Source organism: Microchirus variegatus (assembly GCF_963457635.1).
Source record: "Microchirus variegatus genome assembly, chromosome: 9".
In the NCBI taxonomy this organism is placed as follows: Eukaryota; Metazoa; Chordata; class Actinopteri; order Pleuronectiformes; family Soleidae; genus Microchirus; species Microchirus variegatus.
In genome coordinates this window covers 18621942-18730605 of record NC_139810.1, presented here as the reverse complement: position 1 = coordinate 18730605, position 108664 = coordinate 18621942, and the positions used below count along the sequence as shown (strand labels likewise).

At 41.1% G+C, this 108664-nt stretch overlaps 3 protein-coding genes and 1 long non-coding RNA gene across 6 annotated transcripts; all 4 read left to right on the top strand.

Moving 5' to 3' along the window:
* Positions 1-15699: 15699 nt before the first annotated feature.
* On the top strand, positions 15700-70367 carry LOC310931327 (forkhead box protein J3-like; the record flags this gene model as incomplete). The annotated part of the gene is made up of 11 exons (XM_083894456.1): positions 15700-16065; positions 37703-37777; positions 40355-40438; positions 47780-47881; positions 54154-54312; positions 60302-60503; positions 62846-63112; positions 65080-65181; positions 67908-68162; positions 68624-68725; positions 70249-70367. The coding sequence occupies 11 exons, from the start codon at positions 15700-15702 to the stop codon at positions 70365-70367; spliced, it is 1833 nt and encodes a 610-aa protein (XP_083750582.1).
* On the top strand, positions 40813-42123 carry LOC310931356. Its single transcript, XR_014592916.1, has 3 exons — positions 40813-41072; positions 41636-41741; positions 41824-42123. It is a non-coding gene; the product is annotated as an uncharacterized lncRNA (long non-coding RNA).
* A 2923-nt stretch (positions 70368-73290) lies between the features above and the next one.
* pdpn (podoplanin) lies at positions 73291-83850 on the top strand (the record flags this gene model as incomplete). Of its 2 annotated transcripts, XM_083894734.1 has the most annotated exons (4): positions 73293-73731; positions 79849-80403; positions 80587-80695; positions 82245-83850. In XM_083894734.1, exons 1-4 carry the CDS (start codon positions 73668-73670, stop codon positions 82249-82251), a joined length of 735 nt encoding a protein of 244 aa, XP_083750860.1. In that variant the 5' UTR covers positions 73293-73667. The 2 variants fall into 2 exon arrangements, with proteins under 2 accessions (XP_083750861.1, XP_083750860.1); XM_083894735.1 differs by lacking the exon at positions 82245-83850 and having other exon boundaries at positions 73291-73731; positions 80587-80699.
* Positions 83851-90507: 6657 nt separating this feature from the next.
* prdm2a (PR domain containing 2, with ZNF domain a) lies at positions 90508-99922 on the top strand. Of its 2 annotated transcripts, none has more exons than XM_083895385.1 (4): positions 90508-90756; positions 92508-93464; positions 94623-96402; positions 98039-99922. In XM_083895385.1, the coding sequence occupies exons 2-3, from the start codon at positions 92573-92575 to the stop codon at positions 96368-96370; spliced, it is 2640 nt and encodes an 879-aa protein (XP_083751511.1). In that variant the 5' UTR covers positions 90508-90756; positions 92508-92572; the 3' UTR covers positions 96371-96402; positions 98039-99922. The 2 variants fall into 2 exon arrangements, with proteins under 2 accessions (XP_083751511.1, XP_083751512.1); XM_083895386.1 differs by having other exon boundaries at positions 94623-96405.
* The last annotated feature ends 8742 nt before the right edge of the window (positions 99923-108664 follow it).

Genomic DNA, 108664 nt, shown 5'->3' with positions numbered 1-108664 from the left:
TTGCCTCTATCACGCGAGGAGCAGTTCTTGGCTCAGTGTGCCCACTTGGGGCGGACAAAGCGCGAGCTGCGCCGCTGTGTGCTCCTCTCGCGGACTCGAAACTCGCAGTAAAGTTTCCCAGTGACCGCAGCAGTCAAGTCCTCAGTTTATGACAATAAAGTCAGCGAGCACACATCGTCAACCACCGTCTCCGTTTGGCTGCTGTCCACGAGGTGTTGGTGCTGAAAAGTGCACACGATTGGTTTACAACTCCATTTCTCCGCGTGCCCGTGCTCGGTTAACGGGACCTGCCCCACAATAAAAAGGCTCGCAGGGGCGCGAACCAATCGCGACGCAGAGACGTCCCCCGCTGTCCAAACAGCACGCGGAAGGCGTGGGCGAGGGCGGAGACTGGCGAGGGCGCGCGGAGAGAGCTGTGCGTGGAATCAGTCTGCAGTGCGCACGAGATCGCGCACTTTATGAACCGGTTCAGACCAGACGGTACAAGGAGGTTTGGCGAATACCGTCAGCGTTGTCTCCATGCTGAAGTGGCAGGAAAGGAGGGAAAAAAAGGGACGTCGCGTATCTAAGACACCACCATTCCCCTCTCGCTTTCTTCCCTCATGTGTTCCTCGAGACTAGGAAGAGTTTATTTTACAACTGCTTTGTTTTTTTTTTTAAACTGTGTCACCCGAGGACAACCCCGGCTGGGTGGAGGGAAAACACTTTCTTCCGTGTGATAATGAAGGGAAATTATGCGAGTGACCAACTTCTGCTATTCTCTCCCCTCTCGTTCCCTGTGGCGTGACATAATGGACTGTGCCACGACATCATCGGGAGCGGGGTTAACTTCGTATAATGTGAAAACAGACTTTATGGCACAAAATGGCACAAATCCACTCCTTGCAACCACCGATCTTGCCTGATAATTGTCACGTTTTTACGTTTAATTAAGTGTAACCCGCGGTAATTCAGGGAACACCCGTGGGTGTTTTGTAAACAGGAAACACTGATGGATAATTCGGCATACTTGTAATGGTGCAAAATGTAGAGTTTAATTGCACAGACGACAACATTGGGTTAACGTCGCGAAGCCCCCCCCCCTCCCAAAGCATTATGGGAACTGTAGTTCCTAGACATTAACCGTTATTACGCACATATTGTACACTGACTTCCATTAATTTAGACAGCTTAACCAAAGCCTTGTCACTAATCTTAACCATAACCAGTTGAATTCACCCAGAGCCTCATCAATTAGGTAACAAACACACAAATGACATGTATTTATGCAATTTACATGTAGATTTGAACTATGTAGGCTACAGCCTCTTCCCCGAGGTTCATCTCAACCTTAGTATGCACCAGTGTAGTTTTGCACGGTAGAGCTATTAATTTTTTACAGGCCTTGTGGTCTACGTTTAATTATTTCAAAATGCTTCAGAAAAAAAAAAGTATCAGCAATTTTTTGAGGGTATTGTATTTAGCTATTTTCAGAGTTTTTATCATGAATATGTGAACATGTTTAATTCAGGATTAATGAGCAGCACCTATTATATTGTTGTACTGTACTCTATAATAATTAGGCAGTGTGTTTACGCTTCTTATTTTCTTTATTTTCCAATGGCATGAGATCCCACAGCAGGATCAAACCGGACAGAGTCAGTTGTGCTGCCTGATTACCACACAGAGGCGGGAAGGCGTCGGAACGGACACATTCCTCATGACAATCGAGTTAGTAGTAAACAGCAGGCGGACGATTTCTGCTGTAACACCAGCCTGCAGTTGTCACCATTCACAAGTCTTTCCCCCCCACCCCCTTTTTTTCCCCCTTTGCACATCTGTGCAGCTGCATCCCCGAGGCACCACAGGATAATACTTGGCACAGACTGTGCTGTAATGGAATATCTATTGTGGACTTTATGCGAAAATTATGCAGGGGTATTAACACAGACGCTGTTCACAGTGAAACCACCGACTTTAACAAACGTTCCGTTGTGTTTGGCTTCGAAGACAAGTCTGTACTCACACACACACATACACCAGGGACGCTTTTGAATGACTTGAAACAAAGTTGACAGTGTTTAAACAGACGTTGGTAAATAATGGTTAACCATAGATGAGGCTATCAATGTCTATTTAACCATTATTTACCGACGTCTGTTGATAAATAATGGTTAAACAGATGAGGCTACATGCAAGTTTTTATAAGCTAGGCACACACATGTCTTGGCCTAGAGAGACCTCTTGTGGTGGATTTACAAATTACACTTGATTCAGAAGGAATTCCACATTTCACACTGTTGTGGGTTTTTCATTGTTTTTGTTTTTTACTTATTAAATGTACATATATATATACACAAACACACACACACACACACACATATATATGCTTCTATTCTCTTTCAGGCAAATTTTCATAAAGGAAGAGGAAGTCAGCGATACATACTGCTGCTCTGATAATCCTCCAGTTGGCTGATAAATATTTTTTCAACCGTTGCAAGAACCCACTTCATCCAGACGAGTGCAGCACTGGGTTGTTTTGTTAAGATTGGAGAAGACAGTGTATTACGAGATAACCAAATTTGACCCAGATCCCATAAGGTCTTTCGGGTTTTCAACACTTGCCTTACATTTGAATTCCCAATATATTCCCAAGCATATCTGCTGGATGTAAGATTGTTTCCTACAATGTCAATTCTATTTAGTGATCATTTGCACTGACAATTTCAAGCTTCCACATCACATTGTGTGCATGCATACTGGTTCATAAAACAGTTTTAATGACACCTACAGTCCTCACATCTGCACATAGTGGACATCGAGGCCGCACCGGGGTGTAGTGGCTCGTACTGTTGCCTCACAGCAAGTCAACTTCATTTCTAGAGCACATTTAAAGCCATGGTTGACCAAAGTACTTTAAAAAAATCAAAGCAAGAAGGTTGTTAGTTAGAGTTAGGAGTTTTCCCCTCATAGTCCAAAACATGCAGAGGTTAACTGGACAATTGGCTGTAGGCTGAGTGAAAAGAGTGTGATGACCTGTACACCCCGCCTTTTGCCCTATATCAGCTGGGATTGGCTCCAACTTCCCCACAACCCTAATGCGGGAGATAAAGCGTTAGACAATGAATTAATGATTAAAGGTGCCATATGTAAGAATGTGGCCAAAAACGGTTACTACGTTCAAATTCAAAATACCGATGTCTTTTAGGTTTCGTTTTCTGACGTAACTGGCAACCCGTGGTCGCTCGGCAGCTGAGACTCTACTGACTGCAATGATTGGTAGACGGCAGTAGGTGGCGTCACGTGCCAAAACGTGATTTCAAAACATAAACATGATTTGCAGTCTGCAAAAGATTTTATTTAATGCAAATATTTTGTCTGTACTGTTGTTGTTGGTGAGTTCAGTATGTTATATGAACATTATTCCTGAGTCTCTGTGACATATAAGGAGGATTTTATGGCCTGTTGCTTTAGATTTATCAATAATGTATTTTTTATTTTTTATTTTTTTTAATGGTGAGGGACAGTGTCGTTAAAAATGTAAAGTTTGTGCTCAAGCCAAGATGAGGATCCACTCCTTTTGACAGCATCGGAATCTTATGCTTATTTATGTTTTGTATACAGTAAGACATCCAAGCTTTACACAAGAAACTGCCATATATTCTTCTTCTTCTTATACATCTGTCGGTTTAGTTCCTCGGTGAACACGAGTCTTATGTTACCGTGCATAAGTGTTTAATCTCTACAACTGGCGCTGACAGCCTGTGTTTATGTAGGTATTTGGTGGATGAAAGTCCCAATAAAGAACGCTGGGAGTACATGTGTTAGGGGAAACCTTGTCTTACTTAAAGACAAATGCCATTTCAAATTGTGTCTTTAAAACAACACACAACCTGAGAACAACAGCTTTAAAATGATTTTGACTGGAAGAAGTGAGCCTCAAGTATGATGAGAGAAATGCGTAGCTTAATGCAGTGACGGCTGGTGAGATTTTTTCCATGGTGGGCCTTATCTACAGTGTATAAGTTTTCAGATATGCTGTAACCATGTAGCACCAGTAGGAAGCGCCAAAGCAACACATCACTGTTCATTAAAATTCTCTGCAGAGGACAAAGTGGCAGCAAATGAATGAAAATACTGTGCTTGGAACAATGTTTGCATGACATTATTATCCACAAAAAAAAACACACTTCTATATGAAAATGAGCATTACTAACAAACAAAGAATCAGTTTTAGCCCAAACCACCAGTCCTACACTCTTCCCTCTACTATATAGAGTACTGTGAAAATATCCATTAGATCTGTTGTTTTCAGCAATGCATTCTAATTATTTCTCAACCACTTCCTGAAAATACAGGAAATGATGTATGCACTTTTAAACCAGGCTAAGTTTCTATAGGTTAATGCAGTGTTTCCCAATCCTGGTTCTCTGGGAATCCTGTCCTGCATGTTTCAGATGCCCTGGCTCTCATAATCCTGGAGTGGAACCCTAATTAATGTTAATGGTAAAAGCCTGTGCTTATCCTACTGTTTCATATCGAACCATATATGCTGTGAAAATGGTCTATTTCACCAGGTTTATTTAAGACATGCTTGAGCTTTACATACACGCGCTTACAGGACCAGCTTTCACATCACATCGACCCAGATGCCAATGATCACAGGATTTGACACCTTTGCAGAGTACTATTTAACAAACGAAAACACCAAACCTTGTATGTAAACAAGGATTTAAGTGATTTTGAATGTGGCGTGTTCTCCAGGTTCTCCGGTTTCCTTACAACAACATGCAGATTTGGAGATTTAGGCATATCGGCCACTCTGAATTGACCAGAGGTGTGAGCGTGAGAGTGAATGGCTGTTTGTGTCAAACCATCCAGGGTGTACCCTGCCTATCGCCCTATATGTCAGCAGAGAATGGTCTTTAAAAAAGAGGTCACATGGCTGGTGTAGTGGTTAGCACTCTTGCCTTTGCAGCAAGAAGTGACCTGGTCAGAACAAGGGTCTTTCTGCATGGAGTTTGCATGTTCTCCTCGTGTGTGCGTGGGTTTTCTCTGCCTTCTGCAGTTTCCTCCCATAGTCTAAAAACATGGCAATATGGGGATTAGGTAAATTGGACACTCTAAATTGGCCGTAGGTGTGAGTGAGTGAATGGTTGTTTGTCTCTATATGTGGCCTGTGATGGACTGGTGAACTGTCTACGGTGTACCCCCCCCTATCGCCCTATGTCAGATGAGATAGGCACAGCATCCCCCGTGACCCTCCGGTGGAGGATAAAGTGGTAGATAGTGGATGGATGGATGGTAAATTGGGCACTCTAAATCAGGGTTTCTCACTCCTGGTCCTGGGGAGCCACTGTCCTGCATGTTTAAGATGTTTCCCTGCTCAAACACAAACGGTCAGCACGTCAGTAAGCTCTGCTGAAGCCTGAAAACGAGCCATTTATTTGAATCAGGTGTGTTGGAGCAGGGAACCATACACTTAGGACAGGACTAGGAGTGAGAAACCCTGCTCTAAATTGACCATAGGTGTGATTGTGAGAGGTTATTCGTCTATGTGGCCGTCTATGTGGCCTTGTGATGGGTCTGGCAAACTGATGGATGAATGGGTCTCAAATATCCTCTGAGTAGCAGTTAACGCCTTGTAGTTGCCCTGAGAGTCCAGAGGACAAAAAGCTATATTAAAAATAACTAAAAAATGGCAACACCGGAAACTTAAAACAAACGGCTCAATACAACCAATGCATGCAGACAACCATCATATCGAGCCTTGCAATGCTGTTGATACTTTATAAGTTGTCTTGTGTACCTAATAAAGTGGCAGTTGAGTGTTTGACTACTGAAATGACGAAATATAATATAATATAATATAATATAAGTTTTAAGGTGAAGACCGTGGTATATTATTGTTGTTATTATTTTATGATAGTGCACATCTTTGTGGTACGTCTACGTGCCCTCCAATCACTGCTGAATGTGGGAACTAGTTGAATGGATGTGATTTCATTTTTTTTCCTATTGTGGTGCATGAATTCATCTTCAACGTGCTCCGGCTGGCGTTGGTTGGAAGTAGTTCCGGTGGTTCAGCAGACGAGCGCAGCACACAGACCCGGGATCTTCGTGCGGTTCAGCGCAAACGCGAACAAGCGGGGTCGAGTCTGCCCGTCATGACAGTCGGTTGACCAGAGGAGGCAGACAGACACAGACAGACAGACAGACAGTCAGCTGGACGCCCTGTCACAGACTGGACACACACACACACACACACACACACACACACATACACACACTCTGTCACGGTGCACACAGCTCCGGTGACAGCGCCTCCTGGACGCCGCTGTTGAAGCTTTTGTCTTCGAGGGGGAAATTTCAAGTGCAGGATTGGCGTCTGGAGCTTTCTGAAGGAAGAGTGCAGGAGAGAGAGAGAGAGAGAGAGAGAGAGGGGGAGAAGAAGAAGAAGAAGAAGCAGAAGAAGAAGAAGAAAAAGACTGAACCGGCTCATGTTCAGCCACGACGGTGAGTAAGAACCTCTGGATCTGGTCAAGACAATGAGTGAAGGTTTGTTGTAAAATTAGGATTTACCGGTGGAGACGGGCGCTGCTCCACAAAAATAAGAAAGAAAAAAAAAAAGCCAGCGAGAGAGAGAAAGAGAGAAAGAGCAGCGGTTTCACTTATAGTTCGCAGCCTGTCACCATATGCAAACGTGCAGAGCTGCATGCATGGACACATACATACGTACATACATACAGAGGGTTTTTGTCTTCGTGCAAACTGTCTGTGACATAAAGTTGACTGTGACTTCTGCACTCGCAGGGATTATGGGTCGTGGTCACATGCAGACACACAGAAATGTGAATGATCAGAAGACAGTGGTCTGTGTGCGCGCGCGTGTGTGTGTGTGTGTGTGCGTGCACAGCTGAAAGCACTTTTAGAAGTGATGACACATGGATGTCCACATAGTTTTTCACCTTGTGTGAAATTATACATTGACTAGAGTAATGTGTTTTTGATTGATAATGAGAAGGGGATACAAATGAGGCCAATCACCTGACGTGTGTCATTATCACATGATGGCAAATAAGTTATGTTTATTGTATATATGCATGTGTGTGTGTATATGTATATATATGTATGTGTATATATGTGTGTGTATATATGTATATATATGTACGTGTATGTATGTATGTATGTATATATGTGTATATGTATATGTATGTATGTATATATGTGTATATGTATATATATATGTATATATGTGTATGTATATATAAACAATATATATATATATATGTATACATATATACACATACATATACAAATATACATATACATAGACATACATACATAAGCTCATTTACACCAACATGACTTAACACATGCGAAATACCTTGGACAAACATTGATTCAGAGATCAGGACAAATGGAGAAGTGAGATGTTCACAAAGGAGAGAGCTTTAAATCCAGACGACTTGAAGTTATACAACATTATGAGCATTTTATTCCACTTTAACGTCATTGAAATCGCAAATGCTGCTTCATATTTGATGCCTATATCATTACAAGTACATATGAGGTGACATGTTGACGGATAAACAACTGTTTTCTAGCACAAGCAGAGTTGATGGTGGACTCATTCTGAAAAAGAATATGGCATTATTTTCCATTCTGCTGCAGTGCACACTTATACAATGCAATCTAAAAAAAACGCACAGATAAGAGGAGGCGTTTGCATGCGTTTGTGTATGACAGGCTGAGAAAAAAGTAAGTGTTCGAGAGAGTACCCTGCTCCTGATTTGGATGCACCACTAATTCCTATCAAGATGAGAGCTGTCTGAACAGATTTCGCTCATCATTATTTGCTCTGAGATTTACTTGCGCTTGTAAATGGTGTTGATTGAGGGTAATTTGGCTTTTTAATTGCTGAACAGCTGCCACACTCACTGCTGATTGCCATTGTAGACTTTCTCAGTAGATCACTCGTAGACCCCTAAATGCCTCATTAAATCGTTATGCAGAATTGCGTGAAACGTGAAGAGAAGGAACTCTCATAATGTTTTACTGATTCGTGTTTTATCATCGGAAAGGTCGCTGTAATTAATGCCAATGTCAGCAAATGCACTGCCAAGAAACAAGCGAGGCACTGACTTTTGAAAGTTGAATTAAGAGCTGTTTGTGGCAACACCACATACACCTCACTTACTTTGATAGATGAACTTCCATATGCCAGTATATAAATCAGTCATGGCTATCAAGATTTTATGTGGTTATCCCCACATAATCATTTTGACTTGTAATGTATTCCTTTTTTTTTTTGTTTTTTTTTGTGCGACTTCAAAAAAGTAAAGTTGTGGCAGCCGGTCTCTTCCCCGTGTCTGTCGAGAAAGATTTGCCACCCAATTAAAAATATGATGTTGAAGTTAAGATGCCCAACTCCTCACAGATTATGACAAAAATTAGTTTTGTTGAGAAGCTTATTTTTTTTAAATATATATATATAAACAAACTGCACAGTTTAAAGTTCTATATTTGTGTTTTGGCACATGCAGGAACACAGTCTTGGCGTATTTGTGTGTCTACAGTTTTCACACGGAGCTCATTTTGATTGAAAAAAAAAACACAAGTGTGTGTCATTCAGAAGTCTTTGACGTGCTGTGCAGAGGGTGCTCAGTTGTCTTCACTGCACCTCTGTAAACACACTATAGGCTCGTCCAGCTGCTGCTGCTACACACAATCTGTGCGTAACCTTGATTAAACCAAGCAAAAATGCCAATAAAGAAGATGCACCTACGGCCGTGCTGTTCAGCTGTAAAGATTTATGCCTCTTTTTACCATCATGAGCACTTTCACTACCTTACATGTCAGTAAACCATTTGGTCAAACATGGCTCAGAAAAGAGGAGGAGGAGGAGGAGGAGGAGGAGGAGGAGGATGTTTCTTCCTTTGCCTGCCTCTAATCTGCCTTTGTAATTATCAGGCTGCTGCAACATTACAAGGTCTCCAGGTCATTTTAATTATCTCGTGTCATATCAATAATCGGCCGTTCAAATAAATCATCACTCAGACAAAGTGATCATTGGAGTGACCTGACGGACACCTGCAATTGACAGGGTGTGAAAGAAACCCGCCTTCATCCCTGACTGTTCATCTGCGGCTCCTTTTGGATGCTGATTTACACACGACTGCACCAGAGCAAACATCTTCATCATCTGGTGAAAAATTTAATGCATTAGACTCGGGCAGATTTCCTCTCTTTGTAAGTACCTTTAAGTTCTCTGAGTGCTCCCAGTCAGTGATTTTTGTCTCATCCTGCTGGAAAGTACACCTAATTTGAATCCGAATGCCGCCAAATCCTTTTATCTTGTCAAAATCCTCTTTGATTCTGTTAGAAAAGCACAGCTTTGGGTTTGAAAGAGAAAGATGTAAAAGATAAGATGGGGAGTGATCACTTTTAAACGCCGTCATTTGGATTGAACTCAGCAGTGGCGCTGCGAGCGACAGTGCAAAAGCTTCCATTGTGAACCTGACGCAAAAAGCCTGTGTCTTACACAAGCTGAGAGTGTTGTTGCACTCTACTGGTTATTTTTTAATGAGCACCAATTGTTAGACAATTTGCATGTAAAACAATGTAATTATAAACAAGCATCAAAAGCTGTACTACTTCTAAAAAATGTAAATGACTCTCCATTATAAAGCGCAACAAAACCTAAGCCATGCCTCCGAGCCACGACCTCTAGGATTTTTGGATGCTCGCTTCTATTATTAATGTTATTCACCAGCCAAACTTTTTAGGTTAGTGCAGTTGGGCGCTTTAATCTATTTTTTGCTGTAAATTAATGAATTTTTAAAGAGGACTACTCCTTGCTGAATAGTGCTGGATGTGGGGCTGCAGTTTGAGTTGTGGTGACGCAGTGCTATAGCCCCCCCCCCCCCCTTCTCTTGCTGTGCAAAGTGTGAGTTCACAAACAGTACCCCACCTCTCTCTCGGGACCTTTCGCTGGGGGAGTTTGCCGAAATGTTGCGCTCCTATGTTTTATTTATGACAAAATATGCCTTTTCAAATTTGCCGTTGTCAGAATCTGGAACTGTGATAGCTTTTTCCTCGTCGGCGGTGGTAAGTCTTCTGGGTCGCTAACTCCCTCTTCCTCAGCAGAGATGTTTTCAGGTGTTATGTTCTGTGTGGGCTTGTAGTGAGTTAATATTTTATTCTGGGCCCTCGGGGGGGATCAGTGGAAGCGACTGATTATTATTTTTTTTTGCCATCTTTCAATCAGATTTTCTTTCAGACCCGAGGAAAAACGGCGTGAACCGAGAACATTCTGTTTCTGTTGGGAAGTCACTGCATTCGCTTGAGTGACATGGGGCAGGCAGGCGGTTTTTAGAAATCACTGAAAAAAAAGTGTCCTGTCATGGATAAACTATTGTCCACTTTAATCCCCCTCATATTTTTTTTTCAGGAATTAGTTTGCCTGACCGATAGCTTTAAGGGCTAAGTCCACAAAATGTTTTTAAATTTGAAACGGTGCATTACTTCAATGTCTCCACAGGTCTGCTTTTAAAATAAGGAGACGGTATCAAACGATAATTGCTTAACCCGGCTCCATTGAGAGATGAGCAAGCAGCTCCCATAAGGGCAGCTGATTTGCCTTGATGTCTTATAATTGAACCTTTTCAAGGGTATGTTTTCTGGTGCTGAAGCAGAAAGTAATTAAGACATTCAATGCTGCTTTTTGGACCTTTTTCCCCTTCCCTTTGAATGGCTCACACTTCTAGACATGACAGCCCACACTATGCCTACAGACTTTCTTTTGACACATTAGCTGTACTCCTGCCAAGGCAGCCCTCCCAGAAACCCCCTCGGCTGTGCACACTCCAGGGTGGGTATTTTGTCATTACTTCATTTTCCTCTGAAAATATTTTGATGCCTCTTTCCTTTGGCTCCCCAACCCCCTTCACTCACCCATCCCCCTGTCTTTCCATTCAAACTTCTCTATTAAAATGCAGAACTGTAAAGCCCCTCTCTCTCTCTAAAAGCCTGCTAGCAGCGGGGGACTGTTAGTTGTTAGTGATGCACACAGCTGAATGTGCGCATCACAGCTACAAAGACTAATGGGTGAATACATTCAGTCACACAATGTTTCCAGTCATGAAAGGTTTGTCCACAGTGAGTGCGGGGAGTAATGTATTTACATTTTTTGAAGGAGACTGATTTCTTGTTCATCAGCAGCCAAATGTGGCTCTTCTTTTTGCATTACTCTTCTCCAGAAATGTCAGCTAATATCTCTGAACTTTCACCGTTTTCTTCAGGTAAAATGTGAAAATCTGCGATATTGTAAACTCTCTTTTATTTCCTATCATTCAGACTAATGAGACATGGACAATGAAACATTGCTTTTCTGTTTGATGATTTGCCATTATTTCCTATTCAGCTGCAGCTCTCTGATGTCTCTCTCTCTCTCTGATGTGTTTTCCTGATTAGTGATTGAGAGTTAAATATTGTCAGTTGTTCAGATATTTTGTTGGTTCATAACTCCATGAGTTCCCAACAAACAAATCCTCTTTAAACAGCAGCTCTCTGAAGTGAAGTTATATTTAAGAAGTATTATTGTATGTTAAAAGCGCTCATAAATACATTAAAGCTCTCACAATTGCTTGATTTATGTGAATTTCCATAACCGAAATAAAAGCAGACGCAGAAAATGCAGTCTGGCTAGCCAGCATACTGTACAAGAGATTTATTTTCAAGTGCCACGAGAGGTAGCCTTAGCAGGCATTCTAGGACTTCAAGATTAATGTTTCACTTTAAAATGTTCACTAAAAATATGTGTCTTTAGTAGCATGTTTTTATGTAATGTTCCATAATGCTCCAAATAAAGTCAAGAGTATGGATAGATGTTTTTTCAATCTGTCATGTTGTCCAATGGCTACATGCAACGCAGACATCTGGTCAGTAGTTCTCCCAATAAGGTTCCATCTAAATGTTTACTTACAAATTCAAGTTAAAGGGGAAATAAGTAGTTTATAGTGCCATCTAGAGGAGAGGCTGAAATTTACAACAAAGACCTGCTGCTCTGCTCACCCCCTCCCTTCCCTGAGCGCTACGGTATCCTCAGCTGGTCAAATGTCGTCCTTGTCGTCTCCGTGTCAGCAGATGAGGTTCGTGAGGCGAGGGAGAGGGCGAGCTACCGCGGCCATAGCAGACGAAGTGGAGAGAGAGGAGGCGGGACTTCCGCTACAAGTAAAGAGACGCTTGTTTTGTTCACTCGCGTTTGTCCTTACAGGCTCCGGTAAAAACATGGCGTCTCGCTGCTAACAGTGGCTATGCGACCGCGGTCCGCGGTCATGTTATTTAACATGACTTTTTAAAACACTACGAAAATGAAACAAAAACTATTATACAGCGACTAAACAATGCAGGAGCACATAATATGTATAAAAAAGTGGATTTTGGGTTATATAAACCCATAAATACTACATATTGTACCTTTAAGATTAATATTTCGACAAAATCACTTAATTATTAAAAAATAAAAAAATAAAAAAATAAAGTGGGTGAATCCTGGCATTTTACAGAATTGATTCTAAAGGTAAATTAATAAGGAACAAAGTGCATCAGCAGTTATTCAGTAGAAGCTATAATACTGAATAAGTCTGAATAAGAAATTATGATGTCATGTAAGTGAAGTAAGCGGTGATATTATTCTGCCGATATATATGTATGCATATATGTGTATATATATGTATGTATATATGTGTATATATATACATATTTATATACCTATATATGTGTGTATAAACAGTATATATATATATACACACACACACATACATATATACATATGTATACATGTATGTGTGTGTGTGTATATATATATAAATATATATATTGCTGATATCTGATATGTCAATATATCAGCAAAAAAGTCCAATATCGGGCATCTCTATAAGTGTCATGTATTTAAGTAAGAAAGTGTTTTGCCCTTGTCTTCTGCAAACTGAAGGACAATTATTAAAGACTGAAATACACAAGGTTAATTGTAAAATGTCTTTGTTCTCTCTATACTCGGATGACCATGAACAATTATTGGACCTGAGTAAATTAGGTTGTCGGCAAAGCATGCAAACCTGTGTTCAGAGAGTGTCGCATTCGAAGATCTGAGCATACAATCCTGTGCATTTCTATAGGAAACAGATATATCCCAGAGATAAGGTGAGATATAAAGTGAGCTGAGCTGCCTTCCCTGCACTCATCATTTTTCTCCCCTGGTACCACAGAGGCCTTTTGTGGCTGATGTGAAACACAACAGATATCAGAAACAAAAGACACAGTGCCGAGGTTAGCCCAGTCACTGTGGGACCAGTTGACTGAGTCGACGAGATAATTGGTTGCGTCTCCCCGCCCAGCAGGCCCCCTCTCCAGAAGCCAAATCAAAGCCCCTCCTCTCCTTTTCTCCACTCTCTTCTATTACTCATCATTCCAATGGCTCACCAAGCTAGTGATGCAAAGCTACATCGCGCCGCCATGCAGCCAGCCCACGCTCCCAAACTTCTAAAAAAAAAAAAAAACGCCACGGCAGCACAGCAGGTCGAGGCTTGTGGCAGGCTGATTTGCAGCTCGTGCCTCCTTTTTAATGAGGGGAAAATAATACTTGTTGTTCTGTGTCTTGTGTGTCACCACCCCCCATCCCCAACTACCCACCACCACCACTACAACTGGCAATGCTACCTTCCCTTTAGTGAAAAAAGGTGCACTAATTAAGATGGCTTCCTGGGATTTGAGGGAGGGGTTAGCATGTGCTTCCCTCACAGTGGCAGGGCCTTAAGGAAGAGATGGGATGATGTGAAAGAAGCCTCACCAGGCATCTTTCCTTCCTTAGTTCCCCTTCCTGGATTGTTTGGGTTGATAAATCCGCTGCTGGAAATGTGTGTGTGTTTTTTTTCTCCCCTTTTACTTGTAATCAAGCAGGGCTTTTCCCCCTCTTCCTTTTCAACCCTGGTGTATGCGACTCTTCGGGGCATCGGTGGAAAGAGTGAGACAAGGGGGGGGATTGTGTTCCTCCTGACGAGCAGACTCGTTGATGTTCTCCCACCTTGATTGTATACACTAAGCGTGAATGGAAAATGCGTGGGCCACAAGGCTCTTTGTTGCTGAAGGACACCTGAAGGTTATTGGTAGACGAAGCGTTAGATTTAGCTTTCTGTGTCTAGGCCACAATGATCCAGGCATTTATTAACTGTTCACACTAGCCTTGACCCGGACTCTGCCTTGACCCTTTTACCAAACAAGATCAGTTCCTTTCTTTAATTTAATTTTGGAACACATATGAATTGTAGTGCACTTTAAATGCATTTATCAAGTTTTTGTTGACCTATTGCCTTGTCCTCTGGAAGCACCAGACACTTCAGAAGTTTGTTGCATCAGAGAGTCGGAGAATTTGACATCTACTCCAGTGATGATGGGTAACATGAGGTACATGACATTCTCAGTGATCATTTTAATGTTCTGTGAGTGACAGAAGTGCCGAGCAATTAGTGAGTCATTTCTCGTGCATACCAAAAATGCCCAAGTGTCGTGTTTTTGTCCCGAATTAAATTATTTGTAGTAGTCCGCACCAGCCAAAAAAAAAAGGGAGTTCCTACGCTACTTGCACAAGACACATTTTAAGTTCAGCGCCACTCTAAAAATAGCTCTCCAGTAAAAATGCATTTTTTTTTTTGTTTGTCTCAGTGTGAAAAGGATCTCAGATGCTGGGGGAGGCGCGGCGTACAGGGGTGGGCAGGGACTTGACAGCAGAGTGAGGCACGTCGAGAGTCAGAGAATGGGAACACGGTGTGTGGGGGGTTACACAGGGAGGGGAAGGAGACGAGTCTTTCAGCTCCTCTAGAGGGTTTGAATTCCTCCCGAGCTGTTCCCCCATTTGGCAGGCACTTGTGAAAACAATTCCTCAGCTCCTAGTCACTCTGCAGATCCAATTGCCATTTCCACTTTGGAGGGAAGGAGAGTGAGAGGCAATCCAGATAGACAGAACACAGAGAGAAAAAGAGAAGAGTTTTAATGGGGTTGGACAGATGCCGAGGCCAGTTGAGCGCTTGTGTGATATTAATATCTTATGAAGGCAGTCTGGCAGAGCGAGCTCACCGTCTTGTGTGGTTTTTGTGTTTGTTTGTTGCAGCAGCAGCAGCGGCCATCGCAGTGGCTACATGAAGAGCTTGTGAACATGCACGAGGGGAAGACTCTACCTTTTACTCCATTGACTTGCCCAGATGCTTTGGCCCAAAGAAAGATGGAAAGGAATGGGAAGAGTAAGACACTGAACTCATGCCTAGTCCTCCACAGCTTTCCCTCCCACTGTGTAATTTATGGAATAAAACGGTTTGATTGTGCTTTCTTCTTATCCGTAGCTCACATTATATATCATATTATGTGCAGCCTGTGTTAAAGACAAAGTGATGAACATGCCAAAACATTTAGATTTCCATTAATACAAAGCTACACAGTGTGTGGAAAATAATGTGGAAGTTATCATCTGTGTGTCTCTGCCAAATGTGCTTTCTGCTCCCGCTAAGGGAGATGAATAGGCGTAGTAAACAAACCTCCTGCTCTTCCAGACTTGAGCCAAGGCTGCTGCACAGCACCCATTCAGTGAGCCAACGGGAGATCCTGCACACGCCACGTCGCTGAGCCTCTCAAGCTTCCCTATTCACCTCTCAATCGACAAGCACCATGACCTCCGAGCTGGAGAGCAGCCTGACCTCAATGGACTGGCTTCCCCAGCTGAGCATGAGGGCGGCCATCCAGAAGGCAGACGCGGGACACCTCCACAGCCACCACCATGGACACCACCACCACCACCACGGTCACCATCATGGCCAAGGGCTGGGCAAGAAAATTGTTCATCTGGATCCGGGAACGACGCTAGATCAGGAGGAAGCTGCGCAGCACAGAGACGGTAAACCGCCATACAGCTATGCCAGTCTCATCACCTTCGCCATCAATGGCTCACCACGCAAACGGATGACCCTAAGTGAGATCTACCAGTGGATCTGTGACAATTTCCCCTACTACCGGGAGGCAGGCAGCGGCTGGAAGGTGAGTCCATAGATGAACTCTGTGTTTTATGGTGTTGCTCTTTATGTGTGTTCTATGACAGCTGCTCAGTTGGATCTGGTTTCCAGAATGTCAAAATACTGAGTTTCCTACTATTAACAGATCTTACTTTTTGTGTTAGGAAAGCGTTCAAAGTACACAATACTGAGTCTACAGTCTCTCTCTTGTTGAACGTGTTCTGACCTCCAGTTTTGAAGCAGGAAGCTCATAAAAAGTAAATTGAAATAACTATACAAAGGTGAATGCTACTACTTTAGTATTTAATTGTACTCGTGTTCATATTCTCATGTTGAAGTGAGCACAGGGCCTCATTTACACTACCATTCAAAAGTTTGGGGTCACCTATACCATTTTTTTGTGTTTCACATGGAAACTCAGACTTTTATTCATCAAAAGAGTTGCAAAACGAATATAAAATATAGTCAAGTCATTGACAAGATTAAAATAATTTTACTCTTCAAACTTTGCTTTTGTCAAAGAACCAGCAAAAATGTTTTCAGCTGTGCTAACATCATTGCACAAGGGTTTTCAAGGGTTTTCTAATCATCCAATAGCCTTATAACGCGATAAGCAAACACAATGTACCATTAGAACACTGGAAAGATGGTTGCTGGAAATGGGCCTCTATACACCTATGTACATATTCCATTAAAAACCAGACGTTTGCAGCTAGAATAGTCGTTTACCACATTACAGAGTGTTATATTCATTTAAAAAAAAAAAAAAAAGCGATTTTCCTACAAAAATAAGGACATTTCTAAGTGACCCCAAACTTTTGAATAGTAATGTACATACACACAAAAGAAGGCGTACGCCACTTTCTACACATTTATAAAAAAAACAAACTTGGCGGGAAACGTGTGGTAATTCACAGAAACTCTGACCAATGCGTACGCACGGGAGAGAGGTTAAAACTGTGGAACAAATACACAATATCTGTTATTGCAAAATACAATTAATGGTGTAATTATTAGATGGTATGAGACACATTCTCTGAGATAATGAGGTAAACGGGAGGCTAGATGAGGGACAACACTTCTCATTGCTTCAACTGATCGGCGATTCACCGTCCGTCGACCGCTTTATCCTCCACACGAGGAGCTGACATAGGGCGAGGTACAGCCTGAAGAGGTTGCCGGTCCATCACAGGGCCACACAGAGACAAACATCCATTCACGGTCATTATAGAGCATCTAATTAACCTCTGGAAACCAGAGAACCTGGAGAAAACACACACAGAGAACATGCAAACTCCATGCAGAAAGTTGCTACCGTGTTGTGAACCCGAGTCTTGTGCTGAAAGGCAACAGTGCTAAATGATTGCATTGTGTTTCTAATGAGTTTAACCTCATTCCTGTGTTATAAAATACGTACTGAGCTGTATGCTTGTGGCTACTGGCAGACTCCCTCACATAACCCAAAGCAAGTTCCCTTGAATACCATCATATCTTTGTTGAGCAGACAGAAATGTGCACACATTCCATGTAGGGTTCACACAGACTCTAGTGCAGATTTGGAAAGTATGACCCTGGCCTTATGGTGCTTTACCTTCCTAGCCTGTAAAAAGTTGATTACAGATCCCAATCAAATCTTGAAGTTATATCATGAATACAGAAATGAAACATTACAATCCACAAACATAAATACACACATTATAAGATGAGCAGATGCTGGTTGTTTAAGACTCCGTGAAGATTGACTGGTGTAGAAAGGTGTTTTTCAGGCTAAGCTTATTGAACTGTGTCCCTTCAGCCAGATGGTCATAGTTTATATTCATGGTTCAGGACATGGTTAGGGTCAGAGGTCTCAGCATGTTTGATGATTCGTAAAGTTTTTCAACTGGTTGACCTAGAATTTTTGAACAGGTTTTTTTTTTTTTAATTTGATGACATTTGTACCATGTGGTATTACAGTACTGTGCCACAGAGGTATAAAACAATAGGACTTGTTTACTTGCCCTAAATGACCTAAGGCGTCAGAGGAAATAGATCCTTTGTGCAGAGACCACTTCAAATATGGTCTTTCCATGACAACAGCTGACCAATAATGACACCCAAGTATTCACAGGATAGTACCTGTGAATAAGTTATTTATAACTTGTTGAAATCTAAACCAAAATTTGATGAGAAGAAATCATATTTTATACGAGATTCAAATATTCCAAACCCAACTCTGTTGCTTGCAAATGTGGAAAAATCTGATCCTGCTGTACCTTGGAAGAGCACAGAAACCTTTTAGTGAACCAGGAATGATTGGCAGGTGTATTCCGTCTCATTCAGATGACATTATTAAATCCTTATGTAAATGCTGCTATGCAAATTCTGGCTAATATGAGCAGAAAGGTGGCTGGCTGTGTTATTGGATACAAATGAATAGATCCCTATGGATGTGTCTTGGGGATTCTCTACCTTATTAGTGAAGAAGGGGATGCATACAGTCCTTTCACTGACACATTGAAAGGCTGTCTCCAAACCATCACCCTATTCATCTCTCTGAGAGCGGCAACATTTTTCTTCTTCTCTCATTATTTCTCACTCTTTCACTCTCCAACTTTGTCTGCAAAGCACTTGCACTCCAACCACCACCACCACCACCACCTCTTCATCTCTCCTTCACTCCTTTGGCCACTCACTCCTCTCTTCCTTTTCTCCTTTGCACAAACCTGTGTTTGTTCCCAGTCTGTAATCTTCAATACACCATTCCCTCAGCAGAGATGCATGCCATAAATGGAGACAAAAAGGTTATGATACAAGCCAGGTTGTGTTGGCTGAGCTTCGTACCTGCATGTGGGATTCAATCATTCAGTTTTCTGAGACAATGGGGGGTTATTTAGACGATTCCGTCTTTCTTTCACTTCCGCTCATTTCTGCTTTCCTTCAGGTTCGGTTTGGGTGCCAGGGTTAGTGTCCCATAATCACACCTTTATATTCAGCCATTTGTGTGTGTCACTGCGTTCAAGTAGCGTCGTAAAGCGCTCCACTAATGGCATTGTGGTTTTTGTGTTTACACGTTCAGATACTTGTTATCAGTGCAGGGAGTTAATTGCGAGATGCATCATGCCATGTTTTCTTGCCTCCTCCTTCAGGTTCATGCTGCTAATTTATCCACAAATCTTCATCTGACTTTCTGTCTTTGCTTCCATTGATTAAATTTAATATTGGCAGGCACATTTGCAAGGACCTGGGGAAGTGCACTGTTGACTGTGAAGGATTTTGGATAAGCACACTTATTTTAATTGGCTTGATGTGATGTCGGATGCTTTGTAAACTAGGATCCATTGCCCCCACTGGGCCATGTTTTTGAACTAAAATGAATACAAAATATGTTTGTATTTGTCAGTGTGACAGTATTTGACAAAATCGAATTGTTAGACTTGTGAAAAACTCCAGGCTCTAACATACTCCTCCAGTAAGTTTGTCTCTTCCTTTTATACTGAGGCGGTTATCTGTCAAGTCATTACAGGACAGTACAGTATTCAACAGATCTGTGGAGAAGAAGGATTTCCCGACCACTGACCTGTTTATGAACTGGAACAAAGTGGGTTCTAGTTAAAGCATCCACCGGTCACATTATCTGCACATGCACCTATTCACCAGTATGTATTCACCAGTATTCACAACCAGTATGAGTACTTATATTCTTATGCTTGTCAAAACCGGGTACCAAGACAATGAATAATGTCATTATTACAGTAAAAAATGAAAGTTATATTTAAGTTATAGTTTCAATAAATAGTTAAACTCATACAACATGTGTATGTAATGCTCAAACATGTCATGAATTAACCTGGCAAAATAGACCTTTTCCACAGCAGATGTTTGTCCACGTGAAATAGTAGGACAAACAAGTTTTACCACTAACATTAATTAATTAGTTAGTTCATTAAAGGTGCCATATGTAAGAATGTGGCCAAAAACGGTTACTACATTCAAATTCAAAATACCAAGGTCTTTTAGGTTTAGTTTTCTGACGTAACTGGCAACCCGTGGTTGCTCGGCAACTGAGACTCTACTGACTGCAATGATTGGTAGACGGCGGTAGGTGGCGCCACATGCCAAAACATGATTTCAAAACACAAACATGATTTGCAGTCTGCAAATTATATTTTTATTGCGAATATTTTGGCTGTACTGTTGTTGTTAGTAAGTTCAGTTTGTTATATGAACATTATTCCTGTGTCTCTGTGACATATTAGGAGGATTTTATGGCCAGTTGCTTTAGATTTATTACATAATGCACCTTTAATCTGCTCATAATAAATACTTGACACTTTAACCTGTAGAAGCAGTTTGTATGCATGTTTCCCATATTTTCTGGATGTGTGGATGTAATTTTACTGTATGTTCATAGCAGCAAACAAGTAATCTAATAGTGGCCTACGGTTTCTGCACAGTACTGTACTTTTTTAATTTTCTCTGTTTATGTCCAATGGTTCGGTAACAAACATATTCAGTGTTATATTCTGTCTCTTCATCTTCCTTAACACATGACTGCTTTCACTAGTCGTCTTAAGTGCTACAGGATGTATTATGGATTCATTGTAGGTTTACATTTTGATTTAGTTTCACACCAAACCTGAGCAAGGAAGAGGAGAACATCACAATAATCCTCCCCATTATAGCGCTGTTCAGGGCTGCAGCCTCTGCAGAGGTGCAGGTGCTTAGCGCCAGGGCAAACCTGGTGCACGTTGAGCAGCTGTGGCAGACTGTGTGGCCGCAGGATAAGTAGCAGTACGTTGAAAAAAAATGCTGATATTTCAGCCCGGCTTTCACATTTGGGTCGACTTATGTTCGTACTGTATGTTCGAGAAGTATTTATCCCCCATAACAGACCAAGTTTGCCATTTACTTTCACTCCAGCTGTGTCTCCTTCGCTCTCTGTGTGTGTGTGTGTGCGTGCGTGCGTGCGTGTGTGTGTGTGTGTGTGTGCGTGCCTGTTTGAAGCCAAGCCAACATGAGAGAGAGTGGAGGAGCGAGAACAGCGAAATGCTCTACAGACACACACCAAACTAAAATAAAACATGTGCTGCTCCTAATGAATACCAGGGGAAACGCTGAGCCCCTTGATACCAAGGATTGTGTGAAATTTTTTGCAGCAGCACAGCGGTGCACTGCTGCTGAATGAATGTAGGGGGCACACGGTGGTAAATGGTAAATAGTTTGTATTCACGTCGTCTTGACGTGCACGTTCACTCACGCATTGGCTCATTCAATGTGTCTATTTGCAGCAAGGAAGGACACATTGCCATGTAGACAAACGGAGCCAAGAATCAAACCCACAACCTTACAGTTGAAAGCCACCATCACCATTGTCGTTGTATTAGAGTTGTTTTGGAATACGAGTAAATGCACCTAGAATTGGACCAATACTTGATACTGGACTAGACCTCAGCTTCCTGACCCGACCAACACAGTGGACTTGGTTTATACCAGTTTATGGACCTCGTATAAGTGTGGACCTCGTCTTCCAATTGTAAAACAAACGAAATGCACTATTTGACCTAGGGCTGCAATGGTTACTTGAGAAACTTGAGTAACTCCATCCATCCATGAGCTGACATTGGGCAATAGGCGGGGTACACACTGGACAGTTCGCCAGTCCATCGCAGGGCCACACAGAGACAAACAACCATTCACTCACACTCTCACGCCTACGGTCAATTTAGAGTGACCAATTCACTTGTGAGAACATGCAAACTCCTTGCAGAAAGCCCCTTTTTCCGAAGTTGTTCCAAATTCCTGTCTCGTGCGTTATGCGGTCTGTTCAGTACAGGGATCATTGTTCCACACGGAATGTTTTAGCAGACGCACACCGCACATCCGGATTTCAGCTGGCGCGATGTCGGAGACGGAGAGTGAAACAGCCCGTAAAAGGCAGAAAATGTCCAAAGTGTGGGACCATTCGCGCTTTAAACAAGAACCCAACATGGTGGAGTGTAACCACCACATACTACAACTGGTTGCAGCTATAGAATATTTTTATAATCGAGTATTCCACCGATTATTCCTCGAGTAATGTGATTTAAAAAGAAGAAGAAGAATTGTGCCTTTTGTGTCCTCGATTAATCGAATAATAATTAGTAGTAGAATACTCGATTACAAAAATATTCGATAGCTGCGGCCCTAATTGGACCGTACATTGACGTTGCCTGCAAACAGGCACCTGTTGAATGATATGAGCTGTCAATTTCCTCAAAAGAAAGAAAGAACAGGATTTACACTATCGAAGAAGACCTGAAACTAGTGAATGAGACCATTAACTTCTCAGGAAAATGTTTACTGATGTTATAAATCAAGTGAGAAGTAGGGTAAATTCCTCATAGGCTTCTATTCAAATTGAGTTCTTTTTGCAGCCAGTGGAGTCGCCCCTTAGTGGCCAATCTTCCTTCCTACTTTCTGGGCTTCACTTTTTAATTTAATTTCTGGATCTTGCCTGTGTACCAGCCATTACCATCTCAGGGAAAGTTATGTAAGTCTGGTTCATTCCAGTTCAGGTGATTGTTGTCAGCTGTGCTCAGTAGGACACGGGCCACAGAGATTGCCTGCCATGTTCTGCAGACATGCTTGGCTCACACGCGCACACGTCGCAAGTACACTCTTTTGAAGTGTGTTTTGTGAATGTAAGGACTCAGAGGCAAACACTCGGGCCTTCAGGAGAGACCTCGTATGTGCTTGCACTTGTTCTGCCACACATGCATGCACACACGCACGCACGCACGCACACACACCGACAGAGAGACTCCCACTCAGGTAGGCAGTGTACGTGTGCAGTCTACAGATTACACCGGGGGAGCTCAGCAGGAGAGGAGATGAGGGGGTGACTGTCAGAGAGCAGAGGAGAGTTTTACAACCCAGCACACGCACGCCGTCTGCTCTGTATGATAATGTGAGAGTGCAGGAGCGGCTGAGTTGAAACCAGGGCAGCACAGTCATACCCACTCACTGTGCACACACACACACGTATATACACAAATATACGTCAGATTCCATCGTCAGAAATCACACACACGTCCATGCACCGATTGAATGCATGTGTAGGCACGTGCACGCACACTTTGGAAATCTAGTTCGCTGTTGTAATCATGCATCTTTCCATGCTCATGAGATTTTTGGTGAAATTAATATTGAGGGCTCTTTTTCATCTGAGATGTAATAATGAGCAGTTTCCTCCAGAGCTGTGGAGGAGGTTTAAAATCTGTGACCCCCCCCCCAAAAAAAGACACAAAATTAAACCGCATACGCATGCATGAGCTATTTGTTTATGGATCTTTTTGATGCTTCCAAATGTATCTTGTGCAACATGCATGCATAGCATTTTCAAGTAGAGTGGACTAACTGTGTTGCATCAGGCTGCGTCTTTCTAGTATGTATGTATATGTGTGTGTGTGTATGTCTATCTATCTATCTATCTATCTATCTATCTATCTATCTATCTATCTATCTATCTATCTATCTATCTATCTATCTATCTATCTATCTATCTATCTATCTATCTATCTATCTATCTATCTATCTATCTATCTATCTATCTATCTATCTATCTATCTATTTATCTATCTATCTATCTATCTGTCTATAGAGAGAGAGAGATATCTATGTGAATATGCTTTTGTAGTATCTCGAAAAATAACACAATGTAAACATATTTTTATACAATTCTACTGCACCTGGTCTGAGGACATGGTTGTTTGTACATTAAAAGTTCACCGGTATCATTGGCTTGTCAACAAATGCACGTTACCGTGACTTAGGACAGTTGTAACGAACAATATCGCATACCAACTGTAGGGGGGGAGCCCAAAGTAGGAGTAAATCCCACTTAGTGTTACTTTAATGTTTAAGGTTGACTGTTTTGTCTTAAAGGACCAGTGTTACATTTAAAAAAAGGCTTATGGGTAAATGAGTGGATTTACTATCCATGGTAGCAGCCTTGCTTTGCTGAGGTCGCCATCTTGGCCTGCTCGGTTTCTAAGCAGAAGAAGAAGAACAATGTGCTTTCTGAAGGCTAACATTGTCTCCTTATGTGCTTTGGAAGGAGATGGGGAGGAGCAGAGGAGTCCTCTCTCTGTGACAGCCATATCACCAATATGGTTTTATCTCGGGAAACAGGATTCTTTGGAAATCCAATCAAGACCATTTCTTGATTTCTGTTTTCCTGATAATGACTGGAAATGGGAAACATGTTATTATTTAGAAGGGAAATAAATGTAATCTGACAGTTTTCTGTCATACAGTGCAGCTGATGTTTGTGTGCTGTGCGCCAGTAAAACGCAAAAAAAAACACAGCCTATTTAAACAAAGCAATAAATAGCTCATGCATTCTCAACAGGTGTACATTTTATGGGCCTTTTCCTTCATTTGCATAAACTACTTTTAGGTTATGAAGCAAAAAAAAAAATATGGCTGCCCTGCCCTAATAATGAAATGCTATGTTATCTTTGAGTGATCATTGTGCTCGCAGCCTCACACATCTGAGCAGCTAGAATAGACTTAGTTTAAATTGAATGGCTTAGAAATTGTCAAATGACTTTCTTAAATGAATTTTGTTAGTTTACATAATGAGGATCTGTAAAAAAAAACACATTACTTTTATAAGGCGTAGCCTTAAACTTGGCATTTCATAATCAGCAGTGCAGGAAATTGGAAGATCACGCTGCACAGCATGCTTGATGCAAACTAAGATAAGGGAATTGCTGTCATACACCAGGAGTAAAGCAGTGCTTGTTTAAAGTCCACGGTGCAGTATTTTCATGCCTATTTAAATGCTGCATATATTAGATGCATATACACTCTGCTTGTTTAGCACACAGACACATTTCACTGGTCCTTGTCCTTCTGCCCGTCCTCATCAGTTATAGACAGGTTGAATATCCTGTGCAGTCTAATGCAGTTGTTAATGGGACAGCATCAGTGCGGCGCGTCTGTGATGGACACAAAATGTGTTCTCTCGCTCTAATCGTGATTAAAAAATATAATATGCAAAAAGGTCAGATTGGGAACTGATTTACTTTCTTGGTCTCTCTCCGCTGGTCTCTAATCGTTCCTTTCACCCCAACCGGCCGAGGCAGTCTGGTCCTGCCAGAAATGTCTTCCTTAAAGGGGACATATTATACCCTATTTCTCCAAGTTAACTTAGTTGCCTGGTGTCGTAATGAACATGTCTGTGACATGCTTTGGTCAAAATACCATAAGGATGAAGCACCACAGCAGTTCAATCACCCTGCCAAAACAGCCCTGTTCAGAACACTCTGTTTAGTAGTATCTCTTTAGGTCCACCTTTAAATGACATCAGCCACAGAGGCTACTGGGAGCTAACAGCAGTTAGCATTTGGAAAAGTGATCATTTGCAGGCTCTAGCAGACACATTGCCGTCATATATAACATGTATCCACTGGACAGATAAATCCTCTGAGGCTGGAAGTTTGTGTAGAACTCTGTGCTGCACTGTGGAGCCAAGAATAGAACTTTTCGCGGACTTCTGGTTTTCTGATACCGTTGCCCTCGCCAGCACTCTGGTGTGATTTACGGACAAAGCAGAACTGTTTCAACAATTCCAGGCATTTAGTGTATTGTGATGTCCCAATGAGTGCGGAAGTCAACATCGCGCGTTTTATTTCCTGTACTTAGACTGAGGAGGACCACAGAAACATGAGTGAGTCATCTTTTTTCCCACTTTGCCTACTGATAGGGCCGCCAGAGTTCCAAATATAAAGTGGAGCTTAATCGATGAATCGATTATTAATTGATTACTAAATTAATTGACAACTATTTTGATAATCGATAATCGGTTTGAAGCTTTTTTCATTATTAAAACAAGATTTCTGATTGTTTTAGCTTCTTAAATGTGAATATTTTCTTGATTTCTTTGCTCCACATAACAAAGAAATCATTCAAACTGAATCATTTTGGTTTGTGAACAAAACAAGACTTTCGAGAACATCATAATTTTCAGGTTTGACAAACACTGATCAACGTTTTTTGACATTTTATGGACCAAACGATTCATCGATTGATCGATTACAAAAATAATCGGTAGTTGCAGCTCTAATATAAAGATTTATATTGAAAAGTTGATTTTGCATATGTCCTCTTTAAAAGTTAAATGTGTTTTTTCCACTCCACTGAGTGGTTCTTGCTGCACAAGTGCTTTCTCATGGTGTTTTCCATATATAGTGCCCTGAGATATTTGTATTGATCTGATTTGAAAGTTGAGAACTTGTAACATTGTTAAGAAAAGCGCTATATAAACTGGGATTAAATCTCAGGATTTAATACATCTAATTTTCAGGGAATATATTAATCCGTGCTCTCCAGTCGATTTCACTAAGTGTTACACCCTGGACCTTTCATTAGCCTGTTTCTCAAGCTGTTTCAGTATTGTAAAGGGTATGTAGTTATTTGTCGCGCTATAAGTTTTTATAATGCCGACATTTTGTCTTCGAAAAGAAAATGTCTTCTGTATGTTTATAGGTTTTAAAGATGAGAACAGATGTCAGAACAATATTGTTAATGGATTATTGATGTAAGTTTTTTAATCAATTTTTTTTCCCCATTGTTTTATGTCAGTGTTTTTGTCATTACAAATAGAATGTATTTGGGGTTTGGATTGCAGATTTGGCAAAGTCAAGCAACTGAATTCTGCCACATTTGGCTCTGGGAACTGGCAATGGTTATTTTTCATTATTGTATTACTTTTTAAGGACTCGGCAATTAAATGTAAGTTATGTGCATATCATTTTCTCCATTCTGCATATAATGATGGTAATTTAAATCTGTTGAGGCTCTCCCATTTTTATTTTACTGCTTGAGAAATGCAGTGGAGACCTGTATGTGTTCACCAAATGGTTTGTTGCAGTTTGTGCTGACTAACCTGATCTCTTTTGACCCCCCCCCCATGGCCTTGGGCTAGCTCCCATGTAGCCAGGCTAATTGCCTGCAAATTAGCTAGTCCTAATGTGACGTTGTAAAGGGCAGCACAGCCACCATGGCCTTTGGCTTAACGCCACGTCACAGAGCATCACCTGATTTGAACGAGCACTTGGCCATTATTCTGGCTCCAATCCTGTCCTGCCTGCTCGGTTTGGGATTTGTGACTGAGAGAATTGCAGTTCGGTGCACAGTGTCAAGTGTACTTAACATATGTGGAGGACGCCTGTCGTCATTGGCTGCTGGGAGTCATTACTTGGCCATAGCTGCGCTGCAGCTCCTGAGCTTGAAGTGATGACTTTGTGGGTGTGTGTGTGTGTGTGCGTGTGCGTGTGCGTGCAGCCGCTTTCCTGCGTCTCAGTTTATGCACCTTTTTGTCTGTATTTTGTGACTGGGAAAATGCCACAGCCGTCTAATGTGAGTGTGTTTATTCCCTTGTCCATAAGTAACACATGCAGAATGGCCACATGTACCCTGGCATTCTGGGTAAACACGTGCTGTGTGGACCCATCTGCTGTCCAGATGTGTGTATGTAGTCCTCAAGGTAACAGCCTCCCTCCTGTGCTTGTGTTAGACATACTGTATATGATATTGATTTATTGTATTTCAAATCAAACCTTGACTATATGAATATATACCTTTTTTTGTATGTGATTATAGCAAATTTATTTATGAATAGAACCTGAAAAGTAGATTCAGGTTGACGCATATATTCTTAACGAGTGAATTGAGAACATTTTCTTTACATTTTTGTACTGATGCCTGCACAAAGAAAACAAGACATAACCTGTGTCACATGAAAACATCTTTGGATATTTGAGCCAAAATGTACTGCCTAAAACATATTCTTTTTTTTCTGAAAGTTTTTCTAATTAAATCTAATTAAACTTGCATGTGAAACCCTGCTAGAGCGTTTAATTACATACTAATCACTAATAGCAGTCTCAGTATTAAATTCTTAATTAAAAGCAAGGAATTTCTCTTGCTATCTCCTTGAGGATTTGGCACCCATCCAGCAACACATTTCCCTCTCTAACCAGCCAGGCCTGTAGCACTCTCCATATGGCTAATAATAGGCTTAAGGCTGATTTCCCTAGCTCTCTGGAATGCAATAATTATACCACAGAATGAGCTTATCCTCTAGTCCCCAGGTTTGTGTGCAGTGGAGAGACACGGGCCTTTTGTGTGACCTTAAATAACATCAGGGTATCTCATAGAGAGGACATGAGAGGAATCTGTAGACGTTGTTTTGGTTCGGCAAAGTGAGACCGAGCCGATATATTAGTCAGCCGACTCATCGTCTGATTTTTGTCAGCGATTATCAGTTGGGTCCATTGAGCTTTTCAAAAATCAATATAAGACGGTGGATGTACTAAACTAACATTGATACAGCACATAAAGCTGGTGTAAGGGCCTCTTCAGATGTTGGCAGTTGAGCTTATTTATGTCCAGAACACTGTGACTGCAAAGTCTTTTTGTCCAAGACTGCAGAGCACCCGCAACCAATCTGAAAGCATAGTTTGGAGTTTGTGCAAACGCGGATGTGGACGTCCACACTATCTTTCCATCAGTTTTGGCTTGATTGACAAGCATAAGAAAGAAGGACAAATGATGCTGCGTGTGTGGCTCTAACATAGTTAAACCTCAGAAACTAATTCAATATTAATTTGTTCTCATTTACATATTTATATCATATTAAACCAAATATCAACAAATGTGCTGCTAGACCAAGATTCTAACTAAATCACCGTGTGACACTATTTGTCATTTGACATAATACGGATTAATGAGAGCACCTGCGTAACTCAATCAGCGATGTTGACATTTTAATCACAGAGTTTAGGAAGACACAAATCCGACTTTTTTAACTTAATATTCTTATTTCCAGGCTGCATTTGAGCGGGGCTTTATTATAGTTCTCAAAACTTTTGATGGTTAAATCCAGAGCTGCATGATGACCCTATATCGATCGTTATCAATCAAAGACACAGTTTTGCTCTTGCGTGAAAGTTGAAGGAACCACAAAAGTGTGGTTTTAAATGTGAAACGACTTGATCTTGTTAAAAACAGAAACATTTCACACGTCGAAGGCAAAATGTACAAAGCGATTGCATGTGTTAGTGTTTTTTAAACATGATTTCAATGTATATTAATTTAGTTCTCAAAGTCATAGGATCAAATTGCACGATGAGCTGCCTTGAGATCGGTCTAATGTTGTTATGTGTTCACACACCAAAATCGGGGTCACACACTATCTCACACTATGTTTCATCTCTAAACCACATGTAGAAATTCCACAGGAAATGACTTGGTAAACGATGGTTTAATGTTGCCTGGGTTCTTGTCTCCAGGTCAACAACTGAACGTTTCTCGTAACACTGACCTCTGCCGTGTTTGGTGATGTTTTGTCGCTCTTCCTCCTCCTTTCTCCTCTCTGGTGGACTGGTGTTGTATTCCTTTTTGTGGTTTCTGCATAACTCCTCTGTCTGACCTGGTCTTTGATTGGAGTTTTGCAGACTGTGACCGAGTCTGCGGTGCATCAACAAGCTTCCGTTATCACACCATTTTGAAGAGTTCACATTATTGCAAGTGCCGATTTGGTAGCTTTTATCTGCAAATTGCAAAAACTTATCGTTGACTCGAGAATTGATGTTATAATGGATTTTCTCTCTACTAGTTACCCAGTGCAGTTCAAGTAGTTACGAACCGAGTGCGACACAACTGGCCTTTGTGTAGCTCAGAATGTGACTGTACGACCGTTTTCATTTCATCATGTGAGAACAAGAAACGGAAAGGAAAGCTGCCAAACATCGTGGTGATGCACAGTACACCCAGAGCGCTTCTCACTGCCACCTCATTCATCCCCATTTTCTCACTCTCTCCCTCTCCTGAAAAGCTGCTAACACAAACTGTCAATGTGCTGCAGCATTCTGCTAAACACAACCAGCAACAGGATGTGTGCCACCATGAGCTCTTGCTGCCATGCAAACAATTTTTCAAACTGCACTAAAGAAAAGCTCAAAAGATATGCCATTGGCGAAGGATTTTTTCTTACTAATGTTTGATATTAAAGGGGACATATGCAAAATCAACTTTTTAATCATTTAAATCCTTATATTTGGGACTCTGTAGGTCCTATCAGTCGGCAATGTGTGAAAAAAGATGACTCATGTTTTTGTGGTGCTCCTCAGTCTAAGTACAGGAGATAAAACACACAATGTTGACTTCCACGCTCATTGAGACATCACCATACACTAAATGCCTGGAATTGTTGTTTCGTGGGACTCTGCTTTGTTCGTACATCACGCGAGAGTGCTGGCGAGGGCAACGGTATCCGAAAACCGTAAGTCCACGAAAAGTTCTATTCTTGGCTCCACAGTGCAGCACAGAGTTCTACACAAACGTTCAGCCTCAGATGATTTATCTGTCCAGTGGATACATGTTATATGTGATGGCAATGTGCCTGCTAGAGCCTGCAAATGATCACTTTTCCAAATGCTAACTGCTGTTAGCTCCAATGAAACCAATGTATTCAGACGGTGTACCATCTCTGAATGCACATGTCAAACCTTAAAGTAGACCCAGGTCCACTCCACCTGCCACTTTATTAGCTGCCTAATAAGGTGGCCAGTTAGTGTATGTTATGGGTAGTGCGTTCGTGAAGAAGATGGCTGCTTCTCTTCAATCTTTTTCTACTCGTATTTGTTTGCTGCAGACAAAGTATTTGTACTTTTGATGAGGCTACAGTATGTATACTGTATTGTATATATACACAGTGGATAAACTGCTTTGTATGTAACTGACTGCTGTCATGCACAGGTGCCAAATTATCTCCTTGGAAATAAATGAATATGCCTCCTGTGAAAAGTCCGTATAGCTGACTCTGCGCGGCCTGTTTACACCTCTGTATTTTAACGTTGGCGTTACTTCTGAGAACCACTGGTCTAAGATAATTTTGCGAATGTTGTTTTAAATATGTGCAAACTGACATATTTTAGTAATTCAACTAAATTACTTCACACATACAATAGAAACCCTCAGCAGTGAACAGGATTCAGTGGCACGTTAGTCACCTTCCTGAAACATTGATGTCATCTGTATTTATAGCTTCAATAATATCGACTAATTATCATTACTGTCAAAATCCAAATAAATATCAAGTATTGTTTTTTTGGCCATATTTCCCACCTCTATGCAAACACCAGTTTAGAAACACATTCTGCAGTCACACACACACACACACACACACTGGTCTTATAGTTGACTCGTGTGAAGTGCCTCAGTGAGGGAGTGGAGAGGGCGGGGGGAAGGGTCCATCAAATGAAATGAATATGTATAAGATGGAGTTTGAAGTGGTGACTCGTATTCAACCCAGCGTTCTCGCAGAGCGTCTGTCACTCCTTCACCGTTAGGATATAATAACGATGCTCGAAGCCCAGGGGACGTTTCACATCTGAGACACCTGTCCATACGTGCACACTCGCTCTTCCAGCTGACTCCAGCTCTTTATTTCTCAGCGCCTTACCTTCAACCGTCGCCACATTTTACCCTCTTTAATGCACTGTATGGGTTCCACTGAAAGTTTCTTTCTTTCTTGACATCTCACACTGTCTGTGGGCTCGCAGGCAAAAAAAAAAAAAAAAACCTCTGTGTCACCACAATACAGTCATCCTGAAGGGCATGGGAGAGACTCTCCTGACGACTGCTGCGTGGGTGTGCGTTTGTGTGTGAATGTCATACTCATCAGTGGTCAATAACTTAATACCCTACCCTTTTGAACTCCCTGTGGATTCACAGCTGTGCAGGTGTCTCAGCAGGATTCACACAACCGAAAATTAAAAAGTCCCAAAGGCCACCGATCTCAAAAACTATCGGTATTGTAAGGAGCACGGAAATGTGCGTCTAATAAGTAGTAGTTATTCCTTTAGTAACACATTACACTCACTGACTGATAAATTTAACTAATTGCTCTTTTGTTGTACTTGATAATTAAGTTAAGCTGCTGTTAATGAAGCCCAAGCCTTCCAGGCAGACGAGATAATTCCCTGTGAAACTGATGGGGGAGTGTAAATGTGAAGCAGGAGGAGCTTGTGTTGAGTTTGTGTGACAGAGCTGAGCAGATAGCAAGGAGGATTCTTATTTTATTTTTTTTTTAATCACAAAACAGATGGTGGTCACAGTTGCCTCTTTTTTTTTTTTACTCCCTCATTATGCATATTGTTGTTTGTACCTATGAACTAAATAATTTAACATTTTATCATCTGATGTCCCTTTTCTGTGTCTACAAATGAGGTTGTCGCCTCTGGAAAAAGAGTTACTGAAAAAGACTGTCTGTCATAATACAACTGTATACCACCAGGAAATCTATACACTGTCTACTGCTTTATCCTCCACATGAGGGATGATAAACACCAGCTGACATAGGGTGAAAGGTATAGGGTACACACTGGACAGGCTGCCAATCTATCACTCTCACATTCACACCTACAATTATTGTCCAATTAGCCTAATCCCCAATCTGCATGTGTTTTGGACTGTGGGAGTAACTCGTAGTATCCAGGGAGAACATGCACGCAGAAAGGCCATCGGTCGAACTGCGACACCGAACCCCGGTGACCTTGCTGTGAGACAACAATGCTCGCCACAGGACCTCCATGTGACCCACCTGCTGGCCCCAGTGTGTTAAATTTAGTTCAGTACAAAATGCCTCTTCTCCCCGCTGCCTTGACACAAACCTCCAAATCATACCTACTTATGTAACTTCATTCTTTCCCCCCAGTGTGACCTAATCCCTTGACGTACATAACCATACACGCTCACATAAATATCCCACTTCCCTTTAACCAGAATGTCCCCCCGGCTCCTTTAACCTGCGCATACTTTAATCTCTTAAACCGCGGCTGTCAAAAGTTAAACTCCTCATTCACACACACACACGCGCATGCACACACGTCTCCACCCAAAAGCATGTTTCCAAAACCGGATTTTTATTTTTTTATTTTTTTTTATCACACATCACATTATATCACATTACATTTCGTCAGAAACTCATCCGTGCTTATTAAGCACAGCTTATGTAACCGTGTGGAATGCAGTCCTCCCATAACAACCAGTATGTGCCAGGAAGGAGTATCAACAAAACACATTCATAATCTAAACAACATATATATATATATATATATACACACACACATACACTAAAAGCACTAAAAGTCACTGTAGCATGAACCTTTAATTCTTGTCGAATATACCTATGAAAGGTTCATGCTACGGTGATATTCTACCATGACAGCAGGACATTTAAGTAGAAGGATGCAATGGTCATTTGTTTGTGTCATTCAAAAGTTTAGAGAAGGTTAACTTAAGTTCGCCTGTAAAGGTTATGGTGCATTTTAGGTGCTTTCTGAAATTGAATCCAAAAGCCAAACATCCCTAACTTTTTTTGAGTAGTGTATGTGTGGATCTATCAGGATCTATTAAATTTGGTATTTAATTTACCAGTTAATCTCTAAATGTCCAGTATGACTCAAACACGTGTCGTATATTATACTAATACTGTCACATATCACGTATTCTGTATACAGATCTCGCGCAGAAGATTGGATTGCACATTTGCATTTAATCTGAAAGAGAATGTTTAAATTAATATTTAGGGTCATATTTACCTTAAGACGACTTGTGTTGAGTGACAAAAAGGAGCCGTGTGCGTAGAAAACGAAGAATTGAATTGAATGAAGTGATCTTTTTTACTTTTTTTTCCCCTCAGTTTTATTTTATCTTGTTTTAAGGGCTGATCTTGAGCTTAAAAGCCTGAACGTGTAAGACGACACAGTTGTGCCAAAAATGCTCCTTTTGTCACGAAAAAATTAGTCTGCTGCAAACAGACAAGGCCAACGCCGATTTACTGTATCCACAGGCATTTTCATGCTGTGTTTATGTTGTTGTTCTTATTTCCATGCCAAAGTGATGGGGCCAGACGAGCATCTTCTTCAGTATATGTTCTCACACACACACACACACACACACACACACACACACGCACACACACACACACACACACACACACACACACACACACACACACACACACACACACACACACACACACACACACACACACACACACGCACACACACACACACACACACACACAGACACACACACTCCATACAATGCCTGTGTGACTGTGTGATCTATCAGCTGCTGGGCAGGAATGGCATGGCCCCAGCCCCGACCCAATAAGCTCATTAATCAGGCCGGGAGAGGAGTGGGTGGAAGAAGGGACAACAGCAGTGAATCAAATTATCTTACTTCACAGCGCTGCTTATCAGTACATTTATTGATGATGACCATTCCCATTCAGTAAAAGCAGATTACTGTTTCCATAACGCGAAGGAAGGAGGGCATTTGCACTTTTGTGTCCACGTGAACAATATGTTCTTTCTGGGTGGAAGGATATACTAGCTTCTCTCCTCACTGCACATTTACACACATAAGGGCTCTCTCTCTCTCTCTCTCTCTCTCTCTCTCTTTCTGTCTCCGTCTCACACACACACACACACACACTCGCAGTTCCGTCTCGAACACATATGTCCTTGCAATTATCTGAGCGGTGAAATTGTGGTCTTTTTTTGGGTTCTTTTATGTCGTGGGGCTGCTGTCATTGGCAAGAAAAAAAAAACATTCTGCTTTATGTGTCATTGACCTTTTTGGGAATGCGTGGGTGTCTTTAGAGAGAAAGGGAGGAAGAGAGAGAGAGAGAGAGAGAGTGTTATGTATGAGACTTCATTCTACAAAGAGTCTGGTCTATATGACAAAATATCCATTCTCAGTGACCAGAGCAGAAATAATCACGTTGTAAATTAGAATTATTATTCTATAAGTACAGCACATGTAAATGACATTTATATCGTTGATGATAAAACATGTAATCAACGTGCACTGATCGGTTTTTGACCAAAGAAAATAAACCTGATGATAAAACACAAGCGTAGAGTGTATATAATAGTGGACACTTCCTGCCACTGTATGAAATTAAGTTAAAACATCTTCATTCTAAAGTACAGATATTCAGAACTGCTAACATGGCCGTGCATAATTTCTCCCTGTCATATTCTACATAATACACAATATTTACAGTGTTTTGCACAGTTGTAATTGCAAAAAAAAGTGCACTATTAATAAATAGTAATGCATAACCAATGAAGACGCGGAGAATAAATTAGGTCAGCAATATATAGAACAGTAGGAAGGTTGCAAGCGTCGCATTTAATTTGTCGTCTTTTACTAGTTTGTATTTCTGCTGTAATATTTATAGGTAAGTAGATTTGTGCAGCAGGTTTTAAGACATTAACATTCAAGATAAGTTGATGCAAGAAGTCTATGTTGGTATACGTTTATGATTTAATATAATAATATATTATGTTATATTATATATATTATAATATAATATATATAATAATATAATATAATTACCCCTGCTTTATTGTAGGCTGACATCTCAGGACCCCACACATTGACACCATTGTGACCGTTTCTACACCTGCATTTGTAAATGTTGTACATTTTCTGTGCACCACCTGGCTTCAACAGAACACACGCTTGCCTGAAAGTGAAAAGTGCAAAGTGTGCAAAGTCAGAAATATATTGGGTTTTGTGCTAACATTGCATTTAATGCACAGGTGTGCAACAAAAAAACCCAAAAAAAACATGGGTAATAAAAGGGAGGGAAACAATTCAATAGCATGTAAATAAATAAACAAAGCGTTAGAGAGGTCGGTAAAGTAGACGGGCTCACTGCTGAAGTAACGGGCAGACTCTGTGTTAATGAACCGTTGCCACTTCCCACAGGAAAGTTTTTGGAACAGATGGCTGCCTTTGTGTGCCAAGCTGGTGACGGTCCTCCTCCTCCTCCTCCTCGCCTTTTTCATCACAAAGCTGTCAAACATTACCTTGATGGACAGTCACAAACAGCCAGTGACCTGCTAAGTAGAGGAGCCAAAACCTGCCAGAGCTTTTTATTTTCCTCCAGGAAGGGCAGGGTGAGGCAGAGGTTGACCAGGCTGAGAGAGAAGGTGGTTGTTGTTGTTTTTGGAGAAACAAAGCAAGTGTGGGACCTCGGAGAAGGAGAAGAGAAAATCCTCCCATCCCTCTTTCTTTCCCCCTCCTCCTCTTCTTCTTCCTCCTCCTCCTCCCCAGTGGTATTAATTAACAGCAGCAGATGAGTAGAGGATGTGAGCCTGAAGAGAACAGGTTCATGTCAGGTTAGCCGATGCAGTGGTCTCTCTTTTTTCCTCCCTCTCCCTCCATCTCTTATGCACAACACACAACTCAAACTACAGGAGGTCTTACAAAATGGTAGAAATGTCAACTTTCCCTCATTATGGGCCCAAATGTTGGAGCATTCATAAATCCCACTTGCACCTCCGGTGTCAGGTTGAACTTTGACTTTTTATTAATTCAAAAAATCCATTCAAACCCGGGAAACACTGACGCTGACACACAAACCTCATGTTGCCCCTGTCTTGGAATGCATTTGCTTCAATTTTAAATCAATAAAGGCGTGCACATGTGCAGTACCATCTTTTTGCATTTGCCTGTGACCTGAAACACATTTTCTATTCTGCAGGTTAAACAGCAGAGACTAAAAAAAAAAAACTCTGGTACTTTCTAATACCTTCACTAATGGTTGACACAGTGGTCCAGAGCCGGTGCGCTGGTTAGAGGGTTGCAAAGGTTGCAGCAGAGGCGAGCGAGACTGAGAGCACCAGGAAACTGAATGTATCTCAGTGTTTGGGATGTTCGAGGTTTGACTCAAACAAACTCTGTGCTTCTCTTTTGCTGCTACTAATACAATTAACCTAAATCATATAGATATTGAAAGGCTTCTGAGCAGCTCAACAACAGCAGTCTTTCCATCTCAAGCAGTTTATGGATAAAACAAAGAATTTCTAGTATGTGTGTGTGTGTGTGTAGAAGAAATGTTTGCATCTTGTGTTTTGTTTTGTTAGGATGTGATAGAATTCTGCACTTAATCATAACCGTAAAGCAGGGTCCAAACCTAAGATTCAGACCTTTTTTTTTAATATTACACTGTATCATATTGAATTGGTAATGTCACCAAATCACGCAGAAGTGAACAAATGAAAAAGATTCTGCCTTTATTTCACCTATAGAGTCAAAATATCATGAGTGCGTCATGCTTTCAAAGGGCAACTCCTTACCAGGGCTGATTTTGTGTTCTGGTCTGTCTCTGGCCATAAATAATACATTATAAAATCAAAGCTGCGGGCTGTCCGAAATCTGATCCAGGGCTGTGATTGGCCCCTGGGCTGGATTTTGGACATGGCTGCCTGATTTATTTCTGATCCCTTAGATTCCTCTCTGTAACCCTTCTGAAGTCCTGCCCCACAGGTTGTGAACCACTGCTTTTGAGCACAGAATATCACTCTGATCTTCTCTGAATAAAAGGCAAAGAAGCATTTTTACAGAAAGCACTGTAAAGTAGGACCAGAATCAGTTAGTGTGTAGTAAAGTGAGTGTAAATGTAATTAAGTTACTTGTAATTGTGGATTTAGTGGATTTGCTCTAAAGATTTTTGTCTTGTCTCTTTTTCTCCCCCCCCCCCCCCCCCGGCTTTTCTTTCCCGTCCTCCTCCTCCTGTTTTCTTTTTGTCCGTCTGTCACTCCCTGCAGAATTCTATACGACACAACCTGTCCTTGAACAAGTGCTTTCTCAAAGTGCCTCGCTCCAAAGACGACCCTGGGAAAGTAAGTATTTCCTGAATGAACAATGTAATGTGAGTGAAAATCTCGCCTCGAATTATGTCGTGAATCACAGTGAAAATGCAAACCTATTTCAGCAGGCGTACAAATAAGGCGGAGGCTGCAGTGATTACTTTTCATGTGTTTATTTGCCCTTGTGCCGCGTTTGTGCACACATTTGTGCATAAGTGCACACACACACACGCACACACGCTGAGTGTCTGCACTTATGCACAATTTGTACCTCTATAAGCGTCTGTGCTGAATGCGTAATGCTGCTTTTTTTTTTTTGTTTCCGGCTGCTCGTCTGATATTGATTCTGCCAAGTAATAATGTGGTACAGGCAGCAATGAATAATATGTATATGTAGATACCGTCACATCACACATGAGGCTACATTCACTCATCTGTTCCACTGTATCAGGCCGTGCTTCACGTTCACACACGCGCTTGCAATCAGAGTGAGTTTTAGACGTGTTTCACCACTGCGACTGCTGTGGTTAGGGAAGCACAGTTACCATCTTAACAGTGCAGCTCTGATAACAACAATTTGTCAAGTCCTTGTTTGTGCTGAATCGAAGGAATTGCTCCGACGGGGGAGAGTGTATAATTAGAGCTGATCACCGAAGCTTGTCCTTACAAGATTTTTTTAATAAAAGCACAAATGTCTACATTTCAGCTCGTCACATGATTTATGGGAGAAGCGATTTATCACCTTTTTTACGAAAAGGCGATAGATACATACGCTCCAGAAAAAACTTTTCATCCAGCCTTTTAAAACTCTTCTCTGTCTGTGTGTGTGTGTGTGTGTGTGGGTGGGGAGGTGTTTACCATCGGAGCCATTGAAAAATGAATTAAGGGGAAGAAGGTTTAAATAATTCAAACAAAATCTTTGAGTGGAGGTCCATAGTCTGCAAAGACAAAAACAGAGCAGGCTCCCCCCTGATTAGACTGACTTGGACCTGACTAGCACCTTAACTCACAACGTGGATCGAAGTGGTCGATACCTTGTGTGTGTGTGTGTATGTGTGTGTGTGTGTGTGTGTGTGTGTGTGTTTGGGGGTTGAATGTACATACTCTTTTTGAAGCCATAGAGAGAGAGAGAAAGAGAGAGAGGAGAAGCTAAATCATGCATGTGCTAACGTTAATTGGCTGCGTACCGTTAGTGAAGTTGGGCTGAGAGACGAGGGAGGAGAAGAGGCGAGGGTTGTGGGGAGCTGGATGCGTGTGTGTGTGTGTGTGTGTGTGTGTGTGCGTGTGTGTGTAGCCCAAATGAACCTCCTGAAATCAGTCCGCAGCTTTTGAAGGAAACAAAAAAATCAGACCAGGAGGAAATCAAGGACCTAAAAGCAATTGATTTCTCCTGTCTCACTCTGTGTGTGTGTGTGTGTGTGTGTGTGTGTGTGTGTGTGTGTGTGTGTGTGTGTGTGTGTGTGTGTGTGTGTGTGTGTGCGTGCGTGCGTGCGTGCGTGCGTGCGTGTGTGTGTCTGCTGCATTTTAACGTTGTGTATCAAAAGGTTTTCTGTGGATTTTCTGGGGAGAGGAAGTGAGAGCACTCGCCGTGCGGTCAAAAAAATAAATAAATAAATAAATAAACCCAGAGAAAACTGATTGGACACAGAGCTGGAATAACAACATATACGTTGGTTTTATCGGACACAAGGGAGCTCCATCTACTGGACTTTTTTCATTTTTTTGGTTTAGTTTAGTGACACTTCGCCCTATTAGAGGAACTGAAACTGCTTTTTTTTTCCTCTGCAGAGAAAAAAAAACTGAATTAATAGCAGCCACAGTGGAGGAGATACTTTATACATCAGCAGTGTGATGGATATAACTCTGTTACTGATATAAACCCATAGATTTAAACCAATTTACACTTTTATTGGATAATAATATGATGTACAGAATAATCTACCAAATATGCCATTATCTAAAACAGTGGGAAAGTTTACTGGGAAAATAAATCGAGTAGTTAAATCAAAGTCAGGATAATGAAACATTTAAAAGATTTCTATTTGTTTTGATGATTACTATAATTAGAAATATAGGTATTTGTGATAAAGGAGCATACATATTAGTGTCTTTAATTATTTTAGTGTTCTTTGTTTAACTACATAGGAGACAATTCTAATATTTTATCGTGTTCTTTGTTGTGTATTTTTTAAGACCCAGTATGTTATCTTTGTTTTGTCACCTATAGCATTTTTAATTATATACAAATGGATGCAGAGTCCAGAGGCCAGATTGACCAAAGTAGCATCAACTACTGTACGGTGATCAATAAATGAATCTAAAGAGAAGAAGAACATACATTTGCTGTAGTTTTCCCCCACACTCGTAGAGTTCTGCACTCCACCTGGCTCTGGGCTTTTCTAACACATTACAATAGTTTCTGTATGATTCATTAATTTATTTGGTACATTTTTCTATTTAGTTTTCAAATACTATCTTAGATTTAACTTTTGCTCCCGATCGAAGGCTTTGCAAAATTTCACATATATACTTTATAAGTAAAAGGGGGGGGGGGAAAGAATATAAAATAGCTTTTTAACAGCTTTTTTTGTTTGTTGTGGTCTTTTTCAGGGTTCCTACTGGGCCATTGATACTAATCCTAAAGAAGACACAGTCCCCAGCCGGCCAAAGAAGAGACCGCGGTCTGGAGAACGGGTGAGCAACATCAATAAACTCCTCCATGTGATATAAAAGCCTTATATCATTATGTATTATATACATTTCTTTCTGTATGTGATGCTAAAGCCACATAATCAGCTACGTCTTTGACGATATTTCTCATTAATCTTACAATGAATTCACCTGTTCGGCGCTTTTCCACCGGCCCGACTTTAAACGGCACTACACTACACGACACGGTTTAGCGAGTGTTTCCACTAGCGTAGTACCTGGAACTCGGCACTATTTTTAGTACCTGCGGTGGTGAGGTTCCATTCGTGGTGCCGGTACTATGCGCAGGTACTATGCGCTGATTGGTCAAAACTGCCGGTAACTGATTGGCCAGAAGTGTCGTCACTGGGTGCGTCATGAGCGCGACATAAAATACAGGATGCAGGAGTCTATTTCACCATTTTTCGAAAAATAGTAGCGCGCAAATACTTCGACATGGCGACTCTGCATAAGAACACTCCATGGTCCAACGACGAGGTCCAGACTGTCCTGTGTTTAATCGGAGACGACAAAATACAGAGAGCTGGACGGAGCCGCCCGTAACGAGCAGGTCTTGCCGGGAGTCGATGTCCGCTCACGGCGTAACACAGCAACTCCAATAACTCTGCACACGCCAACGGTAAGTTTTTTATTTTCAGCCTAAGAGCAACGTTTAACTACTGCTGAGAATAAACTCGCTTAAACAAGACATTATAAAAGTAACATCATGTGTGTCGGTAATCTCTGTCCGTCTGTTTACACGAGACAACGTAGTTGGCTAGCTAGTTAGCAATGTCGCTATTAGGTGCTCAACCTACAACAAAACATTACGTAAACCTGTAAAAGAAACCAGATTTGTACAAGTCATGAATTAGACTTACTACCGTGTAACGTTTTGTCTTTGCGTGTTAAAACAGACTAGACCAGAATATACAGTATGGGTTCTATATTTACATTATAGACAGAGAATGAGCATCGGATATTATATGTCTATATTACACTTTTGCAAAAAGACAGTTTATTGCACATGGGATGAGGAGCCTGGTTATATGTTGTCTACTGAGAGCTAACAGCTGCAGGGAGGAATAAAGGATAATAATAATGATAAAGCTCCTTCATTTAGGGTGTTTCAGTCTGTGGCTGAATATATATATATTGTTATGCGTGTAATTACAGCGTATGTATACACTTCTTTTGTTCAAGAATCCCATTCCATATGTGAGGAGTGTTCATCCACCCCAGCAGAGCCATCAGCTGCTTCGTTATCGGGGGCACCAACTTCGCCACAGACCACAGATCTGTGCAACTGGTAAGAAATAATAAACATGATTTACAGCATTTGTGTATTTCCTTAATGGTTTGATTAATAACCCCTTTTCTCTTCTCTATAGTGTTATGTAGGGAAGAGAAAAAGAAGCACACAGCTGTCCTCGCAGAGCTTCAGGTGGAAGATGTTCAGTAGCAGGAGTGGAACCGGACACAACGTAACCGCCACATCACGAGAGTGCTGCGTTCAACCACGCATTCCTTTGAGTGATTGGGCAGCTTGTCCAGGCAATAGGTGGCAGGAGCATGCGACCTATTTCCTCCCTCCTGTCCTAGGACTCCACCACCTATGTACAGTTTATTTGATTTGCTGTGCAATTTAACTTTGGTTTGCTGTGTTTTTTTGTTTGAATAAACAACAATGTGACTTATGTGATTACGTCATGCGTATTTCTTTTCTTTTAATTGTGGCAGCCTTTACAAACAAAACGTATACAGACAAAAGGAGACATCTCTGCAGAAAGTACAAACTTTTATTTGTAATTCAGTGAAAAACAGTACAATAATAAAGCATTTTACAAATTCACAACAAGTGACACATCAGGCCCTCACCTACATCTCTGCCATCCTCTACACCCTGTGCCACTGCCACCACAGGTTCAACCACTGTAGCTGCTGTGTGTGCATCTCATTCAGTGTCATAGGTCTCACCATGATTTTCACACAGGTTATGCAGAGCACAGCAGGTCATCACCACCATGGATTTCACCAGCTGGACATCACAGTCATTCCTTTTCAGGAGTGACAGAACCATCTGAAACACACAGGCAGCATGCTTACGTTAATACCAGAATACCAAAAATAGAGATTGCTTTCGGTCATTACTACGCTGTACAATTGTACAGTACTATGTAGAAGTCTGAGGCCACCATTAGATTGTTGCTATAATGACAATAGAGGATCATTATTTCTATTTCACCATACTGGAACACAATCAGAATATATGTATGCAGTTTTTTGTTGTTTTAAAAAAAACATCCTCTACAGGTGTCCAGTATTTAGTGTGATCGACCCTTACACTTGAACAATAACACAACTCTGTTAATACTGGAGTGGAACCTTAATTAATGTTTCTGGTTCAAGACATGCATGAGTATTACATACTCAAAAAAACAACATCGTTTCTGCACAGTACTGTATATGAGCTAGTTAGCGATAGCAACTATATTAGCTTACCCTCACTCGTCGTCTCGTAACATCTCATCTTCAGTTTCATGATGTATGACTTCCCAAACTTCTCTGTACTCCTCCACAGTATTTCTTCTTGCCGCCTGTAGCTTTTTCTGGCGATCTTCTCTTCTGTGTGTGAACAAATGCCACAGACCGAGCAACAGAACGAGTCCACGTCCGTCATTGTTTATATGCGTGTGTGTCTCGCGTATAAGACGTCATAGCAGTTTCGCGCAGCCGGGTTGCAGCCGTGTTGTGATAACCACGCCCACGTTGAGAAGGTACGTTCTCTGTAGTGGAAACACAACTAAACCGTGCCGTTTCGTGTCGTGTCGCTCAGTGCCGTGTAGCCCGGAGCTAGTGGAAAAGCGCCAGCCCTTTTTCTGCTCCATGTCAATCATATCAGAGGAAAATGACTTTGTATTGAATAGTGCATTTGATCTTTGTTTGCATTATTATTACTTTGTAAAAAAAAAAAAAACGCCCTCAACCAGATCATGCAGCATTTTCCCTGTCAGAGTTATGTCCTCGCTTTGTTTAATTTAATTGCTATCATCTCCAGTACCTGCTCCAATACGCCAAGTGCCATAACAGACAATTACAGCCTGCATAGTCTCAATCAAACAGTGCACATGATTGTATATTCCTCCAGGTCTGGTGGGGTTTGAAACAGCGGGATCAAGCTGCAGCACAGAACAGAGACACGTGGGAATACAGAAGTATGACAATGAGCATTGGTTTGGTGAAATGACTGACAGTGGCCAAGGCTATAAATATCCCGTACGTAACCCTGCACCAGCCTGGCAGAATGTAGATCCCGTTGTTCCCGTCATTATCCTCAGGATCCCAATTCAAAAGTGACTTCATGTCACCTCCGTCTACCTGCATCTGTGTCGTTGACTCTCTTGGCTGCTGTATATTTTTGCATTGAGATGTTTCTCTCTTTAGCGGGCTGATTAACACAGCGTTGCTATGACTTTTAAATAGCGGTGCTTCAGAAATTAAAATAGCAGATTGATTTTTTTTTTTTTTCACAACACAGATGTTAAAATGTGCTCCCGAAAGGAGTAACATACTAATACTTAAAGATAAGGTCTTAAAAAGGTTAAAGAAGCTCTCTGTCTGTGTCACTAAATAGTCTTTGGGCTGAATGACAGCGCTTCCTTCAGCCGAGGTTGAACAGCTAATTAGTGAATTAGTGTTGTGTTGGGCCGAGCTGCACTGAAAACATCCTCGGCAAAAAGCCCCACAGAGATGTTTCTGGATTTACATTGCACACCGATGTAACTGTCTGTACTGTTGCATTAAAGAAAAAACCTGCAGAGTTTTTCATCACGGTGCACCACAACCAGTCATCTACCTCCCTTTTTTTCTTTTTTCCCCCTCCCTCCCTCCCTCCCTCCCTCCCTCCCTCATCCTGTGTCTCTGTCACTGTCTGCTTGTGCATCCTGATCATTATCTTTTTGTTTGTGTGTTTGTCTGCCACTCTTTCCTCCGTCTCTCTGCCTGTATCGCTGCTTTAGCCTTCTCCTCTCCAGGGAACGCAGGCAGGCGTGGAGCAGCAAAGTGCACAATCACAGTTGCTCATTGGAGGAAGAATTGAGGTAAACAGAGAGAGGGAGAGAGAGAGAAAATCAGGGCGTGTGTGTGTGGGAGGGGGGAGGGGGGAGGGTGGGTGTGAAAGAGGAAAAAAGTAAAAAAAGACATCAAGGTAGAGAGAGCAGAGAGGGAAAAAGTCAAGCTGCAAGGGGAAGGAGGGAAAAAGTAAGAAGAGGGAAAAGGGGGAGAGAGTATTCTAGGCTTGTGTTCCAGTTAATTACCACAGAAGGCCCCGGGGCTGCCATTAGACATATTTTCTTCACCAACAATTTTTTTTTTTTTTTTTATTACAAACATTAATTAATTCAGAGGCTTGTCATCTTTTCTTACATGGATGGGCCCTTCGACCCCTCTTTTTTTTTTCTTTTTTTTTTTTTTTTACGCCTCACTTGCATTGCTGGCAGACACACTGTGGGGCTGTCATGTGGGCTAAGGAGAAACAGGGAGGTTTTAAGTGCTAAGATTTATAGTCGTGTTAGCGCTCGGGGGAGAAGAGTGGGCTAAATATGTGTCGTGCTGTTTTCACTGGGGTTTTGTTGCACCTTGGCTGCACAGTCGCAGAGTCTTTAAAGTCTAAATATTAGAAGTTGACAGCGAGGCTAAGCGTCAGCTGCATAAATGCGCTGTATAAATGTGTAGACAGACACAGTGCACACTTCTTTTTTTTCTACTTACTGCGTGTGTCTCCGTTGCCCTTAGCATAATCAAGCTCTTTCATTTTTTTTGTCTACATCTTATTTTTTGTGGTCTGTCTGTCCGTCACCACTCAATTATCTCACGGCTGATTCTTCCTTTTCTCTCCCCCTCCATCATTCCTCAACAATCCTTCCCTCACTTCCTCTCTTCACCTCTCCATTGTCTTCTTAAGTGCCTCCACCAGGGAACAGACGAACCGTTTTGCTTGGTGTTTATCATAAATTAAAGATTGCATTGTTGCCAACCAATCCTCTTACTATAAGCAGTTTGGGGAAAGGCAGAGAAGCCGTCTTGAACCCTGAATCAGAAAAGGAAGGAAAAATATTGTCCTCATTTTTCCCCTCTTTATTTTTTTTGCGGGGGCATCAGTTTAGCCTCTCATTGATCTTTGAGTAGTTCCTCATATTCCGCTCTCATATCCCTACTTTAATAACTCTTTGTGTGAGGACAGGAAAAAAAGAGGAAGAAACGGCCGGTGAATTCATTTTAGGTCTGTGAATCATTCTTGAGTGCCTGGCTTGATTCATCTCATCAAGTGCAAGTGATGTGTCCATGATCGAGGCTGTTTAAGTGTCCAGTCTTTTTAAATGAAGCGCACGCCTCGACGAGTAGGCGTAGTTGGAGCCCGGGGGGGGCGTGATGGTGATTCAGGACGCACAGAATCGCAAACTCACAGATTTTCAGAGACATTCTCAAAAACCTTTTGTCACATTTTATTGCCTTTCTTTTTTTTTTTTGGATGTATTTTAAATACGCTCTCCTGCATATTTCACTCAGCAGAGGACATACTGGAAACACGTTTGCATATGAATTAAGTGGAAACACTTAACGGCTCCTGTTAAAACATGTTTATGTTCCCGTTCTCATTTTACAACTGTAGAATGAAAACTCTAAATGTGGTACTAGACTATTAAAATGTTTGACATGCCCATTAAATGCCACAGCCACTGATTAAAGACCTTTTTATTAGTCATTTACATTTTTTGTGTGTGTGTTATTAAAACTGATCCTAATTAACAAAGAAGAACAAAGAAATGCGTGACATATTCACCACTCGCCCATTAATGATCATTTCACCCTAATGAAACATGTTTCTTTACCTTACATGTTAGCAGCAGGTTTTTTTATATAAATACCATGAATCACAGTTGATATTGGGGATAATGGCTTTGGTATTGGATCAAAATCAGCATATGTTCTATGGTTTAGGTTTCGGTTTATATGCAAGTATGTAGGGTTAAATAAACCATGTGTTCATATCCAATATGTTTCTCACTCTCTCATTTTAATGAGAAACATTTTTTGTTTTTCACTGCATTCAAACGCGCTCTGATACCAGGTATGAAACCAGGCGTGTAGTGTGATTGTGTTTAACACTTTTTTTGGGGATAAAAGTCTTCACATTTAATTGGCTTAATTTGGAGAAGAAGAAAAAAACAACAACAGGTCATTGACTGATTGATATTTCTCATTATCTTGATACCTCAAGGAGGTTGAAACTTCCCAAAGATTTGTGTGCGTCTTGCTGCATAAATTTGCACATTAACAAGGTGAAATAACAGTGTCTTTGACATGTTGGTGTGGAATGAACACTGAGGCAGAGGTGGAATTAACCCTTAGTGCTCAGGCGGCACGGATCTGTGCCACAGAGGCACGTTTGGTGAATAATACACAACTCCTTATATGGACATACTGAGGGTGTTAAAGATGCTTTTTGGTCTTCTTATGTGTTGTTGAGTCAAAGTTATGATGAATTGCATTTTAAAATATAATAATAATAATATTAATAGTGTAATAGTCACAAAAGCTATGTTTTGTCTTTCCTTTTTGTTCCAGCCAAGCAGATTTTGAACTGTGTTTCCAAATTTCACAAATTCAATCAGACTTTGAAAAGTTTGAGTACCTTTTAATTCAGGTGTGTTTATATCACTGTTGGGTATAATAATAATAATAATAATTTAAAAAAATACATGTATATGTATATATGTGTAATATATACATGTATACTAGAAGTGATGATGATGTGTGTATATATCTGTATGTATGTGTATATATACGTATATATGTATATATATGAATGTATGTGTATACGTATATATGTATGTATGTATGTGTATATATACGTATATATGTATATATATGAATGTATGTGTATATATACATATATATGTATGTATGTATGTGTATATATACGTATATATGTATATATATGAATGTATGTATATATACGTATATATGTATATATATGAATGTATGTGTATATATACGTATATATGTATGTATGTATGTGTATATATACGTTTATATGTATATATATGAATGTATGTATATATACATATATATGTATGTATAAAGCTTGTGCTGAATAAAAGGGATAGACTATATTGCACGTATAGTCTTAAATTCGGTTCTAAGGGTTTAAAAAAACAAAAAAAAAACATTGATTATTTGTTGTGTGGACATCTAAAAGCACTGGAAGCATAGATCTAATTTATTTTGATATTTCTCATTATTTATTGGTTTAACAGTCCCTCCTCTGCCCTGCTCTCCTTCCAGGCGTCTACTCCGTACAGCCTGGAGTCGGAGTCTCTGAGAATGGACTGCATCATGTCAGGAGGGACGTCTCCCACTCTGGCCATCAACGCTGTCACCAACAAGGTACGGGTGCCAGGCTCTGTGTGCTACTGTATGCCAGATTATATCTGTGTTAGAATTCATCATTTATTCCAGCAGGCATGTTTCTCAGAGTGTAACGCTACATGCTCATTGTTTCTTCTCACACAGCATTCTTCTCATTTATGGTCAGATGTAGGAATGTAATTCCTGACCAACTTTTATTTGAGCTTCTGTGGTGGGAATAAAAAAGGCTATATATAGTTTAAGCATGGTCACGTCTACTTCTTGAACCAAGTTTTTTATGATCATTTGCCTCCACAATATCTTTTTCGCTGTGGTTCAAAAACACATTTTTTTTTTACAGTATGTGACCACTGATGCTGCAAAACTATACTTAAAAATGTGAGTGGAGTGTAATTTCCTTTCATTTTCAGAAGGACGTGTTTTATACTTTGTATTATTACCTTATATAAAAAAAAAAGAAAAGCAAAACCTGGCTCATTTAATTTGGAGTGCTTGGGAACACTTACACTTTATCACCTCTCCATGAATTTTCAACACCTTGCAAATTGAGAAACTTCTTTTTTTTTCTGTGACAGTTCCGTGGATTTTCAGTGAAGGTTAGAATTCAAGAGCAGCTGATGTGAACATGAAGAGGCGACTGTAACTCTTGACATTATCTCAGAGTGTTGCTACGTAGGTTGTAACACTAGTGACACACAAGTTAAACCAGTGTGTTAAACCAGGACTGAGTTGTGATGAATCATATTACTTAGACCAGGATCAGCATAATGTTTACCCTCAAAGGGCCAGATGTTACTGTCATACAGAATAAAAGTAACTAAATGTAACCAAATATAATGTAAACTAAAGGTAACTCCATAACATATTGCTAAATAACTTTCTGTATTTATTACTTAAAGGTGAAATAAGTAGTTTATAGTGCCATCTAGAGGAGAGGCTGAAATTTACAACAAAGACCTGCTGCTCTGCTCACCCCCTCCCTTCCCTGAGCGCTACGATATCAGCAGCTGGTCAAATGTCGTCCTCGTCGTCTTTCTCCGTGTCAGCAGATGAGGTTCGTGAGGCGAGGGAGAGGGCGAGCTACCGCGGCCGTAGCAGACGAAGCGGAGAGAGAGGAGGCGGGACTTCCGCTACAAGTAAAGAGACGCTTGTTTTGTTCTCTCGCGTTTGTCCTTACAGGCTCCGGTAGAAACATGGCGTCTCGCTGTTAACAGTGGCTATGCAACCGCGGTCCGCGGTCATGTTATTTTACATGACTTTTTGAAACACTACAAAAATGAAACAAAAACTATTATACAGTGACTAGACAATGCAGGAGCACATAATATGTATAAAAAAGTGGATTTTGGGTTATATAAACCCATAAATACTACATATTGTATCTTTAAGTTACAAATATGATGCATTATAGATGTGTCCGCGATGGTGTTTCTTGACAAACTACCAGTTTTAAAAGTCTGTATCTGGTCGGGGCAGACCTGCTCACACACCTTCAGCATGCACTGCTTCTAAAACGCACCCTCAGAAAAAGACTTTGAAGCACGGGTGATTTCTTCAGCCACAATAAAGCAAGCTTTCACTGCCTCATCGGTTTTGGTTGTGGCTTTTGTGAACACATTCTGCTGTGATCACAGTCCCAATCTTAATTTCACTCATCTCGTGATACATACAGTTTACAATGATACAATGCGATCTATTGGCGGGATGCCGTCACTTTGCGGGTAACGCGATCGCCAAGCATTATGGGACATGTAGTTTATGTTCAACAATCACTCGTGGGCTACATAAAATGAGGTGGCGGGCCTCATCTGGCCCCCCGGACCTTGAGTTTGACACATGTGACTTTGACCTTTTTAACTATTATGCATCTGAAAATCTGGACATAGATTTGTAGACTGTTAAGACTGGTACTCCACAGAAAGCAGGACTCAAAAAACCCTTTAGTTTTCAAACAAAATCACAAAGTGATGATCAATCAGACCAGGCAAACAAATCCAAAAAGAGCAAGGCAAAAGCGGGAGTCGGCAATAGTAAAAAATATATAAAAAAAAAAAAACCAAGGAAAACAGTCTTCAATTTGAATAGCTAGACGGGCTGAAACGTTTGAAACAAAGACGAACTGGCACAGAGGCGAAAGGGAACAGCTTCTATATACACGAGGTAGAGGGAGACAATGAGACACAGCTGAATCTAAAGAGGGTGAGGCAGACAATCAAAGCTGGAGGGAAAACACACAGGAGCAGGAAGTGGAGCGATCTGAAATGAGGAGAGGTAAGTTTCACAATAAAAGAGGAAACTTGAAAGAAACAAAAAACATGACCTGGCCGAGATGGATACAGGTGCACAACTCTCCACTTATAACTCTTGAAACTCTTCAAAGTCTTTGCCTATCCACTTTTTATGTTTGCTTTGAAATGAATAGACACTTTAAAAAATGTTCAACTCCTCATAATCATTCATACTTTGAGAAAAAGAACTCCATTCATATATGAAGGTGTTCAGAATCGTCCCACACTCTTGTCTGAATACAACATTTTTAATTTCATTAATACTTTAGTTTCCGACCCTTCATTATAATGTGAGCGAATGCAAGAAACTCAAAGCCCTCTCGTCTCCGGTCCCTTTCTTTTTAATCATACATTCAAAACCTATTTTTGAGAAATTGCACTTCAGCACAGCACAAAGACACAAAGACGCTGTAATGGAATTTTTGTGATTCTCTGGAGTTTTACATTTTTGTCCACGTCTATTGTTCATGCCTGACCTCACGCACAAGTTTGAAAGCAACTGACCAACTCTCATTAACATTTCTCGCAAACTTCTCACTCTAACACATTAACATTTCATTCTGTCACAATACTGCATCGACTGCTCCTTCATACAAAATAATGTCAGAAAAGAAGTTTGATCAGATTCCTGAAATCCCACCTCCATTTCTTTAGAAATTGCATTTCTGCCCTTTTGAAAACTACATGAACTTAATTTATGCATATTTTGTTTGTGCCGTTGTGTAATAAGTAAGAAGTCTTCCTTACATTACAGTATGAGTAATATAGCGTTTCCGTTACAGCAGTCAGCAAAATGACTGTCTTTTTAAACATGTTTAAATGTGGAATATCTGGGAAATCATCTTCAGTTTCCAAAGTCATAGGACTTGACTTGCTTGTGACTTACTCCCATCTCAAAGGAGCACATGATCCTTTGTCCAGACCACAGAAAAAGTTCATCCATCAGCAGAAGTTCTGAGGGATGACTCTCAGTGTTTTCCATTCTGTTTTTAATTTACACTCACCAACATAAAACATGTCAATATGATGGACTAATATTACATAACGACTTGTGCAGAGCTTGTGCAAAATCTGTTTTTGTGTGTGTTTTTAATAATTGTTGGTCTGGTGTGTTTGAGTGCTCATTGTTGTTTTTATTTGTGTATGGTAGAAAGCAAATACTGATTCTGACATAATGGCATACAATAAATATGGAAAGTTGAACTACATGGTTGCATAGCGGTTGGTTGGTTGTACCGGGATGCAGAGCTCGGGTTCAGGATGGTGAGCGGTCTGTGGTTTTAGGGGCACTGCGTTCGTCACTTGCTTCAGCTTCACGACGCCTTGTCTCACTCACAGTGCTGTGTGAGTGCGAGGGGGAGTGGCTACAGTAGAGCATCGAAAGCCAATGTGTGCTTCTTTTGCCGATATATTTAACGATACCATTTGCATTACTCATCCAAACAATGTCATACTCAGCACTGCACTTACTCGTGTACGTAGCAAGACACCTGTCAAGTTTGAAATCAACCAGACCATCGGCTCGAGAGATATGCGAATAACACACACACACAGATTGACAGACATTCCTGGAATTTATAGATAGATCAAAATCTATTAACCACCATTTAGCCTATAAAATATGAATATGCTAATTTGCTTCCTTAATTTTCCCAAATATCTGTGGCTGTGGTAATGTGGATGAAACAGACAGTAGATTTAAAAAAGCTGATTTATATGAAACAACTCCCAACAAAACTCAGTCGCCTGCTCCCTTATTCAGTATTTACAATGCTCTTCGTCTATTGATCCACTCTGTAAAAGTTTAATTACCAAAAGAAAGAAAGAAAGAGGTGAACGTCGTTATCAGGTAAAGTACACTGTCAGCAGGTGGAGTCTTTTCATTCACCTTAATTCTCTTTTACTCCAGGAAAGACTCTAACTTTCTCTATTTTAGTTCTCACTTTTTTCACATTTTCATAACAGTGTTTCAGAGCAGCAATAAGGGGACCTTGATGATAATGAGGCCAGTGCCAGCATCACTGAAATCCACCCACATGGAGACAGGTGGTGTCCTGCAGGCGTGGTGGTGTGACAGAGCCTCTTTAATAACACATTTGCTAAAATGTGTACTGGGCAGCCTGTGTGGCTTGGAAGGGGCGTTCATATAACATGGTACAAGAAAGTTATTCTACTGTTTTTATTGGATTTCCTAAATTCCTAGTAATTCTTAAATGTGGTTATAAACGAAATACTTCCCTTGTTACTAGAGTGACGCAGCAAACAGATTCCCCTCACTTCAAATCGCTCACATAAATGTCAAACATTAACACTCAAAAACGTGATGTTTGACATGGTAGAAAACTGCCCCAGAGAGAGCCTTCACTGTAATGTCTCTCACCCTGAAGCCATTATTTTCAGATTTATCTATACAGTTAAATGTAGCCTGGAGGTAATGCTGTCACTCTGCTTCACAAGTACTGACAATAAAACAAAACAAGAGGAATATGATTCAACACAGTCCTGAGTCGATGCTTTTAAACAATTTCTGATCCATCTCCACGAAGCAATATGTAGTACATACGTCCTCTGAAGTGAAACCTTTGTCCTCATTGCTGTCTAGAGTCATTTATGTTTTCCCTTGGTCTGGGGATCTTGATCTAAATCACTAAATTTAAGGTCAACAGTAGCAGGGCTGATTTGCCTTCAGCACTTTAATATCCTTATTTCGTCATGAATTGTGTCATAAGTCAGTGGAACATGGGCAGTGAACTGATGTGGAAAAAAACTGAGAAATGTATGTTTGGGGTGTCAGAATTAGTGACATATTATGGTGAGTCTGCAGTTTGTAACAAGCAGAGGTGAGACTCCTCCTCCTCTCACTCCTCCATCGACACATTAGAATGGAAGCTGTTGATTCAGAACATGAAATGCATTCTCTGCCTGGTTTGTCCATTTGGGCGGCCGTGAGAAATCCAGCAGCCTCCATAAAGCGAGGATAAAGTTCACATTAATGGCTTTTTACAAGGTTATTAACCCTTTGTGCACCCATGGTAAATTGCCATGGGAATAATAGACAACTCCTTATATGGACATCCTGGGGGGGTGTGTTCATAGGTCACATATTCAGGCTTTAAAAATGCCTCTTATGTGTTTTTGATTCAAAGTTCTTTTTTTCTTTTATTTTTGTTCATAAAAACGAGCCAAGTGAACTTGTGACGTATTTCCAAATTTCCGTTTTTTATTATCAGATTGCCTAGGTTGTGCTGAAAAAAAGAATAAAAGACTCTCTAGATTATACTACACATTCTTATAGCGTCTGTATATACTGTACGTTTTAGCATAGTAATGGAAAAAAGCAGCGGAAATGCTCTGAGGTCTAAGAGTTAAAATCATCAATACATTCATTTAGTTTAAAGTTATTATACACAAACATATACATATATGGGTAGTATACTCGATTCATGCCAACTGTGACGTTCATAAAAGGTAAAAGAGTAACTGAAGACAAAATAAACAGAAGTCAAACCTGCTTCTTGAAAAAAGGTAACAAATATTTATACATATATATGCAGTAAAAGAACAAAAACTATGGAAAACACAAAATTAAGCCACGAAGGGTTCAACAAAAAGATCAGAGGCTGGCCGACCAGTCTTGAGACTGAAAGTGAAAAAGAAACACAAGCAATAAGTCGATGGGAAAAGTAGCAGAAGAACAAATACTAGTTTCTGGTATAGAGATGGCGAGGAGTGAATGGAAAACTGGAGTATAATGACGCAGCAGGTGATGGGATGATGGGTTGCAGGTGTGCGACTCAGAGACTCCGCCCAGCCTGAGCGGCCAACCTCCTGAAACACAAAGCTAAAGAAAATTGCACAGAGAAACAGGAACTCACACTGGGCCGTTAACAAAAGGAAAACAATTAACTAATTCAAAATGTTTTGTGGGGAAGATTATTTGATGCATTGTCTTCTTTATTAACTTGGATCATTGTGTGTGTGTGTGTGTGTGTGTGTGTGCAGGTAGCTCTGTACAACCCTGAGGTGGAGGGCAGTGAGAGTCCAGGGAGTCTGGGCGGCAGCCTGAGCAACAGTCTTTCTGAGCAGAGTTTGGCGTCCGTCAACCTCAACAACCTGAACACAGCTGTCAGCAGCAGCAGCAGCGTCCACAGCTACACACCAGTAAGACCTCCGCTCAGCAGTGATTGTTTGCTTTTAATCATGATCAGAATTCAAGCAAAGACCCCTTTTCAGACCCAGGGTATTAACATCTGTACTGAGTGATCCTATCACATACAAGCAACATGGAGTACAGCTTTGAATTAGAAGTTGACCAATTCATTGATTTTACTAATTAATTGGCTCCAAATGGACATTTTATAACCAGCCATTGTTACTACTGCTCCTAGTTATATCTGCTATATATAACCATTTAAAAAGATGTTGGTGTACATTTGAATACAGCTCATGGATGTGAGATATGATCACATAGGGTCACTCATGACACTGATAGGCTCCATTTTAACATCATCAGGGTTCAGTCACCACAAGTCCTTAAAATCTTTGGAAGTTTGTGAATTTGAAAAAAATAAATAAATCATGGCTCTTGAAAGCTTTTGAAAATCACCCTCATTGAAAAGTAAATGTCTTCAGACGCCGATATGCCCTTGTTTGTTATGACACCGTTTCATGCGTCTTTGCGTTGCTCGATGTACGCAGAACAAACGTCGAGTCGCAATTACAAGCGACGTCGTGGACACTGTGCACTGTCTCTCTCCGCCGCCGAGACTTGAGATTCCACCAAAACAATGAGCGAGTACCGTTATGCAAGAGAGAGCAAATGACGACGTGATGCCTGGGGAAATGCAAATTCCAAGATCTCTGGCTCCCTAAATAAAATTACAAAGACCGACTTTGACCAAGTTCCCAAGGACAATCACTTGTCCACATGCAGAGCGTGTGCTCCAAATGAAAAAAATGGACGCCATGGGGAGGAGCAGCTCTTACAAGCTGCCCTCCCATCTTAAGCTGTGTCAGCACATTTTTCCTTGAATGAACTGGCCCTGGAAAATCCTTCAATTTGGACGTCAACCAAGTCATGCTGTAGACATTTGATTGGATCTCTCAGGACTGATGTTACAGGATTGTATAGTTTGTATCATATATTTTTGATGCACAGTCAAGCAAAGATATTTTGAGTGGACAGTACAGACATATTATGGAGTGGAGGGATCCCTCTTCAAGGATGAATAGACTATCAAGTGTCACAAGCAGATTACAGAAACATAATCATCTTTACATAAATCCCAGAAGTGCAAAATGCAGAAAATAGGAATTATAAAAGAAACTAATAGAAAAGAGGCAATTAGTCTTGATCATGAGGCTGTGGGTGGTCCACGATCACATGTCTATCATTGGGAAAGATGGGAGGAGTCTGAATGTGCCTGAGAGAGTGAGAGAGTCAAGTTTAAAGGCTGGAGACAAAGCACAGACCGCAGGGAGTAAGAGAAAGGCAGAGAGAATGAATACATCATTTACAGGTAATTTAATTTACAGTCAACAGCAGCACCTGAAAATCTGCTCTCACATGAACAGGGAGCCAATGAGCAGTAGCTAAGACTGATGTGATATGTTCAAATGTCATTGTTTTGGTCAGAAAAGACCAGACAATAGAATATGACAATAATCTGGTCTAGATGTGACAAATGCATGAATTTTGGGTTACCTTATCCTTCTGTGACAGCAATGACCTGATTTTTGAAATATAACCTTGGCCGTGTATCTTGATGTGCTGGTTGAAAGACGGCAGGATCTGAGGTAAACGCCGCGGTTCCTAGCAGATAAACGTTGAGAGATCATGCAATTAGCAGGTCCAATAAGCAGCATGTCTGTTTTGTCAGCGTTTGAAAGGAGGAAGTTGTTAGACATCCTGTGTTTCAGTGCAGATGAGCATGCCTCGAGATTTTGGATCTGGGCACGATCGTTAACATTTACAGGCATAGACATCTGCGTGTCATCACCGTAACCATACAAGTCAATTCCATTGCTTTCTACCAGATAACTGGGCCATGAGACACCCAAAATATTTCCAATTCAGTCAATAAGAACGCTGTGATCAACTGTGTCAAAGGCTGCACAAACAAGTACTGAGGTGGAGTTTACATCAGTGTGAGGGAATATTATGTAATTAACCACTCTGATAAGCACTGACAGCAGATTGTAAGAGCATGAGCAATGTTTAATTTCACCTGTGCTCCATAACTTCATTAAAAGGAGCATTGTTTTGAGGTTTCTTAACTCAAAAAGAGAGTTAAAGAGACAAACAGTCACTTGAAGCAATGGTTGAGATGATGTTCAACAAATTAAATTGTCATCTCCTTTTTTCTGCAGAAAAGGCAGATGAATTGTTTGTGAATTCAAGTGCTGTGTGCGTGCGTGCGTTGAGTTTTGTTTTGCAGCCTCTGGGGCTCATGCAAAAATAAAACTACAGGAAACAGCAGTCAACGTTAGCACCTTTGATGATTATTCATCAGTCACGATCAAGTCTGTACAGTTAATTGTCTTGTCAGTATTTACACTCTGAGATTTTCAGCGGAAGATCCGTGCAAAATGTGTGCATTTTACACTACCGTTCAAAAGTTTGGGGTCACCTATACAATTTTTTTTTTGCGTTTTCCATTAAAAGTCACACTTTTATTCATCAAAAGAGTTGCAAAATGAATAGAAAATATAGTCAAGACATTGGCAATATTAGAAATGATGATTTTTATTCAAAATAATAAACTTTGCTTTCGTCAAAGCCGTGCCAACACAATTGCACAAGGGTTTTCAAGGGTTTTCTAATCATCCAATAGCCTTCTAACGCGATTAGCAAACACAAAGTACCATTAGAACACTGGAGAGATGGTTGCTGGAAATGGGCCTCTATACACCTATGTACATATTCCATTAAAAACCAGACGTTTGCAGCTAGAATAGTCGTTAACCACATTAACAATGTATAGAGTGTATTTCTGATTCATTTAATGTTATAGTCATTGAACATTTTTTCCTTCAAAAATAAGGACAATTCTAAGTGATGCCAAACTTTTGAACGGTAGTATATATCTGAGGCCAGAGCCAAAGGGTGCTACTACTCCTACTGTACTTTTTATTGAGAAAAAAAACTCTGCAGCTATACACAAACACCAGATTTGTGAATAGCAAATGTTTTCCAATTGTGTGTTAAATTTGAAATATGAACAGATTAACACATATTTAAAATAACATCTGTTTGAGTCTTTGTCTCAATGTCCAAAAAACAGGCCAAAAAATGGAAGCTATGATTCGCCGGCTTCCTGCAACAGCGCGAGTCAAATAAGTACACGTTGGCTTTGACGTGCAACTTCTCAGCTTTCAGAAACCGGAAACTGGAATATTTTCGATAGCAAAACCTGTCGCCTAATTACGCTAATGCAAAGTGCACTTGCGCAAACGTGTCATCTGCGATACGCTCGCTGTATAATCAGTGTATTACTGCGTTCATGATCACAGAAAATAAACCCACTTTGATATTAATCTGTGATTGTAGACCGTGTTGCTGCTCCTCAGCTAACTTTGGCAATTAAAGTCATTAAATTGGCATTTGGCCAAATCAAATTATGGAGACTTTTGTTTGTGCACTTGCCAAAGTGTTTGTTTGTCCAGTTAAACTAATTATAATACAGCTTTAACGTTTTGTCTCTGTCCTAAACATTTGGGCTAAGCAGTGCAGAAAAAAACAAAAAACAAAGATCCCACCCAGTCATTATTTTCCCCTTGTAACAGCTGCTCACCTTTTTACCATTTATCACTTGTCCCCACTCACCTCGCACCTGCATTAGCAAAGGTCAGTGCAATCTCATCTCGTTAACCTCTCATTTCTGGAGGCCATCTTTTGTTTTCCTCCTCCACCTCCGTTGCCCGTCTCCTCTGTCGTTCCAGGCTTCATCTGTGGTCTAGTCCGGTGGGATCGAGGGTTAGTTCTGCCTCATTACCTGGCGCAGGTGATACCCTTCTGACTGACGGTGATTACCGGTGGCATCGCTGACAGAGATCTCAAAAGCGTTGATAGGAAAAGCTGCCATAATTCGGTGGAGGTAGATGCGTGGGTGAGAGGGGGTGAGAGGGGGTGGGGGGGGGGGGGGGTCATGCTAAGTTGGCTCATATTTGTTGAGGCGCGCTGATCACAGCATATTGCGACTATTTAATGGTGGTGAAGACGATGACAGCTGGGATGAGATGATTGAGGGTGGAGGGAAGACAGGCTGCGTTCACAAAACAAGACCGGAATTTCAAGTACTCTATTTTGTTGTGTGTGTTTTATATGGAAAAGAAATGAGCGCCTGAGAACGATTTCATTTTAACGGCATGTATTTGGTATAATCATCTGATTGAACAACTAAAGGGGGAGAAAAATGATTTGTGGAATTAATCAATTTGAATTTGAATGGCACAACTTTGCTTTTCTATTCCCTTTAAAGTGCAGTTCTCCCAGTTGAAATGCAGGTTTCTCAATTCCATGGCAGCTATTAAAAGCACTGTTTCCTGTTGTGTTGACTGACAGACGGGATCAGCCCACACCAGTGCTTCCGTGGCCTTGCACTCCTCAATCAGCAACATATATAATGTTTTTTCTCTCACAGTGAAGTCTGAGGTTCTTGCTCCTTTCACTTTTGAACTGCTGCTTCGTAGCTTTGTAGTAACACTGGCTCAACCGAGCTGCTGTTGGTACCTAAATGGCTGACATACCTGATTTGAGTGAATAAGTAAAGTGACATAAGGCCACTGTTGCAGAAGTGGCACATAGGAGGATATTTTAGCTGAAATTCAGCACGGTCGCTCTCTCTGTATAAAAAAGGTTCAATGTACTTGTTTAAATTCAATTCACACAACTTTATTAGTCCCACATGGGGCAATTAATATGGTAAAGGCAACAAAATAAAAGGACAGCATGTATAGCGGCGTACGCAAAGCAGACAAGTGCACCAGGAGCTGAGTAAAGTAAGAGTAGCTGATCAAACATTATAAAACCTGTCCAGGATTAAAAGCATCTGAATTTATAATCCTTTGTATGAGTCTTGCTGTATCCATGCTTGTCCTGTCTCTACTTACTCTAGAAGCTAATCGGCTCAGTTTTTAGGTACCTCACACTTCCAATTTTCCACGCCCATTCACCCAAGCATTTTCAGATGTAAATGTTCATTATAGGACTGATGGGGTCGCAAAGATTTGTGAGTTTTGGGGCATGCTAAGGCCCTCAACAACAAGGAAAAGAATAATAATAACCACACCTTGTGTGCTCAGACCCTAATTATTATCATTATTTTTATTATTGGGGCAGCACATGGCCTAATGGATAACAATCCCCATGGCTCATTGTTAATTGGACACTGTAAATTGACCCCAGCCATGGAGGCTACATCCAGTGTACTCCTACTGCCGGTCCCAAGCCCAGATAAATAGGAGGTCTGTGTCAGGAAGGGCATCCAGTGTAAAAAAATCCCCAGAGAGAGGGAAGCAGGAACAAAAAAACTATTAATATCGTTATTATTATCGCTGTTGTTGTAAAACCTCCAAGTGAATTTCCTGACTGAACAACTGAAAAACAAAATTACACTTCACGACGATGACTGCCGTGACACATTTTGAAGCATTTACATTACATGGTATTTAGGGTTCTACGGATACATCCAATCCAGTGAAAGTTCTCAATCAGGTCAGGTTTTTCTGCGTATTTGATTTCGAGAAATCCAATCTTCTGACTAAATTGATTATCAACCTTATCAGTTGATTTTTGTTAATATTTCTCAAAAATTGTTTTCTAAAGGATTCCTGTTAGGAACGATGGTGTATTCACCGCAGATGTAGCAGAATACGTCAGGCGGATCAGAAGATCTTCTAGTCCATTTCATTCACTTGTAATATATATATATATAAAAAAAACAATTAGTCATAAATTGGCACATGCAAAATCTTCAGAATGTGTTTAAATAATAAATAAAAAATAATCGACAGGTTAATCGATTATGAAAATAATCGTGAGTTGCAGCTCTAGTCTTCAGCATATATATATATTTTTTTTTAACTCATGTCCTAGTTTGTCTTTTGCATGTCTCAGTCTTCCTCTTCTTCCTGTCTCTGTCTTTTAAAGGTGAGTAACCACTCAGAACCTTCGTCCCAGTCCATGAGCCAGCAGCCCACGCAGCTCGCGCCGCCTCCTCAACAGCCCCAGTATGGTTTGCCCGTCCCAGAGTCACGGGACAAGCAGCTTTGTTTCTCAGACTTCGAGGACCTCAGCGCTTCTTTCCGCAGTCTTTACAAGTGCGTCTTTGAGCAGTCCTTTTCGCAGCAAGGTGAGCGTCAACTCTCTCTTCTTTGTGTGTGTGTGTGTGTGTGTGTGTGTGTTAGTGTGTTCTCCTCGTGTCACCGCGATCAACATCCACAGCAACACAAAAAAAACAATAATGGCTTTCACTTCACATAATTAACTGTCAAGCTTAAGCTGCTATTGAAATGGAGGGTGGGGGGGGGACGTTGCTTTGCTCGCAGTAAAATCACGCCAGTATTTACCTCCACCACACACTACTCCTACTCTATTGTATATTAATAAACAAACAATCTGTTGTTCCGCATATCTGCATTTTACCACTGGCTCAGTCAAATGAGTAAAGGCAATTAAGAGCAAGAATTCAACAGAAGGAGAAGAGAAAAAAAAAAACCTCAAACACAACTGCAGTCGAGCAAAGCAAAGGGTTCTGCAGCTTTGATAGCAGCTAATTAGATTGGTTCTAAACTTTGCGAAGCATCTCGCTAATTGCTTCCTGAAGCTTTCAGGTCACCAGGCCTCCTCCCACTTGGACCCCCCACCATTCCTCCCATCACCCTCACGCTACTCTTTCGTCTCCCTGTTCACCAGCACGTCGATGAAGATTGACTCTCTCTGTTGAGCTCTGCAAGTTCCCTTCAATATGTGGTCAGGAGCACACGCCAAAAAAAAAAAAAAAAAAAAGATAAAACGATGAGAGGCTGACAAAAAAACAAAAAAAAAAGAGACAGCACAGAGACCTCAGAGGAAAATGGATTTAGCAGATGCTTGTAAGGGCCCTTTAAGTGTGAGGCTGAGCAGGAAAACAGTGTCAGCAATCATTGTATTTGAGAATTTGAGTCACAGTGACTCACCCAGACAGTGAAGCTCATAGTCTCCTTTGAAAATCTGCAGTGTGTCCACAGCCACACACCGAGCCGGAAGTGACTCAGGTGAGGGGAGTTGCAGCCCGTCTCTGCTAGATCCTTATTCTGTTTCATCCTCACGAGCTACGGGTCAAGCAATAGAGACAAAACGAAGCATTCATAGATTTTGATTTGAGAACATCAGTTGGAGATGCATCTCATGGTTGGTCGTTTATTGGTAGAAAGTGAATATACTACCCTCAAACTAGTGGGTTAGAAGTATTTTATGTGTATTTTAGGCAAGGGCCTTGCTTTACAGAGGCTGCCTTCTTGCATAGCAGCCCGCATGGTTTTGTGTTTTGTGTAGTGAAATGAAAGCAGGGGCCACACGATTGGTGTGCACCAAGGCTATTCAACTGAAGGCCTGCAGGCCAGAACCAGCCCTTCAAGCAATTTGGACCGACCCATTACGATGACGGGGAGGATGAAATGACTGTGTTCGCGAATATCGGCTATTGCCCCGAAAACATCAGTCAACTACTCGCTGACATGTCAGCTGACCACACTGACCTTCTTTTAGTCAGGCCAACTCACTGCAAAGGGTCTGTGATTTAAAAGATGAGATTATCACCTTGTTTGCACTCAGAGCCAACTGTGGCAATTGTACCTGAATATTAATGGTACTGTTACTTACATTTCTGCAATAGAAATACTGTAGTAGTACTGGCTTGACAGTGTGTTTTCTCCGGGTTCTCCGGCTTCCTCCCACAATCCTCCCCATAGTTTCCTGACACGCTTGGTAAAGGGAGGGGTGAGCAGAGGAGTCCACTCCATTTGTCACGATCTGCAGTCATTAGATGATTCAGTGAAATATATCTATGAGACAAATGATAGTGACATCAATAACGCTTTTTAAATAGAGGACTAACAAACAAGGTAAGCAATAAATATAAATAGATGTCCTGTAAATGAGCTTTCTGAGTGCTTAATCATTCTTATAAAACACTGGATAACCATATAGCAGCGGGAATAAAGGAATAGGAATAAATAAGTTCTTATACAAGCAGGTGAAAGGTAACGACTCCCTGAAAGCAGCTGTGAAAATTTGCTAACTGAGATGTGCTCCGGTTGATCCAAGAATGATCACTATTCTTGATTTCCTTTGGTTTGTTGGTCACAAAAAGAGCTTCACTTTGCCGACGTTTGATGCAGCTCTGTTTTCTGTCCTTCGCCGATGAGCCATGAAACGGCAGATAATCAGAAGAATCTGTGCTTCAGCTCGACATGAACAACAACAAATGTAGTGAGTGTTTCTGAAGACTCTGAAGAAAATAAGCTCGCAGAGATATCTGGGGAAAAAACTCATATTGATGAAAACCGTGGTGACTGACAGTTCAAGGTTGAAAGTGCTTCTTTCTTCTTCTTTTTTTTTTTTTTACCCCAACATCAGCGTGACCAGTTTGTTAATTTGTGAAAAATGTGACGTTACTTTTAAAACATGTTTTTTTTGTTGTTTTTTTTACAGCGGGGTTGATGGGTATCCCTGGTGACTCCAGTCAGCAGGCCCGCACCGCCTGCTCCTACCAGCACTCGCCTGGTGCTGGAAGCAGCGGCGGCGGGCATCACCATCAACACAACCACAGCCCGGCATCGCACCACCCCCACCACACTCAGCAGCACCTCTCCCCTCACTCCACCCACGGTCAGCACCGACAGCAACACTCGGCACATTCCCAGCAGCACCTGTCTCTCTCTCACCAGACTCACACTGGACAGAACTGTCCCACAACAGGTGAGCAGTTTCCCTGTTGACAGTCATAATACATACAGTGTGTGTGTGTGGGGGGGGGGGGGGGGGGGGGGTTGACTCATTCTGACAGTGGTGACACCTGCTGGTTGCTAATGCATCATGCAGGCCAACAGCAATACTCTCTGATTATACCTGAATGATTCAGCGAAAAGCAGCAATGGTTTCGAAGAACAATATATGCAGTTAGACTTTTTTGAATCACAAAATATTGAAAACAGAATTTAGAATTTGTAATTAAAAAGTTCTCTTCAGCGACACAAGTGACTCGTGGATCATTTGGCATTATTCTAGGATAAAGGTTGGATATGAATTGTGCGGTCAAATCTCTCTACTGGATAAAGAGCCTCAGCCAGTAAATCTGTAATAGGATATTCTCAATAATGTCATATTTACTGAGGTGGTATGGAATTGTAAAGTGTCTTTGCTGTATTATAACAATTCTCCCTGGGCGCAATGTTTGTACACAGTCTTTTGTTTTGCGAGTGTTACATTTTATCAGTGGAAAGGTGGCGGTAGAGAAAGTGGTTTAAATACCTGGGGTCAACCTTCAAAAAGCAATGGTGCACAAGAGAGGTGAAGGAGAGAGTTGAGGCAGGGTGGAGCTGGTGGAGACGAGTGTAACGGCTGATGTGTGACAGAAGGACAGCAGCAAAAGTGAATGAGAAGGTCTACAGGATCGGTAGTGAGAGACCTGCTATGATGTATGGCTTTGAGACAGAGGCGTTGTCAAAAAGACGGGAGGTGGAGGTGGCAGAGCCCAAGATGCTGAGGTTTTGGTTGGAGGTGAAGGAGCAGCTCAGGTTGAACAGTTTGGCGATAAAGTAAGATAAACAAGTTTGAGATGGTTTGGTCACGTCCATGACGAGAGATAGATGATTATACTGGACAAAGGATGTTGAAAATGGAGCTGCCAGGAGCGGGGAAAGGAGGAACAGGAAAGGACACAAGAGATAGGGCAAGATGGAGGCAGACGATCCACTCTGGCGACCCCTAAAGGAAAGATGATTGAAATTTCTCCATATTTTTCTACTGGAAAAAAAGAAAACACACTCTTTGGATTATTCTTGCAAAGAGAAGCCACTGACACGGTCTACAGTATAGTTTCATGGTTGCACTAAACAATGATTTTGGCCTTTCCAGACTCCCAAATTCAGACTGGTCGCCCCTGTTTCACAGCTCTCACTTATTTTTATAAGTTCGTTTTTCCGTCAATCAAGCTGTGGGTGAAGCAAAGTTTACCATCAGCATCCTTTGGATGTTGTTTAGTTTTTTGGGCCACAAGGGCAGTGAAAAGCCTTCTCCTCTCTTTTTTTTGTGATGTGTGGCACCATCTTGTGGCTTATTGTAAAAATTAAACTGGGAGAAAATTTTGCTCCTTGTATAGATGAAGTGTTTTCAGATCGTTTGACCATATTGTGCTGCTCAGTATTGTATCCTCACAATTGTAACAGTCATAGCCCTCAATGACATTCGAATCTGAACCGATATCAATATTGGGTCAATATCAAATCATCAACACGAGACTGAAATTTATATGTAGTAGATTTGCAACCTGTATCTCTTCATGACGGATGGATTGATATTGAATATATAGTATATTGATTATTCTGCTAATCATTTTCTCATTCATTTGATTTGTCAAAGTTTTTGTCTAGATCAGGATCTTAATCGGTCAGTTGTTTAGTCCATAAAGCTTCAGAATTGATGATGTTCTCAAATGTAATGTATCAATTATTTATTTCTTATATACATTTAACAGGGCTGAAAAATCAAAGGCAATGCTTTAATTATTAAAATAACACTCACTTTTGATTAACCGTTGTAGTGATGTCTGGACCACAGCTGAAAAGACTTTACTTTCACTTTACTGGCTGTCATCAAGGTCGTCCACTTTGATATTTGAACCTGTAAAATAACATGCTCATGTATGCGTGTGTGTGGTCTCCCAGGCATTTCATCTGACTGGTACCCTAACCTCGACTGGCTGAGGGAGAGCTGCCGCATTGCTACAAGCTACAACTGGGCTGACGTGGACCTTTCTCCGTTTCAAGGTAACACACACACACACACACACACACACACACACACACACACACACACACACACACACACACACACACACACACACACACACACACACACACTACTAATGCTACATACGCCTTACTAAAAATGCATAAACTCTCCTCCACGTATTCGTAACTATCACACTTCCTCGCCGTTATCGAGTCTCTAGAACAGAGAAGTCTGAAAACTGTCTCCATTTTGCTTTGGGGCGGACGGAAACGGAAACATTTGGATACAATGACACGTTTACCTGCGCTCACATCCTGAATGGTTCTTATCAGCAATTGCCGCACAACCTGCTGTGAACTGAAAGCTCCGTTAACCCGTACTTTAGTATTTTCTTTCTGAAACAACAGCATGCATAGGTCCAGTGTTGTCAGGTGTGTAAGTGCTGATATAGAGCCTGTGAAACAGTGTGTCGCAGATAATCTTTGTCTGAAAAGGCTGTTTTTTTTATGTTGCATTGATATAATTGTATTGTATTATGCACTCTTAGAAGTGCTCAGTAGAACCATAATATGGTTATAAGGCTCTTCGGCTTGTCCTCATATGAGAATCCTTTTTGGCTCCAGGTAGAACCTTTTTATACTGTAAAGGTTCCACCTGTAACCCTTTTGGAGGGTTCCACCAAGAACCCATATAAAACCCTTTATTTAGGAAAGGGGTTTTAAAGTGTTCTCTGGATCAAAATGGTTCTTACTGGAACCATTAGTGTTACCAAGAACCCTTGAAAAACCCTTTCTTCGGGAAAGGGTTTTTCAGATGCAAATGGTTCCAGGTAGAACCTCCGCCCTTGTAGAAGGACACTTTTGGAACCCTTATTTCTAAGAGTGTAAGATAAATTGTATAAAACCAAGATAGAATGAGATAAAAAAAAACAACAGAAAAGATTAAAAAACAGCAGCTGAGAGAAAAGTGTATGTGAGGATTGAATGTAGCCTAAGAGTCCCGGTGCCATCAGCGTGAATAACTTCTGAAAGGAGCATTGATGAAGCGGTCTACTGCATCCCGGTTTGGCACGGAGAGAATAAATAAAGTGCTTATGATGCTGATCAGCTATTTTGATTAAACCATTATGAATCTTCTGTACACTTTAATATAAACCTGCCCTTGAGGCACAATATTAAAATATCCAGTGTTGTAGCAGTATTGGCTTAATAAATTTCATTTCCCTGCATCAGAGAGGCTGCTTACAGTCACCCCCCTCCCCCTTTCTTTCTCTCTCTCTCGATCCTTCCCTCGCACACACACACACACACACACACACACACCAATTGTACGATGTGAATAATCCAATTAGTCCCCGGCTCAGTAACAGCCTCTTATCACGGTCAGTGCACAAAGCAGGCATCGTCCACATGTGATGGATGATGATGGCTGGTCATATAACACACAGGCCGCCGCTGCCTCTCTCTCTCTCTCTCTCTCTCCTCTTACAATGCTTGACCTCTCTCACACTTCCATAATACAATCCTCCGCCGTCTGTATCTCTCCTCCAAAGGGCAGGAACCGAGTCTCTAGTCTCTGCTGCTCTCAAACGCAAGCCACGCCAACGACGATGATTCTGAACCAATCTGACCAACGTGACAACCTCGAGTCTCTAATCACTAATCCTTAAGCACTTGTTTCAAAAGCTCCTATTAAGAAGAAATAAACAGCCTACATTTTTACAGTCTTTTTTTATGTTTTTCTTTTTTTTACCCGTATCCGAGCCAGTGATTTTGACCACTGTTACACCGATACTGATACTGAATATTGTTGTCACACTGCGCTGTATAAGATGTGAACATGCGACGTTGTCGACGATAGTGCGGTTGTGAGAAGACAACGAAGCAACAAAACTGGAAGCCAAAACACAGTGGGATTCTTGGCATGATGATAGCGATACAGTTACATGATAGATATTTATTTTGTTGTATTTATTTATTTCTTGACTCAACTCAACTCAATTATTATTTATAGAGCAGAGTCCAAAATAAAAATAGAAAACCTAAAAACATAAAACATTTAAAAATGATATAGAGCATAGTAAAACACATAAGAAGCAAAAGACAAACAAACAAAAGCAGTGGGAGACCAACTCAAGCTGATTAGCCGACCTAAGAGCTCTGACTGGGACTGTGTAGGTGCAGCAGTTCAGCCTGATACTGTGGTGCCAGCCCATTTAATGATTTAAAAACAATTAAGGGAATTTTAAAATCGATCCGAAAACGAACTAGTAGCCAGTGGAGTGAGGCCAATATCGGTGTCATGTGCTCACTTTTGCGCTTCCCAGTCAGAAGACGTGAGTTGCCGACGAGACATCTGAGTTTTATCACACAGTAGAGAGAGTTGCAGTAATCCAGCTGCGAGGTGATAAAAATATGGATAACCCTCCCCAGATCTCTAGGGGCGAGGTAGTCTTTTCCTGATTACGGACTTCACTTGTTTGTCAAATTTAAAAAGCATTATCAAAGGCCACACCAAGGTATGGCACAGTACTGCACCCACTGTGACCCAGATGTGGACGATAAAGTGGTAGAAGATGGATGGATGGATGGATGGATGAGTGTAGTTTGGATATTTTAAATGTCTGTAATTAACCTTGAAGCTACTTCAGATGAAATTGCTGTGACATACTGAGCTGATTTAAGAAATAATAATCAAAGCTGTACAGTGAGTCACCACCACAGTCATCACTGCCTCCTCCTCCTCTGTGTGTCTGAGTCAGGCCTAAAGGAGAGCATGCGACAGGCTGAGCTCAACAACTGGTCACTGGACGCCGCCCAGATGGCCGACCTCTGTTCCTCCATTAACCAGTTCTTCACAGCCACAGGGGTCATCCCCCCACAGGGAGGCCCCCACCCACAAGCTCAGGTCCAACACCCAACGGCACCAGGGGCACCGCAGCACCCAGCTCAGCCGCACGGGGCCATGCACCCTAAGGCCGCCCAACACAACCAGCATGGCCCACTTATCAGCACGGGTCAGTGTGAACATACTAATAATCAGCCTGGTGGGAAGCAACAGAAATAAATATAGATTTATAATGAATTTAGAAATCCATCCTGTTCCTCAACAGTGAAAGAAAAATGTAATAATGTGTTATATAATATGAAAACTGATTTTTATTACACATTATACTGATTGAATCTTCAAACGGGTAATGTTTAACTGACAACAGTCAAGAGTAGACGCTGAATCACAGTCTGTCTCCTCATTATACAGCATATGTAGAAGGAAAAGTCTTTTTTTGTCTTATACAAAGAAGAGTGGATATTTTACGAATGGGAAAACAGTAACTGAGCTTTGTGGCGTAGCCTAAAATGCTTGTAAGTCTGTGTGTGCACATGAGAACAGCTTGTGTTCCGCGAAGACACGTGAGGAAGATGGGATGATAATCTGTGAGGTAGTCACAGATATGCCCTTTTGTCCGTTCTCTCACAGGAAACATGTACATGGACTCAAGACAGAGCATTTCCTCTCTGATGGGACCACCAGGATATCCCCACATGCCTCCTATGAGCAACACGGGTCCAACCATGACAGGTGAGTCCTCCATCTCACTGAATAAATCAGGAAGAGATGCTGCAGATGACAACTAACAGGAGACTGGGATTGTAACGATGCCTGTGATAATATAATGACGATATTAATTTATTTTTGGTTCAGCAAAATAAAGAAGAAAGCGTACCAATCTGTGTGAATATGCTACTGACAAAAAACTAATATCATACTGTGCATAATCACACAGATAACACTAGATAACGTGTAATATTCCACACTCAATGTAAAAGTATTAGTGATTTATTATTACTTATATAGAATTAACAAATCCCTGTGTAAATGAAATATAGCATATAATGAACTATCAGTTGTGTTTTATCACCTAAAATTCAAAGTTGTGTTCAATAACTGAGAATAAAGCCTTTATATTCACATTTTTTTAGGATTATCATGTTCAGTGTACTGCAATAGTGCAGTAAGCAGCTTTACCACAAGATGTCACTAACTGCTACATATCAAACCTTTGAGGCATTACAGTGGTCATGTTGTGGTACTTGATTTAAGTCAGGGTCAAATATGAGCCCAATTAAAAACAATAAACAATATGTTTATGTTGCAAATGCTGAAAATACAAAGTCCATGATATGAGACTGAACACCTGAACCTACATTGTCCACATTTTCAAAGCAGAAAAACATACAGCTGTTTCACAGGCTTATTAATACTAATACTACTGCAATAAACAACAACTTATATATAGTAATTGAGTACACAATTTACAATTTAGGAGATGTTGCATCACAACATAATACATTCACAGTAGTTATCAGTATTAAAGGTCCCATATTATGCAAAATCAACTTTTTAATCATTTAAATCCTTATATTTGGGACTCTGGAGGTCCTATCAGTCGGCATAGTGTGAAAAAAGATGACTCACTCATGTTTTTGTGCTCCTCCTCAGTCTAAGTACAGGAGATAAAACACGTGTCGACTTCCACACTCATTGGGACGTCACAATGCGCAAAATCCTAGAATTGTTGTGTCGCGGAGCTCCGCTTTGTCCGTAAAACAGGCTGGCGAGGGCAACAGTATCCGAAAACCAGAAGTCAGCGAATAGTTCTATTCTTGGCTCCACAGTGCAGCACAGAGTTCTACACAAACTTCCAGCCTCCGAGGATTTATCTGTCCAGTGGATACATGTTATATATGAACGCAATGTGCCTGCTAGAGCCTGCAAATGATCACTTTTCCAAATGCTAACTGCTGTTAGCTCCCAGTAGCCTCTGTGGCTGATGTCATTTCCTGTCCCTTAAGTTACGTTTTACTTTTTTTTAAGGTGGACTTTTAAGGTGGACCTAAAGAGATATTACTACTAACAGAGCGTTCTGGACAGGGCTGTTTTGGCAGGGTGGTTGAACTGCTGTGGTGCTTCATTCTTATGGTATTTTGACCAAAGCATGTCACAGACATGTTCATTAGGACACCAGGGAACTGGTTTAACCTGGAGAAATAGGATATAATATAGGACCTTCAAGTCTCACTCTGGCCTTCCTCCATGTGCAGGTCATCACAGCCAGCTGAGCCAGCAACAACACTCGCTTCCCCCAGGACACTTTCAGGTGAGACGCATACTCACCGCAGATGACATCCAGGACGACTTCGACTGGGACTCTATTGTCTAAATTGAGCCGTCGGTTGAACAGAGAGATGAAAAGAGACACAGAGTCTTGTGACGACAGGTAAGGTTAAGAATTGGACCAACCCTCTCCTTTCACCAGTGTGAAAATGGAAGACAATCCAACAGAAAACATAAGGGAAGTTTTTATTTCTTATCTTGCTGGCCTTTTCTTTCTGGTTCCAGTGGTTGGTGACTCTAAAGACAATCATTAAAAGAAAATCAACAAACTAAATGAATAAATGAGACTTGAATGGGACTGGACCAATCCAAGATGTAAGCAAAGGAGCAGACTCTCACTGATTTGTCTCAAGTCGTGTCTCCCACAGCGCCAACAGGGTTACAAGTTGCCAAAGTGTTGTTGAATAGTTTCGTCTGTGAATTATTTCCATTTTGTTATTTGATATTTGTGTGTCCTGCTGCAACTTGTGGTCGTAAAAATGCCAAACGATTTGTTGCACATACGCGTGGTAAAAACCTTGTCCCTCATCAACAGCTGAACATGTTTTAACTCATTCATTTACATTCAGCAGGTATAAATAAGCACATCAGTTGGTCCTTGTGGAATTTCTTTGTCCACCTATTTGGGCTTCATTGTGATTCTTCAGCTTCTGGTTAACACAAACCATTTTTTGCTTCCTCTACTTAAAAAAAAAAAAAAAAGTTCTATGCACCACAATCCGTTTTTCCTCTGTCATAGCGGACATCAATCCTTTATCCTTTAAAACTTGTTTACGCTTTATTTTGAAATGTTACTTTGTTTGTGTGGAACTGTCCATGGTGCCATGTTCTCAGGGTGTTGCATCTTGACATCTCTGCCATTTACATCTATATGTGATGTGTGTTGTACGATGCTTTCAGCGATCACTTCCTGTTGGCAAACGGCGAGCATCCCAATGAAAGGTTTTCAGCTCATAAGCTAAACAATGTGAAATACTGTGTGTGTGTGTGTGTGTGTGTGTGGTGGGGGGGTTATCAGTAGTTCAACCACAAATTGAAGTAAAGACACAACGCTGGCTGACTCTGTCAACAGTTGTGCATCATTTTCTGAGGTGTAATTCAGTTTCACAATTTGTGGGGAGTTGCATATCACTTTCAAGCAGGCTGTGAAAACTGGCTGTGATTTCACACGGCCTCATTTTGGAGAAGACGAGCAGGTTTTTTTGCACAGGGGGAAGCTAGTGAAAGAGAAAAAGACATTTAGCAAAAGAGCAAACGACTAAGCAAATGTTTAAAGTGTTCAACTTTTTTTTTCTTTTTTTTTTTACCGTGATGTTTAATTTTGTCTGTGTGTACAAGTGTGTATAGTCCTCTCTGATTTTCCTTCAGCCTACAGCTTCATATGGCTCAAAAAATACACATAAGAAACAAATACTTGGTTTGTATTATGTAGGTAAACAGTGAAATGTGGGACCTTGAAGTGCTCTTTGGTTTGGAAGAGTAATTGTTTGAATCGTCAAATTAAGGTCTCACTAAAAAAAAGAAAAATAGTCTTTATTGTTGCCATTAAATGCTGTATCACAGTGACCAGCATATATATGTGTAAATATATATACACATATATATGTGTATGTATATATACATATATGCACATATATATATAGTATGTTTGTGTGTTGTTGTCTTGTAAATAACAGTATGTCAGTCTGTTTGCCCTTGAAAAACACAGATTGATGAAAACAGTGAATGGAGAGAACGTATTTTGTTACCTGTAATTCAGGAGACACATTGTGTACATACATTCAGTTTATTGTAAATAAGTGGTTTAAAAAAGCAAAAAAAAAAGAAGAAGAAGAAGCAGAAGCTGGCATTAGCGTTCCATTTGTCCTAAATAATCTGTGTATGGCGGTTAAACAGTTCGAATCTGTTTCAGTGTTTATTAAAATGTCGTTGACCATTTTTACTGCGCTAAATCTGTGTCTGCTGTTGTTATTTCATCAGGTTTTTATTAGTTAGATAGATAGATAGATAGATAGATAGATAGATAGATAGATAGATAGATAGATAGATAGATAGATAGATAGATAGATAGATAGATAGATAGATAGATAGATAGATAGATAGATAGATAGATATTCAAAAGGTTTCCTCTGTAGAGCTGACCTGTCACTTGAACTAACATTTAATTATTTTATCTTACATTTCTGTCAAATTTGACCTACATTTTACACAATGGACCTCTCAAAATGCAGGTGAAGTCGATGTGAGACTCGTGATTTAACTCACTGTTTCAGAATTCGTAAAAAAAAAAAAAAAACTAAAATAACTTTGTGCTGTTTTGACTCTCGGGGGGATTTTGTTGTCCAACAGGTGTCAGGCTGGCTCCAGGTTTGACCGTCGTGGCCCTGTAAACTCAGGAGACCACCCATGTTTGCATGTGTGAACACATTCACACATTCTTCCTTCTTCTGTATTCATGGCTCTATTTCATGAGGGGAAACCAGGTTAAAAAGCCTCTCTCTCTCTCTCTCCTGCTGGAGAGATTTTTTCTTGGCACTAACCAGATGAATAGGTGAATTGAAAAGATCAATACAGAAGCATGTTTCATTCACTGTTTGCTTTTTTTTTTTTTTTTAACTGTAAAGTACCACTAAAGACTGCATAACTCTACAACAACTTGTTAGCTGTTGACTCTGATTAAGAATTATCTGCAACTCAGAAAGCCCCATTAACTGGAATTACATCTGCGTAGAGTGGCAGACGCTTTATCTGATGGTCTGTTTATCTGCGTGTCTGCATGTGTGTGAGTGCTGCTGATATTGCGGGGTTTGAAACCTCGGAAACCTCCTCCTGCCCAATCCAGACACCTAACCTGCCCCTTTGCTCCTCAACCCGCCCAGCCCACCACCAGTACCAACACCCCTCCTCCATTCAGCTCCGTCACTTACATGCTCTTTTCCCTCTCCTGCTGTGTGCCAGTCTCTCTCTCTCTCTCTCTCTCTCTCGTTCTCCCTCCCCATTTCCTCAAAGTGGACAGAGTTGCTCTTTTCCCCCTGGTCCTCTCTACATCCCTCCACTCTTCTTCGTCTTCTTCCTCCAGCTTTGGAAGCAACCGGCACCGGTGACCAGCTCCGCCCATTCATCATCAGCTCATCAGTTTAAGACTTCAGGCTTCTATTTTTCCCCCCCAAAAAAAACATCCTGTGAAGACCTTATTTTCATTCTTGACCCTTTTTTTTTTGATTATCCCGTCTGGAGAAGCCAGCTGGCGTGTGTGTCGACGTGTGTCAGGGCTTTGGTGTCGTGCTCTGTGTACGCTGAGGGAGTCCCTAAAGGTTGTGACTGGAGGAGAAAAGTTTTCACCACAATGAATGTTCAGCTGCTGCTGCTGTTGGCCCTGGCTGGCCCCTTCTGTGCCTTCACACATGCAAGTAAGTGAACGGAGCAAAGTCACCAATCTGCTCTTAGCACACTGTGTCCCCTCTCTCCTTCTGCCTCCATGTGCCTCAAACTACACCACTCTTTGTCTACTTTAATCCCTAATGACTGCACAACCACACTCTGAAGGCTGCTTTCAGACTGAATATAAGACCTGTATTTGTGTATCCTCTAAATTCAAGATTATTTTTGTTCTTTTCTGGACGCTGCTTGCTTTTGTATTTGACTGCTCTTCAGCTTAGAATCAGTGTTGGGGGGAAAAAAAAGGCAATTTTTTCAGGTTTAAGTGTTAATACAACAAAGCTCTGCCGTGACTCAAGTTTATTTGAGCAGATGAACGTGCCCTGACTCATCATCCTCACGTCACTCCAGAGCTCTGGACGGGGAGGAACAGTTTGATTTGCACACACAAGGGAGAAATGTGATGTAATGGCAGGAGGTCAGCTGCCTCATGTCTGTATTGCATTCTTGGCACTGGCTGAGAAGAAAAGAATATCTTTTTGAAGCCTCTCAGAACAGTGATCAGACTCGGGCAGGGAGGGAGGGATTGTGGGAAGCTTTTCCACCAGCCTCCATTTAGATTTTGGATTTTCCTATGTCTCTATTGCTGGGACCCTTTCCTTCTTTCTTTCCTTCCTGTTGACCAGGGGAAACAGCCGGCTCGGTGGAGGAGGAGGAGGAGGGCGTGTGTGGAGCTTGACGGAGCTGCAGGGCAGGGCAGGGCGGGTGTTGGTGCGTGCGTGTATTAATAGAGAGAGGCTCTATATGGAGGGTCACACACATGAGCGAGGAACAAGAGACAGGAACAGAGTGAGCACCCACTACGTGACATGGCATTAAACCGTTTTACTGTGCCGCCCCTTGGCATTTACCCATCTTTGGTGGGGTATCAAGCTTTATCGTCCACCCCCAGCTCTCCACTCTCTAACCCCCCCCCCCCCCCCCCGCCCCCCCCCTCCTGCTCCTCCTTGTTCAAGCGAGATGAGTGTGGACCCTGGGGGACAGAGTCGAGAGACGGGGGAGCAGCGAGTCCCTGGGTCTACTGTTTAACAACAACCTTTACCAGTCGCAGATGGCATGCCTGCCCCATTTCCATGGAGGTTGACTCTGAAAGGGAGTCTGTGAAGTTTGAGTATGATTCTTATTTTAAAACTGAAGAAGACAAAATCACAAACAACACATCCCCTGCTTCTCAAATGGGACCTTTGTTCCGTTAACTTGCAAATGTCATGTATCCTGTAAAACATTTCACCTCCTCCCTTACAATGTTGCCCCCCCCCCCCCCCCCCCACACGCTCCTCTCCCTCCTCTGGCCTCCTTCCTTCTTAATGAGTTTTGTCTGCATCTCTGAGCCCATAACATCCCTGTCACATCTGGCTGCTGAAGGCAGAGGTCAATGCCCTTTGTCCGCACCCAAGTCGAGAAGTGACTCAAATGTTGCGCTTATACTACAATTACTAGGCACGTGCCTTTAAAGAGGTGCTTCAGCATCGCTCCGAAGTCTCATTTTGTTTTTAGGGGGAAAAAAACGCTCGGTCATACTTTCAAAAAAGTTACAAAAAAAAAAATATATATATATATATAAAATGAAGAAAGACCAATCTGTTTATGGAAAGGAGTCTGAGGCCGTTGCAGTGCGGACCAACCTGACAGCTCCAGACAGCAGCAGGCCTTCAGCTGTGGCACTTGAAAAAACACATGACTAAAAAAGCAGCCGAGTCCAGCCCAAAATCTTCCTCTGTGTGTTTTTTTTTCCCTTTTCTATGCATCTCTGGCAACCTTTCCTCTCTAGCACCTCATGGAGTAGCTGTCTAAGTAACACTAACAGAACTGGGTGGATGTTTTATGATGTGGGAGTTGGATTTGAAGGTTAGCAAGATTAGGAATACATTAAGAGGCTGACTTGATAAAAACCGTAGAGGTCGGGTCAGGTCAAGTGTTTTGTTTGAAAGAAAAGGGAGAGTTTCGGCCCTCGGAGAGCGATGCTGCTGCTGCTGCTGCCGCTGCTGCACAGTCTGTTTACATTGTCCTTCCTGCAGCGGTTGCATTTCATGAATCATTACATGTTAGGAACTTGTTAGGGCTAAGATTAAAGGGCATCTTGATGTAGGTCTGGTACCAGTCTCAGCCCTAGTGATAGAGTCCAGATGGGATGTGCTGCATGTCGACTTATCTGTGTCGGAGCAGCAGGGGGAGAATTCAGTTTCCCGTGTGACTGTTTGTGCTCCTTGTGTTGTGTCTGTGATAAGACGAGCTGAGAATATTGAATCCGTCTGCTGCTCAAAAATCCTCAGGGTGCAGTGCATGGCACGCCCTGGTATCGTCACGGCCGACTCCCGCTGGTTTAGCGTGGGGGAGTGTGTGCTGCTCAGCATCTAATCAAGAGTGCAGTGCGATGTGTGGGTCACCCCCGTCTCTCACTTCTCCCTCCTCCTTCATCACTGTAAAAACATTCCTGGCCTCCAAAGGTGGACACACTCACACTCCCTCACACCGTCTGCGTACAGCCTCTCCCTCTCAAACACGATTGAGAATGTGCTCACTTAACTAACACACACACACACCCACACACACACACACACACACACACACACACACACACACACACACACACACACACACACACACACACACACACACACACATACACACACACACACATAGGGAACTTAGTGACAGCTGATTGTGATCATAATGGATGGATGCTGCTACTCCCTGCTTTCCTGTCTCACACTGTACACACTGTTTGTCTTCCTGCCTTACTTTGTCACTCGCTTTGGGCCATTTATTTATGCAAGGCGGGAGTAAATTTACGTTCTGCCGCTAAACTTCATTTTTACTTGAAGAAAAAAACAATATATGAAGGGTTGTAACTTTACCTTATTTGTCCAAAATGGTTAGGGCAGGGGTTCTCAAAGTTTTGATACCCGAGGGCCAATTTTATATAGGAACCCAACATTGGACTGAGGGCCGCCAAAGGAAAAGAAAAAAAACCAGAAAGAAATCCCATTTGTACTAATTTTAATGACTAGATTGCAGTTTACTATAGTTTACACGTATTGGTCTGTATCCAGTTATGTCCAATAAACATTTAACAAGCTTAGTAGCTCCTGGATTAAAACTATCCACTGTAATTCATTGCGGGCCGCCAGAAATGTTTCTGCGGGCCGCCATTGGCCCGCGGGCTGCACTTTGAGAACCAATGGGTTAGGGTAATGCTTATATAATGCATTTTGTAATCATGGCGAATCAACTCAGTGACTTGACAACACACTGCCCTACATACAGTATCTTAAAGGACATGAAGTATGCCCTCAGTGCTCCTGGCTGGTGTTTTGCTGAGTGGCAGGATGATTTCAGGCCATTGCGAGCTCCACATGGAAATGGATATGAGAGAGGGGGGGGGGGAAAGTGTGGTCAAAATGATGTAATCATGGATAAAATGACCTGGGCATACCGCTGAGAAACTTGGAATAATAAAGTGCACCGCCACAATTACGTAATGTCAGTCTAGGATTTGAAAGAATGAAAAAGAAGCTGGAACTGTTTCAAGCGTCGGGGCACACACAAAGGCACGTCTGCGTTAGCACAAATCTCATATATCAAGAGAGGGCTGTCCTCAGACCCAGACGCATGTTGGTGGAAATCCTCACCAGCTCCAGGGGTCCTGTTCTGGATCTGACCCTGCGCTCAAACCTTCCACCTTTAAGGATTAACACGGGGCCTATTTACATGCTAACGCATACACAGACCTTGCTGAGAGTTAAGTCAGCATACCAGAGGTCCTGCCATGTTCACAGTGAAATCAAGCAGCAGAGGGGACGTGGGGCAGCTTCTCCAGTTTAGAAACATACCGTTCTCTCAGAGCCCACCCTCCCCAATTCCAATTCCAGCCACCCACCGTTTTTTTTTTTTCCCCCATCCTCCCTTTGGTTCCTCTCTCTCCGTTTCACCCCAGGGAATCATCTTTCTTTAAATGTATCAGCAGCAACCTATCCTCAGGGAGTGGCAGGGCCGCGGAGAGGAAGACAAGGGAGAAGATGATTAAAAGGAAACAAGGAGAGTGGGGGGGGGGGGGAGACTGTAACAGTCTCATTGTGTTACTCACTCATGTATCTGCATTAACTCAGGGTACTTAGCACAGTGGGGAGGAAATCCTATACTCGGAGCTAATTGTGGGAACTTTACACATAATGATAGAATTGTTTGGGCAATTTAAAGGGACAATTACACAAAGCATAGGGCCGTACTCAATGAAGCACAGACCATTTTATCATCACTCCAAACGAACAGTCTGAGTCTCTTTTCTTTTTTTTAAAAAGAAAAACCCTCGGGACTCTGCCAAAGTGGGAACAAATGTTTTGTTATATTTACAGCGCCTGTTGCTAATGAATGCGCCGTCCAGCACAAGACTAGGAATAACTGCGCCGATTGTGTCCAGCCATTCAGAGTTATTTATACCCCAGTAAAGTATTCTCTCTTCTTATAAGTATTCAGAACAATTAGAGAAAACTGAGATGGAGAAAGCATGATGTCAGGAGCTAAGTTCGTAAGACTGGCTTCTTGCTGCTCGCTGCAGTAAGAAGTACGTTTTTCAGATTTAAAGGTTTCTTCTTTCTTTTCTTTTTTTTTCCTCAAAGGAGAAGACAGATTTCCAGGCCAACATTGTGTCAGTGGAAAGTTAACTGTAGACCATAATTTTGGTGCCACACTGAAATCTACCTCCTTAATTTTGAAGCAGTGCTGTCCAAGCTGAGTTTTCAGTTGTGGCTAGGAGGATGTTAAACGTGGGGAGATGGAGCTCGGGTTATTGGAGGGAAATGATTAGGTTCAGCCCAGGACACTTCATAGTCCAGGCCTTAATGAAAAGACACAAGGATAAATACATGTTTTGTGCAGTTCTTAAATACAAAATGGAAGCCTCCATCCTGAGCTCTGACAAAGCCCCCTCTCTTCAGATGTCAATTATTTATGAAAATGATTGAACATTTATAAGTATTTGTGTCATTTCTGGTAGCTAAAGTTTCATCCAACCAAATTATATGGCTGAAATGTCCTCGCCATATGTCCGGTTCACTGTTTCTTAGTCTTTTTTTGACTTAAGGAAACTGCAAATTACCAAGTGGTGTTTCACACACAATCAGGCACAATCTCTGCAGCCACACCCTCCAATGACTGCAAATGCTAAGCAGCTGAGAGTTAACAAGGCTTTCCACGCTCTCCTTACATGTCTGCTGCTGCTGCTGCTGCTGCTGCTGCAGCGGCTCCGTCCACAGGAAATGAGGCAGAGGATGTGGCATGTGTGTGTGCAAACACAAAGCCTTAAAGACAGGATGGAGGGCTGGAGGAAAGGAGTTGGGGATGTAGGTTTAATGAAGTCATGGGGTGTGGTGGTCACGTTGGCCACGCACTGATGATGGCAGAATCATCAAAAGAGTTTGTGAGAGAGGGGAACAGTCATTTCGTGACACGTCAAGGAGGAATCCCAATATTTGCCTTGTTCGTTTTTTGACCTTATTTGGAGCCATGCTAAAACACTCTCCTGTCCTCACACTGAAGGTAACATGACTGCCCAAGAGGTGATGCACATCGTATTGTGTCACCACACTCATTTCATATTCTATTCTATTCTGTAAGATTCCCAGTAAAACTTCAATACAACAGTTTAAAATGCTGTATTAATATCACACCATTACGTTCTCTATATAGGACTGTTTATTGCTTTATTTAATGTTTTTAACAGGTGATGCGCCTATTTTGTGTAGCTTATGTGGATATGAGTGGATTACTGTGCACCATATGTTGGGGTGATGGTATCCTTGTATACTCACATACACCATCCATCCATTTTCTACCGAAATGAATCTGAATTGCACATTTTAAATATCTATGTATCAATATATTATATTTTATTTTAAATAGAGTATTTTTCCATTAACATAAATATTGTATTCATTTAACATTTAAGGCCTCTGAAAGAAAAAAAAAAGGGACAAAAGCAAATCACAAAAACCAAACAGCAACGTCCAAATTCATGTATTAGTTACATTCATAATTACACCTATAGATGTCAACCCATTTGTGATCTTTGTCCCAATTGCTCTCCCCAGGTCCCACAGGAATCCCTACAGAGTTGCATTCCATGGCCACATCAGAGTTCCAACCCATGGAACCTGAGGCTACCTCAAGGGAACCTGAGGCTATCACTGGTCCCCCTGCAAACGTGCCAAATGTGGCTCCTGTAGAGGACACAACAGCACTGCCTGGGGAGGTCGCCTCTGCCACTGCAGTTATCACTGAAAAGTATGTCTCTGAGACAGAAGCTGTCACTGCTGCTGCTGAAGGAACAGAACCTCTCACCGGTGATGCTCCTGTTCAGGAGACCACAGCCATCCCTGAGGAGACAACAGAGACAGAGGACCAGACAACAGCCACTGAGGCCCAAACTGAGGTGACAGCAGCTCCCGAGGTCCAAACTGTGGTGACAGAAGCTGCCGAGGTCCTACCCGAGGTGACAGAAGCTGCCGCGGTCCTACCCGAGGTGACAGAAGCTGCCGAGGTCCTACCCGAGGTGACAGAAGCTGCCGAGGTCCAACCTGAGCTGACAGTAGCCACCAGCGCAGAGATGGGACAAGGCGAAGTTGTACTTGAAAATGGTTCAGATGGTGAGGATGGAAGTTAGGATAGTGCAAAGATGTTGCTTTTGAAGTTAGGTGTTAGTTTTGACTGATGTAGTCTTTAACCGCCAATGATGGCTTCAAACTAAATATCCCTTATTCCTTGTTCCATCTTAATCTTCAAAAATCTCCAAACTGGAAAAGTGACCACGCTATTGTTCTTTCTCACAGGGGAGCTGAGCTCTGGTCAGGTGGTCGGCATCGTTATTGGCGCTCTGTTGGCAGTGGTCATAGTCATCGCTGTAGTGATCACCGTTGTGAGGAGGATGGGAAAATACTCGTAAGTACCTCACTTGTCCCATGTGGACACATACAGTATCAGACACACGCACAGTACTTGAATCCATGGAACAATAGACGGTTATGATGTGTGCAACAAGTCATATCTTCTGTTTTCCTCGAAATATTATGAGTTGTCAGTATTATATATAATATATATATATATATATATATTATATGATAAATTAGAGACTTACAACCCATATTGTATAGCAGTGAAATCATAACTATTTTCCAGTGCAGAATTATAATATCATGAAAGTAAAGGAGGAAGCATCTCATTGACAGTGTCAACAACTGTGAACTGCATGTCTCTCTAATGATGTATATATTTTTTTGTGTCGCAGGTCTGTCAGGAACAAAAAACCTGTGAAAAGAGACAACATTATGATTTCTGTAAATTTCTGATTCTTTCAGCTGATTATTTAACCCCCTGACCATCACCCCCCCCCCCCCCCTCAACCTCTCGCTGACACAGCGAAAAATTAACATGCTTGTTGACTCAGTCTCTGTTTGTGTGGCTAGTGGTCACCAAGCAGTTTAATCTGATCTCTAAACAGAGGGCTCATGTTTGTCAGACATGGGGCAGCAAGGAAAAGACGTCAGCGTCTTAAAAATAAAGTTCTAATTATCAGCCTTTCTATGGTCGAATTTACAAACATTCACTTCACTGTATATCTTGGAATCTTGCTGTCTAAACCTGCAGTCTAAAACGAAAAATACGTCCAATAAGTCTGGACAACAACAAAGCAAACTGCTTTAAAACAAAACATCTCTCTTATATATATATATTTTCTGATGAACATGCCTCTTGTGGAAGCCTAATGTTGTTTTTCCTTTTTTATATTTTTATAAATTTCCCAACATCTTTTTATACTAATCATCTTCTGACTGTGTGTTTACCCTCAGCCCTAATAATTCATTAATTATACTGTAAAAGGTGAAATAAAGGAGATATATGTAAGAAATGTATTGTTTGAATTCATAAAATGAATCTTAAACTGAAATCCTGGCTTCCCTCACAACTATGGTACAGCCACTATATTCACTGTTTATATTATGTGCAGCTCCACAAACTACCCAACTACCATAAAGGCCCTGGTATACTTCCGTGCACATGACGCATTACGCGTCGCATATTGTGGACCCTGGTGTACCTGCGCGTCAGGGTCATCGGCTGAAAAGTCAGCCGGGCAGGGGAGATGTGGTGTCAGCCAGTTTGAGGTCGAAATGGTTTATCTGCTTGGTGAGCGGGGCGTAATAGTCCACGCTCTGTGCACTCTTTACGCGCGGTTCCAGCATCTTTGGTATGCAAGGGCCTTAAATGTGTAGAGATGAGGGTGAGCAGACTTAATATCTTACATATAGCTCCTTTAATCTAAAAGTAAATTGCACCTCAGATATGGTAACTGTGATACTGGCGGTAAGATACTGTTAATCTCGTCCCCACCCACCCCCCCTTTTTTTTAACCAGTGACTTTCACTTTGTGATTTATTACTGTGCAAGTACTGACTTCCTGTCGTCTCACTCTCTTCTTCTCACTCCATAGCCCTTGAAGAAAAAATCTACCAAGCAGCATGAGAACCCAAAGTTCTGGAAATTCTGAACTACTGAACTGTGACGCCATTTCCAACCATTAGAAAAAGTACAACGCCAGGACTAAAACCAATCTAACCAGGACAAAGGAGAAATTGGGGGAGGGACTTTGTGTGTATGTGTATGTGTATATGTATGTATGTAATGTATATGAGTGTGAGACAAGAGGGGTACATGAGCACACATCCTCACCTTCCCCCGCTATCTCCATGACTCCCCCTAAAGCCAGAGATACAAAAGGCTTTGGCTTCCCTACTCCCTCATCCAACAAAACAACGTGACAGCAGGATGTCACAAAGAATTTCAAGGCTTTTAAATGCATTTTTGTTTTTTGAAAAAAAGAAAGAAAGGAGAAGGAGTGGATTTTTTGACATATAGTGTGTGTGTGTGTGTGTGTGTGTGGTGGGGGGTGGGGGGGGGGCTCTGAATTTAAGTTTGTGAAAAAGGACATAAAAATGGAAAATACCGACAAAATAAAAAGGAATTTAAAAACACAAGGACGATGGGAACAGGGGGAATGCAAGAGAGACTTAATTCAGGATGTATATACGATGCAAGGGGACTACACAGTATACAGCTAATGACGTTCTCATATTGCAGTTGCATAGTTTAGTATTTGATATAGTGGAATACAGAGCACATACAGGCAGCCTTGGCTAATTGTTTTGGCCTTTAACACACCCCCTGAGCACCAGTTCAAACACTTTCTCACGTACAGCCAAAGATCCCGGATATGTTGGCCAACTGTATGAAGCACCATGTGCAGAAGGTTTCCTGACATGACACTCACACGCTTTGTTGGCCGGCATGGGGCTAGCAGAAAGGAAAAACGCACCCTCGTTTGCAAGAGTAACGTGACATTCTGCCCACTTTGACACTGACTTATAAAAACCTAATACATATCTGTGAAATTCAGCAGAAGGGTTTGTGCCACTGTCTCTGGTATTCTCTAGGTAGTTAAGAGGAATTTAAGTTTTGATGTGTGTGTTATTAATGTGAATTGACTGTATTTTAAATTAACTGCGTCCCATTCCAAAAACAAAAACATCTTTCTGGCTGAAGCCTGTCATGCAGCCAGTGACTGTCAGACATGTCTTGACAATGTGTTCACAGTATTTTTGTTAATAGGTAGATTACCAGAACCGACATTCATCTTTAAATTAGGCTAACCCCAGATTGCATGCACACAGGATGACAGTTTATAGTTGCACTCAGTTTTAGTGCACAGTGTTAGGCAGCAATGGCCTTTGCTTTGCTATTTTTGCATTGTAAGTGTGCTAAATGGGTGTACAATTTATAAAGTCTCAGCTTAGCTCTGCCGGCTTTGCAAATGTGTTTAATATGTGCACTGAGTGAATGACGTAATGTATAATGAATGGGCTTTAGACACTGCAAATGTTTGCAACGACAAGTCTGTGTCCTCCCTTCTGCTTTGCCACATATTATCAGTTCTAGGTCTTTAATTTGTGCCATCTGACTTGTTTGAACCTTGTATTTAATTGCAGTGTTTTTTTTTTGTTCTGGTTCATACTGTTTCAATAAAAAAACTAAAAAAACAGAAACAATCCACAAATGTTTGCAGTTAGTTCTCTGAAAGCTTTCTTTTGTCTTTTGTTCATGAAATACCTCTGAGCTTTCCCAAGTGCCCTCCATTTCCTATCTTTGATTATGTAGTTACCGTGGCAATGCCCAACAGTCAACACATCTGTGAGCAGCAGTCTACTCATAATATGTGATCGGCCCAAAACACTTGTGACAGTTGAAATCACATGACACTTGTGCGGCTCACACACACACATCACTCAGAAGTTTCCACAGGGGCAACGTCCAGCTGCTCACGTTGATAGGCCCGTTCAAATTCAAAAAACAACTTTTTTTTTTTGCTGAAGGCAAACAAACAGCATCAAATATGTAGGACCATATGACCTCAAACCGTTGCGACGGTTGGGCCCTTTGACAGTTAGGTGTGTATTTTCTGTCATGTTGTGGTGTTTTTCATACGCTGCTGTTAAGCTAAGGCAAAGCTCCAATAGTTGACTTGTGAGTTGCACAGAGATGCTCTGTGTCTGGCTCCCTCTCCTCCATGTGGTTTTAGGCAGCAGTCCAACGCCCACCACCCCAACCTCTGCCCCACCGGTGAGCTTTATAGCTCTCTTTAGCTCTCAGCTCTCGCTCTCTCTCTCTTGCCTCAGACTGCTGGGAACAATGAAGCCTTTTGAGACGGGCAGATGGAGAGGCTATGGGCCATGGCTGTGAAGCTGCTCGCCAGTAGCTCCCTCTCTCTTCTTTCAGCAAAGGGGAATTCTGTAGATCGCTACAGGGTGGAGTCACTTCCTTGGTGGGCATGCCAACATCGATCATGTGCACTTACACACACACACACGCGCGCGCTCAGAGACAAGAGACTTTGTGCAGATGAGCACGTGTTAAACCCACCATGCTCCGGCAAAATGTCCCAGAAAAGCAGTTATGAAGACTCAAAAAAAAGTCTTAAAGTGTGTTTGTTATAGCACAGTAATAGCACACACACACATTTTTGTACACCACAGTGAGAACATAGGCATCATTTATTCCTTAGCCCTTTATCCTAACCTTCGCTATCCAAACTAAATGCCTAAGCCTGACTTAAACCGAATTTTAACCCTGACATTAAAACCAGACTTTAGCCCATAAACAGTCCTTTATGATGTGACAGAGTGTGATGACTGGCCAAGTACACACACACACACTCCAACTATCATATTCAAAACCACTGCTTGGCTTGGGACAAAAGTGTGTATTTGTGTGGTCTGGTGTGTGTGTGTTGCACGTGTTATACACAGTATCTCTTAATAACTACAAAATGTATGAGCACATATGTATACATGTAAAAAAGAATATGAATCCCAGGACGGGAGTCCTCAGACTTCAGTCCGCACAGTTTCCATCCCCTTTTCCTGTGCTCATCTGGAGGTGACTGAAAACTGTCTGACAGGAAGGAAGAAGCTGCTGAGCTCTAGACAGATGGATGAGGCAATATCTTCCACTCTAAACCACACTTGTGTATTTTGATTATTTAAAAGAAGAATGTGTGTTTATTTTTGTCCGTACAGTAGCAACCAGAAGTGAACGAGCTGACTGCTTGTCTTTCACACAGAGGAAAACTACAGTCTGATTTTTTTTCTTTCATTTTGCAAGAAAACTGTTGGTGCCCACTCAGCAAGTTATAATGCTCACACTGTGGATTAAACAGATTGTATAACAATGGATGAATGAGGATTTCCAAAAGCATGAATGAAAATGAACACAAGGCATCAGGCTAATGACGCTCATTTGTTTTTGGGTGATGACGTTGTTTGTCTTACATAAACATGTTTGGCTTACAGCCAGAGTGTGAGCATTCTTGTCAGTTTAAAACAAATGACCAACATTGCTAATATATAATAATTAAATGCCCACTCTTTTTTTAATCTCATTGGATGTTTTTGATTATCTGTGTTGCAATGAATATTCAAAATATGAGTCAGCAGGATGAAACTACCCACGATTACATAGCTTAGAATGGATCCATTTTATGCAATTTATCAACTTTTTAATAATTTAAATCCTTATATTTGGGACTCTGGAGGCCCTACCAGTCGCCAAAGTGTGAAAAAAGATGACTCACTCATGTTTTGTGGTCCTCCTCAGTCTAAGTACAGGAGATAAAATATGTGATGTTGACTTCCGCACTGACATGACAATGCGCTAAATTACTGGAATTGTTGTCTCGCGGAGCTCCGCTTTGTCTGTAAAACGTGCAAGAGTGGAAACCGGAAGTCCGCGAAAAGTTCTATTCTTGGCTCCACAGTGCAGCACAGAGTCCTACACAAACTTCAAGCCTCAGAGGATTTATCTGTCCAGTGGATACATGTTATATATGACGACAATGTGCCTGCTAGAGCCTGCAAATGATCACTTTTCCAAATGCTAACTGCTGTTAGCTCCCAGTAGCCTCTGTGGCTTCGTTTTACTTTTTTATGCGGTGAAAGTGAATGGCAGGTTCTGCACTTAATTTAGTTCTCCTTACTGTTAAGCAGCTGCTAAACCTCTCACTATACCAATATCTTAGGGTGGCTAAAAGGGTCATTTTCTAATTTCTAATTGTATATTTTTATTCTCTGCAAAACAATAATGTCTCTTTCAATCTTTAACTCTGCCTTAATGTGCACCATTAAAGGACAGAAACCAACCAAAACAAACTGACCATTCAGTCCTGCCAGTGTGCTCATGACAATAATGAGTTTCTATTGTTCATTGTGGGGGGTTTATTGAAAACACAAACAAGGATATGCAATTCTGAGAATGTGATGGACTTACATCATGTCAAAGGTCACTAATGTAGGCAGACTCGTGCCAGTTCATCGGCTGCATGTCTTTGGCTTGTGTGAATAAGTGTGTGGAGGAAACACGGAGAGAACATGCAAACTGCACGTGGACAGAACCAGGTCCCTCTATATAAACTTTTATGTCACATCGAGTTGGCTATTATCAAACCAGAGACCATCAAATGCCCTCAATTCGGTGCCTTTATAAAACCTCTCCATGGGGTGCAATGTTTCACAGGTGTGGGTCAAAAGAGAGATCGCTCTTCACTTTATGTCATTTCTTTTTACAGGTGCAAGACACGAGAATAGCACAAGAATAAATATATTTATTCTCTATATATCGCATATGACTGACAAGGCCCTGGTGCAAATAGTGTTCTCCAAGGGTGTCGCTTGCATAGCTCTTCATCTTATGGACGTGACGTGAATGCCGGCTATATGTAGGTCTGCGTGTGTGCGAGAGCGAGGAGTGTGATATGTCGGGCCCGCATGGGTTTGGGATGTCGTGTTAAAGTGTCAGCCCGCGGCAGTGTAGGCATTGAGAGCCACAGACAGCTGTGGGGTGTATGGGTGGATGGCATGGGTGGGGCTGGTGGGACGAAAGTAGGGGCACAAAAGTTGGGTGACGGGCACAAACAGTGTGTGTGTGTGTGTGTGTGTGTGTGTGTGTGTGTGTGCGTGTGTGTGTGCGTGGATAATGCAGGGAATGGCTTAGCATGTGGCAGCAGAGAGGCAGAGACAGTATAAGAGGAGAGGGATTAGTGATGTGTGTGTGGTATGTTAAGTGTGTGAGTACAGTAACTGTGCATATGGCGTGTTGCTTTACGGGGGTCATGGTGCATCTCCAACACTCGTGCCTGTGTGCATGCTTGCGTGCGTGTGTGTGTGGGGGGGGGGGGGGGGGCAGGACTGTGGAGGGGCAGCAGGACTGTGGAGGACACATGTGTGTATATAGGACTTTGGGGGATTATTGGTATGGGTGTGTGTGTACACTTGTATCATTGCAAGGACCCCCAAAAAATGCATAAAGCATAACTTAAAATGGCTATTTTCATGGTCGAGGGTGAGGATTAGGTTTATGTTAGGTTTCGGCTATTTAAGCTACAAAGGATGCTGTACAATAATGTGTGAGTGCATGTGCTGTCACAACATAACTCGAGAGTACAATGGGTGTCAGTTGTGCCGTGTGCACGTACATCATGTGCTTTCGCACTGTAGTCCGTGTTCTCATGTCATTCACATTTGCATGTTCTTCCCAGCACATCTGGCATCTTGACACGACGCAATAAAACTTTGATTTTGTTCCAGTGACATGACCTGTTGTCCGGCAACAGGCGTGCCTTTGTCTGCTCTGTGTGGAACACATCACGTCCTGCTTGTGGACCTCTGCCTATCTGTCTTTCTTGTTCTGTGCGCTTGTGTGCATTGTGAATGTTTCTTTGTGCGCAGACACATCGGCACAAACCGGTGCCCACTGACACATGATATGTTACCATGCATCTAATCTGGGGACACAGTGGAGAGGTTTCCTCTCACACTCAGTCACTCAGTTTCTTGTTTAGTTGTCAGTGATCAACCGCTTTAAATAAGCAGCCTAATTACCAAGCTAAATGCACACATTCAAACACTTGCACACATGCATTTATGCCATATGCACGTTCAAAATGTGCAATAAATATTTCCCTCCCTAAAATGAAATGGACTCTTCTTCCGTTCATACGAACAAACCAACAGAAGGACACAGATGAAAAATAATCTCTTTAAAGGAGGTGAAAAAAGTGAAAAGGTCCATGTTTTATCCCACATGCACGCTCAACACTTTAACATTTTGTTCTCAAGATAACAGCAGCAGGGTTATTTACGGTCAAACCAGGTGAGGGTTACATGTTGGCCTTAAATCTGGCAGTGGAACAAGTTGCCAATTTTATCCGGGGCAGATAATGTTTCTCCACTGACAACTTCTCAGAAGAAGATGCATATGTGGCACCAACTTTAAACACATAATATCACCGAACGTCAAGTTAGCATATGATTTACAGTGTAGAGGGCATCGTACTATTGTAATGATTCATTTTACTTAATTGATTATTACACGTTGAATCATATTAACTCGCTGCAACAATTTTGACCACTTGTTGACCATTCGTGTGCCATGGCGTCCAGGACTTCAGCACCTGCCTCTGCAAGGATCTGGCTTATGTGTCTGACCGACAAAGTCATCATAATTCAACACCTGCAATTGCCCTGAACTGTGAAAGACACACTGGAGCCTAAGGCCAGAGTGACTCGCTCTGAAGAACTGTAAACAAACATGATCACACGGTGAACTTGCCACTGAGTCTGCAACATTTTTGTTTATCTGGGGGGGTACTGTGTGTGTCACAGACAGAAAACGTGTCAGGCAGTGTTTGGGAAGTTAAATCATAGAGAGTGTGTTTGTGTGTGTGTGTGTAAGAGAGAAAAGAGAAACGCCTGAGTAAAAAGAGGTCTGTTATTTATGAACTTTCATTATGGCTTGCAGAGGTCTGGCATGTAGTTTGACAGTGAAAACACCCCTCAACCCACATACAGTGTACTACAAGAGACATACCATGCATGCACCATGAGAACACCACCCATGTGCTCACAGATGCATGTGGGATCTGCTGAATTCCTGTACATTCTCTTCAAGACAGGCTTTATGTTGGCATGATTGTGGAGGCAGAAATATGTGATACATAATAGATGACTTTCTATCAGTGTAGGTGTGAGCATTATATATATAATATTATATATAGACAAAAACAGTTCTCTTCTGTTGTCTGATAATTGAAAAGATTGTGATATGGCCCACGTTCAACTTTTGTCTTAAAAGTTTATTTTACTTATATACAGTGCTTAACAAATGTATTAGACCACCTGTCATCAAAATGAGAAAATATAAATATTTATTTATGTACCCACATGAACTTCACATTTGAGAAGTCCAGAATTAATTAATCAAGCAAAACAATCAACCAATAATCAAATTCTTCTGTTCAGGAATGCAATAAATAACTATTTGATCTTATTCAAGAAATAATGTGCTTTACTAGTTGTTTTATTTTATTTTTTTTTTTATTTTTTTTTGGTATGTGCTTTTACTCGTTTGTTTCTTTTTTGGAAATAGTACATTTGAAAATGAACGGATAACTATAATAATTATATTTTAGTATAATTTCACAAACAAATACAAATAAATTGATAATTGCCAGTGCTGGTAATATGTTGCAGCTGAAGTTATGACCACCTTTTTTCTATTGAAACGCAAGTATATTGCGCCCTCTACCGGTCGAGTCAAAACCGTGCAATTATTAATTTCAAAATAAGATAGAATTTTACTTCTACGCAAAATCAGACATAATTAAATCATTATGTAAATGCAGTATATTTGAAGGTTTCAATGTAGCTTTTTTTTGAGAACGTGAAGTTGTAGGCACACTGCCACATATCTAATCTGCAGTCCAGTAGGTGGCGGTAATGCGCATAAAAGCCGTTTGCAAGACGCTTTTTAAAGGACAAGAGAAGAAGACGACTTCTTCCCTTATCAGTTACTTAAAGAATACAAGATGAATGGAACTAATTTAGTTTAATTTATTTACCTTTTCTTTTTTTAAAAATTAAATGTTTTTATTTATTATTATTATTTATTTTCTCCTTACAATAATGAGAATGTGAGTCTATCCCATCCTGTCCCTTTACACACTCCTGTACAGTAGGTGGCGGTATACGCAAACAAAAGCTGTAACCCGCCATTAATAAGAAAGAAGAGGAACACTTCAGTCTGCTGTTTGGTGATTACCGTAAGTGTTTGTCGAACTGCGCAGCCGTGCGCACTGGAAATACGGCTGTTCAGAGCAGTCAGTCACACACAGATGACGGTTATATAGGCCACCGAGTCGTGTATGTAACGTTCGTTATTTCATTGTGTCACAGTCGAAGGGTCCAACTATCAAACCCACTCATCTTATCGACACTCAAACATAAGCCGAGCAAAGCTGACGTGTATTCTGTATGAGATGACAGCGTTGCGAGCTAGCGTTGCTGCTAGCCTAGCACTATGTTGTTGATCTAATTTAAACAGCTGATGTCTTTCACCTGGTAAGTGAAGTCTTAACTGTCACAAAACCCGCTTCTCTTTCGAGTGTGTGATTTTACACGAACGTGCCTCGAGTGTCGAGAGAGAGCAGAAGAGCTGTTGTGGGGAAGTGAGTTGAGCTTTTGAGGCGAACGAGCTGCTGCCTTTTAGTAGCACAACATAAATGTGACGACGTGTTGTGTGGCCAGTTAGCAATGGTGCAAGGACGAGGGGGGAGCGTCATCAAACCAGGTGAAGCAGCTGCACCCCACAGCTAAACCGACATATTATGCCAGGATACAATAGGTAATCATATATATATATGTTGCTTTAAATCCCTGATATGTGTAATAGAATTATGCCAAACAAGTGTGTTGCAGTGGAGATGACTATAAATAGAAGTTGAATATTAGGAAACTGTAGCTCGATCATAGAGATTATACAGGCCCTTGCGTTGCGTTTTCGCTTTGAATTCGTGATTTGTTTCGTAAAACAGGAAACGCATTTGCTTGAAATAATCGAAATATAACGCATGTGCCTGCAGCCTCACGATGTTTTACAGGATACATAAAGAATATTTCGTCATTTTTACACGAGCAAACATTTAAATCAACCAATGGTTTCAATAAAAAGTGTCTTGTATAGATTAGTTATAAGTGTCGAGAGCGTGATGACACAGTTGATGGACCTGTCATAGTGTCAAACATTATTTTATATTGAAGAGGACTCGTTGTCTCGATCAAAGCCCAGTCTTAATGAGACGTAACCTTATTTCTGGTGCTCTGGTTAAAGTTAGGATTGAGATATTTAAAAAAACATAGTTGTGTTGATGTTGCTGGGTTTAGCATTAACTGATAAAGCTGAATAACAACAGCTGTGCAAACCTTGCAACCATGCCAGTGGAAATGATGTAATCATTAGAGAAAGATTAACTTTATTTTTGAATTGTCTTCACTGTGGTTAAATGAACATTTGCTGTAATTAATTTTAAATTGTTTATATGTATGTATATGCTTATTCATCAGCCAGATGTCCAAGGACATAGTAAAAAAAACATTTCACTTATTATGAAACATCAGTTTTTTATGTGTTTGAAAAGACGGAAAAGATTGTTGATCATATGTGAAAGAAACCATGTACTCTATATCAGTAGAGTGCAACTTAAAATTAAGTTGTGTAGCTTGACTAATATTAAACATAAGTAGAAGCCTACATCAAAAACAACTACACAATTGGTTAGATAAGGGGTGTCAAACATACGGCCCGTGGGCCAGAACCGGCCCGCAGGATTAGTTTGTTGTTGAAATACTATACTAAACTACCTTTGTGATGTGTAAATGGTAAATTTGGGGATAATATTATTGAAATTGCAGTTATTTTTCTCATATTTTGTCAGAAAGATATTTCGTTAAATGTAAAACAAAAGGGGAAAAAACTCACAGAGTTCTTGTTGTTCATATGTTATTATGCTATTATGTTATTGGTCCGGCCCATTTGAGATCAAATTGTGCTGCATGTGGCCCCTGAACAAAAATTAGTAAGCATAACGGTCAGCTGTAGAATAAAGACTATTCAATTTAAACTTTCTAAAGCGGGCGGTCCTATACTGTATGTTAAACACATTTAAATTCATCACTCTTAGGTCATAAACATTAATAGATCTCTGGGCATACACGTTTTGACAAATACATTTTAATTGATTCATTTATTAATTTGCACAAGTCTCCTTAAATTGCAATTCAGCTCCATAACAGTATCTTCATCCATCCAACAGGTGTACAACCTATCAGAGGCCGGTGTGACACATTTCCAACAGATAAGTGGATTTAATCACAGGAGATGGCGGACTTCCCTCACACCTACTGCTCTAAATTTAGCAACAATGAGGGTAGAGATGACGAAGAGGAGGAGGATATTTATCAAGGAGAAACTAACATTGAAGCAGACAACCAGCAACATCATGAGTGCATGATCCACGAGCAGCACCTGCAGCTCACTCAAGTGGAAAAAGAACAGCTGCCTGAGGAGGAAACTTTTCAGAGGAGTTCCAGTGAAGCGTCTAAACGGGAGAGACGGATTGGTGACAGTCTAGCACCTGTAGCCCAACTGGACAATGAAGGGAAACACACTGAACAATACATGCTTGATGTCTCAAGCAATATTTCAGAGAATCTCAGCTTTTACCTTGATGGAAGGATTGTGTCAACGAGTACAGTGAGTAGCTGTGAAGTGGCTGAGGTTCATGTAGGTTCTTCTGCTGTAGTTGGACTTGATGCCCTGATTCTGGATCCTACCCATATCACCCAGGTTTTGAATCCAGATTCAGTATCAGGCAAAGAGATACCAGGTCAACTACTGGTGAAGAGAAGAACCACAACACCACCTCTTTTACCACAAATTAAAACTGAGCTTGAGTCTGAGGTGGTGGTCTCCTCCTCCTCATCCACACTTGTATCATCTTTAATCGAGAATTTGCTTCCTCTGAATACCGAGTCCGCGGTTACGCAGAAGGAAAGAACAGTGTTTCTGTCTCCTAAGTTAAAGCAGATTCTGGAAAAGCAAGATGGCCTTAAACCTGCACTTGCCCTGATCACAGATGGACAGACACCTTGTTCTCCAGTCTTGCTCTCTGTCCTGCCTACTGGAACGGGAAAGTTCAAGAGAAGGACTGGATCTCCATCAAGCTCTCTGCAAAACTTAACGTCGGAGGAAATGCCAACACCTGACACAGGTAATTTTGTTGCTGTAATTGAAGGACATATGGAGACTGAGAATATGTCACCTGTACAACTAACAGCTAGTGAAAAAGATGACACAAAAGCAACTGTGGAGATGCCAGTGGTGAAACCTGTCTCAACTGAGGACTGGCCACACATGACTGGTGGTAATTCCTGTAACCAACAACCCCTGGATCTCTCAAATACAGTTAAGAGAAATAATGATTTAGCTTTAGCTGATGCCGTGCTGGATTTGAGTTTGCAAAAAAAGAGCCTTGGTGAATCTGAATTGACCTTAAGTTTGTTTTCACAGGCAGTTTTGAAAGAAGCAACATCAAATAATTGCATGGTGGATACATCCTTAATGAATATTGGAGGGCAAAATGTCAGCCTGGGGAATCCTGAAACTGCTTTACTCACAGATTTTACCATAGTCACAGGTACAGATATAATGACCCCAGTGGAACCTGTTCCAGATGGTCTTGTTTATGGACTTGCTCTAACGCCCAATTCTCTAACCCCCTCATCTGCCTCACTTACTCCCGTTACCTTGCAGTCGGCTTCACCGTGCACTATAGCATTTGCTTCTGCAGCTCCACACACCATGCTCTCTTCTACTCCTTCATTAATCACAGTTTTATCACCAACACCACCTATTACCAACCCTTCAAGCCAACCGATCCAGGTATTGGCCCCAAATATAACACCTGAGAATTTGGTAATCTGCACAGATAATGCATTAACTTCATCAGAGTGTGATTTAGCTACTGCATTTGCAACTGCAAATTCTTCAAATCTTGTGACTCTCTCCCAACCCCTTGACCCGGCTTTGAATTTACCTAGCCATGTGTTTCTCACTGATCAAATTGCTCTCAATCCACCTATAGTTGATTCCACTGCCATGTCAGAGGTACCATTCACACCTGCTGTAACCTTAAACGACTCTCTCATCAACTCGTATAACATTACCAGTAACACAGTGTTGATAGAGTGCACAATAGCTCTTGAAACTCCCCGTAGTGTAGTCCCTGCTACAACCCCCTTACAAGAAAACACTGCTGAGACTCCACTACCTACACAGATGGTTGTTAATCACATTGAGCAGCAACAAATTGTATCACTGCCCAACACAGTAACTGTGGACCCTGCTATTCTTGTGTCCTCCATTGCAGAGTCCATTACTCTGTCCACCGCGACTTCAGTGGTCTCTGGCTGTCCATCTGTGACCGAATTGAGTCCCAACCCGGTTGTTAATGCAGAGCCACCGACCATAAAAGAGGAGGAACCGACTGACTATGCTGTCTGCAAACCTGAAATCCCATGTAATACCCCACCCCTCACTGAGAAGGCTGAAGAGGACAAACCCTCAAATGATGCACTAAGTGATGAACAGCAGAGTTTTGCGAAGAATTTCATCTGCAATGTGTGCGACAAGCTCTTCCATTCAATGAAAGAACTAGGCCATCATGTAGGTGACCACGCTGCTAGATGGCCCTACAAATGTGAGTTCTGCGTGCTGCTCTTTGGGAAGCCCTCGGCTCTGCTTGAACATCGATCGACCCTCCACGGCGTTGGCAAGACGTACGTTTGCAGTGCATGTACAAAAGAATTTGTCTACCTCTGCAATCTGAAACAGCATCAGCAGGAATTGCATCCTGGCCAGCAGTGTACATACACAGAAGAAGAGAATGGAAAACTAAGACCGCAGAACTACAACAACGCACCAAAGGTTCCTGAGGAGCCTTCACTGCCACTTGTACAAGAGGAACCAAAGAAACCGGTGAAAAAGGAGGAAAGTGAAGTTGATGTAGGTTCTGAGGAGCTGTTTACAACAATAAAAATCATGGCCTCAGATGGGGGGAATATCAAAGGACCCGATGTTCGTCTGGGCATTAACCAGCACTATCCCAGCTACAAGCCACCCCCATTTCCTTACCATAACAGATCACCTGCAGGCTCCATGGCTTCTGCAACAAACTTCACCACTCACAACATTCCACAAACCTTTAGTACAGCTATTCGGTGCACAAAGTGTGGAAAGAGCTTTGACAATATGCCAGAGCTGCACAAGCACATTCTGGCATGTGCAAATGCCAGTGATAAAAGGCGATACACACCTAAGAAGAATCCCATCCCTCTAAGGCACTTCGCAAAAAATCAGAATGGAGTGCTGTCGACTACAAATTCTACAAATGGACTAAATGCTTCGAATAGAGCAAGCCAATCCGACCAGTCCAAACCTAACCAAGACTCTGCAGTAAAAATGAAATTCAAAGTACTGAACAAAAGGAAGAAAAGGTTGGTCCAGAGGGTTATGCCACAGAGACACAAGTCAGTTTCATCATCAAATAAATCCTCACAGGTGGGCGAGCAGCAGGAGATATTCGTCTGCCCACACTGTAGCAGGGAGTTCACGATGCGTCGCTGCAGAACCAAACACATGGCAGTGTGCCTCAAGAAATCGAAAGAGGTGAAGAAAAGAAGAGAAGGGGGCATCTCTGTAACAAAGGAAAACGATAGACGCCTGCACAGTGGCATCACTTGTGTTGAAGATAAGAGGCAACAGGCATCCCCTCAGCATAAAACGCGATTCCAGACGTCTGGCCTCGCTAAGAGGCCTGCCATTCTCCCTGTGCAGACTGTCTTTTCCAACAAAAGAAGCAAAATAGTCATAAAGGAGAGCATGCAGCCAAAACAAGAGACTCCCACTCTGAATGAACTTCCTCTTGTACGAACTTTCAAACCCTCTATGCGCCAGTATAGCAGAGTGCAGCATAGTGTCAAAGGCTTCCCACTGAAAATTACTATAGTGAAACCACAGCAGACTGCACCACAGAAGGAAGAGCTGCTTCCCACCCAGAGTCAAGAAGACGCAACTGGAGACATAACCAGCAACTCTGAACAAAGAGCTACAACATGAAGACTAACCCACGCCCACCACAGGATCAGCAGGTAGTAAGTAACGGCACATTTGAAAGAAAATCTATAAAAAAGGGTAAATGATTTGGTTTCAAGAAATTAATTTCTCAAATAGTCATGGCAGGTGTAGAAGATATTTGCACAGAATGATTGTTTTTATAGATGCAGGTAAAACTGAGGGGTTCAGCTAAATTTAGTGATGTAATTGTAAGACTGAAGCGTGCAATCGAATGGAGGACTCACTCCCCCAAACGTGTCATGGAACTACACACCAAGAACTCAAAGTACAAGACTGTACCTAAAAAGGTACAAATGCTTTGTCGCTCCAGTTGTACACTATCAGGGTACAAGCACTGTACCTTTTAAAATGTGTACCTGCTTGTTTGTACCTCTAAAGAAACATTTCTGCCCCCCTAAAGTACTCAAAAATGGTTCTTTGATTTCTTAGTGTGTACCATGGCCTTTTTCGTGTCAGAAATGATCTAAACCCTTTTCACAACTCTCATTTACTCTCTCTGCCATTTTGTCCTTCTTCTTTGTTGGTTTATGCATCAGGTTTATATGTGAGGAGCCGTTCTTCTTCCCTTGTGCAGTAAGCTCCCACTTAGTCAGGCTGCAACTGCTGTAGGAACATGATGGCTTCCGTTAAACAACTCCATTACCTCAACTACACATAAAAGGCTTATTTTGAGGCAACGAAAATTATATTATACCCTGCATACATACACATAGTTAGTTCTAAATGTGATGTAGTGTTGTGTAATCACACTGGATTTCTGCCTCAGCAAAATTTAAAGGTCCCACATTATGCAAAATCAACTCTTTTTTTCATTTAAATCCTTATATTTGGGACTCTGGAGGTCCTATCAGTCGCCAAAGTGTGTAAAAAGACGACTCACTCATGTTTTTGTGCTCCTCCTCAGTCTAAGTACAGGAGATAAAACACACAACGTTGACTTCCTCGCTCATTGGGACGTCACAATGCGCTAAATTCCTGGAATTGTTGTCTCACGGAGCTTGGCTTTGTCCGTAAAACACGCAAAGTGCTGGCGAGGGCAACAGTATCCGAAAACCGGAAGTCCTTGAAAAGTTCTATTCTTGGCTCCACAGTGCAGCACAGAGTTCTACACAAACTTCCAGCCTCAGAGGATTTTTCTGTCCAGTCGATACATGTTATATATGACGGCAATGTGCCTGCCAGCGCCTGCAAATTATCACTTTTCCAAATGCTAACTGCTGTTAGCTCACAGTAGCCTCTGTGGCTGATGTCATTTCCTTTCCCTTAAGTTTCTTTTTTTTTTTTTGTAAAGAGATACTACTAAACAGAGCGTTCTGAACAGGGCTGATTTGGCAGGGTGATTGAACTGCTGTGGCGCTTCATCTTTAAGGCATTTTGACCAAAGCATGTCACAGACATGTTCATTTGGACACCAGGGAACTATTTTAACTTGGAGAAATAGGGTATAATATTTTTTTTTAATGGTCCGTGTATAGACATTGATGTTTTGAATGCGCTTTCGCGCGTTGTGTATGCATTTATATTAAAACCCACCAAGACCGGGCTTAGTGATCACGTGCTGTATACTGTAAATCACAAGATCATGACCTTAATGCATAAGTCACAATCATGGCGAGTGTTGTGATGTGTGTGTCTTTTTGTCACTTTCAGGACCCCACTGTATGGAAATCCTCACACATCCTCAGTCCTACTAAAGGGAGATAACTGCTATTCACAGTGTAAACCACATAAATCGACTTTTACTGTACATAAACGACCGAACATATAACGGATAACACCGGTGTCCCAGGCTCCTGCTGTGAGTGTTTAACGTGTTTTAATTTGAGAATTTGCTTGCTTTCACGGTAGCTTGAAGTTTTGTTTATACTTCCTTTTTTGTAGACTTTGTTTTACCAGCTTGGATTTGCACTTTTTGAAGTTGATCTGACTGCTTCATGTTGCAAATGTGTGTTGTTTTGAGAGGATGGTAGGTGGCAATCATTTTCAGCATGCATTTGCACTTTTCCTTATGTCTTCTGTGGCCTTTTTTTTGGTTAAAACTCTTAGTGCATGCTGTGAGCTTGTGTGTAACGGCTACATTAATTGGGAATGGATTAGTTGATGTAATTTGGCCTTAAACATTGACTGTTGCTCTGACATGGCAGAGAAATAGTCAGTGTAATTGCATCAAATACATGTATAAGTTTGTTTCTCAACACATAACTGCAGAATCGTAGAAAAGTAACATGCTCTATAGTAAAGCATGGTCACAAGCTACCTGATTAAATTCCTGTTGGACAGAAGCACTGGTGATCACTGTTCAGGAAGTTGTGTGTGTGTAGATTATTGTGTGAATGTAAGTTGTAGATTTAATGCTATGGCCTTCTCAGATCAAATTCTGCATTATTTGCTTGGCCTAGTTTCTTTATTTATTTATTTGAGGGGTTTGAAAATAATGCTGGTTATGTGTCATGAAATGTAAATTGTGGCATAATAGAGATGAAGCATGAGCAATTCAATTGGTTCAATTGATTTCCACATAAAGAAGTTATTTTGGTGGTCCAATAAAAATAGATTCACCTCCATTTACACACAATTTGTGTGTTTATTTCTTCACAAGTCTGTGGGAGAAGCTGAAAATGCAGATTAGACGAGAAACGCATGGATCTTTCATGCTTTTTTTTTCCACCCCTAAATGCTCAACTTTGGTGTATTAGCATTGCAGTGATCAACGTATTTAAACAGTTTGGTTCCATCAATGCTACTTCTACTATATAGAAGTTTTCTGCCACAGTTTACACCAGCATTAGTTTAGTTTTAGTGCTTTACGTTGCACTTTCTATACATATCCCCTTGAGAATATGATTGTGCAGATTTGTTTTTTCCCCCCATTCAAAGAAATATTCATCTTAGTGCAGTCTTGAGGTCTTTGTCATCTATCGCATACGTGCACTTCATCGCTGTGTGTGTGTGTATACATATATAATATATGAGTTGTCAATAGTGTTTGAAATATGTTTACGGTGTTCCTATGTTTATAAATCACGAAAACAACAATGAATGAGAGATCAGTGATGGGGTCATTATATTTGTTTTTCTTTTTGGCAAAATGTGTTGAATAAGTAATGCATTGTATCAATTTAATTTTATAAGCTGCTGGTTTAAAGATACATTGATATACAGGGTAATTCTCATTATGACTGAACTGGGTTATATTCATTTGGGCAAACTAAAACAGTTGTCTGTATCTGAAAGTGTAATTTACATCTATGTTGGGTTCATGCCTTTTCAGGCCTCTGGTAACCTTCGTTTCAGAGACGCTGTAATGTGCTGGATGAACAGGATGTGCCCGGGAGACTGTGATTTAACTGTGAAAAGTGCTCGTAGCATTTCAAAGTGGACATTGAGTCGTGTATATTTATTAATAATTTAAAATCACATTATCAATATTTTGGATGGTTACTTTGTATAATTTGCACTTTTCTTTTTGTCCCCCTCTCACCAAGGGTGTGTTCAAAATAAAGTGAGAATATTAAGGTTGTATATGTAATTTGTGTCGAGCTTTCCTTAATAAATCCGTACTACTGCTAATAAGCTTGTGTATGTTGATTGGTTTTTTTTCTGTCGGGTCATATAACAGAATTTAGGAGAATGTTACTCGGTTGTCTAATAATCTTTTTGAGATGGCAGCTCAAAGTGCTTCACAATAAAAGTGAAATAAAATTTAAAATGCAAATGCAACCATAAAACAATACAGGGTGGAATTAAAAGGAAAAGTCTAAACCCTGTTGGGCAACAAATACTACATTTTATAGCGTTTACATGAGACCTCAGTATATTGGCCTGACTGCAGTGTGCCAAAACATCCAGGTGATGGCACACTTTTCTCATACCACCAGGGCAGTGGATTCAGTAAAAATGGAATATTGCAATACTGCTGCATGTCCTCTGCTCCCCCACATTTGTATTTTTTACTCTATGCTACGTCCTTAGTATTTTAATGTTTAAATCTGTGATTAAATATCAGATTATTCAATTGAGTTGATTGAAGATTGAAACAAAAAGTATGATATTGTAATAAAAAAAAACAATGAAATTTCTATTGTTACTCTGAGGTGTATATTTATATATATGTATATGTATACATATATGTATGTATGTATATATGTATATGTATGTGTATATATATATATGTATACGTATATGTATATGTATATATATATGTATACGTATATGTATATATATATATATATATATATATATATATATATGTATACGTATATGTATGTATATATATACATATATCTTGCATAATCCTTTAAACAATGTTTTCTAATCAATCCCTGCCCTTGCATGTTTTAGATGTTGCACCTGATTCAAATAAACAAGTCATCATCATGCTTCTGCAGAGTTTGATAATCAGGTATGTTGGAGCAGGTGTCCCCGAGAACCAGGATTGGGGGAAAACAGAACCCTGCGGAATTCCATCATCATGTCTGCGTGGAAGATTCGTGAACAAATTGGAATATACATCTGACGAGTAAGGCTTTTAATCCCATGTTCCATTCTCGGTAGCAATAATACATAGTGGTAGTTGGTATAGTAACAAATGCAAGCTGGGCAAATCTGTTGTAAATTCATTCTCTGAGCTCATGAGAAAAAAAACTAATGTTAAATTATGAATGCTGGTGCTGTTTCTGTGGTATGATGTAGGCTCTCTAAATCCCTAATGAAAATCTTTAAATAGATTTTAAGCCTAATTTGTATGGCAGACAAAAAGGCCCATGTCTAAATAATCATGTACAGTATGTTACACACTTTAAAAAAAACACAAAAAAAAAAACTCAACATACTCATTATACCACCACAGTGTGAGACAAATCCATATTTTTACCATAAGCTGATTTGATTACTGAACGTTACGGGTATTATAGCTTGTGCTGATGGCACATTACTGTACAAATATTGTATGTATTAATATGTATGTGTACACACACCTGGCAACACTGCTGAAAAATGCCCCGTGGATACAAACGTGTTGTGTTTACACCGCTTGTGTACTGCAAGTAACACACATTGATTTTGAATACTCCATAGATCGCCTTTTAGGTTTTTTGTGTGCTTTTTTTTTACTGAAATGAATCATAGTAGAGCAAAGAAAGTATGTCTTGTTTTGCAATGATAAGACATATTAGTACCCAGACCCCAGTGAAGTATGCCATACATATATGGCTGTTGAATATGTCTTTAATCAAACCTGAACAGACTATATAAGAGACCTCTGCCCAGGTTTAATTGTTAGTTAACATGGAGTGCTGTGTGTGCACATTTAATAGGACTTTGGGCAGTTATGTTGAATCTTTTATGAGCCTAACATAAGGGTTCAAGTAGATGACCCTTTTATTTAAAGATAACTAAATAAAAGATGTATGAACATGCATCAAAAGAAATTTTACATTGATGGAACACCATGTCCTCGTGTCAAGGCTTTAACTTGCAATTGAATGAAAGGCAGGTGAAGTAAAACTGACTGTGTGTTATTCAGATACAGGCTACAGAAATTAGCTTTATTTTTTTTTATATTTCTGTGTACGCTTTGCGTAGTGTTTTTAAAAGTTGACATTTCCTCAGTAGTTTTGAAAATAAAAGTACAATTTGCAGTATCGTGGGGGTAAAGTGATAAACGTTGGCGTTCTTCATGCCGTGGCGGATTGCAGAGGATTTTATGTCAGGAGAAGTGTCAGCGTACCTGTAATGACAAGCCAAACAGCCTTGAGGTACAGAATCTCTCCGAGCTCAGCAGTAACCTAAAAAACTGCGAGGCTGCATTTGTATTCTCGACATAGCTTAGGAAACTTAGCCCAGGGCGAGGTTGTATTCTCAGAGGAACGCCGTGATGAGAAGTGAGGACACATGATCAGAGATGATTGAAAACCGAAAGCATCAATCCCAGAAGTCTGAGGAGAAACCTTTGATATCTTGTCTTGTTAATTTCATCATCCTGAGGAAAACACAACTGTATTATTTATACGTATATATCGAAGAGTTGGACATCTTCCCTGCACTTGTTTTGTCAGTTAGAGTCTGACCTCTGATGTTTTGTGTCTCTGTTCAGCTGTGTTGGTGTGCGGATTAATTCTGCATCTGCAGGTGAGCAGAGCAGGAGAAGATGACAGTTCACCAGCCGGGATCATCACACTGTTTTTGTATGAAGCAGAGCAGAAGACTCACATCACCTCTGTCACTGCTTGTTCTGGCTGGAGTGACAGTGATCGACTCTCAAAATCACATTATGATACATTTTTAGAGAAGTCATTCAGTGAATCTCTGCCTTCGTCGACTCATAGAAGACAAATCAGATCAATGACAAACACTCGTACCGACTCTTTTGTACAGTCCTCTTCTTCCCTCTCTGCATGCTTTTTATGTGGAAGCAGAACAGACACGGTAACTAACGGTCATTAATAAAGGATGTGGATCCATTTTTAATTATCCACTGGCCCCTTTTGTTTAAAACAGATTTTGAGTCTGCGGTTGAGTTTTCTCTTCACTATCCCTGCTTTGATTCGAGATTGGCATGCGCTATGTTTATATATGTATATATATATACATGTGTGTGTGTGTGTGTGTGTATGTATATATGCCTGCAATAGCAAACTGCTGCATAAAATCGACACACACCTGACTCTGTGCGTTTGAGAGATAGAAGAACAGTGTTTGTCTGTCTATTTTTGGAAAAATAGTTCTTATAGGAGAGAATGGAGGGGCAAAATACATATTTAACTTTTATATTACTTTATTACTCTGAAGGATATTTGGTTTGGATTTATGACAGGTAACATCATTGTAGAGGTTAATGAACACAAAATAAAAATCCAACTCCACATGCAAAATACCACTACTGAGTGAAGATCTCTTTCTGTGTAGTTCTTTTTTCCACCACGATATCAAGGATTCCATCTAAAATGGATGACAATTGAATGATGAGAGCTTAGACCTCACATGCCGGTGTTCTCGGTCGTGCTATCACATCGTTAAACTTCAGCCTATAAGTCAAACGTTATCACACTTATCTTATTGTGAGTCTATAGTCTGTGCAATCCCCCCCATATTTGTGCTTGTTGTCAACTCAATATATAGGTGTCATTGTATTAAAGAGAGAGAGAGAGAAAGAGATGAAAGAGAAAAGCAAACAGCTACAGAAGAGAAGAGGTTACACACACACACACACAGACACACACACACAGTCATCTCTGTTCTCACTTTTTGTCAGGGGAGAGTCAGTCCTGTCTCTGCAGCAGCTTCTCCTTCTCATCTCTCTCTCCCTCTCTCTCCCTTCCTCCCTCCCTCTCTTTCTCTCTCTCCTCTCGCTTTATTCATGTTGGGCTTTTTTTTTTTTTCCTGTGCTCCCTGTCTGAAGCAGCACCAAACTGGAGCACTAATGAGCAGACAGAGTGCAGCCCAACGCAGATCTCCCATCAGCTGAGGAGCAGCAGCAGCAGCAGCAGCAGCAGCAGCAGCAGCAGCAGCAGCAGCTCTGACGGCATCTGAGGCAACAAGACAGATGACTGATCTGCAGTCAGTGGAGGAACAGCTGTAAAAATAATAATAAAAAAGAAGCAAATGACAGCCCTGGGAGAGGCGGAGGAGAGGTTGTGAGGTGGCTTCAAAGGCAAATTAGCAGTCACCGAGAGAGAGAGTGAGAGGATTGCTCCAGTACAACAGCCAAACCTTCTCCACACTCGGAGGCTGACCCTTGGTGCACTCGTCTGTTTCTGAAGGCGCAGGAACCTTTCTCCCTCCCCGAGGAGCTCAGCCATGGAGGAGATGCTCACCTGCAGACGAAGCCCTTTCTCTCAGGTGTTTGGGCGTCAGGGTCAGCTGATGCAAGCCAGTGAGTGTTCACATCCACACAGAAAGTCTGCAAAAATGATCAGAATAACTTGTTTGCACTGTTTTTGATCTTATGAGTTTAACTGGATTAGCATGCAGTGTTTGAATAGCAGGGGCACGCCACTGTTGTGTGTTGTTTTAATGTTAATTAAATACAGGTTCAGAGTGGCCAGGCTGTGTACAAAGTAGACCATTCGTCATTACAGAAATGTAGATCATGCAAAACTTCTGAAATCACTGAGGAGAAAAGACACAGTTTATATTTTACTGTTATATTTCCATACATTGTGTCATTTACGTCCAATTGAATGAATCACCTGTGACCCTTTGATGTGTGTCTGACCAAATGTGCCACAGGTCTTATCAGTAGAGGAAATAAAAATGTCATCAGCAGGCTATTACCTACAATTGATGGAGTTAAAATCCTATAGTTGTTCACAACAGCTTGAATAAATGTACAGAAATATAAAGTATAATCTATAACACAGTAGTCCAGGAACAAATGTTGATACTGTTTTATTTAAACACATCTGTATTAAACAGGAAATACTATATATTATGGATTCCCATGAAGTTTAATAAGATGTTGTCTTGGCAAACCAAGCTGAGGCTGTGAGTAAATCAGCACGTATTATGATTATTACAAAAAAATAATACATTACATTATAGGCACCACGTTCCCCATGGGTGCATGTATTTATTATTAGTATACGTGACTTTCTTCAGTGTGAATTGTTTGCCTGATCTTTGAGATGCTGAGCTTATTAAACCCCCCTGACCGATCTCACAGCATGACAAATCTGTCTGTGGTGGTCAGCTACAGTACAGGGTGTCACATATTTACCTCCCATCAAACAGAAACTGAGAGCGATGCAGACTAAACTGTGATTTAGGTTGCGAATCTGGGTCTTTTTGCTGTAAGGCAACAGTGCTGACCGCTAATCCACTGCTTGGTCTTTCTATCTATTGGTTTTGATTACCTTTATGCTGTTCCTGTTTTTCTCTACATGGTTTTCAAGATTCCATTAAATATGGATGAATGAACTGACCCTGAGCTGCCCATGACAGTGTTTTTATATATATATGTTTTTCTGTTTTTTTTACCACGCCCTCAAAGACACATGGACTTGGCATGTGTATCTGCTGAGCGAGTTGATTGATGTTCCTTTTAGTCTTTTTTTTTTTTGTTGCCATATAAAGGAAGAGGAGCATGCGCTTTTATTTGGAGCGAAGTGTCTTTTCACATCCATCAATAAAAATGGTTTCCTTTTGCAGTCGGACAGCAATGGCCTTTCCTAACAATGGAACATTCAGATTTCTTTCAATTACACATTTTACATTAGGAACTTGCTGTTAGTAGCAGGCAGAGTACATCTGATTTAATGGTTGGATGCTTATCAAGCTTATGTGAATTCCCTTTGAACTATCACAGGCTGATCACGCTATTCATATTACCTTTTCAGTTTTTGTTCCACATTTTACACATCGGATTATCTTGGTGTTCCATTCCCCGGTCACTAACTAAACTTTAAAATAACTTGATATCAAGCAACAATGCTCATTTACAGTGATTTCCCCCCATCTTCTCAGTCACAGGATACTGTCGGTAAGACTTCAGGGTGTATTAAACCAAAGCGCCACAGCGAGGTTGTGAAAATGTGCTGTGGTGAATTACCGTCAGTCTTGCTCTCGCCCAAGTTATCTATGCTCTTTGAAGCTTGTGCTGAATGTCTGCGATATTAAATGTGTGCGAGAGGGAAGCGAAGGGGAGATGGAGGCAGAGGAGGGGACGGGGGCTCGAAAGTGAGCAAACTGCAAATTGTGTGAATAGAAAAAAAACGGGTGCTTTTACTCTATTTTTAGCAACAACGTTGCATATACCGCCACACAGCTGTTGAAAGTCTAATCCGCAATAGTGCTGGCTTGAAAACAACAATTACAGAGGGATTTTTAAAAAAAAATTTATCACTGACTGTCTCCCATCATTGGATCAGAAGTCCCTCAGCTATACAAAGACCTGAATTACAGAGAGAAAATCCATTTCACGAGTGTTGCACGTGCCCAAAGACTTTAATATTAACATGCTTCTGATGGTACCCCTGACAAATAACATTCACGTGGCAGTGCCAGGTGCATAATCCTACTACCCTGCTGTTGTGCCCCATTGTGATTTGAGCCGTTTCCAGTCCTGTGATGTTTTATCAGAAATTCCTCAGGAGCTCAGATGCTCCAGTGCTTTTTCACGGTAGGGTGGTAGTTTAGTTTACTCATCGCATTTGTACTATTTGTTCCTGTAAAGAATATAGCGCAGAAATGACTGTTCAAAAAGCCAATAAGGGTATTGTGGATCAGTCGTATCACTTTGCTGGGGCTTTTAAAGTCACATCTAAGCTGTCACTCAGTTTGATCCAGTCAAAATTCACTCATTCATTGTCAGAGTCAAGTACAAGTAAAAGTACTACAGTCAGATGTCTACTTAAGTAAAAGTACTGAAGTACTTGTTTTTAAAAGAATATGAGTATCATGAGTACAAGGGTGCATTTTCTAAATATTGCATTACTACTGCCACAGTACTGCCTTACATTTATGTATAGAAATGTCCTACATGGAGTTATAAAAAATGTTAATGTTAATACCTTGAAAAATGTAAAAGGAATTAAAAGTAAAATTAAGTCATGTTCATCTTTTTACCATTTTGTTTTATTTAACATTTCTCACTTGCCCACAACGCAATAGCACGATGGCGACACTCTTGGTTAGAAATGTAAGGAAGTTTATTTCAATGTACTCACCTTAACATGCTTCCTCAGATTGGAAGATTAATTTTTGTAGGCGGTGATGAAGTTTTGCTTTGGTAAACACAGCAAACACTTGAAGAGAACACTATCATTAATTTGTTCAGAAAATTTAAATAGTCTGGCGAGGTGGGGCCACATGTTGGCACATTCCAGAGATGGACCTACTGCGTCTTCATCCATGGTTTCCTCCATGGTTTCGTCGCTCAACTAAATCTGACCATGGAGTTTTTTTTTATAGAAGAAGTAATGGGTACTCACGGTTATGGATAGAAATGTATTGGAGTAAAGAGTACAATATTTGCCTCTCAAAAGAGTAAAGTCATGAGTACTCCCCAAAAATGATACTCGAGTATATCCCTCAAAATTGTCTACCACTTTATCCTACATGAGCGTCGCAGGGCCACTGGAGCCAGCCCCAGCTGACACATGGCAAAAGGCATGGTACATTCTGGACAGGTTGATCTACGGTCAATTTAGAGTGTCCAGTTAACCTCTTTGTGTTGTTGGACTGTGGGAGGAAACTGGAGAACCTGGAGAAAACCCACGCGCAAAAGGAGAAAACGTGCAAACTCAATGCAGAAAGGCCCTCAGTCAGAATGGGTTGCGGCCAGGGTCGGCAAACTGTGCTAGCCTCTACAAAATAAAATAAATCAGCATAAATAATGAAGATACTGCAGTGATTTTGATAAGCACAATGCATTTTGTTGGTTGTTTTTTGAGTTGGACTTTGTTGTGTTTTTGTGGTGCCTTACTGAAATAACCTAATTTCTTGCCATCTATTCTATTCTCTAATGTGGTCAAATTGTGTTATTTCTTAATTAGAGTGCTTTAAACAAATCCATATAAAGAAAGTCAAAAACATTTTGCAATCATGTTAATTTATAAAAATAAGCTGGATTACATTTATCTGTAAATATCTGACCTGGACAGAATGTGAAGTGTGTTTGATAAACTATTTAACGCCATTTTATTATTATTATTATTATTAGTATTATTATTATTATTATTATTATTATTATTATTATTATTATTATTATTATTAGTAGTAGTAAGGTTGTATTTCTAATGAAATTGCAGTGTGAGTGTGTAGTTGAGCAGTTAAAGTTTGAGTTATTTCTTTCTCACCCATCGTTTCACCCTTCACTATACTCTAATAGCTCAATAAACCACAAATCCCTGCACAGGAGAGGCGAACATGATTTGAAATGTTCATATATGTGACTGCTGCAGGTGACAGAACGTAATTTGCTCATCTTTAAGGTGCTTAATTCCTTTCCGTCCTCCACTTATGTTGGGGTTCCAGCACAGTCACAGATTCTGCACACCTCCTGACAGGTTTTCCTGCAGCAAGAGATTAGCTTCATGCTCCTAATATTGCTAATCATGTAGAAGGAGTCACGCTGCAAGAGAGTTTGCAATTCAGTCTGGTGGAAAAAAAAAAAAAAGAAGCTTGCTGGTGTGCACTCAGTTAAGGTGATGTCAGTCTCAGTTCCCTCGTGTTTATTGCAGATTCATGACTGTGGTATGTTTTTGCTTGTATTTATATTTTGTTTATTGGAGTTTGCTCTAAAAGGAAATTAAACACTGCATTAACTGTGAGCCTGCA

Bases quoted from the DNA above. Each gene is read 5' to 3' on its own strand.
- prdm2a (XM_083895385.1), top strand. From the start codon at position 92,573: ATGGCGGACTTCCCTCACACCTACTGCTCTAAATTTAGCAACAATGAG. The intron at 93,465-94,622 runs GTAATTTTGTTG...CCTCCATTGCAG, and splicing joins AATGCCAACACCTGACACAG to AGTCCATTACTCTGTCCACC.